This window comes from Eutrigla gurnardus (assembly GCF_963514095.1).
Source record: "Eutrigla gurnardus genome assembly, chromosome: 4".
Taxonomy (NCBI): domain Eukaryota; kingdom Metazoa; phylum Chordata; class Actinopteri; order Perciformes; family Triglidae; genus Eutrigla; species Eutrigla gurnardus.
In genome coordinates, this window is record NC_139918.1 from 24,673,159 (window position 1) to 24,790,658 (window position 117,500).

General features: G+C 45.5%; 8 protein-coding genes and 1 pseudogene across 26 annotated transcripts in view; 4 read left to right on the plus strand and 5 right to left on the minus strand.

The window, feature by feature from the left end:
• fam110b (family with sequence similarity 110 member B) overlaps window positions 1-15,459 on the plus strand; it is a 17,141-nt gene extending 1,682 nt beyond the window's left edge. The window contains 5 exon segments of the mRNA XM_084006772.1: window positions 5,698-5,811; window positions 9,734-10,097; window positions 10,099-10,161; window positions 10,604-11,016; window positions 11,588-15,459. Coding sequence (XP_083862898.1) covers window positions 9,864-10,097; window positions 10,099-10,161; window positions 10,604-11,016; window positions 11,588-12,467 — 1,590 coding nt within the window. The 5' untranslated portion in view covers window positions 5,698-5,811; window positions 9,734-9,863 and the 3' untranslated portion in view covers window positions 12,468-15,459.
• Window positions 15,460-16,600: 1,141 nt separating this feature from the next.
• On the plus strand, window positions 16,601-21,441 carry atg10 (ATG10 autophagy related 10 homolog). 3 transcript variants are annotated; one of them, XM_084006799.1, is made up of 7 exons: window positions 16,601-16,733; window positions 18,080-18,186; window positions 18,265-18,378; window positions 19,160-19,337; window positions 19,436-19,533; window positions 19,615-19,712; window positions 20,040-21,441. In XM_084006799.1, exons 2-7 carry the CDS (start codon window positions 18,082-18,084, stop codon window positions 20,245-20,247), a joined length of 801 nt encoding a protein of 266 aa, XP_083862925.1. In that variant the 5' UTR covers window positions 16,601-16,733; window positions 18,080-18,081; the 3' UTR covers window positions 20,248-21,441. The 3 variants fall into 3 exon arrangements, with proteins under 3 accessions (XP_083862925.1, XP_083862926.1, XP_083862927.1); XM_084006800.1 differs by having other exon boundaries at window positions 20,106-21,441; XM_084006801.1 differs by having other exon boundaries at window positions 20,050-20,207.
• An 890-nt stretch (window positions 21,442-22,331) lies between these two features.
• On the plus strand, window positions 22,332-29,156 carry cahz (carbonic anhydrase). The gene is made up of 7 exons (XM_084006803.1): window positions 22,332-22,615; window positions 23,415-23,612; window positions 25,259-25,377; window positions 25,933-26,025; window positions 26,134-26,196; window positions 26,284-26,439; window positions 27,392-29,156. The coding sequence occupies exons 1-7, from the start codon at window positions 22,582-22,584 to the stop codon at window positions 27,509-27,511; spliced, it is 783 nt and encodes a 260-aa protein (XP_083862929.1). The 5' UTR covers window positions 22,332-22,581; the 3' UTR covers window positions 27,512-29,156.
• An 8,424-nt stretch (window positions 29,157-37,580) lies between these two features.
• gad3 (glutamate decarboxylase 3) lies at window positions 37,581-46,904 on the minus strand. Of its 2 annotated transcripts, none has more exons than XM_084006770.1 (16): window positions 46,811-46,904; window positions 45,285-45,386; window positions 44,872-44,978; window positions 43,634-43,769; window positions 43,296-43,386; window positions 42,786-42,898; window positions 42,416-42,531; window positions 41,489-41,568; window positions 41,171-41,225; window positions 40,971-41,087; window positions 40,477-40,541; window positions 39,888-39,966; window positions 39,347-39,496; window positions 39,109-39,219; window positions 38,907-38,996; window positions 37,581-38,020 (listed from the first exon to the last, which is right to left on the minus strand). In XM_084006770.1, the coding sequence occupies exons 1-16, from the start codon at window positions 46,866-46,868 to the stop codon at window positions 37,847-37,849; spliced, it is 1,644 nt and encodes a 547-aa protein (XP_083862896.1). In that variant the 5' UTR covers window positions 46,869-46,904; the 3' UTR covers window positions 37,581-37,846. The 2 variants fall into 2 exon arrangements, with proteins under 2 accessions (XP_083862896.1, XP_083862897.1); XM_084006771.1 differs by having other exon boundaries at window positions 37,884-38,020; window positions 38,907-39,012.
• Window positions 46,905-47,595: 691 nt separating this feature from the next.
• exoc3 (exocyst complex component 3) lies at window positions 47,596-55,130 on the plus strand. Its single transcript, XM_084006756.1, has 16 exons — window positions 47,596-47,754; window positions 48,641-48,839; window positions 49,401-49,620; window positions 49,814-49,986; window positions 50,556-50,768; window positions 51,089-51,267; window positions 51,666-51,782; window positions 52,107-52,224; window positions 52,302-52,427; window positions 52,696-52,796; window positions 53,101-53,211; window positions 53,310-53,451; window positions 53,768-53,890; window positions 54,104-54,265; window positions 54,574-54,695; window positions 54,769-55,130. The coding sequence occupies exons 2-16, from the start codon at window positions 48,696-48,698 to the stop codon at window positions 54,971-54,973; spliced, it is 2,256 nt and encodes a 751-aa protein (XP_083862882.1). The 5' UTR covers window positions 47,596-47,754; window positions 48,641-48,695; the 3' UTR covers window positions 54,974-55,130.
• Window positions 55,131-57,668: 2,538 nt separating this feature from the next.
• Window positions 57,669-67,434, minus strand: pask (PAS domain containing serine/threonine kinase). Its single transcript, XM_084006739.1, has 20 exons — window positions 66,753-67,434; window positions 66,282-66,505; window positions 65,899-66,069; window positions 65,677-65,811; window positions 65,054-65,188; window positions 64,658-64,880; window positions 64,260-64,435; window positions 64,033-64,162; window positions 63,563-63,734; window positions 63,196-63,446; window positions 62,780-62,873; window positions 61,089-61,681; window positions 60,861-61,000; window positions 60,615-60,782; window positions 60,337-60,462; window positions 60,114-60,248; window positions 59,244-59,443; window positions 59,022-59,155; window positions 58,438-58,587; window positions 57,669-58,290 (listed from the first exon to the last, which is right to left on the minus strand). The coding sequence occupies exons 1-20, from the start codon at window positions 66,967-66,969 to the stop codon at window positions 58,121-58,123; spliced, it is 3,744 nt and encodes a 1,247-aa protein (XP_083862865.1). The 5' UTR covers window positions 66,970-67,434; the 3' UTR covers window positions 57,669-58,120.
• A 1,345-nt stretch (window positions 67,435-68,779) lies between these two features.
• On the minus strand, window positions 68,780-98,607 carry kcnab1b (potassium voltage-gated channel subfamily A regulatory beta subunit 1b). Of its 5 annotated transcripts, none has more exons than XM_084006791.1 (15): window positions 98,593-98,607; window positions 97,948-98,219; window positions 83,051-83,094; window positions 81,079-81,116; window positions 80,488-80,567; window positions 80,049-80,093; window positions 78,893-78,937; window positions 77,112-77,155; window positions 74,719-74,805; window positions 71,793-71,878; window positions 71,187-71,307; window positions 71,010-71,104; window positions 70,046-70,166; window positions 69,883-69,971; window positions 68,780-69,806 (listed from the first exon to the last, which is right to left on the minus strand). In XM_084006791.1, exons 2-15 carry the CDS (start codon window positions 98,205-98,207, stop codon window positions 69,717-69,719), a joined length of 1,245 nt encoding a protein of 414 aa, XP_083862917.1. In that variant the 5' UTR covers window positions 98,208-98,219; window positions 98,593-98,607; the 3' UTR covers window positions 68,780-69,716. The 5 variants fall into 5 exon arrangements, with proteins under 5 accessions (XP_083862917.1, XP_083862919.1, XP_083862920.1 ...); XM_084006793.1 differs by lacking the exon at window positions 98,593-98,607 and adding an exon at window positions 89,985-90,468 and having other exon boundaries at window positions 97,948-98,073; XM_084006794.1 differs by lacking the exons at window positions 97,948-98,219; window positions 98,593-98,607 and adding exons at window positions 89,985-90,462; window positions 93,698-93,763.
• Window positions 98,608-102,050: 3,443 nt separating this feature from the next.
• LOC311011697 (ras-related protein Rap-2a pseudogene) lies at window positions 102,051-104,239 on the minus strand (annotated as a pseudogene). The gene has a single exon. The product of its transcript is annotated as a ras-related protein Rap-2a pseudogene (transcript).
• A 2,121-nt stretch (window positions 104,240-106,360) lies between these two features.
• mbnl1 (muscleblind-like splicing regulator 1) overlaps window positions 106,361-117,500 on the minus strand; it is a 33,650-nt gene continuing 22,510 nt past the window's right edge. For 3 of the 11 annotated variants that reach the window (XM_084006781.1, XM_084006780.1, XM_084006777.1), the window contains exons 3-12: window positions 117,087-117,302; window positions 116,701-116,919; window positions 114,996-115,235; window positions 113,509-113,562; window positions 111,752-111,905; window positions 110,994-111,029; window positions 109,749-109,831; window positions 109,485-109,529; window positions 108,709-108,780; window positions 106,361-108,621 (exon numbers count right to left, since the gene is read on the minus strand). In XM_084006781.1, coding sequence (XP_083862907.1) covers window positions 108,724-108,780; window positions 109,485-109,529; window positions 109,749-109,831; window positions 110,994-111,029; window positions 111,752-111,905; window positions 113,509-113,562; window positions 114,996-115,235; window positions 116,701-116,919; window positions 117,087-117,302 — 1,104 coding nt within the window. In that variant the 3' untranslated portion in view covers window positions 106,361-108,621; window positions 108,709-108,723. The remainder of the gene's footprint in view (window positions 108,622-108,708; window positions 108,781-109,484; window positions 109,530-109,748; window positions 109,832-110,993; window positions 111,030-111,751; window positions 111,906-113,508; window positions 113,563-114,995; window positions 115,236-116,700; window positions 116,920-117,086; window positions 117,303-117,500) is intronic. The other 8 variants (XM_084006784.1, XM_084006782.1, XM_084006779.1 and 5 more) reach the window with 8 other exon arrangements.

A 117,500-nucleotide genomic window follows, 5' to 3' on the forward strand; every position in this document is an offset into this window, starting at 1 on the left:
GGGGGGGGGGGGGGGAGTGATTCACTACATCACTTCCTGTTACAGTAAACGTGATGTCATCAGTAGGCGTGTTGGTGAGTTCGTCCATCGGGATCGCGGGATCAACGCGTCCATCAGAGCGTGTTTCATGTGGCGAGTTAATAACCTTACATAAGAGCTGGGGTTTTTTTCCAGTGACATCTGACGGCAGCGAGGCTGCAGAGATCCTCAGACTTCAGGTTCTTCACCAGATCATTATACGGACATCACAACGCATCGGGAGTAACAGGTAAACGCCTCCACGCCACGTTCATTCAGAGACCAGAAAACCACAGAGATCGATTCACAGCAGCGACGTTTCCCAACATGTGAAACCATGTCGGCCAATCGGCCTTCGTGGCGCTGGAGGTTCTCTCCTCCCTCCATCCACCCATTGGGAATCAGTCCAGTCAATAGAAAGTGTGTGTGTGTGTGTGTGTGTGTGTGTGTGTGTGTGTGTGTGTGTGTGTGTGTGTGTGTGTGTGTGTGTGTTTGTGTGTGACTGGATTGAGGTCACCAGATCCACCGAGTTCAGCAGGCTCACTGTCTATCTGTGGCACTAAAAACCTGGTCTGGATTAACCTGCGTGTGGCCTCTGATCTGGTTAGCAGGACTTCTGTTGCCGGTCTCGCCGTGAACCCGGCACTTACCTCGCCCAAGAGGTCTAGATAGTAGCTCACATTAGTCCAGAGACCAGACCAGACTATGTGGAGAATCCAGAGACTGTCTGTGGTCCCCCAGAGGTCTAGATAGTAGCTCACATTAGTCCAGAGACCAGACCAGACTATGTGGAGAACCAGAGACTGTCTGTGATCCAAACAACAAGGTCTGTATTTATGCACCCATCAACCAGACTCCATTCAGAAAACCAGCGTTTTAACAGTAGTTATTTTGTGGTCTTGCAGACAGACCTAACAAAGCATGACTCAGCACTTTTTTTACTGCTCACCATCATAATGGAGTTATTTCAGCATCGTTTTCATCTGGTTATTGATATTAAATCACAGATAAATACTTTATTCTGGGTTCCATGTGGTAGACCAGCCCACGTGGGTCCTGCTAGATCCAGGGGATCTACTGAGCCTGTTTTGTTTTATTCCTACTCTGTAAGTTTGTCTGACTGGGATCCAAGAGGTGTACTACGACGGTGATTAAGCGGTCGGTAAATCTGCAGCTCTGGTAAACTCATTAGCTCGGCCAGACGTCAGCTTCACTCCTGCTTCTTCTTCTCACCTCGACCGGCTTCAGAGGTTCTCCTCAGGGGACCGAACTTCCTCTCGCCTTCGGCTTTCTTTCTTAAAATCCGGCTCAGTGTCCCGACAGAAGATGTGAACGGTCGGGCTAACTTTTTAGCTAATTGTGTGAGGCAAGGCGGATTCTGCTGTTGCCATGGGCAACAATGTGTACCGTGATCGTGTGCTTCCTCATTCGCCAATTGGTGACATGCCTGATCGCCGTGTGGAACTCCAGGAGCTGCTCGGCCTGTGGTGAGTCCGCATGGAGGGTTTTTATTTAGTGCCGTGAAACGAGAAGAATCTTAACGTTAAACTCTTTTCATCTCATTTTAGAAAGCGGCGGTGCCAGTTTCTCTTGCTCTGATGAAGAGTAGATGAAGTGGTTTTGTTGGTGAGGTGTCATGGGATTATTCAATGACAGTAAACGGGTCTGAACTGCTTCCATGTTTGGAGAAAGACCAGATAACTAATCTAACAGCGATACAGGGCTTGGGTGCTGGAAATCTTTGAAAATGTCAGAAAATGCTGTTTTCAGTCCCTCAAATATGGAGATCTTCTTTTCTCTGTTCTATCATATACGTCATCACATAGAACACACATTTCAAGCATTTTATTCTAAATCCAAGCACTTTTCACACTTTGAAAACACCACACTAACATTCAAGTGTTTTAATGAAAATAGTTGGTGATTATATTTCTGTGGATCTGTTAGTGGAATTAGTTTTCCTTTCATTTGTGGTCCTTCTGTAAAAAGCTGTCTCCAAACATCATGTTGGTTGTTTAGAGGACAATAACATCTCATTTAATGTGATGAACAAGTGACATAATAAGTAGACTGAATACTGACCATTGGATTGATACAAATATGGAGTTTACCACAGCTGGAAGGTGCTGGAAAAGCATGGAAATGCACCTTGAAATGCTTGAAAAGTGCTTGAATTTGACTTTGGAAAACACGTAGGAACCCTCTATCGAGCAATGGGATGTGAAACTTTCATTTCCTGATTATCTCCCAAACAAGTGTGATTTTATGATATTATCCCGATTCATACGATAACAATGGACAGTTAAAACTCTGATGACGGACAAAAGGACGGAGAGTATTCTGGGAGAGATGGCGGCGCTGGGATCTGTCGGCGGTACCTTTGCCGGGGGCTCCTGCTCTGGAGCAGCCTGTCCGCCCCAGTGCCTGCTGGGAATGTGTGGGAGGAGGGGGGGGGGGATTAGTGCAGGAATAGAGGAAGGTGAGTTGTTGGGAGGTTAGAAAGGGATAGAAGGGAGGAAGATGAGGATGGAGATGATGACTTTGTCGTCTCCGTAGAGGTCAATAGAGCTGTCAAGTTTCCTCTTTAATACTATTCAAATTTCATTCCATATTTTTTCCAATATTCTCATTATATTCAAACTTTTAATGCTCAAATTCAGCCTGTTATCAATATTAACTACACTACACAGGCTTATACCTTGGCTTATACGGCTCCCTGTCCACTAGAGGGCGTTCCAAAAAACATTCTAAGTTCAGCATTCGGTTAGTATTGTTGTTTTTTTTATTATTTGAATTATATTAGATTCCCAGATTTCATTCCAACAGCGCTAGAGGTCAACGATGAACGACAGTTAAACAAGTTAACGAGCGGCGAGAAACTCAGATTTACAGTCTGAGACTTCAGTTCGAACACAAACATTCATCATATTTAAACTGACAAACGTCACATGGGGTGCATGTAGCGTGTTCTACTGGGATGTAAAACGCTCCGTCCCGGCGTTGGAAATGTAGAATCACAGAAGCTGGTCAGGAACACTGTGTTCCACCGAGCAGCTCCACACCCGCCACGACACGGCAGTGTGTTTGTTTAATACTGCTGAGTCAGGCTGGAGGAGCTAGACTGCCATTATCACTGAGCTGGAAAAAAGCCCCCCGCCACACACACACACACACACACACACACACACACACACACTGTGACGAGCTGAGCTTAAGTCACAAATGCTTTTAAAGGCGAAACATCTGGAAGATAAAATGTGTTTTTGAACGTCACCAAGTCTGTTGAAGTTTGGATACAACAGCTTTATTTTGAAAAGATGTGTGACTCACTGCCGAGGCGTACAATTAATCAGCTACGTGCGTGTCTGACACTGACGCTTTGTATGTGACGCATCCACCTGGTGCATTATGGGTAGAGCGTCAGATGTAGTATAAATAGAGAGATAGTCCAGGACGGTGGTGGGCAGAGTCAAATAAACACAGGACTCTCACGCTGCAGACTGCTGTTCGTGTCCCGTGTCTAACTAAAAGTAAACGATTTTTATCCCGTCGGCCGTTAGTGCCGATAGTCACGTGACTCGTCATTCAGTCATGTGGTTCTGATGCCTTAACCTAACCTCCCGTGGCGGTGGAAGTTTATTTTGAAAAGACGCTCTGCATGTAACGACTCATTACGACCATTTACCAGACGGCGCCTTCCGGTTGTGAGCGGTGAAGCCGACGCCGAAGGTCCTTAAAGGAGTCATAACCTGGTTTTATACGTATCCAGCCCCCCTTGGATCGCTTTGGATCAATTCGTAAAACTTATTAGAAAAAAAAAAAAAAAATTTAATCAAACATTGAGCTTGTTCTGACCCTTTTTCGTACCGCGATTTTATCACGCGAGATTACGCGCGAGGTTTTGACTGGTCCGGATGTGCATTGTATAATATGTAATGAGGCGCGCGTTGATTCGCCGCAGGAAGGACAGAGCCGGGGGGGCTTGCCTGCATGCAGACTCCAAAACATAATGGCGGCGCTTCGGCGATTTCAGGTAGCGGACGGGGCGGGGTTGGGTGGTGAAAGAGGGGTGGGCTTATGCAAGTAGCCGCCACGGTGACGTCACCGAAGGCGCAGAATCAAAATCTCGTGCTTTAGGAATGCACACCCTTGTGTGCTATTCCTGTTCGGAAAAAGAGCAGAAGCGAAAAAACGGCGCCACTTTCAAACTCCAGCCTTTCAGGCAAGTTTCAACTGAGGTCAAACACAGATATGCATGTTTTAACAAGAGAAATTGCGATTTCCTGGTGATGACTCCTTTAAAGCTGCATTCTCTCTACCGGCCATGGGGGGGGCGACGCCTCGCTGTTTGTTTTATGGGAGGTTGCAGTCAGACAGCCACGAAGAAGACAGCGTTCACGATGGAGCTGTGTTTGTGTCTTTATCTCTGATACGTTTATTATCAACATTACTGTGATCAGCATCTGAAGGGCTCTCTGTTAGAACACCGCCACCTGCTGGCCTGGCGTACACACTGCAGCGTTTCAGGCTCGTCGATCCGCATCCACACGGAACGCAGAACTTTTAAACCGGCCGTTGTTGTCGAGACGTAGTCTTCGTTCCTGTCTCAGTGTAAACCCAGAACTTCGTAGTCGCATGAAACGTGTCACCGTGGCAACGCCGTCTCGTGTGTGGTGTGTTTGAGTCCCACCGATGTGCAGCAGAGCAACCTGTTTGTGTGTTTCTGCTGCGTCGCTGCAGTTCAGCCAGCAGGTCATCTGGTCCGAGTCCAGCTCCCACTGGGAGACCATCTGGACCACTGAGCCTCACTCTCTCTCTCTCTCCCTCTCTGTCACACACAGCCACTGTAGTCATTCATAGAGAACCAATCAGAGCAGGGCCCTGTGATGATGTCAGCTGGTGGATTTGATGAAGATTAGAAGCAGGAAAAGCTACACGATGAACACAACTGGAGTAGAGATGTAGTTTATGATCATAATTCTGACTATTTATCTATTATTTATAGTGTGAAGCTTGAAATCAGCAACGTTGCAGACTTTGGGATTAAATCCTGAATTTGGTTGTTTCCTCTCCGTCGTGTTGAGTTTGTGAGTTTGACATTTGGACGAAGCCTCTGCAGCTCGCCCTCCGAACGCTTCCTGTTTATTCGTCTCGTTCTCGGCGGAGAGACGAGCGTTTCTGTTTTTCCACGTGGATCATTGCAATGAAGAAGAAACGCTGCACCACTTTGATGGGTGTGTTTGTGTTTGTTACGTTCAAAGTGCGGTCCGCATGGTACGATCTCATTGGACGTCGTAAAACAAAGGTTTCACCACCTATTCTTTCAGAAGGACACAATAAAGAATCTCAGTGCCACGCTGTGGCGTCACCATGACAACAGCAGGCACCTTTTAAAGGTTTTTTATCGTATTGAACAGCTGATCCGTCACATAAATCAACTCAAACTAAATAATACACAAACTCAACGTCAGTGTGACCGTTTGACCGGATGAGACATAAAAGTGGTCCAGCCCCCCCCATCTAAATCCTGATCAGACCGGATTACTGTTCAGGTTGCCATGACGCCGGACTCTTTCTGTTCTGTCGGGAACGTAATGATGCAGAAACAATGTGTCTTAATTATTAGGCTGATGGATTACTCGGCTCCTAATCTTTGTTGTTTTGTTGTTTGATTGACAGCTGTGACACCCACTGACAACCTGCAGCACATGGAGGAGAAGGGGGAGGCGTCCAGCTCCAACAGCCAATAGCAAAAGACTTGAGCACAGAAGAGCCAATAGGACAACTGCACTGGTAAAATAACTCCTCGTTTCTGTGTTACTAACCCCGAAAAGACAAATCTAATCTCGACCACATAAAGGAAGTGAAATGACTCATTCCTTTTACATTCAGTCTGAAAGAAAACATGTGAGGCGGTTTTTCTCTTCATCGTCAGCTTCGTAGCCACGTAACAGCTCAACGAATGAATATGGATCTCTCGTGATGAAGAGGCTACGATTAGCACGGGAGCTAATCACTGGAGGCTCATTGCACTCGGCTCATCTAACTTTGTCATTAGCTTCACACCAGAATCCAGATGGATCCAGATCCAGTAAGGTTGCCGCTCTGATCCACCCGTCGCTCCTCCACACTCCAAATAGGGTCACTTCCTTCTACTGGTTGGCAAAAAAAAAAGTCGAGGCTTCAAAACCGAACAAAGCGGAAGTCACCATGGCAACGTCCGCTTCTTATAGACCGTCTGTGAATTCCTTTGGGGTGAGTCAGGTCCAGGTCCTGGTCCAGGTCCTGGTGTTGTGGAGGCTGAGTCACTGGGATGAGTCACGATATGAGCTCCGTTACACTGGGACCAGTGATACCTGCAGGTGTGTAGCAGCGAGTGTGTGGATTAGTGACAGTATGACGTCACTCAACCAGCTGATTACAAATGCTCAACCTTTTGAAGGATGACGAACATACCGGCGGTTGGCTTCACAGCAGGCACTCTGCTGCCTCCGCTCGCCATGCTGCGAACACAGGAAATAGACAGAGCTTGAGGGTCCATGTGTGTGCGTGTGTGCATGTGTGTGCGTGTGTGTGCGTGTGTGTGTGTGCTATTGATTGTTGGCTGTCAGCCCAGAGGTGGAAAATCTAAAAGTAGAGGAAGGCGAGTAGGTGGAGGAGAGAGACACTAAAACCACATCGCTCAGTTGTCGATGCAAACTCGTGGATAAGCCAGAGACGGTGTAGAAGAAGAGGACGTCGTCATGGTGACGTCACCCATTGGTTTGTGGACTCCAGCTTTGAAGCCTTGACTTCCCATCTTTGATGTTTCGCAACCAGTGAAAGGAATTGACCATATTTGGACTGTGGAGGAGCGACGGGTGGATCTGATGAACACAAGCAGGCAGAGCGGCACCCTTACTGGATCTGGATCCATGTGGATTCTGGTGTGAAGCTGCTAACAAAGTTAGCTTCATGATTCAAGGTCAACAAGAATCGATTTTTTCCCCCACCGCTAAGAGAGAAGTAGGACCATTTTCTCATAGACTTCTATACAACCAGAGAGGAGTCGCCCCCTGGTGGCCAGCAGATAGAATGACAGTTCAAGTTGAGACTCGTGGTCATTTCAGGTGTATACAGTTCCTGTAGAGGTTTCAAGGATCTAACCGTCTGACTATATCCAGTGTGAACACTTTGGCTTTTCGTCTGATTCCTACTGAACACAATAATATGACATTACAGTTCGTAAAGCCAAGAATGAACAACAGCCGAGTGTTCTCTGGAAAGTAGAGGCCTGCAGGCATCGAGGGCAGGAACCCGCTCTCTCTCTCTCTTATGACTATCATGTGTTTAGAGAGAGGCAGAGTGTTTGTGTTTGTGTGTGTGTGTGTGTGTGTGTGTGTGTGTATGTGTGTGTGTGTGTGTGTGTGTGTGTGTGTGTGTGTGTGTGTGTGTGTGTGTGTGTGTGTATGTGTGTGTTGGCTGATTTTACAGTCCAGCTTACGGCTAGAAAAGACGAGAGAAGATTTCTGTCGGATATTACGAGCAGACGAAAGATTTACGGTTCATCCCCCTTCTTCTCCCGTCTGATCCTGTTTCTGCAGGAAATGAGCAGGACACATGTTCCTAATCCAAATTAAATCACTCCTTCAGTGTGTGTGTGTGTGTGTGCATGTGTGTGTGTGTGTGTGGTAAACTGGAAACATATGGCCTCGTTCAGAACTGAAATCAGAGACTTCATAATATGTTACATTCACAGATCTTTAAAAAGTCAGGCTCCAGAACTACTCTATATGTTTCCAGTGTGTGTGTGTGTGTGTGTGTGTGTGGGGGGGTTCATATGCATGCACATTTTCATCTTCAATTCTAAATTGGCTCACAGATGCTCAAAATATGCCTTTTTGTGATGACTCAACAACAAACAAAAGCTGTCTTGTAGGTTGTCTTCCATAAATGTCAAGAGAGAAGTAGGGCCATTTTCTCATAGACTTCTATACAACCAGAGAGGAGTCGCCCCCTGGTGGCCAGCAGAGAGAAGTAGGACCATTTTCTCATAGACTTCAATACAACCAGAGAGGAGTCGCCCCCTGGTGGCCAGCAGAGAGAATGCTTTAAGGACCTCCAGTTTTGACTTCTTCAGAACTGGAGGTTTCCTGCTGGTCTCAGCAAACTAACGAGTTACCTCGACAGGACCGTTAGCAACGGACCGTTGCAGGATAATCCTTCCTCGTATATTATATTCCAGAAGAGACACAGCTGTGTGTGTGTGTGTGTGTGTGTGTGTGTGTGTCTGTAGGGGATAGATTGCGATGGGAGATTAAAGGATTATAATTATTTCAACACAGACACACACACTTTGTAAAGATAACAGATGATACACACAACAGCCACTTTCCTATTCATAACTCATTTTCTATACAGATTTTTCAATCCGATACCAGCGGCTTTGTATTCCCAGATTAAAAAGACTCAATCCACACTAATATTGTGCAGGATATTTATTGATACCGTTACTTTGTAAAGGAAAACAAAACATGTCTGTAGAGGCTGGACAGAAAAAGCGACACATGCTCACCTCCAGCCAGTCTGTGTAAAACTGAGGGAACATATACAGTATATATAATGTATATATATATATAAATATATTATGTGTGTGTGTGTGTGTGTGTGTGTGTGTGTGTGTGTGTGTGTGTGTGTGTGTGTGTGTGTATATATATATATTTCTCTGTTCGTAGTCGCTCTCAGATGAATGAAGCAGCCTTCTTTGTATAAATACAGCAGCTAGCTTATGTTACTGGAAAAAGCTGGCATTGCAATATTTAAGGAAATGTCTGGGTTCATGACATCATCATGACATCATCCAGAGGTGCTCAGTGGATTTCACCAAGCTGGATTCACTGGATCTAGCAAGACCCACGTGGGCTGGTTCACCACAGCTGGAGGAACCAGAATAAAGTATTTATCTGTGATTTAATATCAATAACCAGATGAAAAGGATGCTGAAATAACTCCACCATGATGGTGATCAGTAAAAAGTGCTGAGTCATGGTTTGTTAGGTCTGCAAGACCACAAGATAACTACTTTTAAAACGCTGGTTTTCTGAATGGAGTCTGGTTGATGGGTGCTAGGCTATGCTAGCATTGCAATCTGCATCTATTCCTGTGTTTGCATTGACTTTGGATGACTTTTGACCTGGGGAAGCTGCAGAGTCCAGGTGAGGGAGGTGTGAAGTCCAGGTGAGGGGGGTGTGAAGTCCAGGTGAGGGGGGGTGTAAAGTCCATGTGAGGGGGGGTGTGAAGTCCTGAGCCAGACTAGAACTGGTCGCCCAGTCGCCCAGCCCACTCGTCCAGAATTGTAAAATGTATTCATCATGACTGACACCTTTGAAACAAAGTCGACTTTGGTGTGCCGCCTCTGTGATTAATGAGGAACACTAACAGCACCACTAAGGTGCCCTTGAGCAAAGCACTAAAGCCCCAGCAGCTCCCGTCTGGTGCTGTCTCTACTGCTCGACTCGACTCATTTCCCAATGAGTCAAGTCTCACGTTTACGTCTCAAGTCTCACGTTTACGTCGTCAGGTTTGAGTTTTCTGTCCATCCACGTACCTCCTGTCATCATTGTGTGTGTGTTAGCTATTTCTGCTATTGTTGCTAGGTGCATGATGTCACAGTCCAACTGGGCCCTCATTGGCTGCTTGTTTCCTTTCTTTTCTGTCTGTCCTCCTCCGTCAGCAGGACCACAAACCAGTAGAGAGAGAGACCAGAGCAGAGACTCGGGCCATGCAGTAGTTTATCTGAGCACAGTACCTGACCTGCCCCCCCCCCCCCCCTCCCCCCCCAGGTCCAGAATCTGGCTCGGTTCCAAATGGTCCCCCAGGCGATGGAGGAGGGCCAGGGTCTTCTTCTCTTTCTAGACTTCCTCTTCTCCACCTTGTGTCTTCATGTTTTGGGGGTCCTCCGCGTGCCCCCGCCCTCTGTCGACCCCCCCGCACCCGCTGCCACCACTGGCCGGCCCACCCCAGTCGCCCTCGTTGCCATGCCGACAGAGACGCTGGCTCCAACCCTGCCAGATAGCAAGGCCGCCGCGCCCCGCAACGGCGTTCGGATCCGCCGTCCCCCTCCGCATCCACCTCAATAAGGGCCCCGACTACTTCAGGAGACAGGTACAGGTGTATGTGTGTGTGTGTGTGTGTGTGTGTGTGTGTGTGTGTTGGCGGCAGAAACAAGTTGAAACAGATTTGAGCAACATTAGCATGTTAGCAGGAGTAGCATGTAAGCAGTTAAGCTAGCTAACGTTCTAACACCACTGATCACCGTAGCAACTATTAGAACGTTTGCTAGCTTAACTGCTTAAATGCTTCTTCCGTTAACATGCTAACGTTGCTAATGTTGATCAGTTGTGTAATAACATTAGGCTAGCTTAACTGCTTACATGCTACTTATGCTAACACGCTAATGTTAATTATTGGTAACTAAATGTTTTGATAATTGTGAGCTTATTAATGTCAGACAGCCGCGTTCTGCTGGAGAACCGTGTTCTGCTGGAGAACCGTGTCCGTGTGTAGAACTTCGTCGTTTTCGTTAACGTTTTATTTTGGATCTCAGGTGGAGCCGAACCCGAAGCGCCTCAGCGCCGTCGAGAGACTCGAAGCCGACAAGTCCAAGTATGTCAAGAGCCAGGAAGTTATCAACGCCAAGCAGGAGCCAATCAAACCGCCTGTGCTGGCGAAGCCTCCCGCGGGTCATACCCTCCTCTCCAAGAGGGGCTCCGGGATTGGCGGAGGAGGAAATGGGGGCGGGATCCCTTTCAAAGCGTCCAATAACAACGCCAAGTCGGACATGTGCGCAACGAGCAGCAGCGGCAGCAAACGAGGGAACCTGAACCTGGAGATCCTCAAAAACCTGCTCAATTCGTCGTCCTCTTCGGGAGCTGGGTCCGAAGGGCTCGGGGGCGGAGCCAAGAGTGCTGTGTTGATGAGGTCATCAGGGGGGATGGCCAGGAGTTGGACACCGTCAGGGTAAGATGATTTAACATCGAACCACTAAGAACTACAGCAGATGGGATGTGACTATGTGTATATGTGTATTATATATTATATGTATATAATCACTTAAATTAATTTCCAATGTTTTTATTTTTTATTTATTCATTAACAGTGACAATAACATCATATACAAAAATAACAGTAGAAATACCAGGGGATCAGAATATATTCCCAGTTTGTAAAAATGTTATAAAGGGTACAGATTCAGGGTTTTCATAGCTTTTTTTTTTTCTTAAGAATTTTAAATCGACTTAATGTATTGTTTGTTACTTTTTGAAAATTGGTTTATGAATTGAAAATTTAGTTTTATGGACATGAAATTTTGCAAATAATAGTATTAAATGTATAATAAAGTATTGGTTTGATTTGGTAGAGGAATAATTAAAAAAAACGACAGCAGCGCTTTTGATTTTGAATGTGTAATTCATGGTATGATTTAATCCTCGCCGTTGACTGCCGTAGAAATTTATTCTGAAATTAGGTCCTGTGTCCCACCAAAAGGGGCGGAGCTTAGCCTCTCTTCTTCCTGTTTCTCTGCTCCCAGGATGCCGTTGACCTACCGATCTACGATGACACTCAACGAGCAGCCACCGGACTCAGCTCCCAGTCCGAGCACCTCCCACTCCCTCCGGTCCTTCTCCCATTCCCTGAAGGTCCCTCCCATCAACAGCGGGGGGCGACGTAGTCCGTTGCCGGGCGGAAACCTCAACCTCAGCCGACGAGGCGAAGGCGTCATCGACCGCTCCCGCTCGCCGCTGCCTCCCCTGCTGACCTCCCACTCCTCCTCGGACCTCCTGCGGCTTTGCAACGGGAAGCCGCTCCGCGCGGCCCGATCCAGCAGCTCCTCTGCTCCGCCCCTCCCTCCGAAGCCCAACCCCGCCTCCCTCCCTCCCCCCGCGCTCTCCCTGTCGCTGTTGCCCCCTCGTCCCACGCCATCGCCGTCGCTCTGCGACAGCAACGCTGCCCCACAGTCGCTCCCGTGTGACCTCGGTGACCCTTCCAACCCTTCGACCGACGCCAACCCGGAGGTCGGTCCGTCCGTGGCTCGCCGCCCCTCGCTGCACCGGTCTAAATCCGACCTGTCAGATCGCTATGCCCGGGCTGGCGCCGACGTGGAGCGTTTTTTTAACTACTGCGGCCTCGACCCCGAGGAGCTGGAGGCGGTCGGCCCGGAGAACTTTGCGCGGGCCAACTCGGACATCGTGAGCCTGAACTTCCGGTCGGCCTCGATGATCTCCTCCGACTGCGACCGGTCGCGCCGCTCATCCAACGATGGGCTGTCGGACGCCGGCGAGGAAGAGGAGGAGGAGGCCGGCGAGCGCGTGCCTTATGGCATCTCGGCTGTGGAGCGGAACGCACGAGTCATCAAGTGGCTGTACAGCATCAAACAGGCGAGAGAGACGCAGAAGGTCTCGCATGTTTAGGACGAGACCTTCAGACCAGAGACTGCGGTGCCCCGCCGGGTCCCGGACTGGGATCCTGGTGCTGAAGTGAAAAATGTGTGTAGATGGTTGAATGGAGGTCGAACAAACATGGTAAGAATACAAAGGAAGATATTGTTTAGAAATAAACAAAGAGACGAGAAAGAAAAGGACTCTGATCCATTAAAAAACATCAACACTGAACAGACAGGAACAAAAACCTGAACGTCGAACTAAAGTTCATAAAGTGGACGCTGTTTAACCCAACAAACTGGCAGTTTGCATCGGTAACATTGTGAGTGGAACGCACTGCGATCGTCTGGTCCCATTCTGGTCTCATTCTGGTCTCATTCTGGTCCGATTCTGGTCCAATTCTGGTCTCATTCTGGTCCCATTCTGGTCCCATTCTGGTCTCATTCTGGTCCCATTCTGGTTCCACTCTGGTCTGATTCGACTCACGTGGACTCACATCCAGCATCGGTCTTTACATTACTTGTCATACGGTTTTGGTCAGCTCACTAGTTTACTGGTACATTAGAGGGATGGTCGGGGACGGCGCCCCCTGCTGGAGCACAAAGGCTGTTGCACTTTTTAGACTGTGAATTTTTGAATTTATTAAAGATCGATGCATTTTTTTTTACGATTTTGAAATTAAAAAGGTGACCTCCATCTCCATCTCACCTCCTCAAGAGCTTCTGTGTAAACTGGCGAGTCAGAGACGCCGATGATGACCTCCTTAGTTCCCACGGCGACGAGTCAAACGTCTGACTGACTGACTGACGATGCGATGCCGTCTCCATTTAAACAAACTTAAAAAAAAGAAAAGGGTCCCGACATCTTTGCAAAAACAGATGCTGAACTCTATCTGTCAAAAATATCAAAGACAGGATACAGAACCTTTGCTCGGGTCACAAACAACACCAGGCTGTTAAATGTGTCACGTTACCATGACGATGCAAAATGTGGAGAAACTCATGAGACACAAGTGGTGGTAAGCTAAGTGGTGTATGTTGCTAAATGAAGGCCTTGTGAGTGGTGATGATGGTGATGATGATGATGATGATGATGATGATGATGATGATGATGATGATGAAGGAAACAGGACATTGAACATTAATGATTTGGACGGATGCACAGAACATGAAATAGAAAACCTCCTGCAGACTTCTGGTTACATCATCACATCATTGTGCTAAGGAGTTATTATTACCCAAAATACATTTCACCGGAGAGTTTTAGTGTCCTGTCATTAGGATACAGTTCTTCGACGATGCTGCCATTTAGAATTCAAAGAATTAAAAAACATTTTTGTCTCCGCTTCGTCCAGACCGACAAAAAACTTCCATTAAGTTAGTCTCAAATTAAAATACGTCACTTTCAGAGGTGGGAAGTAACGCAGTACAAATACTTTGTTACTGTACATATGTAGTATTTTCAGGTATCTGTACTTTACTTGATGCTAGCTAGCCAATGTGGCTAACGTTAGTGCTTCCCACTTTACATCACGTTTGCGTTAAATCTTGCATTGGTAACTATTGACAGAAGGCAGGATTTCTGTCGATCTCATCTTACAGCCACACACACAGAGGGAGCTCCAACCACACACACAGAGGGAGCCCGAGCCGTGCTGTGTTCCCTGATAACAAAGGGTGGGGTGGTGGACTACTGGGTTCCCGTCTCACCTCCGTCACCCGTCTACACGTCTGCACGCCGCTGACGCGTCTCGAGGCCTGAAGCCATATCGGTGTGAATGCAGCGCCTCGGTCGGCGTCGACCAGCCGTCAGCGTGTCCATCTGTCCCGTCGTCGCCGCCGCTCTGCTGCTTCAGTGTCTCCACAGCAACAACAACAACCACGCTGGGCTCACTCCAGTTCAGTATCTCGGCATCTTGGAATCTTTGCCACGAGAGAAGGAAGTGATCATATTTGGGGCAGTGGAGGAGCCTTCCTTCTCTTGTTGCAGAATTACAAAATCTCTGGTCTTCTCTTCCTGAATAGAAAGTGGGCCCAGCAGGGAGACCAGCGTCCCCCCATCCCCGTCCCCTCGCTCTGAGCTCAGGGTCTTTCTAGCATGCTCCAGTCCAGAACCTTGATCCCTGCCCCTCCCCCCAAACGTGTCCCAGAAACCGTCTCAGCGTCGGCATTCAGAGACACGGCAGCATCATCACCCTTAAGCTCCACTTCCTCCGGCGTGTGTTTTCTCTTTCTCCCTTTGGATTGACAGATAGAGTTCTTCTGAGCTTTGTTTTATTTTTTCTTCTATGTGTAAATGCTGTAAGAAAAAAAAACAATGTATATATTTGATTTTAAAAAGCCATGTGTTGGATTTGAGTTTTTTTTCTGTCTGAAGGGTTACGTGTTACAAAAGCTCCCGAACAAAAAGACTCCGCTGTCGTGCTTGATGCCCTGGTCCAGACCTGATCCAGACCGACCTGGTCCAGACCTGTCTGGTCACACAGCAGTGTTTCTCAGCGTAGTGTTGACTGTTACTTTTTTTGTTGTTGTTGGGGTTTTTTTTGTTTTGTTTTTTTTTGACGTGGAAACTGTTACATTTTGCTTGATTGAAACAAAAAGTGTTCATGTTTAGTTTCTTTGGATTATTTCAATAAATGGCTTCTTTTGCCATCTCTCTCTTTTTTCAAGTGTTAATTCTCTAAACTTCAACATCTGCTGGACGGCAAAACGTGACCACAAGTGGCGACTGCTATGATGACGGTACGTTGAATTTCACTTTACTTCCAGAGACTCTGAGGCAGGCCGTGAAGGAAGTGACCATATTTGGACTGTGAAGGAGCGACGGGTGGATCTGATGAACACAAGCGGCAGAGCGACACCCCGATCCAGTAACATTACTAGATCTGGCTCCATCTGGATTCTGGTATGAAGCTGCTAACAAAGTTAGCTTCCATAATTCAAAGTCAACGTTACAACTAAGGGTTAAAGTCATCTTAGTAGCTAACTAGCATTGGTAGCGTCAATCAGCAGGTAAGCCCTGCCCCTAAAGCATCCGCTGCTTTCTGGTCTGGTGGACTCTAAATGGACCATAATGTACTAAATGAACATCATGCTGGATTGAAGAAGACTTGAAACTAGAGATTAAGACCATAAACTCATGTTTACAATGTTTAGTGAGATAAAAAATCAAAAGAGAAGTAGGACCGTTTTCTCATAGACTTCTATACAACCAGAGAGGAGTCGCCCCCTGGTGGCTAGCGGAGAGAAGGACAATCCACCACCCAGATCTTTGTGGACTTCTGCAGACTCATTGGTCTCAATACACTCTAGTCTTGGTCGTGACCTGGTCTCGGTTGAGGTAAAAGAGTTGTATTATTTTAATTATTAGAAAGTATTGTAATATTCTGTTGGGAAGTGCTGAGCCTTAAACTTCCATATTCATCCCAACTGGATTTTGGGCATGAATGTTTTTTGCTATTAAATTGAATTCTCTATAATATTAAAAGTTAAGTCAAAAAAGATTTATCTTTCAGCGCCCAATGCTGCATAAACGCTGCATGTCTGTGATCTCAGTGTGGGAACACTTCAGTCTCAATCAGTTGTATGAAAATTGGACACTAATGATCAATGAAGCTAAATAATGTAAGATCTTTTTGTGTTTCTATAATGATACTCCATCCCATATTAAGTCCCTAAAATAATTGACATTCAAATATGCCAAAGATATCTAAATATTGATAGAAAGTGATCTGACCCTCGACAATCTAATTTGTATGTCTTTTATTTATGTAGGCTATCTTTATTATTCTGCTAAAATTATGTATTTTTTATTTTCTGTGTGTAAATGTTTTATCTACTGTGGTAACTGCATAATATAATTTTTATTGCGATGAATTTTTAAATGAATTTAAATAAATAAATCAATAAAAAAATGAATAAACGTGTTGTATTTGCCGCCATCTAGCGGTTGTACGGACAAACAACACGACAAGCGCCAGTTCAAAGACATGAGACATATTTTAATTAAAACGACATTTTATAACGACGTTTCTTACCGTCCAACATTTATAATCCTTTCGGTGGGTGTTAGTTAATTAACGGATGAAAATAACCGTTTTAAAAAGTGATGGTTGGTGTCATGTGATCTCGCGACCCGGAAGAGAAACATTGGCGTTGCTGTTAGCAGCTTCTCCCTGCGATGAGTACAGTGGAGCAACAAACTCATGTCTGCTGCGTGTTTCTGGTTATTTGGTGCGTTTAAAGACCTTCGTTTGGGTCGGAATCTCAACCGGGTACTAGTACGCTGAACTCTGAGGTACTTGTATGAGAGTATTTACGCTGCTTCGTACATGTACTTCTACACAGTCTAGAGGGAACTGTGGTACATTTTACTGCTCTGCATTTATCTGACAGCATCCAGATAAATATGCTACACGGCGAATAGTAAAAAAAAAAACATTGTTCTTGTTTTGTAAATACACGACAGGGTATGACGTTTTAAGTAGATGCACCTACGTATATGCTAAGTCCCGCCCTTTCCGGTGGACCAGCGTCGGATTTTATTTCGTAAGAAGTAGTTTCGATCGCTCCCGGGTCGGGTCCTTCTGTGTGTAGTTTGCATGTTCTCCCCGTGTAAGCGTGGGTTCTCTCCGGGTTCTCCGGCTTCATCCCACAGTCCAAAGTCATGCAGGATGGGGATAGGTTAATTGATGACTCTAAATTGCCCCTACGTGTGAATGTGAGTGTGAATGGTTGTTTGTCTCTACATGTTGGCCCTGCGATAGACTGGCGACCTGTCCAGGGTGTACCGTACCCTGCCTTCGCCCAATGATAGCTGGGATCGGCTCCCCCCCCCCCCGACCCTGAATACAGGATAAGCTGTAGACAATGGATGGATGGATGGATAGTTTCGATCGCTAAGAGACAAATAAGTTCTTGATCCCTTTTGAAATGTGCCACGAATTACACATATTATGTTTCTCATATTTAACAGATAATTGTACACAAACAAGAAAGTGTTCTCGCTCCTTCTTTCTCTTCAAATAAAGAGAGTTGCTGGATAAAACACATCGGCTATCTTAAGAGAACGTTAGTGATGGAACGGCCGTGTTGGTGACGTTCCTCGCTCACTTAGCGAGCGAGCTAGCTAGCGAGAATTACCTAGCTAAGTTAGCTAGCTAGTGAGACAAGCTAACGGCCGTGTTGGTGACATACCTAGCTCAGTTAGCGAGCTAGCAAGCATTACCTAGCTAAGTTAGCTAGCTAGCGAGAAGAGCTACAGAGTGTTGGTTGTACCTAGCTAAGTTAGCGAGCTAGCTAGCAAAAATTACCTAGCTAAGCTAGCTAGCGAGAAGAGCTAAAGGCTGTGTTGGTGACGTACCTAGCTAAGTTAGCGAGCAAGCTAGCTAGCGAAAATTATCTAGCTAAGTTAGTTCGCGAGAAGATCTAGCGGCTGTGTTGGTGACGTACCTAGCTAAGTTAGCAAGCTAGCTAGCGAAATGTACCTAGCTAAGTTAGCTCTGCATAAATGCTACTTTTACTTTAACTTAAGTATATTTGCAGTTAAAACTAAGTGAACATGAGTTTCAGGATGTTTTACTCTGTGATGATGTTGCTACGTACCATAATGTCGCCCCCCCACCCCCTCCCCCCTCTGTGCAGACATGGGCTCGGGGGTCCTGGACGAGGAGGACTTCCAGCGCTGCTGTCGGCTCCTCCTCCTGCGGTCGGAGCAGCTAGGTGACGGGTGGAGCTGGGAAGAAGTCCAGGTGACGGAGGTCTGCATGTAGCTGTCAGAGTGGTGGCCGTCACTGTGGTTAACGGTGCTTTTGTGGTCCGGGTCTCAGGGTTCAGAGGAGGGCTACCTGAGGAAGACCACTCTCAGGTCAGTCGTGATGGACCCGACCCTGGTGTGGGACCAGGAAGGATCCGGTTCAGATCCATCCCGGCTCCGTCAGCAGGTTAGACGTTCATCTCGTATCGTGGATTTGATTGAACCGGATCGTTCGGGGCTTTGGACTGGATGAGACACAGAGATGGATGATGGTGTAGGATTTTATCACAGATCGCGATAAAATCGCGAGTTGAATTTGGGTAATTTCCGTTATCGGGATGATCGTGAATATCTTCAAGCGTGATCCTGGTTTTAAAAATCCAGCAAATAACAGACTCACACAGTTTTCACCTTTATTTATCCTTTTATTTATGAAGGTAGACCTACAACGGCAAGGTAGGGGGGGGAAAACAGAGCCGAGAGAGGGGGGCAATATTCAGAGGAAAAAAGTGGAAAATTTGTGACTTTATAAAGTTGCAGATTTAAAAAAATAAATAAATAAAACCAACACTAACCTTTAACATCATCACCCTCTGGACCTTAACGAGGCATTGTCACATGTTGGTGTTAGCTAGCATAGATTCCGTTTGTTAGCATCGTTATAAACTCACAAATTAGCGACTTTTTTTCTCTGAATATTGCCCCCCTCTCTCGGCTCCGTTTTTTTACAGTGGCCCTAAAACGCCGTCGTAGAGGCCTGATGATTTAGATTACTTTTTTTTTTTTTTGACAAAATGTATTTTTGAATCCCAATGATTTTTGCTAGGTTAATTATGGCATGAAATTTTAATTTATTTTATTTATTTAGTTTGGTTTATTTCAAACATGTAAACAGAAAAAAAGGAACAAACGTGTAACGGAGCTGATTTATAGATTTGCTTTATCCACCACCGCGTCTCGTCCTCCAGTCTGTTGATGCCTCAGTCAATCCAGTGGAAAGTGACATGGAGGATGAAGGTGATGATGATGATGATGTTGTCCGTACGGCGCCTGAAGGCAGCAGCCGGCTGCTTCAGTACGAGTACCACATCCTTCATTCCTGCAGCTACGCTGCTCCTGTCCTCTACTTCAGAGCCTCCACTCAGGGTGAGATACAGAAACACAGAGAACGGTCTGTTTATGAGGGAAGCCCTCAGTTTGTCATGTTTTTGCTGCATATTCTTCCTCGCGTGTCACCTTGTCAGAGGGGAGGAGCCTGTCGTCAGAGGAGGTGTGGAGCTCCGTTCATCCCAACTTCAGGCTTCGTCTTCAGAGCAGCCCGCTGAACGCCATCTCCCTGCAGGTAAACAGGAAGGAGCTCTGACCTCACCTCCTCCATGACGCTCCGCTGACGTGTGTGTTTGTGCGTGTGTGTGTGTGTCAGGAGCATCCTCTGCTGGGTCAGCCCTTCTTCATGCTCCACCCCTGTAGAACGGAGGAGTTCATGAGGCCGCTGCTGCAGGCGGCTGAGGACCAAAGCAGGTAAGATCGCTGCTGTGGTCCCCCAGAGGTCTAGATAGTAGACCACATTAGTCCAGAGACCAGACCAGACTATGTGGAGGAACAAGAGACTGTCTGGTCCAAACAACAAGGTCTCTGCTGTATTTATGTCTAGATTACCTTATTTGGAGTGTTGATGGAGCAGCTACAATGTTAGCGTAGCCTAGCACCCATCAACCAGACTCCATTCAGAAAACCAGCGTTTTAAAAGTAGTAATTAGTTACATATTAGTTAAATATATTATTATGGTGTTATTTCAGCATCCTTTTGTTCTGGTTTTTGACATTTTTAATTTGTGACCTTCAAAGTCTTCATCAGGACCTTCAGACCACTTTGAGTCCCCCTCAGCTCATACAGACTCTGTGTCCGGACAGGTCGGTGAACTATGTGCTGTCCTGGCTCAGTGTTGTGGGTCCAGTGGTGGGTCTGGACGTCCCCCTGAAGTACTCCACACACACACTCAGCAGCACCGAGCCAGACGAGATCCCAGACCCCCAGACCTCAGACTGTGTATGAGAACCTCCGATTGTTTGTGGACGACAGTTTTGAAGCCTGAAGTTTGGCAATTTGGATTTTTTGCAACCAGTGAAGACAAATCCTCCTGCCGTCCAGCCCACATATGCACCAGGATAGTACTTGGTGGTCCAGGTGCCCGGTCCACCCAGTTACCTCCAGAGTGCTGAGGTGGACCAATCAGATGCTCCGAACCAATCAGAACCTCTGTTCTCTGGAACAGCTGACAGGTTCATATAAAAACTCAGATGGCAGCTGAAGACTGTGAAACCTCATTAACATCTGATTTCTTCTGTTTGACTCCGGATCACATGAGGTTTAGTTTGTATTTATCTGCATCTTGTGTTCACTTTGTTCGACTGTTGTTTTTAAATGTTCCACACTAATAAAGGCTTGAACGAATAGATGATGGTGCACATCTGAGTTCATGTGGCGGATAAGAGAAGAAGCCCTCAAACAGACGTGAGGTCTGTCCTACGAAGGGAGTTCAACATATCCGGGTTAACTTTAGGTGATCTGGTTTAACTAATCCTGACATCTGTGATCCTCTAAACCATGCTGGCGGTTATCAACTGGTCCAGGAGAGAAGTAGAACTATTTTCTCATTGACTTCTATGCAACCAGAGAGGAGTCGCCCCCTGGTGGCCAGCAGAGAGAAGTAGGACCATTTTCTCATAGACTTCTATACAACCAGAGAGGAGTTTCCCCTGGTGGCCAGCAGGGAGAATGCAGCTTTAAATGGAGTTTGTCTCCTCCAGAGACCAGCAGCTTCCAGAGACAGACTTGATTTGAAAGATCGGATTCAATAAATGTTATTGATTTTTTTTAAAGCACTGAGGTGGTTTATCCCAAGTCAAAAAGGGACTTTGTACAAAAATATTTAATAATAATTATAGTGCATGCTCATTGAATTTTGTACCTACCGGTATTTACATTTACAAATTCAAAAAATAAAGACGTTATATCCTTGAAAAAAATGTAAAAAGAAAAGTTTGAACCTGAGAAATGAGAAGCAGTGCGTTTCTATTATTAAGCCACAAGAGGGCAGCAAATTATCTCGTATTGTAGTTCTACTGATGACTGCCTGATGCAGTTCAATGTCTGTTATTAGAAAGATAATGCTATTATCAATCAATATAGCCAGTTATATGTATTGATACCAAATTGGATGGTGATACTTTACAAACGTTTCAACAGTGAGACAGGAATGTTTGAATCCAGCAGGACTGTAACCCTGCAGACGCTCATGACTTTAACATTAAGCTGTAAAGTTGACAAACAAGTATACATATTTTAAAATTAAATATGTTTTTGTTGCTTAAAGTTGCTACATGTTAACCTGATCCGTTACCATGGAGACAGTCGCCTGGATCATTGAAGTACTTCTTGATGAGACAACGGTTTATCTTACAAGAAGCAACGTGTTATATTTATATATCTATTAATTCTACCAGCAGACGTCAGAGGATCATTTCTGTGGAGAGTAAGTCTGCACGGAACTGTTAATTATACTGTGTGTGTGTGTGTGTGTGTGTGTGTGTGTGTGAGAGAGAGAGAGAGAGAGAGAGAGAGAGAGAGAGATTCATCTTTTACAGGGCGAACATGAATAATAGCTCCAATTTCACGGGGGGGGGGGGGTTGTGCTCCGGCCCTGCAGACACACAGAGACACGCACGTCCCGCTCCGCGTGCACACGTTCACGCGCGTCCCGCTCCGCGTGCACCTCCACACAGCGCCGGCGGCGGGCTGAAGGACGGCTGGCAGGACGTGAAAAGAGAAAAGCTCCTCTGCAGGATATTGCGATGAAATCCTGGGGACCGAACCGTGCACCTGCTGCTGATCCCGGAACGGCGTCATGGTTTGGGGGGCGTGCACGCGCGCGTCCAGCTCTGCCTGGGAGCGGGGATACAACAAATACATATATATTTATATTATATATAAAAAATATCACCATCGCGTGTTCTGAACAATCTGCCTGAATTATCCGAACAGAAGGAGTGAGCGGCTGGAGAGGAAGAGGAGATTAGAGAGGAGGAGGAGGAGGAGAGGAGGAGAAGAAGGAGAGGAGGAGGAGAAGAAGGAGAGGAGGAGAAAAAGGAGAGGAGGAGGAGAAGAAGGAGAGGAGGAGGAGAGCGCCACCGTCGCATCTTCTTCATCTCCTCATTGACCAACAAGCCGAACCCCCCGGTGTGACTGAGCCTATCAAACCACCGCAGCCTGTAAGCGGTTGTCTGTCACCTCCCCATCATCTTCATCTTCACCATCCTCCTCCTCCTCAGCCTCCTGTCGACCTGACCGGTCCTCACTGATTCTGGTGTCAGAGCAGCAGCAGCCATCATGTCTCACGGATGGGGATACGGACCGACTGACGGTGAGAAACATTCTGACTTCATCACACTCTTCATCAGTAACAGGGTGAAGCCTGTTCTCACTTTGAAACTCTAAAAATTCATTTTCACAATCTTTTTCTGCAAAAACATAACAAACTTCCAAAAAAGTGAACCGTGATATTGATTGTACTTACTACTTGATTTTACTATTTGTTATGTTGCTTTTATGCATGTTTTGTAAGGTGACATTCTCTTAAAAGGCGCCGACAAATAAAAAGTATTATTATTATTATTATTATTATTATTTTATTATTATTTTTAGTTATACTTTATATATACAGTGTATATATATATATATATATATATATATATATATATATATATATATATATATATATATATATATATATATATATATATATATAAAATCATATATGTATAATGCAATTACAAAATGCTCTTTAAGGTGGATTAATACTATACTTGGGTATTTGTACTGGAGTACTTCCATTTTTACTTTCCATCTACTAAAACTGCTTAAATTGTAATAAAACAATATAACTACTTTTACTTTTTATAATTTATTTGTCTGATTCTTTACTTTTACTTATTTTTAGCGAGTATTCTTGCATTGCGGTATTTTCTTCATTCTTAATTTATTATTTTGTGTATTTTAAGTATTTTTCTCGAAGTACTTCCTGAAATACGTGCTTTTAATGGCTCTCAGAGTGGCTTTACAGTTAAAATGGGAACAAACAGACAATCAATAGACAAAAACACAACACATAATGAGATGAAGTAATGCATCTTTAATATTTAATACGTGATATGTATCGGTAGGACCTGACAAATGGGGAGCAGACTTCCCGGTGGCCAACGGGCCCAGACAGTCTCCCATCAACATCGTGCCCAGAGACGCCACGTACGACTCCACTCTGAAGGCTCTGAAACTCAAGTACGACGCCTCCGACGCCAAGGGCATCCTGAACAACGGCCACTCCTTCCAGGTGGACTACGTGGACGACACGGACAGCTCCAGTAAGCTTGCCGGCCTCGGCTCCTGAACATATAACACAGTTCTCCTCTACATATAACACAGTTCTCCTGAACATATAACACAGTTCTCCTCTACATATAACACAGTTCTCCTGAACATATAACACAGTTCTCCTGAACATATAACACAGTTCTCCTGAACATATAACACAGTTCTCCTCTACATATAACACAGTTCTCCTGAACATATAACACAGTTCTCCTGAACATATAACACGGGGCTCCTGAACATATAACACAGTTCTCCTGAACATATAACACAGTTCTCCTGAACATACAACACAGTTCTCCTAACACAGTTCTCCTGAACATATAACACAGTTCTCCTGAACATACAACACAGTTCTCCTAACACAGTTCTCCTGAACATATAACACAGTTCTCCTGAACATATAACACAGTTCTCCTGAACATATAACACAGTTCTCCTGAACATACAACACAGTTCTCCTGAACATATAACACAGTTCTCCTGAACATATAACACAGTTCTCCTGAACATACAACACAGTTCTCCTGAACATATAACACAGTTCTCCTGAACATATAACACAGTTCTTCTGAACATATAACACAGTTCTCCTGAACATATAACACAGTTCTTCTGAACATATAACACAGTTCTCCTGAACATATAACACAGTTCTCCTGAACATATAACACAGTTCTTCTGAACATATAACACAGTTCTTCTGAACATATAACACAGTTCTTCTGAACATATAACACAGTTCTTCTGAACATATAACACAGTTCTCCTGAACATATAACACAGTTCTCCTGAACATATAACACGGGGCTCCTGAACAGTAAATACATTCTATAATCTACTTCGCTGCTCTCAGTTTGATGTTATCTGCCGTGCTGTCGGCCTCCGCCCGGCCGGTTAGTGCTGCAGCAGATAAGAGCGTATCTGGAGGTCGGCAGGACGTCTGCACCACCTCCACACCCTGCTGCACCGTCCTCCACCTCCACACCCTGCTGCACCGTCACCACCTCATACATGAACTACCTTATTATTTAGGAAACAAACTTTCTGACTGTTTATTACAGCACTCAGTATCAACCGGCATCGCAGCAGCAACTGTTGTAAAACAGAAGTCACTGCCAGCAAACGGAAAGTGCAACAGAGACCGACTGGTCAGCTAACATTAACCAAGTAGTTTTAAGCGTAACCAAGTAGTTTTGTTACATAAACATAACAAAGTAGTTTTGTTACTTAAAAGTAGCAAAGTAGTTTTGTTCCTTGCGACATTATCTACGCGTTAAAACTGCACAGTGATGTCCAATGTACGAGGACGCATTGATTCCGGTGAAGGCGCTACATTATGGAAACGCTCTGTTGTGTCGTATTAGACTTCAGGAACAAACCAACTATGTGGACTTTGCGTATAAAATTCACGTATCATTTTCACGGATGTTTTGAATGTGACATTGTATGCCATTTGAATCCAAAGGAAATATTTGTAACTAAACACTGAACCAATGAAACGACGCTGATTCCTCCAACAATGAAAGCATTAAAACAGAACCAGTAGACCTGGATGTACGTAGACCTAACATGTTATTACTGGTGATAACAGGTTACTGTTCTTCGTCTCTAACGTCACTGTTGTCTGACCCCCCAGCGCTGACCGGAGGACCCATTTCTGGAACGTACCGGTTGAAGCAGTTCCATTTCCACTGGGGGGCGAGTGACGACCGCGGCTCCGAACACACCGTCAACGGCATCAACTTCCCCTGCGAGGTACGAACGCTGCTGGAGCTTCCTCAGATTCCAGCAGGTCCTCCATCCATGGGGGGGGGGGGGGGGGCTCAAACAAACACAGGACTTTCACCCTGGAGACTGCAGTTTGTGTCCCGCGTAAAACCAAAAGTCTAACTTACAGAAGTGTGTTACGTAAAGAACCTAACTTACGTACGTATCGTAGACCACGTAGCTATGACCACTTACGTGGCCACGTAAGTAATGTAGACCACGTAGGCCAGGTAACGTAGGACCACCTACGTAACTTAGGACCACATAGGTAAAGTAGGTCACGTAGGCCACTTATGTAACGTAGACCACATAGGCCACGTAGGTAACGTAGACAACGTACGTAACATAGACCACGTATGTAACTTAGGACCACATAGGTAACGTAGGTAACGTAGACCACATAGACCACGTTGGTAACGTAGACCACATAGCTGAAGTTATGTAACAAACGAGTGTATTCTATCCTAAGCGGTGCTTCGAGGTCCAGACCAAACGTCCGTCTGTAGTTTGTGTCTTAACAACGTTGTCTGTCGTTGTCGGTAGCTCCACCTGGTCCACTGGAACACGAAGTACCCAAGCTTTGGCGAGGCGGCCAGCCAGCCCGATGGACTCGCCGTGGTCGGGGTCTTCCTCAAGGTCAGTGGTTGGGGATTCACCTGAGGAAGCGGCGGTCCGAGACCAGGACCAGAGGAAAGCAGATAATATCTGAGTGTTGTAAATGTAATCGTGTGTGTTGCGTTGCAGATTGGTGCTGCCAACCCCAGACTCCAGAAAGTCCTGGATGCCTTAGGGGCCATCAAGACCAAGGTAAAAACATGAATTAAAAAACTGTGCACACAGTGTCTATGAAGAACCAGGTCTAAGTTTGCCCCTCCCCCCCTCCCCCCCTTGTAGGGAAAGCAGACCACCTTCGCTAACTTCGACTCGAAGACTCTTCTTCCTCCTTCTCTGGATTATTGGACCTATGACGGCTCTCTGACCACGCCCCCCCTGCTGGAGAGTGTCACCTGGATCGTCCTCAAGGAGCCAATCAGTGTCAGCCCTGCACAGGTACTCAACAACATTATTTATTTATTACAATAACGAAGCTTTTCAGCCTCCATAAATCTGCACTGTATCCAATCCCAATGTATTTATAGAGCACATTTTAAAAAAGAGCTCACCAATATAATAATAATAATAATAATAAAAGACATGAAACCTTACGATGTCTTTTAAGAGGGGATTTAAAAACAGGCAGTGTTGTGGCCGGCCTAGAAATAACTCAACGTAGCCAGGAAGCATTTAAAATGAGCGTGAAAGGCGTGAAGAGAAAGAGGTGTTCTGTAGAGGAGGGAGGGTCTGGGAGTCTGAGGGTCTGGGGGCCTGAGGGTCTCAGGGTCTGAGGGTCTGGGGGTCTGAGGGTCTGGGGGTCTGAGGGTCTGAGGGTCTCAGGGTCTGAGGGTCTGAGGGTCTGGGGGTCTGGGGGCCTCAGGGTCTGCGTGGTCCACCCTAGATTACACTGCCGGTCTGTATCTCTGCTGTGCAGCAGGATCTCCTCCCTGATCCACGGAGCCACCCGGGTAACGTTCATGGACTTGTTCCTCCAAAGTAATAATGCTCAGTTTTTAAAAATCTCCCTGGATTCACGATCGATGCACGATTATTTAAATTAGCTTATGTGGCGACATATTTTTTTATTTCAGCGATGTAGAAATGAAGCCGCAGACAGAGAGGCTGCTGGGAGAAAAAAACAAAACCATCCGAGCTCAAACCAGCTAAAGAAAAACGTCTCACACACACACAAACACACACACACACACACACACACACACACACACACACACAGCCAGGTGTTTTACACACACCATTCCCTCTGTTTCCAGTAGGGAGTTTGACTTGCAGAGACTTTACCCAGAGTTCCCTCCCCAGCCCAGTTTGCTCTGATTGGCTTGTGAGAAAATGATGGTCGTCTTGTGTTGATTTTCATATTTCCTTCCTCGTGTCTCCTCCTCCTCGCTAGATGGCGCTGTTCCGCGGCCTCCTCTTCAACAGCGAGGGAGAAGCTCCGTGCTGCATGGCGGACAACTACCGGCCCCCCCAGCCTCTGAAGGGCCGCGCCGTCCGCGCCTCCTTCAAATGAATGCTTCATCATCACTGCTCCTCCTCCTCATCCTCCTCCTCCTCCTCCTCTTCATCCTCTTCATCCTCCTCTTCATCCTCCTCATCCTCCTCATCCTCTTCATCCTCCTCATCCTCCTCCTCCTCCTCCCGAACCTCCTCCCCCCATTTTCTTTACTCAGCTTCTTGAATAGTAGAATACAAACTGCTCACACCTTCTATGACTAACTGGATGTATCTTAAAATAATAATAATATTATTATCGTTATTATTATTATTATTAATCATAATAATAATGATAATAGGATTTAAGTCATTTTTGAAATACTTTTAAATAAAAACACTGATTCTGGCGAGGGCGTTGTACACTGAGCAACAACAATTCTCCCCCGATCGCCTCGTTTAATTTAACATTTTATGCTTCCCATTTTTCTCTTGCCGCTCTAATAACTAATAATCTTATTATCTTTTTGAATAATCTTTTTTTATAGACTGTCAGTTTTAACTCAATCTAACCAAAATAGACATGAAATATTCTACTTTTGAATATTTCATGTCTATTTTGGGTAGGTTGAGATAAAACTGCAGTTTTTACAAGATATTTTAATAAATATATGAAGAGTAATTTAATATTTTTTTAGCATTAATGCACTGAAGTAAAATGTAAAAGACTACTTAGGCAGCTGTTTATTATGGGATGGTGTGTGTTAGTCGCTACAGTGGGAGTCAACAGCACTCCTACAGGCTGCAGGCGTAAAATACATGCAGGGATATTTATTAGAAATAATAATAACAATAACAATACTTGTTCCTCCATACTTTTGAATATAAAAACAATCTGCTTTGCCTTGAAAACAAACGCCTTCATGAAGCGTCTTCGCTCCGACGCGCTGCATCGTGTTGTGAGTTGTGTGTTGTGTGTTGTAAGTTGTGTGCTGCTCAGATTGTGAATGCTGACGTTTTTCTCGATGCCTCATTTTAATCAGTTGGAGACAAAGTGATCACACCCAGTTTTTGTTTTTTTTGGCTTAATGTTTTAGGTTCAGGCGGAGGCATTAATGCATTAAAAAAAATCTCTCTCTCTCTCTCTCTCTCTCTCTCTCTCTCTCTCTATATATATATATATATATATTATGTTTTTTTCCTTTTTAAAAAAAAAAAGTGTTTTATTTTTGTCTCTGTTGGCCTTCCATACATTCTGGATAATTAAGCTTTTTTTCCGCATTACTGTGGTCTCAACTCATTCTATCGGTGGCTCTACAAACACGAGTCACTGCATTTTTTTCCTATGAAACAAACTATGACAACTGAACTACCTATCACCACAGTGCATTACACCTCGCCTTCAAAGACTCATTCAAGAAAGAGATGCCACGTTGGGAAGGAATTGGAGCGGATCGCTTTATGACAACGCCTTAACATTCGCTACTAACTAACGTATTAACGTTGTTGATCAACGACGACATCAGATATTCAGATGAGACCGAGGCAATGTTGCTTTCTCAGCTTCTCATATTGATGTTATAAAACAAGAGTGTGGCTCTAGTGCAACAGCTGTAACCTTTTTAAAGTGTGTCACTTATAACTTCTGTCACATTACAGATTTTTTTTTGTGAATCCGTCATGTCACAATGGAAATCAATCAATAAATAAGTATTAATAACTTGCTAATGTCTGAAATTGTCCTTCTTTCTCACAACTCCTTGTCACATTAATTTGATATTCAGCATACATAGTTATTACAGGACTGTGTCCAAAAAAAGTGCTTTTACCTTGCATTCTTTCTAATGGCCAGCAGAGGCCGACTCCACTGGTTGTAACAAAATAAGGGTGCGTGGTCTCAATCTAGTTTCAAGTCTTCTTCAATCCAGCATGATGTTCATTTAGTACATTATGGTCCATTTAGAGTCCGGGAAGCAGGGGATGCTTTAGGGGGCGGGGCTTACCTGCTGATTGACAGGTCCATTTAGAGTCCAACAGACCAGGAAGCAGGCGATGCTTTAGGGGGCGGGGCTTACCTGCTGATTGACAGGTCCATTTAGAGTCCAACAGACCAGGAAGCAGGCGATGCTTTAGGGGGCGGGGCTTACCTGCTGATTGACAGGTCCATTTAGAGTCCAACAGACCAGGGAGCAGGGGATGCTTTAGGGGGCGGGGCTTACCTGCTGATTGACAGGTCCATTTAGAGTCCAACAGACCAGGAAGCAGGGGATGCTTTAGGGGGCGGGGCTTACCTGCTGATTGACAGGTCCCTACTACGGCGTTGTCCTGTGTTTTCGTCTTATGACTTTAACCGTTTCAGTGTGACTTTCATCTCATGAAATGTCATTGTAGCATTTTGGTCACGTCTTATTCAGTGTTTGGTTGTACTTAGCTCCGCCCTCTTGTGTCACTTCTGGTTGCAACAAACCAAGATGGTGGCGACCAAAAACCAAGATGGTAACAGAAAAGAAAACACATTTATAAGTTGTCCAATACTTAAGTTTATGACCAAATACCTGAAACAATTTGTGTTTAGTGCCAATTATGCTAAAACTATGAAGATGAACATTAAAAATCATCTGCTAAACATCAGCATGCTGATTATTATTTGTTATTAACGATGGAGGATGGTTTGTTATAATAATCCATGCAGTGATTAAGTCACATAAGACTAATGACTTTCATATCTCCAGAATATGAATGAAGATGAGGGATCAGTGTGAAACAGTGTTGTGGTGTTTGGAGGGGGAGCGGTATCGGCTGGTAACGACCTTATGTAACAGGCTGTTTGTTGGCGACTCCTCATCATCACAAACCATTAGCTGGACACTCTTTGTTGGACGTTAACGGCCTCTGACAGACCCTTTCAGTGTTTCAGAGGATCATTTCATTTTGCATTCCACGTCAGGTTTTTGTGTTTGTTTTCAACAATAGCGAGAAAAAAATCTAAATGAGCCGAGCAAAGGCAGGACTACATGTATACATGTTTCTGATATGCGATTATGTATATAGCATTACATATGATCAAACTGAGGGGGGAATCGTTAAACTGCTTATGCTATTCATGAACTTGGGCTGCCGTCTCTCCGGTATTGTCCTCGTCGGCTCCGGTCTGATGGTCTGATGGATCCGTGGACCTTGTTAATGAGGACCGATCCGGATTGGCAGCACGGAGCTGCAAACATGGCTAACAATGTCTGATCAAAGGCTCACTGGAGACCTTCTACTGAGTGTGTGTGTGTGTGTGTGTGTGTGTGTGTGTGTGTGTGTGTGTGTGTGTGTGTGTGCAGATATGAAAGGGGCTTTGATGAATCTGAATGGGCTTCAGGGAGCAGACGAGGCCGGCGAGGACGAAGACGGCTTGTTGTGATAGAAAACAGCGTTTTCATGAATCCTCTGTGTTAACTCCAAACATTATGTAATGAAACGATTCCCTCCCCGTCACACAGGAACACACACAATACCGCTCTCTCCACGGCTGAGTGACAAAAGTAACCATGACAACTGCATGTTCATATCATAAAATATAGAAAAGGTGTGTGTGTGTGTGGGGGGGGGGCAGAAACAGCCTTCCATTGACCTGAACGGTGTGTTTATCTGCTCGTCCTTCTGGGAGCAAACCTTCATTGTTCCATTGGAGTCACAACCTTGGAAATGTGTGAATCAGTGTAAAACAATGTATTTTAACATGAATAATAATAATAATAATAAACTGTATTTGTAGCAAGTGAAGACCTTCAGAGGAACTGGTTGATCAGCGGGTGCAGGCCGACCAATCAGAACGCCCCATGAGGTTTCAAAATGTCTAAAACAATAAACAATAAAGCAAAGTACATAAATAGAAGAATTACCATGAATGAAAAAAGATGCTATATACACATATGCAGCCATGTATACATTGTGTTATATAGTAATCATATGTACAATTTCACAGTTAACATTTCGTAAAGTGTAATCATATTTAATGAAGGAAATTTAAAAATGCACATTCATGAATTCTTTTCTCAAGAGGCGGGGTGAGTTGGACGTGATCCATTATGCATCTGGTGGCTTCTTCTACGCCGATCATCATCATCATCATCATCATCATCATCATCATCATCACCATCATCATCATCATCGTTTCATCTCAGATCTTCGTATCTGAGTGATTACCTGATGATAAACATGATATGAAGAGAGAATAAGAGAATAACTGGTGTGTGATGAAAACCCACAGGGGGGCTCGGATGTGACGGCGTCCCGGTCTAAGTGGCTCCACATGATGAATAAATGATGTCCTTTTCCAAACACTTTGCTTTAACCTCCGTAGAAATGAGGTCAGGAGGTCACGAGGTCACGAGGTCGTGACGAGATGTCACGGGAAGAGGATTCTCATCTGAAGCTGTGATCCTCTAAAAGCTTTCTAACGTTGATATGTTTTAAATATGATTTCTGGTTGGTTCCTGGGCTCGTGCACCGAAGGTCACACCGGAGGTTTAATCGTGTTTACAGTCGCAACGCTGACACGAAGATAACACAAACGTACGAGACATCACCGAGCTTCCAGACTGTACACGACACAAACAAACAGATTCATCTGAAAGGTGAACAAAGATAGAGATTATCTCATCTTTTTTTGTGTGGGAGGAGATTTTAATAACATGATAGACAGATGGACACCAAGGAGACCAGGGTCTCCTAACTCTTTTTTTTATTCTTATAGTTGTTGTTTTTTTTGTTTTGTTTTTATGTGTGTGTGTGTGTGTGTGTGTGTATATATATAATAAATAAATACATTTTTTCATCTAATAAAATAAAGGTTCTGCTGCAATAAAGCTGGTGAACGATGAGATGTACAAACAACCTATAGATCCACATAGTTTGATTATATATGGAAGTTGAAAAGCTGCCAAGACTCACTGGAGCTTTCGTGTCTGCCTGGAGTTTGGCTCTATCTGGCGGCGGGATGGCGAACTGCAGTAGGCCCTCGGCGTCGCCGCGTGGCTTCCAATCAGCTGATGGCTGACGCACACGTGACTGATCAGCGGCTAATTAAAAGCAGGTGCGCGCGCTGCTGCTGTTTAATCAGCTCGGTGTCGCTCGGTGGGTGTTTTTCATGTTTCTCAGAGTTCTCGAGCAGGTAAAGTGACTTTGGAAGCCCGTTTCTTTGGTGGAGGAGCTTTACTTTTACTCTTCTTAGACCGTCACACATTTAAATGGATGTTTTGGTTCACTTAAAGTACAGAATATACAATTTGACTTTTTATTTTTTTACATTTACACTATAAAAGATAAACCGTTTGTTGTGTGAACATTTCAACTGAATCTGGCAACAACACCAGTTGAGTTGAAGACTCTCATTAAGAGTCAGTCATTAAAGGGGACGAAGCTTCCTCCTCCTCAGGTTGAACATGGCAGCAACGGCGGCTGCTAACAGACCTCCACCAGCTCATCCGGGACCCGATGGAAGAGACCAGCACACGTTCACCAACAGTGGTGGACCCACGCCTCAGCAGCAGGTCCCAGGACCACATGGCACCAGCCAAGACCCGGGACCCTCATCCCATCCCCATCACCACGTCTCCGCCCGGCCAGTCTTCTACGTCCAGGCTCCCCCTCCGCCCCCCTTCCTCCACTACCAGTGGCCCATGCCCTTCTCCTACAACCCCTTCACGGGCTTCCCAGGCATGGGTGAGTATTTGTGGGCGGTCGCTTGATCTCCATTTTTTTTTATTCTCATATTCCAGGTGAAAAGTAAAATGACTTACTCTAGTTTGTTTAAGTGGCTGATTTTTATAAGGAAAAAAAGGGTACAAACCTTTTTGAGCCCTAAAATGTCGTCTATGAAACATGTATTTGAAGACCTGGCCTACAAAATGTAGTCCTTATTGGACTACAACAATCGTCTGTTAATGCTTTTGTTTCCACCCATCAGGCTATGGGATGATGATGCCCCAATTCCCCCCTCCTCCCCACTACATGGAGGCTCCGGCCTACATCATGCCCCACCCTCACATGCAACCTGTGGACTACAGACGTTTCCACCACCCCCAGGTCCACCCTCCCTGCGCACCCTACCAGAACCTAAACCAGTCCCGCCGAGTCCGCGTGCCCCCTCCCGGCCCCGTCAAAGAAACCGTGAGCTGCGAGGTCCAGACAGAACCCCAGCCGAAAGCCTGCTGTGGTGATCGAAGCCCAATCATCGGCTCAGATTCTGGGCGTGGGACCGCCTCCAACTCGCCGTCGCCCTCCCACAAAGGAGGCTCCGCCCAGGTGGACTACATCGTACCCAGCAGCAACGCAACCGACAATGCGGCCGCCAAGCGCTGCTTTAACATCCTGCATCCTGTGGGAATAGCGGCGGTCCGGTCGCACGTCAAAGAAGCTCTAGAAACCCAAAAGAACCGCAAAGAGAGCATCGGCCAGGAGAACGTCGTCCCTTGCAGGAACGCTCACTTCAACATGTGGTCCGTGGATTCTCCGGATAGCCTGGTTCCCGTGTGCAGCTCCTCCCAACAGGAGGAAGAGGTTGTCAAAGAGCGTCGCGTCTCCGTTCCAGACATCCTGATGAGTTGGGGAGGCGGCACGCCACCGGCCACCATGTCGGAGAAGCTGCCTGAGAATGAAGACGGTCATGAGTCAGCCCACCAGAGTCCAGCTGAGACCGGAACGGTTGACTGTGCTTTTGCCAGTGATGCCGAGGGCAACTTGAAGGACGGCGCCAGCCTTTTCAAGATCATCAAACTGAAAGTAGCTCATGAAGCTCAACATGCAGTGTCCAGAAGAGACGACGAGGCGTCGGTCAGTCCTCCCGGGAGAGACGACGTGCTGGGATCGCCGAACGCGTCCAACAAAAAGACCGGTGATGAGACGAATCCACACGAGGACACCGTGGACGTCGTTCCCTGTCAAACCTCTTTCAACACCTTTCAGATGAAGAGAAAGCTGAACGAGTCTGTGTGGTCGGTGGAGTCTCTGGCCCCCTTCATCCCCTCCAAGGAGTGGCTGCTGCAGAACGGCATGTTCGAGCCTCGAGTCATCGTCGAGATGACAGAGGAGGCCAAAGGCGGATCACCGACCCACGACGCCAAAGAGACGACGCAGATCCTTGCCTGTTCCTCGTCGGAGTCCGTCCTGATATCGGACAGCTGGCTGAGCTTCAGCACCCCGGCTGGGAGGCGTAGTCCGCCCAAGAGGCCAGAAGTGGCGAGAGGAAGCGAAGCCTCTGAAATGAGGAGGGCGAAGCGAGACCAGAGCACAGCTCCGTCAGAGAAGGGTCCCTTCGTCGCCTCAACCCGCCCCCCGCCGCACGGTGAGATAGTGTTTTCTTCCCCCTCTGAAGAGGACGTGGACAAAACCCGGTCTTCTGAACCGGAGGCTTATCGAAGCCCAAACCAGGAAGCTGTCGTGGTGAACGAGCAGCAGCAGAAAGTCCTCGAGGAAACGCATCTCGGGAACTCGCCTGCAGGTCAGCTGATCCTCCGAGCCGTCGACACGGAGGTGAAGGAGGCGAGGAGCAAGGAAGTCAGCCAGCCAAGGTGGAAATACACACACACTCATGTACTTCTAATATATTCACATTTTCACTAGTATGTTGCAAATATACGTACACAGAAATGTACTTGTATTGAAAGTGTAAGAATATCATACTGACTTACTTTACTTTAAAATTGTACTTTAGTACAGTTTGTATGATTTTAAAGGATAATATACTTGAGATGAAAGTTGCATGCAATTTATCCAAGTGTACTTTCAAAATTATTATACTGGACGCATATTTTAAATGTATTAATCAGAATATGCAGAAGTATAACTGATATTACTACATATGTATATATCAATGATGTATTGCTTATATATAAGCAAGACACTCGAGTTAACTAATACTGCTTGGTGTATTCGTTTCCCCAGGGAGCCGGCGGCGCAGCCGTCCGTCCCTCCGGCCGACCAGAAAGTGGCCGCTGCCGCGTCTTCGGCGAAGGCGAGCTGCGTCAACTGCAGTGAATTTAAGGAGTGGCCGTGTTTCTGTGAGCAGCTGAAGAGGAACATGGGACCGTGCAGCTGGCAACACTTTAAAAGTTCAGGTGAGCCTCCTCTTCAACGATGTGCCGCTGGCCAAGCAAAACGTGCTTTTAATGGTGACTCATCGTTTTGTAGATGTGAGGATGACTAACGATGACCAAGCAGAAGGATTGGTCATGAAGGGACAGAACAACCAGAGGAGGTATTACCGGAGGAACAAGGGTCCAGGTAAGGCTCGTGATCTAGAAATTAAATCTGGTATATGGATGTAAAATAGAGGTGAAGTCCCGCCCCTTCTGGTGTCGCCCACGGGACCATATTTCACATAGTGACGATTTTAAAAGATTCAAGATAATTTTGTTGTCGTAGCACTTAGTTCAGTGTGAAAACGCATGTGTGTTGTTAACTGATTTATTTTCCAGCTTGTAGAGAAAACCCAGACCTGGTCTACACTGCAGTTTTTACCAACCTGCTCATGGACAGTCATGCATCACATCATGAATATAAAATGCCATTGTTTGACCGTTGGCTGCTAGCTGCCGTCTTAGCCATCACCATGTTGAGACCAGCATCCCTATAATCATAATGCGTCTTTTAAAAATCAACTTCAGGAATGTACAGTTGACTGACAGGTTGCCAAATCTGATTTTTGAGGCATGTCTCACTAGTGCAGACAATTTTATTTTATATATGTCGAACCAGTAAAAGAGCACAGAAAAACAAAATGTTCGGACTATAGTGGCGTCGACATGAAGCTGACGGCGACGCTAGTTTTCATGGACTTTAAACGGCGTCGGTGTTTCCACAGAGAAGCCGAGCGGTCAGCAGGAAGCCTACAACGGACACTATGGCAAACCTGGGAAACCCCGAGGTGAGTCGCTGGTTTCATTCTCTCGGGTGAGATTGGTGTTCAAACTGAGGCTGATTGAAGACTCTAGTTTGGTTGACGTTCATCTGAACTCACCGGTAGCTTCTAGATTTCATTGGACTGGGCAGATGTTTCTAATCTGATTCATTATATTTTAAAGGGATGAAAGTAGATTTTCTTGGCCGTAAATCACTTTGTTGCTGTTTCCAGGTGGGAAAGGAAGGAGCTCGCGTTACTGACTGAACTACATGAAGACTCCGCCTCGATTTTAAATTTTAAATTTAATATTAAAAATGTATTTAAAATTAAATGTAAAATCCTATTTTTCAATAAAATTATTTTTCAATAAAAAAGTAGTTCTTGATTGCTTTCTAAAATGCACTATAACCTTAACAGGTGACCTTAATTTGACCTTCTCAACTTTTGAATGTCCAACTGTTCAATGTTTCAGTATTTGCACAACTTGCTGTTCTCTAACATGGAGCTGAACGGCAACATTTACAACAGCTGTTTGATCCTTGAATCGACCAATCAGTGTGGTTCAATTAGAGTTGGTATTTCATCATGCCGTTCACATGTTGACATCATGACACCAAGACGACGCCTGACAAGTGATCAACATCGCCGTGCGAGGCTTCACACAGGATGTTGTCGGAGAGAAGTGGCCAATGAGCTTAGAGCGTCGGTGTCATCAGCAGGTTGCTATGGAGACGGACTGGAAGAGTCCCAGAAAACAGACGTGGACGTCCTTTGGTCACATGACCAGTTATTGAGACATTTACATGTTTAGTTACTGCTGGCTTTTGTTTCAATAAGTTGTTTGAGATGAGGACATCACCATTACATGTTTCTACTTAAATGCCCTACTTTCATGATAAAATATCACATAGCGTGAACTCTTTACATTTTCCATAAAATTCACCAAAAGCCAAACATCCCTAACTTTGAGTAGTGTATCTTCTTTGGAATCTGCTTCTAAACATGTAAAGGCATTATTGGAGGTTTCAGAACTTGAACATCTACTGGTATGACATGTTAATAGTAACATGTCGGGTTCATACTTGAATCTTTACGTTCTTTAATGTAAACTTTGGCTGAAAAGTGACTTAAAAGCTGAAGGTCCTTTAAAGCTGCATTCTCCCTGCTGGCCACCAGAGGGCGACTCTGATTGTATGGAAGTGTATGAGAAAATTACTTTACTTCATCTACCAATGCCGTTGGCTAGTAAGATTTTTATTTTGAAGGTTACTACCTCCAGCTTCAAGACATATTCAGATGGATGACCTGATTGCGGTGACCCTAAAACCTGTGTAAATAGTGAAAACTCTACATGTTAATGTTGGACAAAGGCTTTGTGATGCTGCAAGAAAACATTGCTGTAAAATAAGAAGTTGTAATGTTAAGCAGAGGCTGTAAAGTACAGCTGGAGATAATTGGCTGGATGCAATGTAGTCTTATATCGGTGTCAAACAGTGGGATGAGACCAAATAATCACATCAGATGTCAGAGGTCGTAACCCAGCTGGGTGATCTCATCCAGCAGGAAGTCAACGTCCTCTCGCTGTGTGGCCGGATTGGAGAACACACACCTGAAGAAATTGACTTTGGCTCCCAAAGGCTGATAGCTAATCATAACGGAGCCTTTCTCCATCATCCTGCCTTTGATCCGAGGAGCCACCTGCAGAGACGGAGAGTATAATGATGGTGATCAGTAAAAAGGGCTGAGTCGTTTACATTTACATTTACATTTAGGTCATTTAGCAGACACTTTTGTCCAAAGCGACTTACAATAAGTACATTTGTCAAGAGAAGGAAACAAAGAAACCACGACGTATCGTTGCCGATGCAGTAAGAGCTAAAAATAGAACAAGTGTTAGGTCCTCATCTGAGTAAAGTATTTCACGAGCAACAGTGCTAAGATCAGAGTGCTATAGGTAAGGGTTTTTTTTTTTTTTTTGGGGGGGGGGGGGGATGTCGAGGGAGGGTGTTAGTGGGTCATGCTATGTAGAGTTAAGGTGAAGTCTGAACAGGTGAGTCTTGAGCCTTTTTCGGAAGATGGCAAATGACTCAGCTGTCCTGACATTAGTCGGGAGTTCGTTCCACCACTGAGGCGCCAGAACAGTCATGCTTTCTTAGGTCTGTCTGCAAGACCACATGATAACTCCTTTTAAAACGCTAGTTCTCTGAATGGAGTCTGGTTGATGGGTGCTAGGCTACGCTAACATTGTAGCTGCTCCATCAACACTCCAAATAAGGTCATCTAGACATAAATACAGCAGAGACCTTGTTGTTTGGACCACAGACAGTCTCTGGTTCCTCCACATAGTCTGGTCTGGTCTCTGGACTCATGTGAGCTACTATCTAGACCTCTGGGGGACCACAGACAGTCTCTGGTTCCTCCACATAGTCTGGTCTGGTCTCTGGACTAATATGAGCTACTATCTAGACCTCTGGGGGACCACAGACAGTCTCTCGCCGGTCTTACACTTTAAATCCCATTCACAGATTTCGGATATACAATGAAGCACTGGAGTCCAGAGGAACCGCTGATGTTCTGTACTAACCTGATGGAGTCTTTCGTCTCTTTCAGGTCCAGGTTTCAGGCCTCTCAGACTGGGAGGGATGTACCAGAAACACACGTTGCTGTGCTCCGGCTGTGTGGGAGGCAAACTGATTTTAAATAAACACTGAACTGAAAACTAGGACCAAATAACAATGTAACGATGTGATCAAAAAGATAAACTAGCCTGTAAAAACCAGCCTCACCTTGTCTTTGAAGACCAGCTGGAAGTCTGTCTGTCTCCTCTGCAGTTGGTCGTACAGATACTCGCCGTTCTCTAAGCATTTGTTGACCTGAGATCCAAAACCCTCGGAGCCCTGAGAGGGTGAGACAGGCAGGCGACACGGAAAGTTAGACAGACAGACAAAAGCTGTTTGATTTACACTGAAACATTTATACAATGTAAAATCAAACACCCAGTAATGTAGAAAGTAACATGAATACCTTTGCCTTCCACATGAGCCAAAGCTTAAAGACGTCGACATGTCGGCCACACTGGATGCTCTTGTCTCCGGTATCATAGTTGACATCGTAGGGTTTGTCCTTCTGGAAGAGGTACTCAGCCCCGACCTCATTACACTTCTGTAAGAGACCCTGCAGACGAGAGAGGCATGCAACGTCAAGAGATAAGACAAGAGATACTCTCTTAGAAAGAAGGGTTCTTCCTGAAGGGCTAAGATTCTACCCAGAATGATTTTGATGCTGGAGAACCCTTGTTTGAAGAAAGGGTTATTCAAGGATTGTTTAAAGCATGGGTGTTGAAAGGGAAGGCCCACTACCCAACCCACATACCCCCAAAAACTGTTACTGGGAACCATGATTGTTGTCGGTTGTGCTGCACATCGCAGCCCTTTGAGGTTATAGTCAAAACCCATAGAATAAAAAAATGTTCTCGGTACAACCCTCTGGATCGGATCTAGATGAATATAAAATGGTTCTCAAGAGAACGCCCTGGGTGGGTTGTGGATGAAAGATAAAGTCTTACTCTCTTCTTGACTAGTATGACGGAGCACTGCAGAGGTACGCCCATCATCTTGTGAGGATTCCATGTGACGGACCAGGCTCTGGAAGATAATCATTTCAAATTCAACACACTGACGAGTTCTGTCCCAACTCAACATCCTTCGGAGGAGGTTCTTCGTGGTTGAACACTGCAAAGGCCAAACCGAACGTTCTGGTCTACACACCCTTTGCTGCTTCCATTGCCTAGCAACCAGCTGACGGAGACAAGAAAGAGCATAGAAGAGGTAACTAACATTATCTGGATTCAATCCAAATTCTAAAATCCAGTCATTGTGCATGTCGAGATAAGTCGGGCAATGAAGGATCCATCAGTTGGATCCTCCGAAAACGGGAAAAGATGGCCACAATTCTGGGCTGCATTGCTTGTCTTTGAAACGGGACAGCCTTGTCGCAGCCGTCGCGGTCTTTAAATGCAGCCTCCGAAGGATGTTGCTGCACATGCCGATTGAGATACCGCTACACGGATCATTTTCGCTGCAATAATGTTTGCAAATAGCGGCAACATGCTTTGAGAGAAAACGCCTGGCTGTGTTGTGGGTGGATGCGGTTACCGGTCAATGCCCTGAAGTTTCGTCCTGTGCCTGTCTGACATCAGCAGGCCTCCGCCCCACGCCGCCTGGGAGAGACAGTCAAACTCAGAAAACATACCCATTCTTTATAGGAATGTGTGTGATACACTGCTGTGATCCAATCAAATTATTTAGAGATGCAGTAATTGTGTGACCGTGCAAGCCTATGCAGACAGGAGGATAAACTGTGGATGCCACACTGTCTTCCCAGCCCTCCACCCTGTGTGCCAATTGTGTTTATTGGGGCCAATCCAAAAGCATGGAAAGCATGAAAATCTCTATAAACACGATCTGTCGGCAACAGGGCGAGATTTTGGTTTTACATTTGTAGTCCAAATAGTTTTGACTACCTGGGACAAAAGGGCCCACCTCGGGCCAATCAACCAAACACCCACCTGATGATCCCAGTAAAGCATTTACCTGGACACCCATCCTATAAGCTCAACTGACTTTGAGAGAGAGGGAGGGAACCTTACATCAACATGCATCCACAGTGTGTGCCGATGGCAGATGTCAGCGATGGTGTTGAGAGGATCGAAGGCTCCGAACACCGTGGTCCCTGCTGTCGCGTTCACGTAGAAAGGAACCAAACCCTGCAGAGAGACAACTGAGGCTGGTCTCGTCAAACGAACCCGCTAGAATGTTTATCTGACTTTCTTTTGCCTTTCATTCATACCTTTTCTTCAGCGGCAACAATGGAAGACTCAAGTTCGGCAGGAATCATTTTCCCTCTTAAAGGATCAAAAGTAGACTCAGTAGATAGCAGTTATTAGGGCATAAAGGCTTGGACTCATCACCTTAGAACTCACCTTCTCTAGGCATCACAGATGATGGATGTACCTCGCTCATATTTTTTTTTTGTGTGTATAGATCAAAGCAAATTTCACCCAGAACACACACACACACACACACAAGCTGCAACAGCTGAACAAACATTCCCTTTGTCATCACGTTGACTGTTAACAGACACATGGACTCTGTGGAACTTACCCACCTTTTATCGCATTTCACCACGACAACATTCTCACTGCCCATCCCCAGCACAGCCGCAGACTTCTTCACAGAATAATGACTCTGAATGGGACGAAAACACAGGCATTCATCTCCATTAGCGTCAGTTCAAAGAGGTTGACTTTTCATGAGGCAGTGGCTGCGTGGTTTGGCTCTGAGAGGAAGTCCCCGGGTGCTTCTTTCCCGGCTTCTGAGCGTGTTCACAAAAGCAATGCCGTCTTTAGTCTGGAGATAAAAGCTTGGTGTGCTACGTGCTACGAGGCCCGACTTAATGAGACGATTCCCGAAACCACCACCCACATAAATGCTTCACATGAACATTAAAATGTGAAGAGGTTACAGTGTTGACCTCATGTCGAAGAGGCTATGACGTTGGAATGGTTTCAGTGGTGTGACTTGTAAAGAAAATGGCAGTTGTTGTTATGGTGACTGGTAGCGGTAGCTAGTTAGGTAGGTGGCTGGTTAGCTAGGTAGCAGCTAGGTAGCCTGCTCCTTCTCTGGAGCAGCAGGAAGTGAGGCAGAGGGACCGCTAGATCCATCGCTGCCACTGTTCACCAGCCTGCTACTCGCTACTCATTTTCTGTAACCCGTGTAGCATTAAAGAATGGTGGAATTAGCAAGCAAGCTAAATAGCTGGTTGTCTTGCTATTTAGCTAGATAGCTAGCTTGCTAGCTAAATAGCCGGTTGTCTTGCTATTTAGCTAGATAGCTAGCTTGCTAGCTCCACAGCTTTAATGTGTGTCGAAGTAGTGAGTCGTGTTCCAGCATCAGTGTAGTTTCCTCCGGCGTGTGATCAGAGTGAGGACCACTGATAGAAACCTCAGGGAAGTCACTTTACTTTATACGGAAGTGAGACGCTATGGTAACGGTCGCTATGGCAGTGGTACAGGTGATGATGAGGTGTGATTACGTGTTCTGACGTGAAGAGGGCCAGCGGAGGCAGAGCTGCCATCCCTCTGGTCTTGACTTCCGGGTAGAAGTGATATCTGGCCACCAGGATGCTGTACAGGTTGCATATCGTGCCTCCTTCAGAAAACACAGTTTTTATAGACCAGTAGCTCCTCCGTCTCAGTTGCATATTATACCCTAATACTATAGAAGTATACGCTATAATGTAGTGTAATTATTTGTAACATAACATCTATTCACTAACCGAGAATAATGGTTGATTAATGGTAGCTAAACTGTTTGAATTAACTGTACCTGAGGCAAACATAAAGATGACTCAGCATTTTTATACCTAGAGAGATATCCGGTGTCTCTTTTAAAAGTTTTTTTACCTGGACAGAAAATGCCGTCTCCCTCGTCGTCAGACCATCCCACAATGCTTTGCATCTTCTTCAGCAGGATCTCCTCCATGAGCACGAAAACGGGTGAGACCTCATATGTAAACCTGGTGAAAGGAATTTATTATAGAGACAATCAGGATTACTTGCTTCCCGCAGACATCTTATGTTTAAATTTCATTTCTGAACTGCAGAGATATTAAGTTGTAGTCAACACCAAAGTATTGCAATTAGGCTTAAAGTGCTTCCCCAAAGTGTTTGATAAGGTAGCATCTAGTTTCAAGTCTTCTTCAATCCAGCATGATGTTCATTTAGTACATTATGGTCCATTTAGAGTCCAACAGACCAGAAAGCAGGGGATGCTTTAGGGGGCGGGGCTTACCTGCTGATTGACAGGTCGCTACCACGCTACCAATGCTAGTTAGCTACTAGGTGGATTTCAAAAGCTCAGAAGATTTCTAGATGTTGTGTTTAAACAGATTAACGAAGGTGAAGTGATCTTACGTGTTGGTGTTGGCCGTGGAGGTTAACCATTCGCCTGCTACACCGATCACATCAAGACCTGAAGACAGCTGGTTGAAGAAACGGGGATGGCCTGGAAAAAAACTAAAAGTCAGAGGTCATAGGTCAAGGTCAAACAAATCCTTCATAAAGCGAAATAGAGGCGTGGAGGTTTGACTGCATGTTTAGATTCCTCTTTTGATTAAAAATACGAAATGGAAGATGCTGCAAGAGTGACGCACTGAGTGCTTCTGACGTAAAAACCCACACCAACACTGAACTCAGGGTTTCTGAACATCTTCATCCTCTTCCAGTCCATGTGTATAATAATGGTCACTCACCTGTACGGACGCCATACTTGAGTGTGTCTCTACAGTCCACTAAGATCTGCTCCAGAGTCTCTGGTTGGTCCGGCAGGTCCAGACTGAAGCTCTCCAGTCCCTCCTTCAGCTGGTGAGGATGGTGGAAGTCCAGGACCTGAAACACAGGGAGTAGGATTTTCCCCCCTGATGTCATGTTATTAACGTACAATACACATTTTTCCGGATAGGTTAATTGATGACTCTAAATTGCCGTAGGTGTGATCGTGAGGAGTGGTTGTCTGTCCATCCAGGTGTACGCTGCCTTCGCCCAATGTCAGCTGGCATCGGCTCCAGCCCCCCCGCGACCCTGAATACAGGATAAGCGGTCGACGATGGATGGATGGAACTTCTTCAAAATGTTTTTCTGTGTTGGATCCAAATCTGAGATCCCTTCATTATGTGTATTGTTATATCTGTGTTTGGCTCCTGAACACCTTTACTGGTGACAATGTCAAGGTCTTGAGAAGGAAGTGGCACCAGCAGCTGAGGAGGGAAGGACCCCGACACGGCGGTCCAAGTCGAAGGAAGCCTGTGGTATCACGGAAGTGTAGGATAGAAACAAGGGCAGTACTAAAACTGAGTTACAAAATTGCAAACGAGACAACGTTGAGACATGTCCTAAACGGTGATGAGCATTCCGATGTGGCTGGTGACGGGAAACCTGGCAGGAGAGGGAACTGAAGGCGGTGAAGGTAACTGGTTGTGAAAGCCGTGTTCATCACGGTAATGAGACAACCATAAATCAGATACGACTTAATTACACACATCCAATCCCTGGAAGCTAGAATTTTGTGCCAACCCCTGGAAGCTAGAATTTTGTGCCAACCCCTGGAAACTAGAATTTTGTGCCAACATTGCCAGACAAGATCAATCACGTCGCCATGCATGGAAGCTGCTTGCTATGTGGAAATGGGAAGAAAACATTAGTGAAAACAAGTGAATTAGGAGAAGGTAAACTTAAATCTGAGGAAAGGGAATTCAATGGGGATTTGGTCACTGTTGAATTACTCTAGAGCAGAGGTCTTCAACAGGGGGTCCGGGACCCCTAGGGGACCCGCAGTGTTACTGCAGGGGGTCCCCGAAATAATTTCATCCAATTTTAAATATGATCAAAATACACCTTAACATGAATACGACATATATTCAGCAAATATAAATCTTCCTGTTTATTGATGAAATGTCCCTTCACTTGTATCGTATCTTTATTTAGCGGTTACCTTGGTGGTCCTCCGGCTGGACTTGCTGATGAAACCCAACAGGATGTTCACCAGCTCCTGCAGGAACCCGCTGGTTACCTCATCACCACCTGGAGCCGGGAGCAGGTCTGAACACACAAACACACACGCACACACACACACATCCACACACACACACACACACACATCCACACACACACACACACACACACACACACACAACACACACACACACACACACACACTCTATCACAAAAGTTGCCAATTGACGTTCTGTCGATCTGTAACGTCCGTCTGTCAGTTTTTTGTCCAGAACCTCCGTCAAATCATCACTCAGCCAAAGAGCGTGAAGGACATCTCAGGAGGACCTGGATCCGGACCTGGACCAGGACCTGGACATGGACATGGACCTGGATCTGGATCTGAGCTCTCACCTTTACTGTAGATCTGGCTGAAGTCGGCAGGCGTCTGTCCTCTGGCGGCCGGCGAGTTCTCCTGCCGTCTGTCCCTCCCAGCTGTCTTATCAATGATTCTGTCTGGAGGCACATTCAAACCTGTCTGTCTGCAGTGGCAACAAGTGTGTGGCAACATTCATACCTGATCAGAGTCTTTGAGGACTCACTATAAATCATGATTACGATGGCAGTCATAATAACCAGAACTTTAATTAGACCCAACTTTAAACCTGAATATAATTGAGACGGTTGAGTTATATAAAAACTGCTGCCTGTCCAGTTGTCATATTTGCTCTGGAGACCGAATCTGTGAATATCTTTATTTCTGCTGTAAAGTTGGTCGTGTTAACATGGAGCTCTATGGGGGATCGACTCACTTTTGGAGCCTTCAGTGGGCATTTGAGGAACTGCAGTTTTTGCCACTTGATAACATATTTATACTTGAACCTGAAATCTTCTCCTGAACAAGTTGTCTCCTGTTAACATGAACGTTTTTTTTTGGCAAAGATGGCACGTTACTTAGAAAACTGCTGCTCAGTGGACGCCTCTTTTTTTCATGATAGATAAGGGGGGGTTTACTCAGGAGGTAGAGCGGGTTGCTGGCAACCGTAAGATTGCCAGTTTGATCGCCGGCTCCTCCTAGCTGAGTGCCTGGTGTCCCTGAGCAAGACGCCTCACCCTAATTGCTCCTGACAAGCTGGCTGTCGCCCTGCATGGTTGAACGTAGGTGTGTGAATGTGTTTGTGAATGGGTGAATGTCAGTCATTACTGTGCTATATAAATGAGGACCATTTATATAAATGAGGACCATTATAAATATGGGGGAAATAAAAACAACAAAAAACGTGGAAAGAAGTGAGAAAGAAAAAAATGTGTCTACACTCCAGTTTAAGGGCTGCAACTATTTTTTTTCATTACTGATTAATTAATGATTAAAGACTATTTTCCATATTAATTTGTGTTTTGGCATATAAAAAACGAAGTTAATTGTTTGAAGGCGATGTGTTCTAACTTGTGTTGATCCTTTAACTGCAAACAGATTCAGAGAGCAACAATGTGAAACTCATTGTGAGACTCATTTTTCCTGAAAAGAAAACTGTTTTGTTGACTTTATCTGTCTGACACATCAAGGGCATCAGTGGTCAGGATATTTATCTCTTAAACAGTTTGCATATTATTCAAATGGCTATAGAACAACGTTTCATAAATCTGCTGCTCAGTTTCATCTGCACTGAAGTTCAAGTTCACTGAGAAGTTGTTTTAAATGTTAAATCGTATTCTCACATTAACAGGTCACATGATCAGAAATATGAACTTTACCATCTGCATGTTTCCTTATTTAACACTGAGGTTTTATTTTCTAGCAGACAAAATAATACTTTTTCACCAAATTTGTTTTGCTTCATAATTTTCAGATATGTATGTTGTTGAAGCCACTAAACAGTCAGATGCACATTTCTAATGAATTCACATTTACTTTTTTTATTATGTCATCAAAGTCTTACCTTGCAGCTGTAAATAATCCATATCAATGCAGTTCAGTCTCACTGTAACTGTTCTCATGCAGCGGTGTGGACAGACCTGTCAGCCTGTATCTGCTGATAGTCAAAGATCCAGCCTGAGCGCTGCCTTTAAAGAGCAGCAGGTAGAAGTGAGGTGTGGTCTGCAGCCAGCTGCTGTTGGCATCAAAGCACAAAGAACACCGGCAGGAGTGGAGTGAATGGCATTTTGTTTGGCGGAAAGATTAAAGGTGCCGAAAGCTGTGAAAGCTGGGGCCAGAATTATAGTTTAAACACATTAATAATTGTGTGTAATTAGTGTCAGACTGCCTGTCTTTTGATGGCAATCAGTCAAATAATCAGATGATCCATATTCTTTGGGATTTTAGTGTCACATGTGACAGCGCTACTACAGAACTGTCACTTTTTGTTTGGCTCCGACGGTCCGACCGCAAAATAATTTACATTTTTACATTTTCTTTCTTTCTTTCTTTCTTTCTTTCTTTCTTTCTTTCTTTCTTTCTTTTTTTCTTTCTTTCCTTTTCTTTCCTTTCTTTCTCTCTTTCTCTCTCTTTCTTTCTTTCCTTTTCTTTCCTTTCTTTCTCTCTTTCTCTCTCTTTCTTTCTTCCTGTCTGTCTGTCTGTCTGTCTGTCTGTCTGTCTGTCTGTCTGTCTGTCTGTCTGTCTGTCTTCCTTTCCCTCCCTGCCAACCTACTGCGCAACACTCCAGTCCAGCAGGTGGCGGTAGTGTGGCCCTAAGATGTTTTTTGCTCCCCAAACACAGAATAAACACCAACGAAGAAGAGGGCTGCTGATGCTGGGCGGAGCTGCGACGAGGAAGAAGCACAACAACAAAACTTCGTCTGAAAATATTAACGATGTGTTTGTAGAAATGCGGTTCATCGTCCGCTCGTCGCGTCGCTGAGTTCCCGCGCTGAGACTCTTCTTCGGGTCAGTACAGCGAGCTTTACTGCGCAGGCGCATAGAAGGAGCGTTAGCCTTTACCCTTCTGTTGTTAGCTTAGCTTTATGCTGTTAACGCTCAGTTTAATGAGCTGGTTAATGATGATCTGGATCGTTAATGTCGTTATTTGAAACCAAAGTCTGAGTCAGCAGTTTTGTCGGGAATAAAAACCTCGCTAGCTCGCTAGCTGGCATCACATTAACAACCCAGCGACGTGCTAGCTAACGAGCTAACTAGCTCAGTGTTTGACAGCTGGTCATGTGATTTACAGAGTGATAACTGGAGAAGTGAGACAAAACAAATGTCTGCGCTTCACGTTATTATGATAACCATCAGAATATGCTTTAAACTCTGAAAACATGCTGGTACATTTTGTTAAAATAAAAAATAAATGTTTTTGTTAAGGAAAAAAATATGTTTTTGTTTTTAGTGAACATCAATAAAATTATCTGAAATAATATATCTCTGCATAAAACAGGATACATTTTAAAAATAATATTAAAAAAAATTAAAATCAGGATAATATTCACGTCCACCACTACAGCTTTTTCTATTCATAACAATAATTTAAAAAGTTGGTGGAAGCGTAATGCAAATTCAGGGACTAATTTCATTCAAAAAAAAATTCTGCTCTGTTTTTCTGAATTAACAAGTAAAATTGTGCTCGAAAGTAAATGAGAGCTCTGGCAGGATTTTGAGGTTTCTCCTTTATCCAGAATTATATTTATATTATAATATAAATATATTTTTCTCAAGTGAATGCATTACGCTTCTGTAAAATACTGTATCAACTCTTAAGGAATGAACTAGTCCTCCTTTTCATATATAGCGTGAACAAATAATGAATAGTTTTCCTCATGGATGAACCTTTCAGCTCTTTTGCACGAAGCCCTCGGACACGGCTATACTTTCCCCGGCGGAGGAGCACGATGGAGGAGACGAGTCGGGAGGCGGTTGCCACGGCGGTGCAGCGGGTGGCGGGGATGCTGCAGCGATCGGACCAGCTTGACAAAGTGGAGCAGTACCGAAGGCGAGAGGCTCGCAAGAAGGCCTCGGTGGAAGCCCGGCTGAAGGTGACGTGTTAACGAGGCGCTCTCGTTCAGCGGGCAAAATGTAAAATATGTCCAAAAAGACATGTTAACATGAACATCTAATAAGCACTTATAAATGTTGTTAATGTGAAATTGTGATGTAGAAATGCCCACACAGAATTACAATATGTTCTATAAATATATGAATCTGTCAACAATTATTATTTTAATGGCCAAGCATCATTACAAAGTGCTGTTATACATGGAACTATAGGCTGCTCAACACATTATTATTATTATTATTGACCGGTTTAATAAGGAACACAGTTTTATACAATATGTAACAGGGGGTCCCTCTACCGGGTCTCTATAGGCCTTGGGGGTCCCTCCACCGGGTCTCTATGAGTCTTGGGGGTTGGCTTGAAAAACCTTGAAGGGCTCTGATCTAGAGGACCGTGAGCGAGGTTTCTTTTTAGCTGCAGTTTGTTCTACAGGCAAATGCATCATCACCGGTGCACTTCATGTAAACGGATGTATTTCCTGACATGGATGAGGTCATAGGTCACAATGACACCGTGTCCGTCTCCTCCTCGGGTCCTTCAGGCAGCCATCCAGTCCCAGCTGGACGGCGTTCGCACTGGGCTGACCCAGCTGCACAGCGCTCTGCTGGACGTGAAGGACATCCAGGGCTCGCTGGCGGACGTGAGTAAAGACTGGAGGCAGAGCATCAACACCATCGAGAACCTGAAAGACGTGAAGGACGCCGTCGTTCAACACAGCCAGCTGGCGTCGGCCGTGGAGAACCTCAAGAACATCTTCTCTGGTAAGATCACTTCAGCTGGAGCTGTCCTCCAGGTTTCACTCAGAGATCCGGGGGGGTTTCCTCTGACTCGTCTGTGTGTGTGTGTGTGTGTGTGTGTGTGTGTGTGTGTGTGTGTGTGTGTGTGTGTGTGTGTGTGTGTGTGTGTGTGTGTGTGTGTGTGTGTGTGTGTGTGTGTGTGTGTGCGCGTGTGTAGTACCAGAGATCGTGGAGCAGACCCAGCAGCTGATAGAGCAGGCGGAGCTGCTGCAGGCTCACAGGAAGCTGATGGAGCTGGAGTGTTCCCGGGACGACCTGATGTACGAACAGTTCCGCATGGACAGCAAAAACACCAGCGACATGAACCTCATCTCCATCTACTTCGATGACGTGAGTGTGGAACAGATCTAGATCTATAGATCTATGGGAACATCACACAGCTGTGAACTATGAAGGATCCTGGTGGGAACCAAAGATCCTGAGTGCAGACTCAGACAAACATATTTTACTAGCATTTTTAGATTTAGATTTTTTTATTGTCAAATATGTCAAAAGAATACAGAAAATAAAATATATATAATACACAACTAGAAAGCTTAGAGATATATGAATTAAAAAAACCCACCCCTTCTCCATCATTCATATCCTCTGTCATATGCATATTTTATTTTATGTTCTTCTTTTACTTATCATTAGCTTGATATCATATTGATAAAAACATGTTTATTATTTGTCTGACTGGGTCACGTCATCATTTGTGTTTTCTCAGCATTTTACTTATTATTGTAAATTTTATTATTGTAAAGTTATTATCGTGAGTTTACTGTGGAGTCATGAATCACAAAACATGAGTTGAATCAGTTAAAACCTGCTGAACATTGATTTTTCTAACGATGAGCCTCGTGTGTGTGTGGTTGTTTGTTCTAGTCTCATAACCGTGATGTGTGTGTGTGTTCCAGGTCCAGGCTCTGTCAGACGAGCTGGCCAAGCAGCTGTGGATGGTGCTGCAGAGGTCCATGCTGACGGTGCGCCGCGACCCCACCATGCTGGTGTCGGTGGTCCGCATCATCGAGCGGGAGGAGAAGATCGACCGCCGCATGGTGGACCGCAGGAAGCAGACGGGCTTCATCCCGCCGGGCCGGCCTAAACGCTGGAAGGACAAGATGTTCCAGGTGAGAGACGAAACGCTCACTCAGTTAGGAAGGAAACATATTTATATTATATTTATGTACTTCGAGTATCTCTTTGTGCTCTTTGAGGTTGTTTAGCTTCTAGTTGGAGGATCGTTGTTTTTCTCTACCTCATCGGTGATCCTCATCTTCACACGACACATCCTCCTCTTCCTCCTCTTCTTGTTCTTCTTCTTCTTATCATTTTTGTTATGATTAATAATAAAGTCTCAGGCAAGTTGTTCCAGTGAGAATCAAACTCAGTATTATAAAGCGTTCACACACACTTCCCCGGCGGCGGTCTCGCCGTGTGTGTGTTGCAGGTGTTGGAGGGGACGGTCAGCACCCGCATCGAGGGCACCCAGGCGGTGACGAGGGACGTGGATAAGATGTGGCTGATTCGTCTCCTGGAGATCACCCGGCGCTACGTCCTGGATGACCTCATCGTGGTGAAGAACCTCATGGTGCAGTGCTTCCCGGCGCACTACAACACCTTCAACAGGTAACGGGCATCATCGCTGGAGCGCCCAGCTGTCCTCCAGCTGGCACCTCGGGGCGAGAACAACGTTTCACCTCACATTATCCCGAGAATTGTAAACATATGTTTAAAACTCATTTTCAACCGGATCGCAGATAGAACACGTTACGAATACTTTGTTACTGTACTTCAGTAGTATTTTCAGGTATCTGTACAAAACAGGTTTGTTACTTTATTTTTAATGCATTTGAGGGGAATTATGGATTATTATGTCTGTTATTAATATGACGTGAGATTCAGTTAGTTTTGGAAAAAACATGTAGAAATGTCCTTCATGGGGATAGTTTTTACTTTATAGTTAAATATGCTTAAAACTCATAAAACACTGAAATCCTCATTTTGTTAAATGTGTGTGTGTTCAGGTTCTTCGACCTCTACCACAACGGCGTGTCCTGTCGTGTGAAGGAACTGGCCGCCGAGGACTTGGAGGCTAACGAGATCGTATCCATGCTGACCTGGGTCCTCAACACCTACAAGAGGTCACCTTCACCTTCAGCTCTGGGACAGAACAGTCTATTTGCAATTCAAAAATCTCAAAAGTTCTGTGTGTGTGTGTGTGTGTGTGTGTGTGTTTGTGTGTGTGTGTGTGTGTGTGTGTGTGTTTGTGTGTGTGTGTGTGTGTGTTTGTGTGTGTGTGTGTGTTTGTGTTTGTGTGTGTGTGTGTGTGTGTTTGTGTGTGTGTGTGTGTGTGTGTTTGTGTGTGTGTGTGTTTGTGTGTGTGTGCGTGTGTGTGTGCGTGTGTGTGTGTGCGTGTGTGTCTGTGTGTGTGTGTGTGTGTGTGTGTGTGTGTGTGTGTGTTTCAGTGAGGAGATGATGGGCCATCCAGAGCTCTACTCGGAGTGTGACATCAACCAGCTGGAGCCTCTGCTGCCTCAGGACGTGGTGGACGAGCTGCTCAGCAAATACGTCAAGACCTTCACGGTACGGACCCCCTGTCTGATCCAGACCCCCTGTCTGATCCAGACCCCCTGTGTGATCCAGACTGTCCCTGTCTCCAGTCTAATATAACAGGCTGGCTGAGGAAGGCCCTGGAGACGGACAAGAAGGACTGGCAGAAAGACACTGAGCCTGAGGCCGACCAGGACGGGTACTACCAGACCACACTGCCTGCCATCGTCTTTCAGGTAACACACACATGCACAACACACACACACACACACACACACACACACACACAGAGTGGACCGTTAGTGGAGCATGAGCAGATGTTTGCTTGGATTCAAACACGCTGTTTCTCCGTCTTCTTAGAATAAAGAAATTACATTTTTACATTCCCGTTAAAACGACCGACAATGAAGAAGTGTGCGACCGCCGTGCGACGTGTCGACGGCGTTCAGAGGAAGGTTCTAGTTTGAGTCCCACATGTCTCTCTCTCTCTCTCCTCTTTGTCAGATGTTTGAACAGAACCTGCAAGTGGCTGCACAGATCGACGGAGATTTCAAAGAGCAAGTCCTGAAGCTCTGCCTGAAGCAGATGAACACGTTCCTCATCAGGCGAGTTGTTCTCTCCGCTGTGGTGACGCTTTAGAAGATGAGATTAGATCCTTTTAGGTCCAGAATAACAGCAGCAAGGAGGGGAAACCCAACAAATATCAATAAGTAAGCAGAGAAGTAAACATACATCATATCATCGTGGTCTGAAAGGTATAGTCCACATTATTGCACAAATAAGATTTAAAATCTGTGTGTTTTCTGTTCCGTGTTTCCGTTAGAAGAGTTAAATATAGTTTTTAGTGCTCAGCGGTGAAAGTGAAGGTTGTTGATAACTGCGTGAACGGAGGTGTGTTTGTGTTTTCAGGTACAGAGAGGAGGCGATGACCTACAAGGAGGAGCACCTGAGGGACCGACAGCTGCCTCCGTGCTACGTCCAGTACATGATCGCCATCATCAACAACTGCCAGACCTTCAAGTAAGATCTCATTCCTTCTACACTCATGATGTCATCATGATGGAAGGCCTGGTGTTCCACGTTGTAACGCGTGGCGGTTCTCCTCCGGCGTTCCTCAGGGAGTCCATCAACAGTCTGAAGAGGAAGTACTCGCAGTCGTCGGAGCCCACCGACAGCGACGCCGCCATCGAGAGGACGCTCAACGAGGTGGCCAAGGAGGGATGTCAGTTCCTGTTGGACGAGGTCTTCCTCGACCTTGAAGTGAGTCGCAGTGATCATCCAATGAGGATTATGATTTAAAGCTCCTTAAAACGGCCAAATCCTCCCACTGAGAAGCTCTTATTATAATAATAAGCATCATAAAGATAACTAATTTGAAATAGCACCTTTTGAAAAACGAAGATACAAAGAGCTTAACAGTAAAAACAAAGTCTTTAGAAGAGATTTAAGATGTTTGTGAAGATGCTGTCATGAACTGCTTGATTACTAAAAGAAAAGGACTAAAACGAATGTAAAGTAACCTGATGGACAGTGAAATGCATGTGACTGCGTTGATGATGGCGTTTGCGTTGAACAGCATCACCTGAGCGAGCTGCTGACCAGGAAATGGCTGCTGGGCTCGCACGCCGTGGACACCATCTGTGTGACGGTGGAGGACTACTTCAACGACTTCAACAAGATCAAGAAGCCCTTCAATCAGGTAGGACGGGACCCGGACGGGACCAGGACCTCCTCAGCATCCTGTTCCCTCTCCCTCCGTCGCCCTCTGAGGTCACTGAGGTCCTCTCTGCTCTCACTGCTCCACACACACACTCACTGGAGCCAAGAAAACTGTTCTACTCAACTTCCTACGTTAAGGTCCTGAGCGTGCTGATGTTGGTGGTCTGTAATCTTGTGATGTGGCGTTTGCTAGGAGATGACCAGCGAGGCGCTGCGCCGCGTGGTGGTGGAGTACATCAAAGCGGTGATGCAGAAGAGGATCACCTTTAAAAACGCAGACGAGAGGAGGGAGGGAGCCGATCGGATGATCAAAGAGGCCGATCAGTTCAAGTTCCTCTTCAGGAAGCTGGCTGCTGTGAGTTCATAGATATACTTATATCTCAGTGGAGTTTCTGACACATTGAGGTACGTTACCATGTGTTCAAGCTCTGTTTAGAGAAATCAGGCTAATATAAACGATAACTTTGTCATGATGTGTTCAAATGTAATCTTGTAAAAAAATTACGAAAATCCAGTTGCTTGAAGGAGTCGGCAAACCGAAGGTTCTCTACAGAACGGTTGAGTACAAATCAACGCGGCGTCACACCCCAAAGTGTGGATGCGGTGACGCGGTCGTCATGGTAACGACTGGGGTCTAACTTTCCGAGTGATTGTTGGGTGCAGGGTGAAGACACGGACCGGCTTTGTGGCGCCATCGCCGCCATCGCTGAAGTGTTCAAGCTGACCGACCCCACGTTGCTGTTCCTGGAGGTCACCACGCTGGTGTCCAAGTACCCTGACATCAGGTACGCACACACACACGCACACACACACACACACGCTGCCCGACGGCGAGGCTGACCCGATGTCTCTCCGTAGGGAGGAACACATCCAGGCGCTGCTGGCCGTTCGCGGCGACGCCAGCAGGGAAATGCGTCAGATGATCATCGGGACTCTCAGCGAGAACAAAGTGTCCTACACCGGCCTCACGCAGCCCATCTTCAAGGACATCACCGTGCCCACCATGACCATGACGACGATGACCACCATGACCTCCATGGCGACTGCAAAGCTGCTCAAATAAAGCCCAAAACCTTGAGACCATCTCCACCTTAAAGCACCTTCAGACACAATGACTTTAGCGAACTTCTTGTTCCCGAATTCTGTTGTTTTATTTGCCCTATAGTTGTCACCCTGATCACATGTCTGCTTCAACATAATAATAAAATGATTAAATCTGATCTGATTTTATTGGACTTCCACCAGGCGGCAACATCCGGGTCTGAAAAGGTCCTAAAAGCTGTCATACGTACCTGTCAAATAATGTATTTACTTGTTTTAACGGCTTCAATACTCTAAATTAAATTAACTGGTTGATGAATAAACCAGGTGTGTAATAAACTAATAATAAACCAGGTTTGTAATATAATAATAATAAAAAACATGTGTAACACAACAATAAAAAATAGATGTCTAATATAATAATAATAAAAAACGTGTAATATAATAATAAAAAACAGATGTGTAACACAACAATAAAAAATAGATGTCTAATATGATAATAATAAAAAACATGTGTAATATAATAATAAAAAACATGTGTAATATAATAATAAAAAATAGATGTCTATCTAATATGATAATAAAAAAACGTGTAATATAATCAGTGTTGGGAGTAACGCGTTACAAAAGTAATGCATTACTGTGATGCATTACGTTTTGCTGTAACGCGGTAATGTAAAGCATTACAACCAAAAATTGGTAATATTTTACTCGGTACAAATCTCAGTAACGCGCGTTACAATGCATTTTAAACCCGAAATCAATTGGTGTGTTATTTTTATACAAATTTGCCAAAAGTGTGAAAGCCGGTCCGTGTAACTCTACACTATGTTAATTAATCGCTGTTGTTAGCAGGCTCCATGAGCTGGACACCGAGCGGCTCCCGGTCGGTCAGAGCGCCGTCACACCGAGGATCAACAGCTGAGGGGCGGAGGCTCCGATTCTCCCCGTCGGTTTTGAACCGCTTTAAGTCCGCGTCATAACGCTGGGTGTTTAAAACAGTAGGTTTACTTCAAAACGCGAGCGTCAGACGCTGTCAGAGCGTTTATGAACAGTGTTTTAGAGCTCCATCTAAATGTCTCAGGTAGGCTTTCAGGTAATTTCGCAGCATAACACAGCGCCTTCCGGGTCATTAAAAAAGACGTACGGCAAATCTGGAATGAAAAATGTCACTGTTATTTCATCCCCGAATCCCATTCATGAACACAATATCTAACATCAGTTTACGAGTCGTTTTCCGTTTCTCGTTTTCCGTTTTTAAAAACGAATAACGGGATACGAGTCATTTTCCGTTTTTCGTTCTTTTATTTTGAAGCGAAAAACTGTGTAATGAGCTGCATTGAACACAAGAAGATCTATTGAGAACAAAAAAAAACATATTTCCTTTTATTTTGGCGAAAAGTAATGCAAAAGTAATGTAAAAGTAGTGTAATGCCTTACAATTCAAAGACAGTAATATTGTAATGTAACTAATTACTTTGAAATGACAGTAACGAGTAATAAATAATGCATTACGCTTTTGAAGTAACTTGCCCAACACTGAATATAATAATAAAAAACAGGTGTGTAATATCAACTCTGGGTAATTCCCTTCCCACCAATCCTGGCTGTGTGACGTAGCATCTTATTTGCATATAGTTCCCATCAGCCCCGTGAGTTCCTCAGCAGGGCTGGCAGAAGTGGGTCAGATCTGGTCTTGATGCCACTGTCGGTACAGGACTCACAGTCCGGAACCCAGATCTCTGTAAACCCTCTAATGAAGTCCCTGAACCCGGTCTTGGTCCCGTTCCGGTCTCTACTGCCTGTGGCACCATGACAAAGGCGTCTCGTGCCTCAGAGCCCTTTAAATGTCCTCCGGGACCAAAGAACTATCGTGTTATTTCGATAGCACATATACTAAAATTGGAACGATACAGAGAAGATTAGCATGGCCCCTGCGCAAGGATGACACGCAAATTCGTGAAGCGTTCCTCATTTTCTAAAAGAAACGAACGTCTGTTGGTTTTTATTTATTGGTTTTGTGTTTGGTGGAAGGTCGGAGCGACTCCCATCCGGGTGGCGTCTACACATTTTCGGGTACGACCTTCCTAGACGCCACCCGGATGGGAGTCGCTCCGTTCGGCCGCTACGGCGAAAAGAAACTTTAACAGGCGGGAAACCCGACCAAGTGTTGCTGATCCTCTTCTGACATTATCTTTGTTGTCTCCGCACCACGTGACTCCTCTTTGTTTACCTTTTTATTTAAATCCTCCGTGTTTAACGAAACAACGCTATGCTTTGTGGGTAAACGACCACGTTAACGTGACGTCACTGAGCTCCGTTGACATTAAAAAGGAATAAAAGCTTCAAGAGCTGATCTGATATAAAGGTTTACTCCTTTTCATACCTTTAATATTTATTTGCTGATCATACGAATCATATTTCCTTTTCATATTGTTTTTTATAAACATTTCTACTGTAACATGTCAACAAATTATTGAATTCATATCTCAAAATAAAGAGAGCATTTCTCAAAATTGACTTAAGACTCTAAATAAGTTATTGAGATAATCAATATTAGTTTCTGTTTTCCGACCCTGGGTTTCCACAGATTAGTTTTTACCGCTGGCTGCATAAAGAATATAAAATGCACATTTGAAAGTTTGCAGTCTTTCTACAGTTGTGATCAACACTCAGTAATTCCTTCAATCATAAGAAACACCGAATTTGTGGTCAAATATTTATTCATGTATAAAAATAAATAGATAAAATATTGTAAATATACTTACAAATTAATTAACAGTGAAGATTAAAATCATGAACATAAAACAGACACAAAAAATGACAAGAAGCCTGGATTAATAAAACTATTAAATCAACTTCAGTTAAACAACTCGGTCGCTCAAACTGGATCCAAGTCAACAATATCTCTGATTTATATGTTCAAACTACCCCTAAATCCAAAGAATAAATAACATAATGGATAGAAAAAGGGAAATAACTGCTACATCCTGTTGCTTTTCTTTGTGTCACTCAGCAATTATAAATATGTCAAGGAAGCTCATTTTGATCAGCACCAGCTGATATTAATTACGCCGGTTTAGTGTCGATCAGCTTCCTTTTTCCGTATTTTGCACTTCCTGTCCTCTCTGTGCCGACGCTGCCTGAACGTCGGGCTCATGACGAGTGTTTAATCCTCGTGGAGATACTTCTGAAGCTCCGTTTCCAGGGCCGCCCTTGACAACCGGTCCTCCTCATCTTCCTCCTCCTCGTCATCAGGAAGAGTCTCGTCGTGTGCGTCCGGGAACAGGCCCTGCTTGAGGAACACCTGAGGACTGAACCCCCGGTGCTGCCCCGAGCCTGTTAGAGGAAACAAGGATGAGCCGTCGTTGCAGCTTGGACTGATTCTTCCTTCCACGCAGAGAAAATACCAAATATCTACTAAAGACGTTTGTATTTCAGAACCCCATGAGGGCATTTAAAGTTTGAAGGTTGAAGCGTACTCACAGGGGCTCTGGCTGGGAGGGACCACCTCGGTCCAGCTGTACTCGGCCAGTGAGATGGGCTGGCTGGTCCAGGACTTCAGCAGCAGCTGGTCCAGGGTCATCCTCCGAGTGGGATCGTGGTGCAGCAGTCCACATAGCACACCGTGCAGGTCTGAGGGTGGACATGGAGAGGATTCAGCTTGCAGGTTTTTAAGAAAGAAAGGGTCGTTTTTTAACGATGGTGTATTATAATAGCCATTGATGGTAAAAATAATAATAATTATGGAGCTTGGGAAGGATTAAAGTTGTACACGTCTATGAAAACACTTGGATGTTCTCTGAGATTAAAGTGACAAATTAAAAAATTACGAAGTCATAAATTTGCAAGAAAATAAAGCGGAAGACAAAACTGTTATAAAATGTAAATAGTGTTTTTTAGTTGTTAGGAACCACGTCTGCTCCACTTTGAAAAGTTGCTAAATATGACGTTTCTCAGAATATTACGCTCGACCTGCAGCTTTATAATAATCTTATTTTGGCTCCAAATACGCTGCTACGTGCCAACCAATGAAAACAATGTGCAGCCCTCAGCAAACAGCCACCTACCCGCCGACAGCAGGAACGGGGGCTTCAGCTTGGCGGCCAGGATCTCCTCAACGCCACAGAAAGGGTTCTCGCTGAACAGCAGCGTGTAGAGCAACACGCCCAGAGACCACATCTCCAGCTCCGGACCCTCGTAGCTGCAAACCACACGAGGAACACGTTTAAAACACGGCAGCAGTTAAGTCACTGCAACGAGTTAAATGTGACATCATCGGGGTAACGTACGGATTCCCCTGCAGCACCTCGGGGGAGCAGTACTCCAGGGTGCCACAGAAATTGTAAAAGAGCTTCCTGGGAGTCATCATGGCCGCGGAGCCGAAGTCTATCAGCCGAATGTGGAAACACTGGTCGATGATGATGTTCTCGTCTTTGATGTCCCTGTGAAGGATGTTCTTGGTCCTCAGGTAGAAGACGGCGGCCACCAGCTGGGGAGGGAAAGAACACGCTCATTTACGTACGACGTCATACAAACGATGGCGACAACAACCAACGATGTGAGTTTGTGACCCAGAATTCTTGTTTGGCTCCGGATCAAGACACGTTTTGATTCCTTAAAATTTCTCAAAATCTGGATTCAATTTATAAAAGTCTGGATTCTCCAGCAGAGCTAGAGACGTATGCAGCGTCTCCTTTATGTTGCATCTTCCCTCTGATCTCAGCCAGCAACACTCTGTGGAACTTCACACATTTTCTCTCATTTTTTTGGCTTTTTGACTGTTTATTTATTAACCAATTTCTCCTTCCAAATCATAAAACCAGCATATTGCTGAATTGTGTGTATGTTCAATTGCTTTTCATGTATCAAGCTATTTGTATGTATTTCACACATCTGTCAAAACTCAATAAATATTTGTTTTCTCCTAACATTACCAGCTCAGTGCAGCGAAGCTGAATGAAAAGACTCAAAATTTGCAGTCTATTTATCTCGTGTTGAAATGCATTTATTGTGGGTCCCCCATAAATAATGACATTTGCATATTTATGCATATTTGCATGATCTTTCAATGAAAAGGAACCAGAACTACCAAAATGTCTCTTCAATAGATTTCTCATGGAGTTGCTGCATTTTGATTGGTCGACCACATGATGCGTCACCTGTCTGAAGATGTAGCTGGCCAGCGGCTCGTCCAGCCTCGGCTGCATGTCGATGAACTCAAAGAGGTCCAAGCCGTCTCCGTGTTTCTCCATCACCATCTGGAAGTAACTTCCGTTCTCAAAGACCTCCAGCACCTGGCGGCGTGGGAGGAGTTTAGTGGAATGGATGGTAAAAATGGTACGATGGTTTTTTTTAAGCCCTCTGACGTGACGAGCCGGTTACCTTGACGATGTTGTGATGCTGCACGCGTGTCAGGATGGCGATCTCCTGGCTGACCCGGCCCAGCATCGGATCATCGACCCAGCAGTCGCTCACGATCCGGGCCTTGCTGATGAACTTCACCACCACCTGCACGTGTCACCACACGTAGACGGATGACATCACAACAACCACACCCGCTCTCACAAAGGTTTATCTCCGTTTTCAAATTCATGTCAAATATTTCTACGTAGAATTTGCCGCATATTGTATAAACGTGAACGGGATATGGGTCTCCTTACTTCTAGTCCGTCACAGCGTCGTATCGCCTTCCAGACGAAACCAAAGGCTCCTTTACCCACGGCCTTCACCGGCTGGTACTCCTCTTCAAACTGCCCGTCGCAGGCTCGAGACTGATCCAGATCCATCGTGGAGCGCAGCGCCTCCCCGTGCCCGGCCTCGCCGATCCTCTAACGGGGGCAGGAGGACAGAACCAGGACTTAAGACCACCACAATACATGTCATATATGTACAGTACTAACACTGACCTCTCCTAGACTGGCTCTCGATTGGTTGTGCAGTCTGCCCGTGTGCGACAGCGCCCCTTGCTGGTCGGGCCGACTCATCCACACACAGAACACGGAGCTTCCATCGGGGAGGTCCGTCCTGCACACGTCACACTGCACATCTGGAGACAAAGTCAGCTTCTGGTTAAAGACCTTTAGGGAGCAGATGTTCGGAGGGGAACAGATGAACGGCTGCAGTCGTACACGGACCTACTCTCCGCCCATCTCTGTGGTAGGCGCTGCCTTCGTACCGCCCCTCCAGGATCTGACCAGCGTCTGAGGACGCCTCGTGTCCGTTCGCCTTCTGCTTCTTAGGCGTAGACGTGGCGGGAATGTCCGTCATCGACTGGATCCCGTCATTAACCGGCATGCAGAACTCTTGGCTCTTTTCTTTGTGGATTGAAGAGAGAGCCGCCCACTGATGCTTCTCGCCGTGCGCATTTTCTATTTGTTCCACACTCGAGTTCCCGGTCTCGACGGCGGCGGCGTTCCCGGCCTCGACGCCGGGCACCCCTTCCTGGTGATGCTCTACCACACACGGGGAGGGCGTGCGCAGTAACTCAGCCGTATCGCAGGACGTCATGGAGTGCTGGTCGTCATCGTTGTACCCTCGGGCGCTGAGAAGCTCCACACTGCTACTCAGATCCAGGACGGCCAGGGCCCGGGTCACCAGGTCCCCGTTGCTGTTCAGGTCCAGGAAACAGCTGGCCGAGTTGACTATGTGTGCCGAGGGCGAGTCTGCCGCCGGGCCCGGATCAGAACCACCGTGGCCGGCGAACGTTTCACAGAAGCCCGAGGACGACCTGCAAAAATAGTCTCAATCAACAGTTTTCTGCAGCTTAACAGTTCAAAAACTGAAGCCATTCTCATTGGCACCCCACATCAGACCCGGTCATCCACCATTACCAGTATCACCTTCGCCGGCCACGACATCCACCTTTCTCCATCAGTCACCAACCTTGGTGTAATAATGGACCCCCACCTGACCTTTGAACTTCACATCAAACAGCTTTGCAAAAACTCTTTTTACCACCTAAAAAACATTGCAAAACTCCGTCCATCACTCTCTCTCCCAGATGCAGAAAAACTCGTCCATGCCTTTGTCTCCACCAGGCTGGACTACTGTAATGCTCTTCTTGCCGGGATCTCCAACAAAAACATCCAAAAACTCCAATACATTCAAAACTGTGCTGCCCGGATCCTTACAAGGACACGAAAATTTGACCACATCACACCAATTCTCAAATCCCTCCACTGGCTCCCTGTCCCATTCAGGATTGAATACAAGGTTTCCCTACTGACCCACCAGTGCCTCCATGGTAATGCTCCTATTTACCTGAAGGAGCTAATCACCCCTCAGCCCACTTCACGACACCTCCGCTCCGGTCAGGCAAACCTCCTGCAGATCCCAAGGACCAAACTCCGAACCATGGGAGACAGAGCTTTCTGTCACGCCGCTCCCTGTCTTTGGAATGCTCTCCCTGACCACCTGAGAGCACCACTGACCCTGGACACTTTTAAAAAAGGCCTAAAAACCTACCTTTTTAAAAAAGCCTTTCATTAGTTGTTTCCTTTGGAGAGACGCTCTCTCTCCAAATTTTAACTTTTACTTTTCTTTTTTTATGTAGCACTTTGAGATTGTTTGCTCAATATAAAGTGCATTACAAATAAAATTCATTATTATTATTATTAACTGATGACACAAAAATAAATCCCTCGATGGCACTAAATCAGTTAATCTGTCCAGAACTCACAGATATCATTTTAATCAAACTGAGGGGGAAGTTTCCATATTGACAATTAGGCCTGCATCACATTCACATCATTGATAAATCAGGTCTGTTTTAGTGGGTATTGACTTCATGACAGCATAGATACCCCGCCTACACTTTGACCCTCACCTGCTCTCCAGTGAGATGACCTCAAAGCTGGAGTCTTGGAGGACGGCTGCACATGAGCCCCCGACCCGGCCAACAGCGAGGCCATTCCGACCGTCTGAAGGGGGAAAAACATCAAAAACACGGAAATATGATCTCAAAGATTATATAATTAAAACATTTCGGAAAAGTTAAACTGATTACAATAATGTAAATACAAAAAGACAAATCTAAGAACAAAGATTACATTCATTCATGCTGCACAAACGTTTAGTATTAATTTTTTAGGAAGTTATGACTCTTTTAATTTAGAATCTTGATTTTTTTACACTAATCTTTTTTTTTTTTGGCCCGTCAGTATACTGCAGTTTAGTTTTTATGCTTCTAAAGAAGAATTACAAATACATGATAGTAAACTAAAACCACGAGTCTCATCACACCTGAAACCGTCTTGACGGCAGGTCTGTTATTCGTGTGAACTCCCCGGCCGAGCTGCTGTTCTCCGTTACGGTGCGATAGTTCGGTGGGAAGCACGCAGTAGGTCTCCTCCTCCTCCTCCTCCTCCTCGTCCGGAGCCTCCACCCAGGCAAACGTCTGGAGGAGAGCCTGAGTGGAGTCAGCAGCGTCCAGCTGGGTGGAGCAGAGGGCGACCTGGGCCGCCTCCTCCAACAGCTCCGTGGTGTCATCGGCCCTGAGGAGAGAATGGCTGGACTTTAATCTGTGTGAGCCCAATACGCCATTCAAGCAGTGTTTCACCCTTTTGGTGAAGTATTTGACTAAAAAACCCCTTCAGGGATCCCTACTTACATCAGCACTCGTGTGGACGTGACAGCGGGAGGAGAAAGAGTAGACAAAGCAACACCAGGTTTCTCCAGCCGGGAGCTGGTCCCCGTGAAGATCCTGCCGGCCCCTCTGGAGCTTCTTCCCAGGACCGCCTGGTGCACCATGGCCATATCACCAGCCACCAGGGAGGACGGGTCTGAGGACGGATGGGAAAGATTATATCACACACGGCGTAGAGAAATATTACCGTATGACAAGAGAAAACATAACACATGACAGGAATAAATCCAGAGTAAAAGAACAGAACAGCGCAGTAGAAGTACACGAGGGACAGATACATCTATATATCACACCGACCTGTGGATGTTTTTATAACCATAGTTTAGGCCAGAGGAGGTTTACAAGTCTGAAACTGGGTTTAAAACCCTCTAAACCAGTTTGTTTTAGACTAATCTCTCTAGCGGGCTGTGAAAGCCCTTACCTCACTAACTCACCGTATTTCCCCGATATTCTGGACGAGGCTGTACTTTTATTAGCGTCTGCCTGAGAGTCAGAGAAGGAGTCGGCCCTTCTGTCCGAGTTTGACATCCATCCGTAGAAGCCCGGCATCAGAAACGTGACGCTCTGTTGACGACAAAGCAGCGGAGATAGAAGTGAGAGTCGGGCGAGGTCATCGACCCAGAAGCACGGCGGCGGCGCTCAGCCGGCGGCGCTGGCCAACCTTCGTCAGCAGCTCGTCCTTGTCGTAGCCGAACACGCTGAGCGCCAGGTGGTTGTGGACGCTGAGGATCGAACCATCGGGGCGGAGCAGCAGGAGGCCGCTCAGAGGAGCAAACGCCCAAACGGTTCCCGAGTACTCCAGCGGAGAGGCGGGGGGGAAGACCACGCCGGCCCCGTCTGTTAGAGCCAGGACACACGAGGACGAGCACATTCAGTAACTGCGTTACAGGATATGATGCTTTACATTTATTAGGTTTACCTTACAGGGTTTATGTTGCATCTCTGATCAGTTAAACTACTATTCAACTAATACACACTACAGGACGTAGACATGAAACATGTTGATCTGTATATTTTTCTAGAATCAACATGGAGTAAATGAATCCCTCACTGACGTACCAGAGTTCGGCTCTTCAGGGTTCGATGTTTCCAGCTTGCACAGCGACGAGGCGAGAGGAGAACGTGCATCCGATGTTTCAGGACTCTCCGTCGGGCCGCTGCAGTCCGTTCCATCGTTCTGATGCGGCGGCCGCCCGCACACAACTTCCCCCTGGAGTTTGACACACAGCGGGACTGATGCCCCACCTCTACTTTGACCACATACTCTCTGAACCCGCAGCATCTGGAAGGAGGCGAGAAAAGCAAGACACATTTAGAGAAACCCTGACACCTGATGTTTAAATGCTGTGAAATGTGATTTATGTTTCCCTGAACTGTCTGAGAAGCAGATTAGTAAACAGACACGAAAGATTCAGAAAGCTGAGCGGGACGGTTTGGGCTGTGAAGTGAGCTTACTTTGGGCAACACATTACTGTGTAGGGGGATTTGTAAAGAGGGGATTAGTGCTTTCACGGGCACCCCTTTTAACTCGTCCGGATGGTGGTATCCATGGAGATGAGCGAATGCCAAGTCACAGGTTAGGATAATACCCTGGAAGGAAAGAAAAAGAATGTTTAATTCAAGGTTCCTACATCTTTTCCAAAGTCAAATTTCCAAGCATTTCAAGGTGCATTTCCATGCTTTTCCAGCACCTTCCAGCTGTGGTAAACTCCATATTTGTACCAATCCAATCGTCAGTATTCAGTCTACTTATTCATCACATTAAATGAGATGTTATTGTCCTATAAACAACCAACATGATGTTTGGAGACAGCTTTTTACAGAAGGACCACAAATGAAAGGAAAACTAATTCCACTAGCAGATCCACAGAAATATAATCACCAACTATTCCCCACATAGAACAGACATTTTAAGCACTTTATTCTAAATCCAAGCACTTCAAACCTTGAAAACACCACGCTAAAATACAAGTGGTTTCAAGGATTTCCAGCACCTGTACCAACCCTGAATTTTACATCTAGCAGTGTGGATGTATCATGAAAACACACGACTGAGGCTGTGGAATAATAATACTCACGTCTTGTGTGAAGGACAGAGAGGCTGACAACCTTTCCACACTTTCCATCACGACAACCCACTGCTCTTGGTTGTGTGACCGTCTGTGTGTGCACACCGACACCGGCACCTCTCCAGATGATGTCACAACATCCACCTACAGAAGAAAAGTAGCACGTTAAACATTAAGAAGAAACACTCTGAAATGTCATGTCGTTTTTATAAAAGACATCATAATTCGCACCACTTTTCCGGACACAGCCTCAACAGTTCCATCCGGGAGCAGAAAGTCTTCCTCCAACGCTTCTTCCAGGACCTGACTGGTTCTCTTTAGGATACAGGACAGCTTTTTTCCAATCAGCTCATCGGTGGTGCACTCGAACAGCTGGCAGGCCTGTTCATTGGCTGACAAAATCTGAAAATAAAAGATAAAGACACATTTAGAGAGAGGGAGAGAGAGAGACCATCAGCTGCAAGGCCAAAGAGCTCAGCAGACTCGTGGTGTTCCTGGTATTCAGATTTCAGACCGGGACTCCTCGTTATTCCCCAATACTGGACCATCGTTACAGAAATGTTGTCACCATCATTCGTTAAGATAAAAAAAACAAACATGAAAATAGGGTTCACCTTTTTGGTTTTATGGTCAACCGTCAGAATGACTTTGTTTGGGTTGAAAGCAGACGGAGATCCAGACGGACCAAACTCTCCAGAGAGGAGCTGAGTGAAGAAACTCTCCTCCGTCTCTGACGGAGTGGAGGGTCGCGGCAGGAAGACGGCAGGAACGCCCGGATGTAAGCTGGAGATCTGGAGGTTTCTGGCTGCGACAGAAGGGCAAACGTCCAAACTCTCACCTGTCAGCAAACAATAAATAAACAGGGAACAGACCTTAAAAAAGTAACACAAATCTCTCCTAACTTTCAGCCCAAAGTGACTTTTCCCCCCAAACAAGAAAATAATTTGTTGCATTCCTCAAAAGGAAAAGCAGCAAATGTTAAATGTGTTCACTTTATTATTTTATATAAATCAATTATCAAGACTGTTAATTGTGCATCTGCTGTATTTAATCACGTTCAACTACGTCACATAGACGTCACTCACCGCTCAAAGAACCGGAGTAATAACGACGTTGCAACGCCCGTAGATTCTTCCGGTGCAGCGGGCTCTGCCTGCACGGGTAGGACTTGTTCAGGTCCAGGTCCTCCTCGGGGGGACCGGATGATGTGAGGAGGTCCGGAACCACACATATAGTGCCTCCTTTTATTCGACTACTTTGGCCCCTCGCCACTAAAACACGAGCCTCCGTCGACAGCGACATCACCTTTAAACGTGAATTAATTAATATTCAAAATAGTGTTGATTAATGTTGTATCGATAGTTTTGCGTTGCTCGAATATTTAGAGTTTGAATATTCATCCACGGGAAGAATCCGGCTTGTTTTTCCCCACAAGCGGCTTCAGTTGACGCTAGTTGACAAGGTAACGTCTCCTCCCCCTGAGCTACCTGGCTAACTAGCCATCAGGCTAACTAGCTACCTGCTAACTAGCTACCAGGCTAACTAGCTACCTGCTAACGTCGCTGCCGCTACAAAGAAAACACGAAGTTCGGTTCGGGGTCTCCGCGCGGCAGTTTCAAGGACTTTAGTTCCGAGTCGACGTCACGTTGGCGTCATAGCACCGTCGTCTTCATCCCGGTGGGGTTAGCTGAGTTGCGAAGTAGAAGAAGAGGGTTTTATTTCATACTATTTCACTTTCTCCGGTGTTTGTAAATCCGCGCGCTTCGAGCGGCAGGCAGCGGCGACGAGTGGATTCACCGGAAGTCTCCTCGCGGAGCCAATCAAAGAGCGCGTCTCGAAACGAGAGCACCTCATTGGACGATTCGCCGGAATCCTCCTTGTCGTCGTTTCCATGGGAACCATGTCATAAATAAAAAACTCAAAAAAAAGGAAAAATGTCTCTAAAAGCGTTTCAATAATTCACATATTATTTTATTATAAAACAGGAAGACACAGACGAGCCCCGACAGCAAACAGCAGCAAATACACAAGGTTGTTGTTTTACTGCAGTTTAGAAAACAACAAGTCTACTCCAGCTTTGTCATCTCAACTCGGAGGGGTGAACATTTGGAAGGCATCCATAATATCAATATAAAATTACTATAGATCTTCTAAAACATATCACATGAGAATTATACGTTCTTTATTTGTATGTACAACTCTGATGAAGGACACAAAAACAGGTTTGAACACAACAGAGATCCTCCTATTAGTCAAAACCAGCATCTGAGAGCAGTTGGGTAACGCAGTCCAGATGTAAGGACTGCAGGGGTCCATATAGGAGTTTTCCCCCTCTTCAATAGTGTTATGTTTCTTAAAGGCTTGGTTTATTCATTTATTTAATTTCATTTTCTTAACAATTAAGATGCTGCATGTGTTTATCCAGTCTAGTTCGTTAACCATTGTGTGCGTCGCTCCCCCGACCCTCCCAACAAAAATCCCGCCCCCCCCCCCCCCCCCCCTCTCAGAAAATAGTTCCGACATCCATGGCTGCATGGCTTTGTTTTGTTAAAGGAGTCATCACCTGGTTTTATACGTATCCAGCCCCCCTTGGATCGCTTTGGATCAATTCGTAAAACTTATTAAAAAAAAAAAAAAAAATTTTAATCAAACATTGAGCTTGTTCTGACCCTTTTTCGTACCGCGATTTTATCACGCGAGATTACGCGCGAGGTTTTGACTGGTCCGGATGTGCATTGTATAATATGTAATGAGGCGCGCGTTGATTCGCCGCAGGAAGGACAGAGCCGGGGGGGCTTGCCTGCATGCAGACTCCAAAACATAATGGCGGCGCTTCGGCGATTTCAGGTAGCGGACGGGGCGGGGTTGGGTGGTGAAAGAGGGGTGGGCTTATGCAAGTAGCCGCCACGGTGACGTCACCGAAGGCGCAGAATCAAAATCTCGTGCTTTAGGAATGCACACCCTTGTGTGCTATTCCTGTTCGGAAAAAGAGCAGAAGCGAAAAAACGGCGCCACTTTCAAACTCCAGCCTTTCAGGCAAGTTTCAACTGAGGTCAAACACAGATATGCATGTTTTAACAAGAGAAATTGCGATTTCCAGGTGATGACTCCTTTAAATCCACAACTCCCCCTCAGGAGGATGATCTCCCCAACTTCGACTAGACAAAGGTTTTAAACCACAACACGGACTGAAATTAAATGACATTATCCGTACTGACAGAAAGTCTGGCGTAGTCCAAATTTAAAAAAAAAATGGGTTTAACGGACACAGTCTGGAAGTACGCTGTCCTTTTGCATAAGTGAAAAAAATACAACACAAGGGAATGAAAAGCTCATTCTGACATAGCTGCTTAATATCATACAGATGTAATATCAGTACATATTGAAGTATGTTTTAGTCTAACTGAGCTCTCTTGGTATTGGGGACTACATTGTGAGCAGAACTCCAGTTAATCCAGTTCTGAAATGATCCCATTGACGGGCCAGCTCCGGATCTAACGAGGCCCAATTACACACGCCATCACAAATGTCTAGTAAAGTAGATTTCTGGAACGTTGGTACATTTTTGATACTAATGTGTTTGCAGCACTCACCGTCACAAGCTCATTTCATACTGTTTTGGACAATAAGTACCTTTTTGAGTTTTCTTTTTTTCCACCCTTGATTGTTCAGTAACTGGCGAGTCGTCGATCATCTTGAGCTTGATGGTGCAGTAATCTATTTCTCCATTCACTAAACTTACGCTTCTTTAAAATTTGAGTTTCAGCGGCTTGTTGGAGGCTGAACAGACTTTTTTTGGGCTGTTTCGTCCGGTGTGGTTTCGTCCGGCTGCTGTAGCGGAAGCATGCATGTTTTTGTCGGGTAGCTCGCGTTACAGTAATGAGTACCGGTTGATCTTCATACGGAACGAGGAGCCAAGCAGAACACATTACGCAGTCACACATAACAGTCAGATGCAAGCAGAGTTGGGCACGCAGCAACGGTGCCATGGCTGTGAGAAGCTTCCATCAGCGTCCACGGAGCAGAGTTCACCGGGACGGGGTCCCCTCCTAATGCTGGTAGTCCTTTTTACTGTGAGGGCGGTTTCCCAGTAAATGATCCACTTCGGAGGCGATCCCCGCCGTCATCTTTGGAATCACCTGAGCACACACACAATGAACGCCGTTAGACCACATGATCCCATCGGTGTTCAGGCTCAGGGAACAGCCTTCGTACCTGAATGGCTCCCAGGTTCTCCGTCAGCTGGGTCGGGTTGGAGGATCCCAGCAGCACGGAGCTCACCCCCTCGTTCCTCAGGCACCAGGCTGGAGATCAGAGAAAGGTTGTTATGGTATCAGACAGGAGGTCGAGAGAAGGAATGCACCGCCGACCGTCTTACCGATGGCTAGCTGCGGCAACGTACAGCCAAGCTTCTCGGCGATGTGAGCCAGATCCTTCAGCTTGGCTTGTTGTTTTCTCCCTTCTTCACTCGTTATTTTCTCCCTCAACCACTGGTACGGCTGGAGGAGCAGTTCATGGATAAAAAAAATCACAGTTATGTCTCAAAACTGGGATTATGTCTAACTGCTGGTGTTGTCCTCATTGGATGAGAGTGACATGAGGCAGGTGGTTAAAATGTAAGCAGTAGCTGATCTGATCTGAGCTGACAAACTCCCTACAAAGGTGTTTTTTCTTTTCAGAGATTATTCTCCCACACACTCCTGCTCTATTTCACTTTAAAAAAAACATGATTCTTATCCCTTCCTCTCCAATGTTTTATTTTGATTATATATTTTTTATATATTCTATTTAATTTGTATTATTATATATTTTTTTGGTTCATTTATCATGATTATTATTCTCTTTTGTTATTTATTCTCTTTTATTTGTATTTTTTATTATTATTATTATGTATTTTTTTGGTTAATTTATCATAATTATTATTCCCGTATTTAATTTTTACTGTTATTATTTTTTTAACACACTCTTATACCTTTTGATGTGTATGTGTATATAGATATACAAGGGAGAATGCATAAGTAAGCATTATCATTTATATTAATTACGTAGTTATCATTAAATACTCCTTACTTATTATTTGTAGGTATGCAGATGTATATAATTATCTGTGTATATGTGTAGATGGGATATACGTTTATTAACTTTACGCCAGACACTTAAGTATTTATTTATTAATATATTTTTGGATGTCTAAAGGATGGAAAAACAACAACAACAAAAAAGTATTGGAGTAATATTGTTCTCTTTCATCGTATGTTTTAAATGTGCTGCTTTTTCATTCCCTGGAATCAAAGCAAGGAAAACAACTAACTGTCATTAATGGATGCAATACTGAGCTGTACCTTCATGGAGGCCCTGGAGGATTCTGGGACGCCGTTCTCGTACTTCCCGGTGATGATTCCACAGGCCAGAGGAGACCAGGAGACCACGCCCACACCTGCGATAGAGCAGAGTCACTGAACAACGGGATGTACCGTCCATCGCCTGACTTCAGGAGTAGAAACGTCCCGCGGACTCACCGATCTTATGGTAGAGCTCCGGCAGCTGAGTTTCCACTTTGTCCCTCTGGAAGAAGTGATACTCCGCCTGCTCGCACACCGGTGGGATCAGATTAAACTGCCTGGCCACAGAATACGCTTCCTGATTCAATATGAAGAGGGAATCAAAAGAAAAGGGGAGACATGTTTTATGAGATGTGCAACACTGACCTTCATGTGAAAGATGATCTCTCCTTGTTGTTCCTACTCCCACTGCTGTATGGATTTCATTATCCTCTCTAAAGTACAAAGACGTGCCGATAGACGCAGCCAAATAGATATCTACATAAGCAGAAGAACCCCCCACTGTGCTCCATATCATTATAGATGTATTTTAATATCAATCAGAAATGACTTGTTTAGTTGTGGAGGTGATGTTCAGCACATTAAACCGCGTAGAAACTCAAACCGTCACCTGTAATTGCTTTTTTCCCCCCATTTTCTGAAACCAGAGTACCATTCTGAAAAAAAGCAATTACAGAGACACGTGTCTTGTAATTGGTTGATTTAGACGGTTTCTAGGCGTGTTCATGGTATTAAAAACGCTCCCACAATATGATGACATATGATGTATTACCCATCCCTCACCATGATTTCCATGGCAGACCATCGGGACGTCCCCCAGTACATCGACATCCCTTGGTTGATCACATGTGTCATCGATCTCACGATCTCTGCGAAACACATTAAACAGAGCAGATGTGAACACTGACAATAATCAAACAGTGGGTGGCGCCACAACTTTTATAAAAAAAAAGAAACCTGCAGGAAAACCAGATTCAAACTCAATTCATATTCATTTTAACTTACAATGTTTTCACATTACATACACAGAAGGACATTAGATTTCCCCAGAGAATAAATACTATTCTCATGAGAAAAGCCTTTGGAAACGAACAAAGATTCTGCTTGAAATGTGAGAAACGCTTGGGTCCTTTTAAACTCCTGTGTGAGGAGATATTCTTTATTCTTTGGATCATGAGTTCATGTGTCCGAACCCTGCAGGCGTGACATGAACAGCCGACCTCGGCACAACGCTGCTGCCGCTGAACACATCGTAGTTATGGCTGAAGGCGCTGAACTCAGCCACAGTGGCTTTTAGAGGTTTGTGCCCGGGTAAGGAATGGTGGGTGGATGAGTGGATGAAAAAAAAAAATCATATATAACAATAATAATGAACCGTACGACAGCGCCCGATTTGATTTAGAACGTGCGTCTTGTTGTCTCACAACAAGGAGATGAAGTCGTTCATGTGATGTCTTTATTCTATTTATTGCTTGCGTGAGTCTGTAATTGCATTTAAATGTATTAATTTAATTTATGCATTAATGAAAACATCTGCTACTTTAGAGCAACGTTATGGTGAATGAAACATTTGCAGCGGGGAGGAAAGCGTGAGATCACAGCAGTGTGATTAAAAAAAGAGTGATTTCTTTTCATCAGAGAGCAAGTGTGTGTGTGTGTGTGTGTGTGTGTGTGTGTGTGTGTGTGTGTGTGTGTGTGTGGGCAGGTGGGAGGGGAGAGGAATAACTGTGCATCTGCTCCATAACGGAGAGAACGAGGGATTTTAAGGGATGAAAGGACACAGGGGACAAACTGGGAAAGCAAAGTAGGTACATGTACACAAATAATCCCCCTCACTCTTACACACATCGACCCTTTGTGTCATTTTGACTCTTCGGTTTGTATACAAACAAATATAATGTAACATGTTAATGAGTGAGTGCAGCTACCGGTCTCCCCTTGTTTCCAGTCCATATACTAAACTCATCGTAGTTTCTTTATTCTCTCTGTCCGGGGGTTATTTTTCAGGTTCACTTGATTGAATGGATATAATTTGCTGCATATTGCTCTGTAAAAAAAAAAAAAAAAATTATGCCGAGTGATTGGAAAGCAACGTTGTGCTGAGATTTGGACAGTTTACTCTGCAGGCTATGAAATAGCTATTAAAACAATGGATCCACAATGGCACAGGCGCTTCTCCTCAAGGCCCATTTCTAATCATATATATATATATATATATATGCACTATATACTACACTATTTCACCAGCATGTGAGATAATTTCCAGCTTTTAACCCCTGAAGGAAGAACGTCCATACAGTCCCGTCGCTATAAGTGACTGCAATAGTAATGAGCAGCGGAGCAAAGGAGGCAGATTCAGAAAAGGAAGCAGCGCGTTGGATATTTGGCCTGTTAGACCGGATGTCAAGCAAAAAAATACACAGCAAGTGAAAGCCGAGCAGGGAGGGGAAAAAAGAGAAAGAGGAAAAAGAAGGACGATGGGACGGGAGGAAGGGAAGCGATGACGGTAACAAAGCGAGATGCTGCAGCGATGACATCACTGTTGTGTCCCCGAGGGGACGCGTGTTGTCTCACACACAAGTCGGAAGCAGTTAAAGTCACGAGGACAAAATGTAACACGGGAATTCCACATGAATGCACACACACACACACACACACCTGTTTGTTACCTTGACATTCCTTAAAACAACGTAATCCTGATCACCCTGTTTTTAAGTGCGTGTCAATCGAGGGAACTGCTACGTCACCCCCAACAGAAGACTCCACCTGCAGACCCTCCTCTCTCCGGTGTTACCGGACCTTCTATACGTGATTCATGCTCCACGCTGGAAACATGGATAAAGGGAACACGTGCTTCCTGATCCACTGATTAATGGAGCGACTGTATGGCAGAACTACTGGAGGCAAAACGTCTTGATCTGTCATCTCTCTCTCCGTGCACTCAGACTTTCCATCAATAAATCCATCAATCAGATTAGACTTCAGTTGTCAATGTTGACTTTATGTGCAGAGACAGGTTACTATGCAGCGGGCTGCAGGGGCTGACTGCCACTCACCAGTCCCACCAGTCCCACCAGTGACAGCGAGGGACACATATGACCTGTTGGGTTGGGATCACATAGAAGAGAGGCTCCAGAGGGCAGAGGAAGAGACCAGAATTGTGCAAAAGAACATCTAAATAAATAGATAGATATACTTTATTGATCCTAAGCTGGGGAATTATTAGTACCGCTTACATTACGTGGGTCACGTAAGGTAGACGTGTGGGGAAAGGCAGCATGACAGTGTGAAGGGATTGCAGCACACCGAAGGGCTTGTATGTAGAGAGACCGGCCCAGAAATACACCAGCGTCCCCTGGGGGGGGGGGGGGGGGGGGGGGGGGATAATCCTGCTTCTGAAGAGCTCAGTAGAGACCCCATGGAAACTAGTGATCCCACAGAGACGGAAAGAGAAAGAGACGGAGACAGACTAAAATAGAGGATGAGAGATGAGGCAAATTTGTCGGATTACTTGAAGTGTGTGTGTGTGTGTGTGTGTGTGTGTGTGTGTGTGTGTGTGTGTGTGTGTGTGTGTGTGTCAAAGGCAGAAAGTCTCCGGTACGGTGAGGTGTCAGTATTTCTCACCTTCTCATGTTACAGAACAACATGCATTGTCCCTGTCACCCCCCTCCTCCTCCCCCCCTCCTCCCCCCTAACAGCTATCACTCACCCTCCATAGGAGTGTTGCTGTCTGGCCGGTTGGCAAACACCACATCCACATAGTCCAGTTGCATCCTCTGGAGGGAACCCTTCAGCCCTGCAGGGAGAAACCAGGTGAGATGGAAGATAAAACATCAACACTGAGTCGGCTTGTTGTTCTGCTGGAACAGACGTGTTACCACCGACAGCGTTCACACATCACCATACATATTTATAATCCCCAATGGTTGGTATGATGACACACTTACAAGTGAGGCTTCAGCGTGAGCCCTGCGTGCCATCCCTCCACCAAGAAATACTTCTGCTAATGCCGGCGGACTAGAGGAGACTTACTACAGTATCGTTTGTCCTCCAACACCTTTGGACTCTCAGAGGACCAATCACGGATCAGCCTCCAAGTCTCCCTGCTAGTTATTCAACATGTAGATGAGCTACAGCAACGACTTTACACTAAAATTAGATTGTTAGTCTGTATGTGTTTATGGATGTACAGTATGTATGTATATACTTAGAAAATTATCATGAAGACCCATAACCATGACTCATACTAAGGTTAATCTGTGTCACGCCGAGTTCAGACCACCATCTCCAGGTAACGAGATCTACGGTGAAAAGCTGTGCATCTACGCAAACTCTGATCCTTCGAATGCTGTTTTGGTGAACCGAAAAACTCAAAGCTGACAGGACGATTAGAGAGACGAGGAGGGAGAGGCCTTGCTCATTTCTCTCTCTCTCTCTTTAAGCTTTCAGTATGCGTCGGAAGGGAAACGTTGAGGGGAGGATGAGAGACGGCAACAAAGCGTTGTGAGCACATCAGACCCCGTTTACACAGCAAGGAAACCAGACGTGAGATTAAAGGTGAACACAGGAGACTGTCACAAAGGAGGAACGCAGTCATAACGGAGTGTGTGAGAGTGTGTGTGTGTGTGTGAGTGTGTTAGTGTGTGTGTGTGTGTGTGTGTGTTAGTGTGTGTGTGTGTGAGAGTGTGTGTGAGTGTGAGCAGATTAGTGCCGGAGGCTTCATCGTTCACCCCGTTAATCCCGGCTGTGAGTTCTCTGCTCTCCTCGCCGCCGTTCCAACCACTCACTCCTCCCTCTGTCTTCTGCACTCCAACCATCTCAGCCCCCCACGGTCCTAATCTGAGTCTGCACCACCATCCCAACTACCTTCTGCTGTCTTGTGCTGTCTTATACATATATAAGATATATATATATATATATATATATATATATATATATATATATATATATAATATGGTGATGAATAATCCATTTAATGATGTGCTCTAGGAAAGTCTCTGTGAAACCATCAAGGAATTCCTTTTGTCCTGTGAGTTTGATGGTAAACACTTGGTGCTGATCTCTGCTACCGATCATAAAGTTTGACCCCCCCCCCAAGCTAATGTCATTAATCAATGGAGTGATTCATTGACAGGCCTCTGGAGGGATGTACAACCAGCGGTGGCAGGGCACCTTTCTCTCCCGGGTGACACCATTATCTGGACTGGTTTCACTTTTCGTCCCACTTGTTCTATTCCAGCACTTCCTTCCCCAGTGTCCGCCCCCCCCCCCCCACCCCCCAGGGGGGGCTGCAGACACTGCTGTGAATATTTATAACATGGGAGAACGCTGAGTCACTGCACGAGGTGCACTGCGCCGTAGACCGGATAGCAGTGCAGGGGGGGGGGGGGGGGGGTCACTGCGATGAGGGAGCGATGTCGTTACAAGCTTGAGAAAAGGCAGCAAGTCTTCTAGACGTGGGCTGAATGAGGAGCGTCTGACGGCTACAGACAACCGGAGAACACTTGTTTTATTAAAACACAACACTGGAAACATCTGTACCGCAAATACAACTCTCAAAGTCAGCCGGCTGCCCACGCTGACAGAAACCAACCAGCAGGGGGGAGACACAGACGGGAGGCATGGGGGGGAGGTAGGAGGTAAAGGCATGGAGGGGGAGGAGGGAGGTAAAGGCATGGAGGGGGAGGAGGGAGGTAAAGGCATGGGGGGGAGGTAGGAGGTAAAGGAGGGAGGAGAAGGAGGGAGGGGGAGGGAGGAGGTAAAGGAGGGAGGGGGAGGTAAGAGGTAAAGGAGGGAGGTAAAGGCATGGGAGGGAGGTAGCAGATAAAGGAGGGAGGTAAAGGAGGGAGGTAAAGGCATGGGAGGGAGGTAGCAGATAAAGGAGGGAGGTAAAGGGGGGAGGGGGAGGGAGGAGGTAAAGGAGGGAGGGGGAGGTAGGAGGTAAAGGAGGGAGGTAAAGGCATGGGGGGGGAGGTAGCAGATAAAGGAGGGAGGTAAAGGGGGGAGATAAGGGGGAGATAAAGGGGGGAGATAAAGGGGAGGTTACGGGAGTGACGGGGTGATGTGAAGGACGAAGCAGCAGAGAGGAAATCGACTTATTACCTTCAATGATGTGCTTTCTGTTGAGGCCTCTCTCTGTCTCCGCTCTGCAACACACACACACACACACACACACACACACACACACACACACACACACACACACACACACACACACACAGAGATCATTAACATGCTGAACCAGAGCCTGCATAACAAACAGATGACTGAGGAGCCTGCAGCCACAGAAAGGTTGAATCTAACAGATTTCTGGATCGAGTACCGTGTTGATTAATTTAACTAAAACTAAAACTTTAGTAAAGTTTGGAGTGGAGGAACTTTACTTGACCACAGTACAACGGAGTACAACGGAGTACAACGGGTTCGAAACAGAAACACTAACACCACCGTATAAAGTTGTTACGGCGAACAATTGCAACGATTTACACATCCAGCCGACACGAGCAACATCAGCGGTCATTTAGTGCCGCGTTTCTGGCCTCCTGACAAACGTAAGACCAATATTCTCTCTGCTTATTGATCTGTTTTGGTCTCCACCAGCTCCGGAGGGAAATCAAGTCGCTGATCAATGCTCCGCCGTGTCCACCGGCTGGCCGCTAACCCGTTGCGTTGTGTGTGGCGGGTTTAGAAAAAGCAGCTGAGATGGGTGACGACCAACACGGTGGAGCTGTGATGTCATCAGACCAACACACCTACAAACCTCCACAACTCAGTGGATCCACCTGATGTTCCCCACGTCTGCACTTTCATTTTATACACTGAATTCCTTTCATTTCTTTTAGTTACATGGAACGACGGCATATTGGAGCAGAGCGAGGAGAGCAATATTCTGAGAAAAAAGTGGCAAATTTGTGAGTTTATAAAGTTGCAGATTTGCTACTTTATTACGATGCTAACAACTGGCCTTTACGCTAGCTAACAATAAGCATCAGCATCATCACCCTAAGGACCTTAACGAGGTGTTGTCACATGTTGTCATTAGATACAAATGTACATTCATAGGAAGTTAGCTAGCATAGATGCCGGTTGTTAAGATCGTAATAAAGTAGCAAATCTGTGACTTTATAAAGTGGCAAATGTGTGAATATTGCCCCCTTCTTTCGGCTCCGTTGGTGTTTTCAGTGGCCCTGATACGCCGTCGTAACATGGCGTCTCTCTTTGCTGTCTTCTTTTCTTATCCTTGCTTCATGTCACACTCTCCCTCCTTCCTGTGGCGTTCCAGCCTGCTCAGGATTATAATCATTTAGTTCAAACTCCAACACGCTGCCCTTCCTCCGTATCATCACGCCTTCTGTGCAAAAAAAAAAAAAGAGGAGGGAAGTGCAAACGTGGAATAGAGTGTTTAGAATATCTGCTGCCTGTTTGGTGATGAGATGCTCGGCGGGCGGTTAAGTAGTTGAGGCTGATTTTTGCCTCCTTGACGACAGTCTTGAGAGAATCAGCCTGTATAACAAAATGTGCACGATGGCACCCGGGCCCTCCTCCACTGATACACCAGATACCGAGGATGAGGATGAACCCGCGGAGACGAAGAACGGAGACACACATGACCGCTGGCAGTGTGGCAAGAATGCTGGCGAAGGGTATAAAGGGAAGCGAGGACGGCCATGTTGGAATCTGTGTGTGTGTGTGTGTGTGTAAGTGTGTGTCCTCCGTGTGCGGCGACCGCGGTCGATGCCCCGTCACGCTCAGTGGCTAACGTTTTCATGTGTAGCTGTTGTTGGTGTGATAGCGCGAACAGCTGTGGAGGGAAATTAATATGCTGGACACAACACACACACAAACACACACACACACACACACACACACACACACACACTTACTTTCCTCCCCAGTAGAGCTTGGTGGTGATCACCAGGCTGGATCTCCTGAGGCACGACAGACAGACAGAAACATCAGAAGGTCGTCAGAAAGACGTGTCTGAGTCCTATGAAAAAAATCTCAAAGAGACTATTCACCCCAACGCTTGAAGGATCAATATTTGAAAAGATCCAGAGTTGAGGCATGCAGTGGCGAGATGTTGAGCTGGCTGACGGACGTAGCCGGGTCTCATCGCTGCAGTTTGGCAGCTCAGACAGAACAGACGCACGATAGTGATACGAGCTCACACTCAGCTGTCTGCTGGATATTCAGCTGCCAGAGACAGCCAGCTACTTTTATGTTCTTACACGGCTTTCAGTGAATTAACGCACTAAGATCCTGCAGGTGAGACGGACGCACATTCTGCTGCTTCCCCCACTTCAAATACACGATCATACTGAGCATCGTTGGGCTGGTTTTCACCGTTTACGTTTTTTTTGTAAAGGGATATTTTAATGTGAAAGCGTCCATTAATATGTGATTCCCAAGAAGGGATCCGAACATAAATCTGAGATCACAACATAACTGAAGTAATGAGGAAGAAAACATATTTCTGTTTAACCATCAGCCATGCTAGCAGGATGTCATCATAGAAGCTCTAGGCCTGAAGACTGAAATATCTCATTGGATGGATCAGTTCAGCCAATCAGGGTCTCCGGAGGGTGAAGCCTAATTACCCCGAGTGATTCCCTCATCTCTCCTGTCACTCTACCAGCAGGTTGGACGGACCAACATTGTTCATTGACATCATTGTTCCCAGAGGATGTAAAAACTTTGATCCGACATCAGTTCAAAGATTCAGTTTGGTCAATAGTTTGGTTTGTGACCTAATATCTGCCAAACTAATGGCATTCTCATGAATCTCAGCTGTACCAGGTCTTTTTGGGTGTGTGCTAATTAGCATATGTTAGCATGCTAATACGCTGGCCAAACTCAGATAAGGTATATTTAGATTTGATGCAGAAACTGAGCCATAAAGAAATGCTTTTCAGGGTTCTATCAGCCAACATCAGCCTGACCTCACTGATGCTTCCCATCCGTTTGGCCATGAGGTGTTTATGAACACACGCTAAACCTCCTCACAGAACACACTAACAACCTGAAGAGACTGAACTTCACCTCCAGCACTTCTTCTTGATGATGTTTCCCAGGATTATCTCCGCTCTGTGAAGAAGAAGAAATGCACAGGAAGATGATGAGATTAGATCTCCGGCTGCCGTTTGTGTGTAAGAGCATGTAAGCGTGACGGTTATCTGAAATCACAAGGAGAACAAGATAACGGATGAACTGCCTGGATTGAATGCCTGAATTTCACCCACAAGCTTGAAATGAATATTCATCCCCGTACACCTCCGGCCCGCCTCGCATTATTCAGTGAGACAACGTCGAGGCCTATGCAGTTAGATTGAGCTGTGAACATAATGGGGAGCCTTCGGTGATGAATACGATTATGTAAATCGCGTTAGCGTCTCGCTACCTTTTCGTTTTCCTACTTTCTCAAGTGAATTATTCCCGGTCCGGGGGTGTAACCTGCAGACAACCAACCATGTTAACTCACTTGCCCCCGGCGTAGACCTCCGCCGTGTCGAACAGGTTAACCCCGCTCTCGTAGGCGATGGTCATCAGCTGCTCTGCCACCTGACACGGACAAAGAAAGGTTTCCATCACAGCCTCCACAACACAGGACGAGACACAAGATTACACTTCACAAAGAAGAAGCTCAGGGAGCGTAAAGCTCTGCTCCACTGAGATCAGCAGGAAAAGCGTCGGGCTGCTTGTTGATTAAAGTTGTTTACCGCTCGATACGTTTCCCAGACTACTCTGACCTACTTCTGCTGTTTATTCTGAGCCATACATGGGAAAGGCCAATTCTTTCCTGATGACTCTCTCTTTCTGCACTCGGCCCCGGTTCTGTTGGTTTGTTGTTTTGGTGAGATTGTTGGTTGGTCCTGGTGGTCCCGGTGGGGCAATGAGACCGGAGCACTTGGACTTTGGACACAGCGGGATGTGATACAGTATCAGGAAATTTATTGGTCTACTCGAACGACATCCAGTTCCACTTAAATGCTCCCAACATTTACCAACAGCCAACATGTCATCTCATGTCACCACGACTCGAGTGAATAACAGATGCGACGCGGCGTCTTACCTCGTCAGAGATCTGACCCCCGAAAGTGACCCACGTACCTGTTGGAAGGAAACATCACAGTCAACACTTTGGAACAAACAACAACACGTACAAGACCTCGTGCTCACCATCACTTTTGGTCGTGCATTAATAACCACTTGGACGCGTGACAACAGTGCCGTCATGAAGCCAAATGTTTGCTGCCTTACGTTCGTTAGTTTAGTTACTTCATGTTTAGACACAAGGTGTCAGAAGCCAATATATAAGACACTCATACAATAGGAGACACAGATATTAGATGTTTTCTGAAACATCCTTGGTATGTGTAAAAATATATCCGAGCATATTACAGTCCCACCTAAAATCAATAGAGCCCTCACATTGTTGAATTGTCTGCAGCCGACTGTAGGATGTGTACATTTAAGTCATTTTGTTTCATGAACGTAACCAAACACTGACTGAAAAGAATAGATAAGAAATAAAACAGAAACTATTAACTCAACTAAATGTAAAAATAGGCTCCTGAAGGGACTCAAACCCACATTCATCCACGACCTCATCCAAACTGTGTTGTTCTCTATACTACAATGACGACCACCACTACTAAACTTTTCTGAAAGCCATTCGGCGAGCTAACTATTGCTAAAGTAAGTAGCATGTTCAACTTGGCCGAGTGTAAATACAATATAGTCGGTTGACAGACCGAGTAAATAGTCAAATTACCGCCGTGTGACTATTTTATTCATTTTTATGTCATGTTTTCTTCCCGATGTTGGTTGTATGTGAACCCCGGCTGTGTGGATAATAAAGATAACCTAAACCTGAACTACTCTCTAGACACTCGCACATTATTTTTGCTGTTTCTTCCCTCATTCTTTCCTTCTATAAACAGGTTGGAGCAGAAAGACGGAGAGCCTCCTGTCATATGTCAACAGCTTAAAGAGGCTTTGTTGGTAATAAGCTATAATTAAATATGCATGTATCACTACCATTATTATACTGGAGTCCAACAGGGATCTGTACTGGGAACACTTTTTATTATTTATCAATCTTCTCATCTAAGTCTCAAGAAAGCAAATAAGTATTATATGAAGTATTCAATTAAAATATGATCAAATCTATGCATGTTTTATGGGACGATAAAACATCGACAAGCTGTTTTGTGATTCCTTTTCTTTACTCATCTTAACAAATCAGCACAAGGAGGAATCGATGTTTTGGTCCAGGGCTCTACGGCTCTACTGAGGCTTTTCTAACCTCAGGCTTCAAACTAATTCCTCCAGGTTGAAGGATGGTTATGCCTCGTGATTATTCCTCCCCGCTGCTGAATGTGCTCCAGCTAATTCCTTTAAATGAAATCACTACAGGGACGATGAACTCGCTCATTAACCAATCATCTGTCCCCCCCAGTGTCTGCTGGGCCGAGCATGCGCAGCTCCACTCCTCTGATTGGTTCGAGTTACTTAGGAGACACACCCCCATCATACGAGCTGATCACACACACACACACACACACACACACACACACACACACACACACACACACTAGAGATTCACTAAACAAATCTGTTCTATGGAGATGAATGACAGTGTTTACTGTGTGCATTGAATGTGTGTGATAATTGAACTTGTTTGCTGAAACCAGCGCTGTTGATTAAATATTAACAGGGAAAATATTAACACTCTGTAAACAGCTTTGTGCCGCCTCTCACACACACACACACACACACACACACACACACACACACACACACACACACACACACACACACACACACACACACACACGAAGGATGCATGAGGTTTGGAAAGGGGTGAAATAATATAATGAAATATAAAACATTCCCCCCTTCTCTGCTCTTTGTTTACTGGCTCATCACTACCCACACACACACACGCACACACACACACACACACGCACACACACACACACACACACACACACACACACACACACACACACACACACACACACAGATTACGAGGTACTCACCGAGCCCCAGACAGGAGACACGTAAGCCAGATTTCCCCAGGTTCCTATGAAGAAAAACAGGATAAAAGCTTCAGTACAATTACAATAACAGCGTTGTTTATGTTCAATATGTCAGACGAATGCCATTCCAATTACAGTGCTGCTGTATTTCACTACGGGTGCACGCATAAAGCCAAAATCTATCTGTTCCCCACCACAACATCACAACTCGAGCGACTGAAATGAAATAACAACGATTTGGCCTTCGTGGAGCTTATAGGCAGAAATAACTAAATGACTTGTGGGATGCAGTCTGCAGGGATTAAGGCATCGATGACACTCTTCATGTTTGACCAACAGGAGGATCACTGAATGCACACCGACAATGGGGAATCGGAACAGAGAGATTACACAGGAGGGGATTGGTGATGTATTCCATCACCTTCTCTGGAAGGGTGACCCTGGAAAACACCCTGAAACATATACTCAGACCTGAAATCCAATTACTGTTTGGTGCCGGGCTGGTTGCCCTTAGTTTCTCCAGACTCATCCCTCACTCTCTTCTCTTCCTTTTACATCCGTCCTCCTGCAGCACCAAGCACTTCAGTCCTCGGGCTTTTTTTACCGTGATTGTCTAACCCACAAAACTAATCCCTCCCTCCACCAATTAACCGTGCATCGGTGCACCTCCCGGTGTACGACCTCCACGGCGGTTCATCTACATCCAGCTGATCTGAGCTGCACTTCGTTAACACGCTGGAGGAGAAGAGCTTCATCTCGCATCTGTTCTACAATCAGCGTCCAACTGAGAGGGGAACTCAAAAGTGTTGGATGACTTTCCCCCTGTGTGTGGAAGCAGGTGGAAGAAAAGAAAAGGCGATTCACTTATAGAGGAAGCACAACACTGTGGGACTGAAACACATTCAGTTTGAGAGAATCATCGGGGCCGCCGCCAGCGTAACGCTCCATTTCCCTGGAGGGAGAATATGTCCAAATGCTGATTTCCTGACACGGAAACAGCCTCTGATTGCAGGCGTTCACTCATTAGAATGAAACGAGGCCATGAAGAAATCAAGCAGTGCTTTTTTTCACCGTGACGACTAACGGCGTCGAGCTGCAGGCGGACTGATCTGAGCGCGTGCTAAGCAGCCGTGTCCTCAGCCAATTCCATTAGGTGTTCAACACGGCGACGCATCCGTCACCGCGTCGTGTAGTTCAGCCGAGCCGGCCGAGTGAAAGCGGGAAATCACATGAAGCAAAGTGTTTACGTGTACACGGCTTGATTCCCATACATTCTGGATCTTTCTTCGATGTAATTAAAACAGGCAGAGACGGATGGCTGCGCTGTCGCGCGTCGTGGGCTGCGTTCCCGTCTCCGACGCGGCGGAGGAGGTTTTGGATTCCTCGGCTCTCTGATGTATTATAGAGTGGGAGCTCAGATCCATGACAGCGTGGGGGAGGGGCCGTGCTGTAGGTTACAAGTGTGATACCCACTGAATGTGTGTGTGTGTAGTCAGTCACGGGGAGTTATCGAGGGCAAACCACGCAGATGATGAGGAGCGTTCGTGGCTGTTTTTATTGCAAGGCCCTCTGGGTAACACATCTGCTCTGGAATATGTGTTGAACATTCTGGCGTGGTGGCTCTTGTTGTTCACACGTTGATGCACGTTATCTCCACAATAAACAACAAGCTTCCGTTTGCTCCGTGTGTTTTTTCCGGACCTCCTCCATTAGCTGTGTTTGCATTGTTTGTGTGACGCTTTAAATGAATACAGGACGTCGTAATGATAGGAGAGAGGAACAGAGCTGACATGGTGGACGCCACCTCGCTGCCGGTTTCCTGTCGCCGCGGTACCTGATGATTAGCCACACAGCAGCACAGTAATCCAGCATCCAGGTCTGAAGTGGGCGCCGCGACAGGACGCTAACGATGGCGTGGATTACAGCGTGTCAAGAGAATGAATAACTGTGTGTTTAAGAGTGGATGGGTGCAGACTTCTTCATGTATTCTATTCTAAATGGTGGGTGAAGACGCTGAGGAAAGTCTTGTCTGTAAAAACCTGCACATAAACAACTTGGTGTGCAGCTCGGCCCCGCATGCTCGGATGCTGCTCGAAAGAAGCCTCCAAGTAAAATGACAAATGAGTCATTTGAAGACGCCCCCTCACATAAACCTGTCACTGCTTATGAGCATCCTGCGAGATGCTACTTTATGTGGCACGTTCTATTCTTAGTGGAACCCCCAGATGAAATAAAAAAGAGAAAGAAACGGCAACATCTGGCTTCAGTTATCGTGCTTAAATCTTCGGAGGGATGACTCTCATTGTGGGAGTTATTTTTTTCTTTTCTTCCCAGGAAAGCCCTCCAATACTTCTCAAGTCACACCCAGGCATTTCATACCATTTCCTTCCTGATATTGGATTCGCTAAAATCAATATTTGTCTGTCGAGGTTGTTGGTAAACAGGGGATTAAAGTAGACTGACCAAACCCACACAAGGCGGGCCGTGATGGGCGGAGGGATTAGCCGACGCCCACCTCCTCGGTTCCCACCGCGCTGCTGAAGGCATCCGTAATGTTGTTATCAGAACTATTCAGTGCAGGGGAGAAAGGTGGGTCATATTCTAAATATACCAGAGACGGGGCCTGTGTGGGTGAGAAGCAAGTAGGGAAGAAATCAAGCACTTCAAGGGGGATGTGAGATTAAATTGGAAGGAAAAGCTCCAGCAGAGTTGCCGGGGGAGAGAAACCAGTGATGAAGCCGACAGAGCTCGTGGTTGAAGCCTCGGCAAAGACCGACAACAGGGAGCGGGACGGAGAGGAGAATAAAGAGACGTGCAGAGTTGCTAGTCCGAGCCCCGAGTCGAAGCAGATCAAACGCCCTCTGCAGATAAAGCATTCTATATGACACAGAATGAGAAATAGGAAACGACAGCCAGCTCCCTGCAGGGTGCTGCACAATGAGCATGTGTGTGTGTGTGTGTGCAATAAGAGAACGTGACTAGCTGCTTTTTTTTTCATATTTTTTTCTCTCTCCACAGGGCCGAAGTCAACTTTTTAATTTTTTTCATGCAGCACACACATCTTGTTATTTTTACTGCGTTGCGGAAGGCGGATTCAAAAACACGCTGACATTTATTCTTCCAAACCGACGGGTCGAGTCTCTCGCAGGATAACTGTGTCTTTCGGCCGATGCACATGATTGAAGCTAGTGGCCTGTGGGTTGACTCTGTATTGAAAAACGTGTGGGCAGATATGAAATGGTTGATTCAGAACGGAGAGCTTAGCGAGGTGGGGGGGGGGGGCGGGGGGCTAGAAAACCTTCATGGAGTCCTGATATAGGAAGTATGTCACCAGAGCTTTTCAGGTTTACTTTCTGTTTCCGTCAAACTGAAACATTTTGAGGTGAATCGTATCAAAGAAAATTCTGGAGGAAATCAGACAAAAACAGTTGCTTCGAGTGTCAATGTAGCAATACATAGCAATTATTAGGTTATATAATAAATGACTAATGCAATGCAATGCAAACTGGCTTTGTGTTTCTGTGATTTAAGACTGTTTCCAGTGACATATAATGATAATAATAATAATGAGAGAGATGAGAAGGGCTCAAATAGATTGTATATTATTTTACCTTTAGTACTACTGTACACATGCAGCAGTGTTTTCAATCACTTTAATGGCTTCCGATTATCTTTGTGATGACAGTCTGTTTACGGAGGACACTAAAAAAAAAAAAAAGCACTTGCAAAGCCACGCTATTATGAAACCATTATGCTCGCAGAAAAAAAAAACAATTTTAGTTGTGACCTTTAATTAAAATGCAGAATGCATGCAAAACGTCCTGGCGTGTTTAACTGGGAGTTTGGATCTTAACCTCGGGGGGCTTGTCTGGTTCATCAGTGCAACAAACATCACAGCAGAACAGCCGACACAGGAAGTGATGTCTGAACATAAAATGCATCTATTGTATTGAAGATTTTTGAAGTATGATGAAAAACTGAGCCAAAAAAAAAAAAAAATTCAGAGAGCTGCAGACGCCGTGGAACAGCAACACACAAGAAGTCATGCAAACATGCATGTGTGCACACACACACAGACTTCCCTCCACAAACACACACACACAGAGCAGCAACAAAGCAGATCCTGATTGATGGTGCATCCCGACCACAGCTGCACGATGTCCGTTATCGCCCCGTGGACAGACAGCGGTGGCATCGCTCCTCCTCACAGCGGCTCAAAGCAGCAGCCCTCCACGTAATCTTCCATCACAAGCTCACACACACCTCGTCTGAACCCACCCAGGGATTTGTGGGAAAATGCTAATTTCTTTACTGATTTCATGCTTAATATATAAAAAGAATGTGCAGTGAACTGTTGAGATGGAGGTCCCCGGCCTCTACACTGTATCATAACAAAGTACTTTCCAGTGACATTAATATACTGCATGTGAGTAATGAGATCCGAGCAGGAGAAACCCGTCCTCCGCTATCGATGATTTAGGCGACTCAGGAGGAATGATAGTGTTACCAGAAGTCACAGTATTTTTTTGCTTTAAGGTTCGATAGCTCATTGGTGTATTAAATTGAGCTTTTTAATTAAAAGGATGGAGCTAGAGGCTCATTCAGGATGACATTCGTTCTGGGGCTGCAGCACACAAACACACATATATATATATATCATATATATTTATATATAATTACATAGACATAAATCCTATAAAATATTTTGGTTTGATTCCAATAATAAAAAATGTGTTCTGAATATCGATACACGGCCTAAAGTCCGTGCGAACAGCGAGTACGATGTTCCCAACAGAAATATTTGATGCTTTGCTGTCAACACACAGATGTATACACAGCAGACGCCTCTCTCTCTCTCTCTCTGCTCGGCCCTGATAAGCCTGAATCCAAAGGAAGCCGGCAGAAGGGATTGGCGCACGGCCGTCTGCAGCGCCGCTCCAAACCAGCCGAGGGAATCTGCCCGTCGTACCTCCTGGACCGTCAGGAGGCCGTCTGCTGCCTGATGACCGTTATGAACTTGAGGCTCGGCCAGGCGGCCGGCCGGCGGCTCCCATCGATGACATCACGCTGTGTTACATCACCACACAGTTGAGCCTGTGTCATGCTCGTTTCTGGGTTTGTGTGTTATCATCAAGAGCAAAGAAAAACAACAGCATCGGGAGGTTGCAACAACAGGACAACGAGAGCCAACGCTACATATTTGGCTACACCATATATCGCCATGACAACCACAATGCAGCGAATGGTGGCATCAGTAGTCGATGCTACGCCTTCACATCTAACGTACATACGTGCACTCATGTGTGTGATGCGATGTGCTGAATGCACACACACACACACACACACACACAACACACACTCAGAGAAAACTTCAAAGAGTTTGTACGATGAATATTTAGTTGTTGGACTTGGCTTTGCCTCAAGAAAAAAAATAAATAAATAAGATTCCATGTCAAGATGGCGTCCAAAACAATACCAGCGTCTGCTTTACCCGCACAGCTCTGAGTCAGCGGTCTGGAGAAACAGCAGGATGGAAATGATCGGAGGGCATTTGAACTCATCATCCTCCAGCCGTATTCACGAAGGCGCTACAAGTCGGGTAGCATTCATGACATTTAAAACAAAAAGAACGTTTAAATCATGGAGTTACACACACACACACACACACACACACACACACACACACACACACACACATCTTTGATGGAAATGAATCTTCTTGGGTTAATAGAAATAAATCTTTTGTTAGTGCTGAACCAGAGAGCACGATGGCATCGCCGGGCTTGTTTGACTAAAGTTGGCCTTTTGGACGTCGTTATGGAAACGAGATGAGGTTGTGCGGACACATTTAGCTGCTAATTGCCTCTTTTCTGTGAGCTGACCCGCATGCCCTAATTTTCCACTCTTTCATTCACTCTCTAATTCTGCCTTTTCACGTTTCTTCCTCTCCAGCTCAATCATCCCCTCTTCTCCCATCAACCAAAAGCCACGATGTCGCCCTTCTCCGACGTGAGGCGGGAGCTATACTGTTTTCCTCCACTGGTCTGCGTTAAGAGCCCACTCACCGAGATAAGAGGGCATTGTTTACTTTTGGCACACACACTTACACACACACACACACACTTTACTGCAGCATCACTTATGCTCCACATAACGCCTCAAACACATTCCGTATAGACAGACTTTGCGTGTACGAACAGCTCAGCATCACTCCTTTTGGTCATCAATATATTATTATATTATATATATAATATATTGTGAGAATGTCAAATTTGTATTTTTCTGTAGATGTTGATGCTCATGTCACACTGTACGATTATTATGGTCCATATCTTATTTTCATGATATTAGTACGGTAATATCTTTATGATCTTTATTTCTCGTCTTCATCTCGTCATGTGATGGAACGTCTACAGTGTTTTATGTGTAAGTGTGTACCAGTCCGTGAGGTGGAAACCAACGTGCCTGAAAAACACGATATTTTCTGTATTTTATCTTTTACACCGAAATGTCATCAAATCCCACTCGCAAGCATTTAAACTCCAAATCCTAAACCGTCCCCAACCCTCGCTTGCTGCTCCGTTCATTGTGATGATTATATAGTTGCCAATAAATCTGCACCTCGAACACACACACACACACACACACACACACACACACACACACACACACACACACACACACACACACACACACACACACACACACACACACACACACACACACACCATCCCACTCATCACCTGTCACTGCTCATATATCTTCATTGTCTCCATCTTCTAATTGATGTAGTCTCACTTCTCATCTCAGTTTTAAAATCATATTATCAGTTATTACACGTCTTTCTCTCACATTCACATGAGGCCGGTTTTTACAGCATTTACCAAACTTAAATCCCCCCCCCCCCCCCCCACGCCACCGCGGGTCTACGTACCGGTACTTCATGCCGGTGAGCTTGGCGGTGGACTCCTTGAGGTTGTGGTGGTACCGGTGGGTGAAGGAGCCCAGGCTGCGGGCGATCAGGGCCACGGTGCGGAAGCGGGCGCGGGCCTGGCTGGCTGTGTTGGGGCTGGTGGCGTTCTGCTTGCTGTGCTCGCCGTTACGCGGGGCCTTCAGCCCGTGGTCCGTACACGCAAAGGACACCTGCATGGCTGCCGGCGAAGGCCACGAGAGTGGCTCCCACTAAAACAAGGCGTCGTGGAAGTCCTTAAAGGACCTAACAGTCTCCTTTTGTTTGTCCTCGTTGTTGTTATGTAAAGTTGAAAGTCAGAGGTCCAGGCCGGCTCTGCCTGCTGCTGATGAATCTCATGTGGAAATCCCGGGTGGGGATGAAGGGAGCGTGAGATTGTTCAGGGTCTTTTGGCTGATGTTAGGTCAAGAGCAGCTGAGACGGGGATCCTGTGCCGGTCTGACTCCACCTGAGTATATGAGAGAGGATGGAGATGGAGGGAGAAGGATGAAGAAGAAGAAGAAGAAGAAGAAGCACTGAATGAGTCGCTGAGAGAGTCGCCCCATTGAGAAGAGCAGAGGTTAGGGGTCGCGGGTTAACGGTGCAAGGAGACGAGGGAAACGTCCCGCTAAACCACGAAAGAAGAGACAAACCAATGAAAGCACTCTTTAACGTCTTCGGCTCACGTCTCTAAGCTGCTTCCATGTGGCGATATGAAGACTGATGTTCTTTTTCGTCTTGTATCTCATTTTTCTGCCCTGTTTTAACTTCCTCACCTCCTCCTCTAAATAAACTATTTTGCAACTTTTCCATTTCCAACTTACATCTGGTTTCTTGCTTATTTACGATTAGTCCATTTCTGTTCACAAAGTCTCTGCTTGCTCTTTTAAAGCGTTTCTTTGAGGGTGTATGGGAGGGGGGTTTGTCTGGGAGCCAGGAGGCAGGGAGTGGGTGTCTGGCAAGCCTTCCTCGCCCTCCAACCACGGCTAAGCCTTTCAGTCAAACACCAGAAGTGGAGAGAGGACCATCACACTGTACACACACACAAACACACAACCACCACACACATAACCACCCTCAAACTCCCATCTCTCATCTTAAATATAAAAATAAGGTCACGCTTTCAGAGAAAAAGCAAATGCTTGCAAATCTGGTCCGGCAAAAAGAACGGCTCCTGCTTCTGCTGACAAAGACACAACATTCAACATTTACAGATGCGAGCGCTCTTACACACGAGTTGTCTCTCAGAAACCAGGATGAGGTTCTGGATCGATGTGTGACCCTCCTGCAACTTTGAGAGGCATCGAGCGTTGCTACACGGCGAGCAGAGGCTCCGCAAAGATCCGCATCCCAACAGAAAGCTCCGACGGCGGCGTTTCCAACAGCCGTCCCCAGACCCAACAAACAACCTCGTCCCGTCTCCAAAGTCCTCGAGCGCGTAACGCAGCGTTTATGGTCCCCGGCTTTGCAGCAAGAACGCTCCGTTGGATGACGGCACCCTGGGGTGGTTGGAGACAGGCGGAGAGGAGGAGGAGGAGGAGAGAGCAGGATGCATGGTACCTCACTTCAGGCAGGAGAGAGGACAGATGCAGTGAGGAGGCGAGTAGCGGCGCGTGCTGAGCGTGGAGAGAGAGAGAGAGAGAGAGAGAGAGAGACAGAGAGAGACGGAGAGAGAGAGAGAAGCGCTGAATGAGCGAGAGACGCTGCTGGCTCTGACTGATGGTGCAACTGCAGTGTTTCTCACTACAGCGCCACACAGAGAGAGAAATATATATATATATATACACTCTTTATACAATAAATATAAATATATATATATATATATATATTACATATTATATAATTAATAGAAATGTTTAAATGTTCATATTTACATATATATATATATATAATTATTATTATTATTTAATTATTATGTTTTTATTATTATTATTATTATTATTATTAGAGATTATATGTATTTTGATGCTTTGGCAACATTTTTACCAAAACTTTTATGCCAATAAAGCCCATCTCATCTCATCTCATCTTGCTATAAAGCCCAATTGAATTGAGAAAGAGAGAGAGATATAGAGGGAGGGAGAGAGAGAGAGAGAGAGAGAGAGAGAGAGAGGTATATTCTCAATGAAAATCAACGTGATGGATCTCCGTGACTTCCTGTGTGAGTTTGTTGACTTCAGGCGGGATGTTAAAGTGGCGTCTCATTCAAAGCTTCAAAAGGGTTTATTATCATATGCACAGTAAAGAAACGTGTTTCAATGAAATTCTTCTTTTGTCTCGTATAAAAATAAATAAAGTAACCTAAATGTGAACCTCACGCTTCACTGCTGACGACTTCTGAGGCATTTCATTGCTCTCGTGGTCGTCTGCCATCACAGTGCATGCCCCCTCTTTACAATCACAATCACACGCCATCACATCTCACACCGCCGCACAACAACGTAACGCTAACTCCCATCTCCTACGGAGAGAAGCTGCCGGCTCGTTGGCGTCTAGAGGAAGACGAGGGAGTGCGACGCCAACGGAGCAGATGTTAAGTGGCTCAGTGAGATAAAGCGTAAACCAGCGTTCGGCAGCGCGGCGCCTTACTTCCCTCCCCCATCGAGCTGGGATGTGACAATGCAGGATATCACGGTTCATTGAACACCTACGAAGCTTGAGGCCAGCGCATCTTTATTTATATCCTCATTGTGATCGCATTTGATAATCACGAAAAATCTGTATGGCAGCAATTTCTGATGCCAAAGTTGGCTTGTTAGTCAGTTTGGGGGATAAATATAAGTGTGTGTGTGTGTGTGTGTGTGTGTGTGTGTGTGGGTGTGTGTGGTTGATTCAATCTAAAGCGCCTGAATCTCACAGTCGAATTGTCACATTGACGAGCACACACACACAACAATAAATAATAATTACAAGGAATAATTATTTGCTATTCCACACAATTGGAGGATGGATAAGTTTTAGTCTCTATGGGGTCAAGATACAAAAACTCTGGATCCTACAGTTCCCATAATGCAACTTGATTGATTCTTATATTTTGTCTACTAAACCACTAAACCACTAAACACACATTTTTCGCTCACAATTTGTAGATAAAGCTCAAAATTGTGTCGTGATGGTTTGTCATTTTTAAAAAGTGTGTCAACCGAAAAAAAAGTTTGGAAAACACCGTTATGTTGTTTGTTGCCATTTCTACATCTTCTACAGCCTCGACTGTTTCAGCCTGATCGTGTTGCTTTGTGGCGCTCCGGAGACCTAACTGCGTAAACGTCCCTCTATTGTCACCAGCAGCTCCGAGGCGACGCGTCCCTCCCCGTCGATCCCATTTAAAAAGTGTGTCAGTCAAAAAAAACGTTGACTGGAACCGCTACGTCCTCGGCTGGAATCCCCCAACGGGCCGCGGCGCCGTAACCCCGAGGCAAAGCGCTCTGCTTTAATTGCCCCAGTGAGGAGCCTAGAATGGAGTTGTGAAACTCTGCTGCTCGGACACAAACCTCCACACATTTTGAAAGCACGACGCAGCAGCGGAGACGACCGATAAATACTTCTAACACGCTGCATTCTCTGCAGAGAACGGGGGTTTTCCACCAGACTGCATGTCACACAAGTCCAGCTGCTGCTTGACAGATGGACCTCTGTTGTTCACCCTCGTGTTCATGAAGGCTGCTCGCTGTCATACAGACAGGTGTCCTTATCGACACTGACCTGTTGCGTACATGAGGGATGATCTGGGGGGGAACCTTTCCACGCCGTCTGTGATGTCACTGCTGCAGCGGTCTCAGCCGCTCGCTGTCCCGATCACTTCTTCCTCTTTGTATTCTCCTTGCTCTCTTTCACTCTACACATCGTCTGTTATCGCATTCCTATCTTTCTCTCTCCAATCCATCCTCTCTAAATCTCGATGTGACACAGCACGCTCCCTCGCTCTGAGCCCCCCCCCCCATACGCTGCAGATTAGACCGCCAGTGCAAGTGATTGGGATTCACTGCGCGTATACAACACCACAGTGGAGGAATTGGTTGTTTAATCTGCCTTTAATAGGGCGGCTGCGACTACCAATTTCACTCCGGCCAACAAAAAAAAAATGAGAATGATGTGACTGAAAACGCGAGGTCGTCGTCCTCGTCACCATCCGGGACCGAAAGCATCAATTTGGTCACCTACTACATCATGATCATCATCCTCACATCATCATCCCATAACTTCCCATTGGCACCATCATCATATCCAACGCCACCATTATTATTTCACCGTGCCGCATCATCAGCAACCGCTGCCGCGACATCGCCTCAGTTTGAAACCGCTGCATGTGGTGGTGACGCTGATGGATGCTGGCACCTTTTATTGTAGCAGCCCTTTCAGAAGCAGAGTGACCTTATGCTTCTACCCAGCAGGCATCATGGCGGGGGACGGTGGGGGGAATTGAATGATAGAGAGGGAAGTGGGCGCCAAGCTATTTATTCTCTAGTGGTGAAGCACTCAGTGGTTCATAGATTCAGCATTGGTGAAATGTATCTGCCTCCTGCGTTAAAGTAACAGCTGATCCTAAACACACTTATGATTGATTTCACAATAAAACACTTAAATCAGGAGGAATCACGGTACAAAGGGAAAACATTTTATGGGAATCAGAGTTAATGGTTAATGTAGTCGATTGCACGTGCTATATTTACAGAGAGAGAGAGCTGAATTCTCCTGCTGTGTCGGAACACCCTACATGTACCAGGATGCATTGCGCACCACGAGCTTCTGATGCCTACAGGGTTCGCTGCCAGCCGGATATCCTCTTTCACGGCTAATGCAGCCACTGCCTCAGCCTCTATCATGCCATTATGGCAGAGAAATAGAGCAGTGTATATGACTCGAATAAATATGGCAAAGAGTACTTGCAGGTTCCGTTTCTGGGCGGCATCGAGAGCATGTGCTCGCCCCCCCTGGGCCACCGAGAGGCGGAGATTAGGAATCCAAGCTGAAATAGCCTGTAGTTCCTGCTTGCATCCAATTACTTCACTCTCACGTTAACCGACTGGACGCAGGAAGAACGACTGACAGCCAACTGTCCCGCATTAGCCGGGACATCTCGTATGTTGGACACAACCATGAGCCCTCTTAGGCTTGTTATTTATATACTATATTGCCAAAAGTATTCACTCACCCATCCAAATAATTGAAATCAGGTGTTCCAATCACTTCCAAGGCCACAGGTGTATAAAAGCAAGCACCTAGGCATGCAGACTGTTTCTACAAACACACATATATATATATATCTATATACAAAAAATGAAGATGATGGTTAAACCCATTAGCAGTGACTCAACAAAACCCTTCTGTGCCTTTCTAATTGATGAAGTGTAGTTAATATACACGGATTGAAGGACGTTGGCAACCCTGTAGTACACACTCCATTTGATTACATTTACCATCAATGTTAATTTATATGAATTGTACTATATATTAATTGTTATATGTGTGTATATATTGTGCTACTTTCTTTTACTGTACTATGGTCCTTCCATTGTGTCCTAAATTAAAAGAATGCTAATATAAAATAACAGGTTGGACAAATTGTCCCTTTTACAGTGTACACATTAGATTTATTCATTAGATATCATAAGTAAGGTGATTAGTCATAAACCTAAGATTGTATGCTAACTGGAAGCCAACGTTGCTTAGCATAATGAATGAAAGCAACAGCTAGCTCGCTAGCCTAGCCTAGCTCTCTGTCCGAGGTGAATAAATCAACAAGGCTCGGATAAAACCAACACCACTGTGTTAAAAGTTGGTGTAGATATTAATAATACTTCAACACAACTGGGACGTTACCGTGAAAACCGGCGCTGGCAGTCGTGATCCGTTCCTCACTTCTCCGTTAGCCTCTTAGCGACCGTTAGCCTGGTGAAGCTAGCTGAAGGCCAGTGACGTCAGTGTCCTCGGTGTTTACAGCTGATAATACTGCCGAACAACCGACGGGTAAGACTGCTGTGACTGGTGGCCTTTCGTTCGAATGTGATTTTTTTAATTTTTTTTTAATAAAGGGCAAGTCCACACAAAAGCTAGCTGGGCTAGCTAGCTGCCCGAAGGCCAAAGTCGTTTGTTTTATACAGAAACAAAAAGCAGTGAACCTCACCATCCAGATTCACCCAGATTCAACCCCTGTAAAACCCTGTTTTATCATGAAACAAATTAAATATTACACATTCATTAGTAAAAAAAAATGTTTAAAAAAAAATACCCCCAAAAAATGATAGGTTTTATATTCATTTTAGTAGCTTTGGACAGAGACAGGCCAACAAGCTAACTTATGCTAAACATGCAAGGTCATTGTGCAGCTAATTAACAATATATGCCATGGGGGAGAGGGGTATCCATTTCTTTGTATTTTTTATATCAAAATCCAATATTTTATTCTGCCGGGAAATAACAATATGACACATGCTTGAGCTAGTACTAATAAATGTCAATCAATAATATGACATTCAGCAGCTACACAGTCACTGTAAAAACCCAAAGCAGCCTACACGGTGCATTCATATGGTTCTAACTGTGGAAGGAGGATTTGGATCTACAATATCGTGAACCCAGAAAGAAAAAAAAAATAATTGGACTGATTTAATAAATGCCAACCCATCCTGAAAATGGTCACATTTCAGAAACCGTCAACCAAAAAAGAAAAAGATTTCATTTAATGATCTATCAGATCGTCACTGCTGAAAGCTCACTATAACAATCAGCTGAAGCATTAGCACTATAGGCCAACTATACTTCATTACTTATTCAAATCCTCAGTCTTTCTGAAACCTGCCAAAGCCGCTGAAGACAAGGCAGCATGTCTGATGGCGTCCTTGTGTGCCTTCAACGTCGGGTCTAACTGCAGATGGGAATTAGTGCTGGGTCTGGCTGTGCTATAAGGACTCTTTAGGCTACTAATCAGGAGATGATGAAAGCATGAGGTATTTAACCGGCATCCCACTGAGCAGAGTTACACTTTAATCCTCACTTCCAGTCCAACTTCACATTTACTGTCAAACGGATCACAACAAAAGTTCAGCAGAAACAACATGATGACCCAAAACGTAGACGTGAGTAGAGTGATACAGCATGGTCTGCCTTCATGGTGATCTGGTTGAAGGCATCCTGTACACCATGCTATCTCTGGGTTGTCACTTACCACCTGTACACCATGCTATCTCTAGGTTGTCATAGTAACCTACCTGTACACCATGCTATCTCCAGGTTGTCATAGTAACCTACCTGTACACCATGCTATCTCCAGGTTGTCATAGTAACCTACCTGTACACCATGCTATCTCCAGGTTGTCATAGTAACCTACCTGTACACCATGCTATCTCTCGGTTGTCATAGTAACCTACCTGTACACCATGCTATCTCTAGGTTGTCATAGTTACCTACCTGTACACCATGCTATCTCCAGGTTGTCATAGTAACCTACCTGTACACCATGCTATCTCTTGGTTGTCATAGTAACCTACCTGTACACCATGCTATCTCTAGGTTGTCATAGTTACCTACCTGTACACCATGCTATCTCTCGGTTGTCATAGTAACCTACCTGTACACCATGCTATCTCTAGGTTGTCATAGTTACCTACCTGTACACCATGCTATCTCTAGGTCGGCATAGCAACCTACCTGTACACCATGCTACTGTATCTCTGGGTTGGCATAGTAACCTACCTGTACACCATGCTATCTCTAGGTCGGCATAGTAACCTACCTGTACACCATGCTACTGTATCTCTGAGTTGTCATAGAAACCTACCTGTACACCATGCTACTGTATCTGTGGGTTGGCATAGTAACCTACCTGTACACCATGCTATCTCTAGGTCGGCATAGTAACCTACCTGTACACCATGCTACTGTATCTCTGGGTTGTCATAGTAACCTACCTGTACACCATGCTATCTCTAGGTCGGCATAGTAACCTACCTGTACACCATGCGACAGCTGGGCTGGGTAGATACTTGAAAGAAGCGGCTGTGTGCGTGAAGGAGCTCCTCCAAACCCTGCTGCTCCCGAGGTCTGCTGGCGTCGAAGCCCCCTGGGAGGCAGCTGGTGGGGCTTGAGGGGTGCACCAGCCGGGTTCCTGCCCCCTGCCTCTGCTGGATGGAACTGAGGCAGCGGTCCAGCCTCGGCCCCCCTCTCTGCCTGGGCACGGAGATCTCACTGCAGGCCGCCTTCAGATACATCTTTGGATCAACCTGGTCTCTCCACACAGGCTGATGGGACACTTTCTTTAGTTAGCAAATCCTTATCCTAATATATATTTAGTCATCCCCCGTGGAGAGAATGTGATCTAAAAACGTCCCCGTATGTAAGCGCTGATGCCAGTCATGTGACATGACGGAGGATGCAAGGGTTTTTGTGGTAACCGGGGCCAACCGAGTGATTTAGAGAACACAGATAGATATCAAACAAAGCACACAAACAATTAAAATGCTTACAGAATCCAAAGAGATGAGAGAGAGAGAGGAGGGCGAGAGACCTCTGTGTGTATGTGTGTGTGTGTGTGTGTGTGTGTGTGTGTGTGTGTGTGTGTGTGTGTGTGTGTCTGTGTGTGTGTGTGTGCCATACCTGTGATGTCAACTTTATTCTTAGATGATCGACAGATCAGTGAGACAAAAGGCAGCTCTGGTTGGAGCTCCCGAGAGAGAAGTCCGCTAGTCTGCGAGCTCAAACAAAGCCGGGGGGATATTTCTGTCAACTTGTACTTGTCGGAAATATTTGCTTGATATATCTGTGTGGCCTGAAGCCAAGTCATTACAGCTCAGAGCAAAGTCTGCTCCGTCTATTTCCTCGACAACAACCACAGGGCAATTCAAAGTGCTTTACATCAAACATTAAAAGCATTGGAGAGAAAAAAGAAAACATTAAAACAAGATTGCTATTTTTTTTAGTGGTAAAATACAGATAACAAGCACTTGTTTTTATTAAACCAACATTGGTAATTTAATAATTTACTTAGAGGTTATGCACCGTGATCCCAAAATAAATACATATTATTATATAGAGCATGTACATCTAGAGAGCCTTCTTCTTCGTCCTTGTTGCTTGTACACGCCTGCCATCTTGTGGACACATCCAGAACAGCAACCAGACCAAAGGGAGAAATAATTTTTTACTTTTTTATGCTGAAACGAGCCTGCAGAGTCTCTTTTGAACTCGGCTCATCTAGAAAAGGAACATTGCCGAGGGAATCGTGAAGATGGAGCCGGACGGATGCATGAACACACACTCACACACCCACACACACACACCAGGCCTAAGTGTGCAAGTATATAAGCTGGAAAATGCAAGACGTTGGCTGAATGTGGGGGATTCAGAGCACCAGTGCGTCTGCTGTGTCCTCCCACTCAGTGTGAGAGGCAGACAAAGAGCCCGTGGTCTATTTCAGTCCCTGGATCTGTGAGGCCTTTTCTTCACTGCTCCCTCCACCAAACCATACAGCGTTTCATCCACGCTGGTGCACAGTCTCACTCCAGCCAGAAGACTGAGACCTTCGATGTGGACGATCACATGGCCGAGAGTGCTAATATATGAAAGGTGAAAACAACGTAATAACATACAATAAAAAAAATATTTACACACAAGGAGTGATGGCATACACAGGACCAGGTAGCATATTTAAAGTGGCTGGGAAGTGGTGCTCAGTCTTAACTAAACTAAGTCTGTGATTTAAGACTTAAGATCATGGGAAATCATCGAAGGCAGACTGAACCGGAGTCAGAACTTTGGTTTGGGGTAAATCTCATGAGGACAAAAATCTGATCAATTGCATGTCGGTGAACTACTGACTAGTGTTTTAATTATGTATCATGTAAACAGACCAAGACTAGACCCCTGTGGCACCCCATACTGATGGTAAGAGGTCATTTTTTTTATATTTTAATATTAGCAATACAAGTATTCTGATAACTGCTGATTTAAAACTACATTTTGTACTGCAATAAAATAAATAAAGCATCCTTGACTCTAAACCCCCTTTCTCCGTTGTGCTCTCCGTTGCTCTCTTGTGGACAGAGGCGATACGGCAGCCGTACGTTGAGCTTTACATCAGCACAATTAGGCCTGAAAAGTCAAATTGTTATGAAAGCTATAGGTTTGGCATGGATGGAGTCATGCATGCGGGCCTGAACATCCCAGTATGAAGGCTGAGATGGAGCAGAGATGGAGCTGAGATGGAGCTGAGCAGCGTTGCTGTCTGCCTCCCCCTCACCGAGCGTCTATTTCAGTCCCTGGATATGTGAGGTTCTTTTTAATTCACCCTTCCCTCCAAGACCACAGTGACTCATCCACACTTGTACATGATCTGGTTCCTGCAGGCAGCGAGGCAACCGCTGTGGTTCGTCACATGCAAATACCTTCACTTGCTCTCAGAGAGCGAATATGCCGTCTTATGATTCCTATATTGTTGAATATCTGGTTTTCTGCCCTCCCTTATCTCAGGGCGACCAGTAAAGTAGGGAAGAGGAACCAGGCCTGCTCCGAGAGGAGCCACACCCTAGACCAGAGACTGGGGGTCATGTAAAGGGACTGTGGGGGTCACGTCACAGGACTGGGGGTCACGTAAAGGGACTAGTGGTCACGTCCCGGGGCCGAGGCTAGCGAGGACAGGCGGCTGTGACGATGAAAAACGGTTTATTTCCAAACGGCGGAGAGGAACTTGGTCTGCGTGGACATTTCACAGATCTGAGGTGAAGTTACTGCAACACAGGAAGCGCTCCGTCATCCTCCCTTCCTTTCCTCCACAAACTCAAACTGACCTCCAATCAGCGAGACCGACCGACAGACCTGCAGGCCGTGAAATGCAGCTCAGGTCGGAGGCTTCAGGCGCCGCGGGTTCGATGCTGGACGGGGAAAGTCACGTTCCGGGCTGATTGTGTAAGTCGCTACGCAACAGGAGGGTTGTGTAATGCAGGTTTTAAGCAACGTCCGGCTCCGAAGGCCTGAAACCTGACAGGAACAGACAATTCTCTTAAAAAGGTTGAGAGCCACTGGATATAATATTTAACAATTCATTGTATTTTATAAGATGCTCATGTTTTTTTATCTATAAGTAATTAATACATGAATGTGAAAAGTACAATATTTCCTGTTGAAATGTAGACCTGACTTCTGAGGATCAAAACCTGTGGAGCTGAACATCTAATCCGTGTTATTTAGCATCTGTCCCTCTTTCTCCTTAAAACACAGAAGGGATTTACAGAAAGCTCCTCTCACGTTGCTGCATGGTTGGTTTTTGGATGCGGATGTGAGACCGCTGATGGTGGAAGTTAGTCCGAGCGTTTCATGAGATTCCTCCACATCTCGAGGTTCCTCTGCCGAGGTCATGTCTGTGTTTGATTAATTTAAAAAGGTCACACATAACCTTCATTTTTGCATTTATTTTATTATTTTTGATTGGGGGATAATGTATTAATTTCATTTGATAAGATGCTCACGTCTAAGTGAATAAAATTCTCAATGTTGCCTATTCATTAGTCACTAATCATTAGAGGAGGCATGTATTGGATAAAGCTGGAGTAATTTAAATGAATAAAGTTGTCGTCTCTGATGGAAGGATTTTACTGCTTCATAGAGTGGCTCAACTCCCCACACACGGCCTGAGATTGAATGTAGCAACCTGACCTCTGACCTCTGAGGTTGTAGGGGGGGGCGGTCTGAGGGAACAGCAGTCTACAGTATGTATGGCTGATTGAACACAGAAAGCCCTCTCTGTCCTCGGCGGCGGGAAGCCAGGAAACGTTCCCCCAGAAACCACCCCGACTGTAAACGCTCGCCACCGCCCGAACACTCAGACACACACACACACACACACACTGCTGCAGGCAACGTTTCACAACCGGCAACCTCGTGATGCGTCAGCCCCGGCTCGTCTGACTCCGTGGAAGGCAGCGACTTCTCTGCTCGACACGTCAAACGTCTTTAAACGACCTTCAAACAAATCCTGCAGCTCCGTGTTTGACTCCAAAACGAAGCAGACTAATCCATTAACGAGCACTCAAAGGAGGGAAATCACATTCTAAACCAGCCCAAATGTAAACACTTTATGTCATCAGCATAGAGACAAGCACAGCACACCGCGTTACGTAAAATGCTTTTGTATTACAAGTCTTCCAAAGCGACAGGTGGATGGCAAGAAGAGTTCGTCCAAAAAGGGGAATTACAGTTACAGTAAGTCAAAAATGTCCTTTTTTTTGTTTTAATAGAAAAGAAAACAAGATAATACGGACAAACATGGCTTGCCATTCGCTGAAGCGTAAATCCCAGCAGGTGTAAAGTTGCTCCGTTGTTGTCGTTGGGCTCGTACCTGGAGGAAAACACGGCCTGAATCTGACCCTGGATCAGCAGGTTCCGACACCAGCGCCGCTTCCTGGCAGTAAAACGGGAAGGAGAGCACTTCCCCCTCAACGACGGGAACTAGATCGTTTTGACTGAAAGCTGCTAAAAGAAAAAGAAGAAGTTCTGATTGCCATGAAGACGCTGCAGGAGGAAGTCGGGCTCATCGGTTGGCACAGTCACAGGAGGTTCTTAGGAAGGCACTTGACCCGGGGTCGTGGCGTTCCCCCACGGAGGAGGGACACCGGCAGCTAAGTGCAAGTTCCATGATAAATCCACAGCTTCAGATATCGCCATCCTAAACGGGGGGGCGGGGGTGGGGGCTGCACCTCCCTCCCGGGGCTCGCTCCACCCTTCTGGGGGGATGGACTGTGGAGATCTGATTTGGGTCACCTGTGCAAGGCTTGAGTGGTGATTTGGGAGCGATTTTCAAAGCGCTTTCAGGTCTGTGGCTCTTATCATCCCCCCCCCCCTACAGACAGATGGACCGGCCCAGAAGATGTGACAGTACAACAACAAAGACCACCAAAAAACTAAACAGGTGTCTCTTAGGTTTCACAATAAGACATTCCCATTGAGGCACATTTCCAGAGAAGTGTCATATACAAAGCTATATATGCATATATATATGTATATTATGTGTATATATAAATACATATATATACACACATATATATATATATATATACACATTTAAAAATTCCAAAAACATTCAAGTACTTTGTCATGTAAACACTTTTCCAGACTATAATACATAATCGATTGTTGTCGTCGATTTGTGTTTGTGTGCAACAATAAGACAACAGTGTGAGGAGAGAGAGAGAGGGGGGGAGGGAGGGAGAGAGAGAGGGACAGAGAGACAGAGAGAGAGAGAGGGATAGAGAGAGAGAGAATAGTTTTTGCTAAAAGCCTGCAGGACCAGTTAGAAGCTCAGATCCGGCCCGGATGCACCGTCCCTCCATGTTGTTGTTGTGTGATGTTGTGCGTTGTATTCTAGAGCAGGACGCATGCGCAGCACTGGTCGCCGCCGCTCGGCACCGTGGAGTAGTTCATCTGTCTCACTATCTCCGCGAACAGCTCGTCCACCGAGCCCTTGTTCTTGGCCGAGGTCTCGATGAAGGGGCAGGTCCAGTCCTGGGCCAGCGCCTTGCCCTCCCCGGACGACACCTCGCGCTCGCCCTCCAGGTCCACCTTGTTGCCCACCAGGATCATGGGCACGCGCTCGTAGCGCTTCACGCGGATGATCTGGTCCCGCATGGGCTTGATGTCCTGGAAGCTCTGCTGGTTCACCAGGCTGTAGACCAGGATGAAGCCCTGGCCGTTCTTGATGTACAGGTCTCGCATGGAGGCGAACTGCTCGGTGCCCGCCGTGTCCAGGATCTCCAGCACGGACGGCGACGAGTCCACCTCGATCTCCTTCCGGTAGAAGTCCTCTATCGTGGGGTCGTACTTCTCGATGAAGGAGCCCGTCACGAACTGGACGGTGAGCGCGGACTTGCCGACCCCTCCGGACCCGAGGACCACTACTTTGTACTCCCTCATGGCTGCCGGGGGGGTGAGGTGGTGGCAGACACCTCCTTTTTTCTCCCTCCGCGACGAAGCTCCTCTCCCTCCGCTGACCGGCCCCCGCTCGTCTTCACACCGAGCAGGCCGGGAAGGCTGCGCTCCGGCTCGGCTGGGACTCAGACCCGGCTCCGGGACTCAGACCCGGCTCCGGTGGTGGATCTGCCTAGTCCGCCCTGAGTGCCGATCCGAGGACAAGGAGACGTTAACGCGCATTTTCGTGTTTGTTGTGTTGTTGTTGGCTGTGCGACGGCGCGCGGACGCGTGATCGCTCCTCTCTGTCCTCGCGCGGCGTTTCCTGCCCACCAGCAGAAACATCCTCCTCCTCGCGCGCGTCAGGAGGAGCCGACGCTCACTTCCGCTTTCTTAAAGGAGCCGTCACCCAGAGTCGCGCGGAGTCTGCGCGCAGTGTCAGGGCGCGTGCACGTCTTCGTGACCTCTGCCCCCCGCGTACATTGTTCGTCCAGTTTCAGTGTCCCTCCCTAAAGTCTTAAAACCGGAACTGTCAGGGACTTAATGACGTCCCCTGGTAAGTGTGACGTCACTGTGCAGGTTACTTTACTTTGATGACTCAAAGTTTTTATTTGACATGTAAGCATTTAAGACTCTTATCATCCCAGACCAGACCAGACGGAAATGTCTGTTAATCGATTTACTTGTTTATTGAAATAAGCTAAATCAAAATAAATGGTTGATGAATAAACCAGGTGTAATAAAATCATAATAATACTAATACTAATACTACAAGTACTACTAGCCTATGATGATATTCCTATGATTTCAAGTGTTTTATCTTCATATTTATTCTTTAATGGTTAATGTTTCTGTTTTTCCACACATCCTCTTTGTTTCATGTCGCAACGCTATGAACTGTGGGTAATTCCCTCAGGCAAAGTCAGCGTCAGTGCTGAGTCATGGAAAGTCCGATGACTTGATGGGTGGGACAGACCTGATATTATCACATTCTCAAATATATTTATGTCTTAACTCTTCTTTAATGTTGCAGCTGATCGAGGCGGCGGCCATTTGAATGATTTGATTTTCATTACAAAGCTTCACCTCAGTGGCACTAACGATGACTAGATATTATTATATTCATGTAATGAGTTACCAAGTCCTGAGATAAAAACATAAAACTGCTCTGATAAGAAAACCTGTTGATGAATTTGGAAGTGGAAGCAGATTCCTTTGCTTTGTTCACGTCTGGATTACAGACTCAAAGCTCCGCCTCCAAGACATAAATACATAAAATGATAAAGCCCACAATGTCATGAAAATTTCCCCCTGAGCAAGATCGTAATTAATAATTACATTTATTAATCATAGACTCTGGAGCCGCTCCAGTCTCGCTGACATTCAACCCACAAGGTCAAAGTTCAGGAAACTCTCAGTTCAGCTGCTAAATGTTATCATACGTTAATAAATATCCAGTTGAATGTGATTATCTGAACCTGAAATGTGTTTGTGTAAACTTGACTCACACACACACACACACACACACACACACACACACACACACACACACACACACACACACTCACACACAGAAGCAGCGACGACACACCTGTTGCATGAGCAAATCAAATATTGTTTTATTGAGATTTTTTTTCTTGTTGTTTTTTTCAGATTCAGAGTCAATTATGGCGACAGTAAGATGTGCATAAACAAACCCGAAGACAGAATAGTACATTATTGTGTGGCAACTGTTAGCAAATACTATAATCCATGGTTGCACGTACAAAGTAAAAAGCAAAGTCGAAAGCGAACACGTGCCCCCCCCCCCCCCCCCCCCAGCAGGGGGAGGGAACCAGGTGGGGGTCCAGAACATCTGGTTGGCAGAAAAATGATGCTTTGGTTTCCGTAGCAACTAAACACAGCAGCCTGGACGTCGGCTGGTACATTCACTTCAGAGGTTTGGTGAACCTTCGCCTGCTGAGTGCACAGCGTCGGTCTGTGACATCACGGCTGTGACATCATGGGGGGGGGCACTAATATTTCATCATTCTTTAAATCCCGTTTGCTTGGAAAATATATGTTTTTGTTTTAATCACACACGAGTAAGATGACTTGTTGTTGAAGTATTATTTCTCCCCACTGTGGATGTTATATCTACGTGTCATTTGTAAAGAAAAACAAAAAGAAAACAACATGTTTGTATTCTGTCGTCGTTCTTACATAAACATGTTCGTACTTTCACATGCAGACAAATCAAACCAGAACAGGAGACACGCGTTTGAAGGTTTGATGGATCGACTGTATGGAGTCCAACAAACGATACTCGGATATTATTGGATGTTGTCCCCCTGGGGGGCGGAGCTAGCGTGACATGGAGGGGGGGATCACTCCCCCCGGCAACACGACTGATAAAATAAGACACAAAGCGCATATAGCTTCCTCTGAATGCATTGGCCAAGAAACTAGTGCCCTTCTTTGCAAGCAATTTTTGTAGCTGGTCTTCTAATTTAAGAATTTAAATTAATCTAACAAAATTCCTTATAATTATAGATCTTTTTTTATTCAAAATAATATCTCAATATGATACACATTTTTTTCTCTGTTCATTTGACTATATACAGAAGTGCAAAAAGTCAACCTTCGTCCCTTAGAACTCATAATGTGCAGCGTTTGTGGAAGAGGTCTGCTTCCTCGCTGCTAATCTCCGTCCACAGACCGGCGTCTCACTGCTGCTTTGGCCTGACATTCAGGGCCAAATTAAGAAATATTCAAACAAAAGTACATATCTTTTTTTTTTTTTAAATGGATACAGTAGAAAATAATTTTTACTCTTAAAACATGGACAATCTATATTTCAGTACAATATATTTTCAAACATGATCTCGACATGTTACAAGGAAACTTTTAAGTCGGTTAAAACATTAGTTTTCTTCTGATCTCATTCCTCGTATCAAAAAACTGTCTTTCATCAACAAAATTAACTGATAATGTAACATCATCTGAAAAAGACATCCAGCTATATGGATGAAGTGAATATTTAAAACTGACTCAACACATTATCCATTATATGGTTTCAAAAAGTTATGAATGTCGTACTACCGCAGAAAAAAAAATGGCTATATCAATGTTGTCAAGTAATATATAGTAAGGCAAACAAAAAAGAAAAAATCTACAACTACATACCTCAAATAGATTCAAATCCTTAAGTACATAACACAGAAGTTCAATGAGATTTAAGAGAGTAATGTTACTTTTATGGAACAGAAGAAAGATCCAAAGAGAACTAGAAAACGTCATTGGTGTTCTTTACCTGCGTGGTGATTGAAGGTACATTTGATTGGGCCGCGGCCCGTTAGCTGTAATCTAAGGCTTCGTTAGGTACGTTACAATCGGTGAAGACGCGCCGCACGCGGCGGCGGCGGCGGGAGGAGCAGACGCACGAGAGACGATGAAGATGCTCCTGTAAGCCTCGGTGAAGATGATTGAGAGGAAAAATCTGTGCTTTGGTTTCTGTAGTCGGATGTACGAAGACGAGATGTGAAATAAAAAAACACGGTGACCGGACACACACAATCATTCAAGTGCACGTGTGGTTTTCAATGACCTAATGACCTTTGGGGTCGTTGGTTTAAATCGGCGGCTCGGCGGTGCTTCTTGGAGGCACAGATTCAGAGTCGCTCCTCTTCAGAGAGGAAGAACACTGTAACACAACGTCGTTTGAAGCTTCGCCCTCTACTCGCCCTCTACGCGACCTCTACGCGACCTCTCCTTCGCCGGCCTCTAGAGTCGATGGACTTGAGCAACAACGTAATCCCAACAAACAAAAAAACAACACTAGTCTATGAAAAGAGGACAAACTTGAGGAAAAACCCTCAATTTTTTAAAAGAAAAAAAAAAAACCCATCACAATGAAAAACATCACAATTTGGTGAGAAGCCCACTTCTAAAACTGATTAATTAGAGAAATAAAACATTAAAAAACAAAAGCATCACAATGGAGATTGTGAAAAGGAAACAATAAAAAACAAACTCGCCGTAGAAAACGTCAACCTTCGGTAAACAAGTAACACTGCTGAGATAACGCTCGGTTCGCCTGGCGGTGCTTTCAAGGTACACCGGTCTGTTGGTTTACCCGGAACATTCATAACGTCCAAGACCCTCATTTCAACATCTAGTTTCACTAGTCGCCCTTAAAAACACGCAACACTGTACACACACGCCTCTCTGGCGGCGAATTAGATTCCCGTTAAAATCGTTGTGCCTTTCAGATTTCAGTTCAAATTGTAAACTATGAAATATGGCTATCAATTAAAACAAATTAAATACAATTAAAGCAGGACAAATAAAAAAAAAAAGAAGAATGTTGGTCTACTAACGTACCAGCACTCCACGTCGTGACCTTTGTGCACGAGAGCATGACAATAGTTGGACTAATTGAGTGATGTGATTGGTCGGAGGTGAATGTTTTCCCCCCGGAGGGAGAGACACACTGACCCCCGCCGCCGTCGCCGAGACGCTCCTCCTCCTGCTCCTCCTCCTCTCTCGGCTGGACGGTGAACGCTGATGTGTGGGCGATGGCGGGTCGTGTGCTGCACCGTGGATGTTTGTGCAGGTGATGAGACCGCCGAGGTGGACCGGCTGGAGACCCCTCCCTCCTCCGTCCCGCTGCTTTGACATTCTGAAGGTTATGTACATAAAGGCTGAACTCTTTTTGGCGTGGACGGTGCCAGCACACATTCATTTGATCTGGAAGAGAGAACGACAGTGATTCACTCTCAGAAATCCACGCAGGAGGTTTGGGATGAACGAGGGAACTGAAACGGGAGAACTCACTGTTCTGGAGAGGAACTACATTTGAGTCAAGTACTTGTGACTACTCAGATGATCTGCAGATATTATTGGAATCTGGGGATAAAAACAAAGAGACGAGGATCAAATGAAGCAAAGCCAAACTGAAACACATTTAACCACATTTAACGTCATCTATAACGTGGAGACGCGTTTGTTACTGAAAACAGCACGAAGATAGCAGAACAGAAAAACAACAAAACACTGTTTGATTACGTCACTAAGAATCAGCAGACAGCAGCAAGAGGAGGAGGAGGAGGAGGAGGAGGGTGGGCTCCTCCCTGTTGTTGACCTGCACACCCCAGTACAGTGCAGAAAGCTGGTCCTGGATCAGGACTGGTAGCGCAACTTAACTGCTGACTAAAAGCCTCCAACAGAACTGAGAACTTTTCTTTATATCTGGACATTTGCAGCAGCATTAAAACTCGACGTGTACGATGGCGAGAGGCGGGGGGTGGGGAGGGGGGGGGATATTCCCAGAAAAGAAAGTCGCGAAGTTTGCTACTTTATTATAGAAGTTAACATGTTGCATGTTTGCCGTTGCTATGACAACAAGCTAAAGCTACCGCTAGCATCTTAGCCCAACCGCCCCGATCAATAAAACTAATCTGAAGCTTCTAATGAAAGGAAGTAAAGCATTGTTTTTCTCCACAGCAGCAAACACAGAAACAGGAAAAAGCAAAAGACAAGAAGCCAAGCACCAAAGACAGACTCGTGAGTGAATGTCTGTGGAAATCTTTAAGAAACGTCCTCATACATACCAGTTGCATGTATTCGTTGGTAGTCAACTTTGATAAGGAAGAGTCCTCAAAATGGGAAAGGACAAAAATCGAGATTACAACGAGGACAAACATCAACTAATACAATAGTTTCCAGAGAGAGAGAGAGAGAGTCATTATGGTGGCTCGTCCTTGTGCACTGAGAGAGAGAGAGAGAGAGAGAGAGAGGGGGAGAGAGAGAGAGAGAGAGAGAGAGAGAGAGAGAGAGAGAGAGAGAGAGAGAGAGGGAGCAATAGAGGTGCAAACCTGATTGGCGGAGGCAGTTGCGAAGGGGCTTGTGGCAGATGCTGTGGCTCCAGTGCCTGGTGAACCACCGTGCATCATGGGAACTTTTTTTGGAGGGAAAATCATGTAAGCATAAATATACACAGAGAAGTGTTGCCACACACACACACACACACACACTCACTCACACACACACCAGGCAAAGGGGGGAGAGGGGGGGAGAGGGGAGTCAGAGAGGGTTCGGTCTCCGGTCCCCCTTCTCTCCTCCGCCGATACGAGCTCTCCTGATCTGTGTTTGGTTGTGATTTACTTCCACATTTGTGTTTACTCTATTAAATCAAATTATGAAATAAAATGAACAATACTGCACTCTGTTGGTAAACACCAGATGAGAGCAAACTTTAGAAGAAGGCAGAGGAGACGAGGGGGGTGAGAACAGAACTCCCTCTGTTTAACAGTCTCTTTAAAGAGTTTCACAGGTGTGGGTTAGACCAGCCAGAAGCCAAGGTTAAAGCAGACATGAAGCCAGAGGTCAAGCATTCATAGTCAGAGGAACAGAGGAATAACAGTAATAATAATACACTCATCATAACCAACATTTATATGTCGTCTGTCTTTCCTTTATGTGGAGGTTTACACCTCAAATCACAGAAAGGAACTACAAAACAGTCAGCAAAGTACCACGATACGATAATAACTATGATAATAACTATGATAATAACTATAATAATAACTACAATAATAACTATATTAATAATTACAATAATAACTACAATAATATCTATAGAATAACTAGAATAAATAGAATAACTACAATAATAACTACAATAATAACTATAATAATATCTATAATAACTATAATAATATTTATAATAACTACACTAATAACTATATTAATAATTACAATAATATCTATACTAATAAATAGAATAACTAGAATAATAACTACATAATATCTATAATAACTATAATAATATTTATAATAACTACACTAATAACTATATTAATAATTACAATAATATCTATACTAATAAATAGAATAACTAGAATAATAACTACATAATAACTAGAATAATATCTATAATAACTATTATAATATCTATAATAACTACACTAATAACTACAATAATATCTATATTAATAACTACAATAATAACTCCAGTACAGTAGCATGTAAACAGAAAGGTGGTGGATTTCGATGCAGGCACAGAAACACAGAAACATGATGACGTGACAGAAAAGTGGAGAAGGAAAGCTGGAACCTACCAACGCTGGCTGCAGGGGTCATGCACAATATTGAGCCTGCCCATCATGCAGTGCAACAGGAAGTGGATTGGATAGGGGAGAGAAATCAAAACAGCCCATCACAAGGTTCGTTAGAGTGGGGGAGAGATAAGGTGGGGGGGGGGGAGAAAGGTTAATATCTTGGACACAGTCATCGGTGATTGGACGAGCGGAGCGTTGATCACATCTGTCAATCAAATGAACCTAAACCTTCATCTGAAGGGCTCTGAATACGTAAACCAAGGTGAGGTCACCATGGTGAGGTCATGATTGTGATGTCATGATGGTAACTCTCAAGTATGAAACATTCTAAAAACACGGTGGAGACAGACGTGAGCAGAATCTCATCCAGAAAGGAAGCATCAGCAGCGCTTTCTCCTCCACTGTCACCGTGTTCTCCTCTGCAGCAGCAGCTACGTGCTGTTTGTTAAAACACACTCTAACCCGTTCACAACTAGTGGCCATGCAACGCCATACGCAGCAACACACACACACACACACACACACACACACACACACACACACACACACACACACATCTGTGGAAGCATTCCTTGCTTTCTCGATTGGCTGAATTTAAATCTTTGATGTTCTGTCGTGTCTCTGCTTGTCTTTCTACACTCCCTCCATCCTACACAGGTGATGCAACAGTCTAGCAGAGACAGGCGGGGGGGGGAGTGGTTGGACTGATCCGGGGCATGCTCTCTGGGCACCGGTGCTGGTTGCTATGGGAACCGTACCTGATGGGAGGAAAGCAGCCTGTTGCTGAAACTGCATGCTGGCCAGGGCCTGCTGGTACTGGAGCATGCTGGTGTTAAACATGGCCGAGGCCCCGTTGGCCTTCTCCAGGGCGGCCCGCTTGGGCAGCGGGGCCATGACGCTAGGGGTGATACCCTGCCCCGGCAGGTGGGGGGAGGGAGGGAGGGAGGGGGGGTCAGTGAGAGAGGAAATAAAAAACAAGATAGAGATAGAGAGAGAGGTGTGTGTGGGAAGAGGCAGAAAAAACGGGAAAGAAAACAAAAGAGGTAAATCCGTTAGAGGACATCATAATAACGACATCATACATTTATGTACATTATCATCATATCATCAGTAGCAAGCAAGCAGCAGTCTGACACTAGACAAGCAGGAGCACAGTGCCTACGTAGCTACCGCTAACAAGCATTCATATGTTCATATTAGCGTTCATCACGAGCTGACATGGAATATTAGCATTATGATTAACTTGTCCTGCAGCTGACTGAACGTGAGCAAGCATTAAACGTTACAACGATGAGGCTGCTAACGGCAGGTGGACAGGTGGGAAGCACATAGAGGGGGGGGTGGGTGGGGGGCTGCACTGCTAGCTCCATGATAAAACTGTTTCACTCTCAGACAAAGAAGTCAAGGATGCTCTCAGGCCAGAGGGACATGAGGTCGAGAGGTCAACGCCGTGTGGTGATGGATGTTCTGTCTGCTGGCGTGAGCTCATCCTCGAGGTCTGACGACGGAGTGAACTATCGTTTGATTTTAAGGTTTAAACCCTCCCGTTGTCCTCGGGTCCAGAATGACCCGCCACTGGGTTTCACAGCAGAGAAAAATACCCCAAGTCATAGTTTTTCTACTTGAAATTTAGATTACAAAAAGTGAAATTTGGCCTTTTTCATATTTCCATGTAAGCTGTAAAAAAAAAAAAAAGGTACTAATATTGTCTTCGGGTCAAAATGTCACATCGTTCACTGGCAAAAAATACAAAAAATAACCTGACTATATAAATAGAAATGCATTCAAAATGACTTTTTGCACATTTCTGCTACTTTCTTAGGCGATATAGAAATACTAGATATTTCTTACCACCTATACAGAAAAAAATCATAAAATTGACGGTGTCCTAGAAACGAGCGGTGTCTCCTGATTAAATAAAGAGTTTCTTCTTCAGGCAAAAATAGATTCGGTGTTTCAGATTCAAGTGCGCTGCTTTATTTTATTGAAGGCGGGGCATTTTGACCCGGAGGACAGGGGGGTGGATACAGAATATGAGGACGTCACAAGGGTTTTAAAGACTGTTCCTCTTAGCCCCGCCCCTTTCCATCTGACATGCACGAGCAACACACACACGCACACACACACACACATGCACACGTTTGATTTAGCCGCTTACACAACACTGAGACTGAGACTGAAGCCATGCCACCGTTACAGGAGCTTCCCTAAAGCTGACTTCCTGTTAAAAAGGCGAAGGGTGATGAATTGATCGCGGCTCCTCGTCACAGATTCAGACTTTGTGTTTGAGGTGATAACTCCGTTAAAATCAGTGTTTTAAGTCGTCGGATGAAACCCACGAAGCCACAATCATTTCATCACGGGCAATAATGACAGATCTACAGGAAGGCAAAAACACAAACAAAAACACAGACAGACACCGAGACGACAACAAAAATAGCCAGGTATCTTTGGTTAACAACACTGCGCTACAACAAAGCCACATGCCAAGCTAAAAGGTGAAAGGTCATAGTACCAGGTCAAAGGTTGCGTCGAGGGGTCGCTTCAGTGATTTGACAGCCGACTGAGTCTTAATTAGCAGGCAGCGAGCACATGATGGCAATGGGCCAATGGGGGGGGTTCAAGCGCATTAACATAAACCAGCAAGCAGAGGTGCATCATGGGGGCAGCAGTGCAGTTTGGGGTATAGGTGAGAAAAAACAAAAACAAATAAAAAAACAAATCATTGGAATGCAGTATACAAGGGGATAACAGGACTAAGGCATGCACAGTGTGGACTCTAGCTCTACTGCAGTTACATCAAGAGTCTACATTAGTCATTATTATTACATCACAACAGACATGGATGAACATGAGTCTTACTCAAAACCCTAAAACCCTAAACCTGGGTCCCTAAACCCTAAAACCTGGGTCCCTGAACCCTAAAACCCAGCCACCATCATCAAGAGTCTAAATTAGTTATTATTATTACATCACAACAGACATGGATAAACATGAGTCTTACTCAAATCCCTAAAACCCTAAACCTGGGTCCCTAAACCCTGGGTCCCTGAACCCTAAAACTCAGGTCCCTAAACCCTAAAACCCAGCCACCATCATCAAGAGTCTACATTATTTAATATTATTACCTCACAACAGACATGGATGAACATGAGTCTTACTCAAAACCCTAAAACCTTAAACCTGGGTCCCTAAACCCTAAAACCTGGGTCCCTGAACCCTAAAACCCAGCCACCATCATCAAGAGTCTACATTAGTTATTATTATTACATCACAACAGACATGGATGAACATGAGTCTTACTCAAAACCCTAAAACCCTAAAACCCGGGTCCCTAAACCGTAAAACCCGGGTCCCTAAACCCTTAAACCCAGCCACCATCATCAAGAGTCTACATTAGTTTATATTATTACCTTACATGGATGAACATGAGTCTTACTCAAAACCCTAAACCCTAAACCTGGGTCCCTAAACCCTAAAACCTGGGTCCCTAAACCCTAAAACCTGGGTCCCTAAACCCCAAAGCCCAGGCCCCTAATCCCTAAAACCTGGGTCCCTGAACCTGTGAAGTCATGTGACTGTGATCATTCTCTCCTCGCTGAACAAAAACCTGCCACGGAGAAAAAACAAACTACCATCGGCTATTTTAATTTACGGTTATTCACCATGACACAGCACAACGCACCATGACACAGCACAACGCATCATGACACAGCACAACGTATCATGTTTAATTCTGTAAAGAGGAAGAAAAAGTACAGAGACAGAGAGAGGAACTGACTCTAAGCTGAATCCACTCATTGATAATAACACGTCGTCTGATCCGTTCTTATTTCATTGTGTTGGGCAGATTATAGTCATGTGACCTGACAAAAGCAGAACTGAAAACAGCGACATAACACCGACCAGTAAGGTGAGACACCCCCCCCCCCCCCCTCCCCACCCCCGTGCCTGCTCTGTGTGTGTGTGTGTGTGTGACCCCGGTCCTGCCCGGCTGCTCACCATGGCGGCGGCGGCCGTGGCCTGGTTCACCTGGTGCTGCGCGGCCTTGATCTTGGCCTGCAGGTGTGCCGGCGGGTGGAAGTACTTGCACTTCTCCCGGGAGCAGCGGCCCTTGATGTAGTCCATGCACACGGTGACGGTGTTGTCGTTGGTGTCGATCATGGTGCTGTCGGCCGGGTGGGCGAAGCGGCAGTCGTTCTCGCCCCGGGAGCAGTTGCCCCGCTGGTACTCCCGGCACACCTGGAGACGAGGGGGTAAAGTATTTAATAAGCACTCTGCTTCTGTCTGCTCCTTCTCAATGTAGTTGATTTCTGGATGAATCTGATCTGGTTTGTATTTCTTTAACAGTATGTTGAATGCTTGAGATAAAACTTAATAAATACAACTAAATAGATAAATAACTTAAATAAAGATTGAAAAGCATCAGCGCTGTGGAGATGATTTTCTCGGTCGTCCTCTGTGCAATATCCTTTTCACACCAAAACACCAGATCTGCACAGATACCAGCAGGGAACTTCCTGTTTCACTGGAACTGACTTCCTGCGCTGGGTCAAGAGTCAGCAACACATGAACAACATCAACACTTTCACACTTTCACACTTTAACACAAGAAATTGAGAGTTTCTTCATAAAGAACCGTACATGTGTTTTGTTGGAGATATTTGTCAGTCTGCATGTGAGCCACCAGGGGGCAGCACCTTCTTCTACAGTGGATGCATCATGGGTTCATCAACTCTTACTTCTACTTTTTATTTGTACTGTTTTAAAAAGAGGAAACGCATCATATAACATGCACACTCTACAAAACACACAAACCCGCACTTCTGCCTCTATTTGTTGTTTTGTGATACATTTTTTTTTTTTTTATAAAATCATTTGGGAAAGTGATATTTGCAGCGCAGCAACAAGAAAGTTCTGATTTTGTCTCTCAGAGTCTCAGAGAGCAAAGGTTTCTTTCTCAACGATCACCCCAACGGCATAGGAGGAAAAGACTGCATAGACCAGAATGCAACGCTGCTGCTGCTGCAACGCTATGTTTTACACGATCAGAGAATGTGTGGAAATCGTTTGGCGCTCGCTGCTGTTAAATAAATACTCAACAAGTCGAGGCTCATGTCTGCTCGCCTCTTGTGTTTGTAGAAACCCACTGTGTGAAGGAACAAACTGTTCTGGAGCTGTGTGGAGGGATCCTCAAGGTCTACAGAGACCCGGTGGAGGGACCCTCAAGGCCTATAGAGACCTGGTGGAGGGACCCCCAAGGCTGATAGAGACCCGGTGGAGGGACCCCCAAGGCCTATATCTAAGACAACGCTAAGACATTAAAATAATAATTGTTGACAGGTTCATATATTAATTCTATTTTGGCATTTCTACACCACAATTTCACAACATAATATTAAACAAACCTCTATAATAATATAAATAATAATATAAAGGACTTTTTTTCTCTGAATATTGCCCCCCCCCCCTCTCGGCTCCGTTTTTCTTTTGTTTCCCTACAGTGTTGAAGATCTCTGATCTAAATGAAATAATAATACTCTTTCCATTCTGCTCTTAATGTTTACATTCAGATTCAGACGTCCTATAAATGTTCTGCTTGTTAAAGCTCTCGTTAAACACGTTTACAGGCTCGTTACGGTGCACTCAGTCAGGAACGCCAGGAAGCAGCGTTTAGAAGCGTTCTCTTATAAGGAAGGTCAAATACCTCGAGTCTGTCCGTCCTCAGCAGCTTCTGGGCGGCGGCGGCAGCAGCGTTGGGCACCTGGCCGACGTTGGGGCTGGAGGCCATGAGGACGGGGGTGCTGGGCATGATCTCCTGGGGCATCAGGCCGGGTGACATGGGGCTCAGGTAGGGGTTAAAGGCCGCGGCGGCAGCTGCTGCGGCGCTGGCGTTGGTCAGACCGGGTGCCATGGAGAACATCGGCTGGAAGAGAGCCGGACATGAGCAGTGAAACGACACGCCACCACAAACCAGAACCACGGGTAGTCTCAATGAAGAGCTGAGTGTGTATGTGTGTGTGGGTGTGGGTGTGTGTGTGTGTGTGTGTGTGGGGGGGGGGGGGGGGGGGGTTCACACGTATGTGGTCTCACCATGGTCAGCAGCTGTGGTGTGTTCATACGTGTGTGTCCTCTCACCATAGGTGGTAGCTGCGTGCCCGGCATCATGGCGTTGGCGAGCTGCATCTGCTGGGCGAGCATTGCCATGTTCTTCTGCTGGATCAGGTTGTTCCTGCCATTGATCTCCAGCTGGGTCTTTAGGTGGGGGGGAGGGTGCAGGTACTTGCAGTTCTCTCTGGAACAACGGCCCTGAAGGCAACACGGAGGGGCGACACCGAGTCAGGGTGACACACTTACAGCAGGAAAACATGGTGGCCGTGCAGTGAAATGTCAACTATTGGGCAGATTGATATATTCAGAGTTCCTACACCTTTTCCAAAGTCAAATTCAAGCATTTCAAGGTGCATTTCCATGCTTTTCCAGCCCCTTCCAGCTGTGGTAAACTCC

Excerpts from the sequence above, each read along its gene's own strand:
- atg10 (XM_084006799.1), top strand. The coding sequence starts at position 18,082 with ATGGGCTCGGGGGTCCTGGACGAGGAGGACTTCCAGCGCTGCTGTCGG. Across the intron at positions 18,379-19,159 it reads CATCCCGGCTCCGTCAGCAG|TCTGTTGATGCCTCAGTCAA; the intron begins GTTAGACGTTCA and ends CTCGTCCTCCAG. Across the intron at positions 19,713-20,039 it reads GCGGCTGAGGACCAAAGCAG|TCTTCATCAGGACCTTCAGA; the intron begins GTAAGATCGCTG and ends TGACCTTCAAAG.
- cahz (XM_084006803.1), top strand. The coding sequence starts at position 22,582 with ATGTCTCACGGATGGGGATACGGACCGACTGACG. Across the intron at positions 23,613-25,258 it reads GGACGACACGGACAGCTCCA|CGCTGACCGGAGGACCCATT; the intron begins GTAAGCTTGCCG and ends CTGACCCCCCAG. Across the intron at positions 26,197-26,283 it reads TAGGGGCCATCAAGACCAAG|GGAAAGCAGACCACCTTCGC; the intron begins GTAAAAACATGA and ends CCCCCCTTGTAG.
- gad3 (XM_084006770.1), bottom strand. The coding sequence starts at position 46,868 with ATGAGAACAGTTACAGTGAGACTGAACTGCATTGATATGGATTATTTA. Across the intron at positions 41,569-42,415 it reads CCCTCTTCACGTCAGAACAC|AGTCATTATTCTGTGAAGAA; the intron begins GTAATCACACCT and ends CGTCCCATTCAG. Across the intron at positions 38,997-39,108 it reads AGCTGGTCTTCAAAGACAAG|CCGGAGCACAGCAACGTGTG; the intron begins GTGAGGCTGGTT and ends CCTCCCACACAG.
- exoc3 (XM_084006756.1), top strand. The coding sequence starts at position 48,696 with ATGGAGGAGACGAGTCGGGAGGCGGTTGCCACGGCGGTGCAGCGGGTG. Across the intron at positions 50,769-51,088 it reads GGAAGGACAAGATGTTCCAG|GTGTTGGAGGGGACGGTCAG; the intron begins GTGAGAGACGAA and ends TGTGTGTTGCAG. Across the intron at positions 53,891-54,103 it reads TCAAGAAGCCCTTCAATCAG|GAGATGACCAGCGAGGCGCT; the intron begins GTAGGACGGGAC and ends GGCGTTTGCTAG.
- pask (XM_084006739.1), bottom strand. The coding sequence starts at position 66,969 with ATGTCGCTGTCGACGGAGGCTCGTGTTTTAGTGGCGAGGGGCCAAAGT. Across the intron at positions 64,436-64,657 it reads CCCTGAAGAGCCGAACTCTG|ACGGGGCCGGCGTGGTCTTC; the intron begins GTACGTCAGTGA and ends TGGCTCTAACAG. Across the intron at positions 61,001-61,088 it reads CAGAGATGGGCGGAGAGTAG|ATGTGCAGTGTGACGTGTGC; the intron begins GTCCGTGTACGA and ends CTTTGTCTCCAG.
- kcnab1b (XM_084006791.1), bottom strand. The coding sequence starts at position 98,207 with ATGTATCTGAAGGCGGCCTGCAGTGAGATCTCCGTGCCCAGGCAGAGA. Across the intron at positions 81,117-83,050 it reads TGTCTCCTGTCTGGGGCTCG|GTACGTGGGTCACTTTCGGG; the intron begins GTGAGTACCTCG and ends TCCTTCCAACAG. Across the intron at positions 71,308-71,792 it reads GGTCTGCCATGGAAATCATG|GAAGCGTATTCTGTGGCCAG; the intron begins GTGAGGGATGGG and ends ATATTGAATCAG.